This window comes from Scleropages formosus, chromosome 12, assembly GCF_900964775.1.
Source record: "Scleropages formosus chromosome 12, fSclFor1.1, whole genome shotgun sequence".
In the NCBI taxonomy this organism is placed as follows: domain Eukaryota; kingdom Metazoa; phylum Chordata; class Actinopteri; order Osteoglossiformes; family Osteoglossidae; genus Scleropages; species Scleropages formosus.
The window spans coordinates 4,157,370-4,279,265 of record NC_041817.1 but is presented as its reverse complement, the minus strand read 5'-3'; the positions used below and the strand labels follow the sequence as shown (position 1 = coordinate 4,279,265).

Genomic DNA, 121,896 nt, shown 5'->3' with positions numbered 1-121,896 from the left:
CTGTATATGAATATGAAGCTCTTCGCCTCTTGTTGTAAAATGCACTTCTGTCTTCTCTGAGTTGTAAAGTAGTTTTGGAGAAAGCGCTTGCGAAACAAATACTACTATTAATTATAATAATTAGGACTTTCCGTTCGATAAAATACTGCATTAAGATGTATTTTCCTGTTTATACGTTAAGCAGTAACGGAGAATAATCTCGTTATCGAACCGCCGCCAAAAAATACTCAATCTAAATGAAAACGCAAAACCTGCTACTTCCCATTTTGATACTGTAGCCCCTTTAAAAAATATAAAGTTGCTCCTGCAACCAAACTATGATGGAGCGGGGAAAATTCAGGAAGTAGCTCGTCATTGGACGCTACAACAAAGAATTTAGCCAATGGGGGTTAGCTTTGCGTTGTAGTAATAACAAAACTTAATTCAGGCAAGTCGTACCAACACAATCTATCAATTTTCTTTGCATTAATAAATACCTATCAATCATGCATGTATATTTAATGGATGAACACTGAACAGTTAAAAGTTTAATCCCGAATACAAAGGTTGTTTAGATTTACAGTCAGTGCATTGCACATTACTTGTTTCAATGAAATCCCATGTCAAAAGTTCAATCAGTGTAAAACACTAGTTTAGAGAGGAGTATGATAAATGTGAATAAGATTCGTAGTTAGAATTCAGGATTTATTGAGTCGTTAAGATTACTGTTGATAATTATTTTAAAGAGACAATGGGGAGCGATGTCACCGCAGCGATTGGTCCCCAGGTCCGAGTAGCCGCCCACATTACGCACATATTTTAGGGAATTTGTACTGATGTTGCTTTGTCTTAGTGCGCAACAGTTTGAAAGAATTCAATATTATCCCTACAAATAATCTTCTTCTTCGGTCGCTTTTGAGAAAAACTATCATCGAAATAGCGGCAGTTAGAGAGGCAAGGCGTACGGACAAGTGTTTACTACTAGTCTCCTGTGTGTTTAGTAGCTGTAGCAACAGCCCGGGGCTGGAAGGAGTCCGCCGGTGGGCAAAGTCGGCCGCTCGGTCGGTGGGATATTTAGCGGCACAACATGAGACACATTTGAGCAGAGTTACAACATGGTTATAATGAGGGGGAATGACTGAAGTGGACTGTGACGTGGTGGCCTGAGTTCAGCAGGGCAGGTACGTCGCCGGCTCGGTTTGAACACAGACAGCGGACTAAACAAACAGGGCGTCATGCATTGCTCTACATGTTACATGCCTATAAGTCAGTCAGGTAGGAAGGGAACGTTTCCCTCTGTCAAGTTACAGTACTAACTGAATTTCCTTGCTGTGTTCTGGTTTCGACATGAACACCTGAATGAGGTGCTGTGTATAACGTGTGTGAAGCGTCAGGAAATGACCAATGAGATTAGTGGGAATTAATCACGTGCCCGCACACGTTTCAGCGCTCCGTATCGCTCTCTATCACGTGTCAATACTGTACTGTGGTAACAGCTACATATTGTGGTGCGCCGCGCTCTGGGTTGGGATGGAGCGAAGAAGGGCGCAGAGGCAGCGTTTATTGTGAACGTTTTACTAGAACACCGGCATGCAGAGAAATGATGCTCTCAGTACGACGACCCCTTTTCCTTAGCTCAAGGTCCTGGCCTGGGTCTTAACTTAAGCTTAAGTCAGCCTTCCCCACCTGCTTAGCACCCCCGGGTTTGCTCTCCTTGGGAAACAGTGTCACCCCATTATTTTCCCCATAAGACTTCCCCCAGTGGTTGAACATTTACATTTCGCGTTTTACCCAGAATCCAGCTATTTACAATAAATATTTTCTGGCTCACACACACACACAGTAACGTGGGTCATTACAGTACTGTACTGTGTTTTGCCCTCATTTTTTCCAGTTCCACTTTGCAAAGAGCCACTTCAAATGTCCAGACTTATTCTTTCACATGTAACAAGAATATATGTGTTTAGCACTATATAGTGTGTTTTTACCTACTGTACTGTGTTTATGACTTTGCTATGTTTGAATGTTTCCTTTAGCCAACATGTTGATGGTAGTGACACACTCATCCTAGTGTGTAACTTGATGTGTGCCATTATCTATCAATCATTGTTTAGCTGACAGGCAGCTTATGGTTTTGTGCAACAACTTTGCAGTGGTTTACCCATTTCCAAAGCAGGCTATTGTTAATGTATTAACACAGGGTAACTACTGTACAGTACCTGGATTCGTGCTACTGCAGCAGGACAGGGATCTGAAGGGCCTGCTTTCAGAACACATGGCCACTGCTCAGAACAACGCTTTAACCCCCCTCTTATCTTCGTTGTGTTTATTTGTTCTCAGGAAGAAGGAAAGGGCTCTTTTCATCATGGCAAGTGCATTGGCGTCAAGGATGGGTCTCCATTCGCTGAGAAAGAAACAACTGAAGACCTACAATGTGGTAATTGCCACCATGGATGCAGAGCTCAAGTTCAGCTGTGAGGTACAGTACTCTATGCACTCCCTCCCTTACCTTTTTCCATACACTGATGCATATTTAATCTTTTCCTTTGCTTCTCATTCATTTCTTGGCCATTGCAAGCTGCTCATTTTTCCGATGCCGTGCAGCCTTTGTCACCATCTGTTCACTTTTGGCATCTAGCATTTAACCTGTGTAATCACTGCTCTTAATTCCACCTTCATTGTGAAATGAAAGAGTTATGGAATTTCCTGTAAATGTCACCGCTGGGTAGCTGTTTCAATTGACAGCTGCAGGCTTTTTCATTATTTGCTCTGTCATAAAACTAGATTTAATTCAAGCCATTATTTGTGTAGAAATTTCATCATCTGATTTTTGCAGGTGAAAATTAACTGATTATTGTAAAATTATTCATGTACACATATTATTGTAAAATTATTCATGTTCACTTTACTAATTAGTTCACAGTTAAACCAAGAGAAGCTGCACTGTTTTGTAGGAAATGATTCCCTTTGTTTTTTGAGTTGTGAAACGCTTAGCCAAACATTCTGTCTAAGGTTTTCATTAAAAAAATGTTTCTCTCCTTTTCTTTTTATGTTAGTGGGTTTCTTGAGTAAATTTTATATTACATAAATTTTAAAGCATAATTTTTATGGTTGACTCACATGTTTTGAAGTCATTCTGTCTTTAGGGAGTATTTACTTTGTAAGGACCATGGACAAGGACTTGAACTAAATAAAGAATGACAACATTAAACCAATTCACTCGTTTATTAGGACTCATTTTGTATGTCTAGTAGGATGGAATGTGGCTGCTAACTTTATGACACATGAATTTAGAATTTTATTTGTCTGATTGTACATTCTGATTAGTTCTACTGAACTTTGTTGGACTTCAGTCAGTTGGCTCCTTTACCAAATCTAGTAGCAAGATTCTATTAGTGAGAACATTCAGACTGAATCACCATATTCAGGTGTTATAATGGACAACAAATGAGCTCCTTGACAAGCAGAACTTTTTTCATCCAGCAGACTACAGAACAGTTTTCAATGTCAGCGTTTGTGAAATGAACGTGTCGCCTGCTCTTTAATGCAAGTGTTAACTCTAATCTCATGGTGATCGGTACAGGTGGATTTTTGCGTTCTGTTTGTTGAATTAGAGGCTGATTTTATGTCATCAGCAGCTGGGTGCAATCGAGATCAGGGGAAAAGTGAATCCGAAAGAGGTGAGTTTTGAGACCCTCCTTAAATGTAGAGAGCGATTCAGCAGTTCTGAGTGAAAGAGAGAGGTCATTCCACCACATGAGAACCAGAACCGAAAATCTTTGTGCTTTTGATTTTGGACCTCTTGTGCGTGGGGCAGAGGTGGAGGAACGCAGCAGTCTGGTTTGAGTGTAGCGAGTGAACAAGTCTTGTAGATATTGGGGAGCAGATCTGTTGATAGTTTTTTTAGGCCTTAACCAGAGTCTTGAATTTGTTGCGGAGAGACAAGGAGGAGTGAGAAATAGGAACGCTTCGGCAGGTCAAACATGATTCGTGCAGCACGATTCTGTATCAGTTGGAGAGGTTAATGGTAGAGGATTGAAGGCCAGACAGGAGGCAGTAATAATTGAGTTGTTTTCACAGGTCATTTTAGTAATACATTGTATTTTCTATGAGATGTGCGTCAGTTTTTTTTCTGTCTTTTAATCTTGCACTGGAATGAAAATCATCTAGCATTAAGTATGTGTTTGTGACACTACATAGTGCCTCTAACAGCACAATGTCCACATGCTGTAGAGAGTGACAAAGAAAGTGAAACTGGGACTTGGCAACTTATTTTATATGAAAACACATATGAGCCAAATTATGAAAAGGTCTCCATCCAGTATAACTTGTACTGTGTCTAGCACTGTGTTTCTGAGATAAACTCTGGACCATCTTAACTTTGCTCTGGACAAGTGCTCATTGATAAGGAATGAATAAAAATGTAACATTTTATGACAGCAAAAATAATTTTAATATACTATGAATATTGAAGTATCTTTGTTGTAGTCATGCTTAAAATACAGTATTGCTCTTTATTTTGATTTTAAAATTAATTTTAGGTGACTTTTTTTTTTTTGTCCAGGAAACACACACACACACACACACACACACACACACCTTCAGAACCGCTTGTCCCATATGGGGTCGCGGGGAACCGGAGCCTACAGGGCGTAAGGCCAGCGGGGGAGGGGGCGCACCCAGAACGGGACGCCAGTTCGTTGCAAGGCACCCCAAGCGGGACTCGAACCCCAGACCCACCGGAGAGCAGGACTGTGGTCCAACCCACTGTGCCACCGCACCCCCATCCAGGAAACAGTTTTAATTTTTTCTGTCATAACAAAATAATGATAATTTACAATGTGAATTTGCGTAAGAGAGTTATTTCACAGAACAAATTAAGGCCGTTCAACGAGGGATTTATTATAGGGTACATTATGTTGCGCTGTTTTTCACAGCTCATTTTAATAAGTGTAAAATCATTTTGTTTCTGTGTGTAAGAACCGCTACGTATCATCACTTAGACTGTCGTAATAAATGCCTGTAACTTTCGTCTTGCATGTCCTTTCTGTTGGGTTCTAGGAGTCCTTTTTTCAGGTAGCCATAACTGGCACACAGTGTAAATTAAAACCTGTTAGTAATTATTTTTGTTTATTCATAAGAAAAACCCCTAAGAAACTGCTTAGCTATGAAGTGGAAGGAGATGTAGAATGATTCAACATAGCTGCCTCTTACCATTATGACATGATTCCATGCTTTGCTTGTTTTTGGCCTTTTCGATGTATTTGAAAAGGACATAAAATGAAAAACAAACCCCTATATTTAGTCTCCCAGTTAGGGGGAGAAGCAAAAAAACGTCGTCTTTGAACACGAGTTGTGAAAAGGCGTCCGTCCTCTCCTCTCCTCTCAGGAAGAGCAGGAAACGAGCAGCTCATGGCCCAGGAATGTGTTTGAATTAAGAGAAAACAGATGGTGTGAAAAGTGGCGGCGGTGGCTCTCTCTCTGTGAGCAGCCAGCTGAGCTCCCAGTGCTCCCAGTCCTTATTGGCTCCAGCCTTTTCACAGCTAGACAAACTCCTGCCTGCCTGCCTTCCTTCCTTCCTTTCTGCTGCTTTTCTTTTCTTTGCCCTCCCGCTGCCTTTACCCCTGCGACATGGCTCACGGCTGCTTTACTACCAGATGTACCAAATGTAGGGTAGCGCTCATGAGGAACTGAAAACACTGGCTTTCCCACAGTCTATCTGAGTGGGAATGTGTTGAACATACCTGCTTCACTCTCTAGTTTACAGCAGCTCTCACTGGGGGCCCTTTGCCTTACTCTCTTCTAGGTGAACAATCCAGCGCAGGGTAAAGAAAACAATTGTATTCACCTTAAAAAAAAACTATAGAGCTCATCCCTGCATGACTGGTAGGGGTAGGGAGCAGTGTATGCTAGGAAATCTATTTAAATATTTACACAGTGTATTTTTTATTATTTCTTTAATTGGCAAAATGCAAACCAAACTGCTGAAATAATCATCATCTCAAGAGAAAAGTAGTAATGATTCTGGTGCCTTCATACATTTCTGAGATGATATGACATTTTTTTTATGCTATTAAAGTTTTATGCAAATAAATCACCTGAACTATTGAAATAGTGCTTTTTTTCTTTAACAATTTGCATGCTAATTTGTGCGTTTTGTTTTATTTTATTTTTCTTTGTCCTGATCATCCATGTCATAGTCTTACAATTTTTCCACCACTTTTCAGCCACACGATGGCAGCAGGTATTAAGAAATGCGTTTGCTTTTTCCTTTTTTTAATAAATTGAGAAGTCTGTTTGTTGCCTATTTTAGCTGAGACACACTAAATATGTCCCAGGGCTATGGTCTGAAAATGGCACACTTAATTCCGTGTATTTTTGTATTGCCATTGTGCAAGAATTTGAATATGAATATTTGCTGAATTCTTAATGAAAGTCAGTTGCTGTGAAAAAGAATTAAAAGGAATATTTGAATCAGGGACAAGCGGTTCTGAAAATGTGTGTGTGTGTGTGTGTATTTGAATCATTTATTAGGGTTTTATTGATTGCACAGTGGGAACTGCACAAGGTGTTTTATCTCAGCTGGAGTTTAAGGTGATTTCTCTGGGTGGAAGGTGGGTGGGGGTGAGGGGTCTCGGAACCTCCAAGGAGCACAGCGGATGTGTGCAGGCACATGTGCTTTCTGGCTCTCATTTTTAGAGGCAAGCAGTGGCACACTTGGGGGTGCGGTGGTGCAGCAGGCTTGACTGAGTCCCCTATCTGTGCCGGGTCTGGGGTTCGAGGCCTGCTTGGGGTGCCTTGCGATGGACTGGTGTCCCGTCTTGGGTGTGTCCCCTCCCTCCTCAGCCTTGCACCCTGTGTTGCCAGGCTAGGCTCTGGCTCGCTGCAACCCCACTTGAGACAGGTGTTTCAGACTGTGCGTGTGTACTGGGACACTTTGCACAAAATGTCATGGGCTGCTCCAGTGATGGAAGTACTTTGTTTGACACAGTCACATCTTCACAAATGGTAGCCTACCTGAGTAACAATAGTACCAATTATTCAAGAACTTCCTTCTGTAGCACTATGTGAAGGCATACTAATTGAATTAATTTCTGCAAGTCTCTGTGAGATTATACAACTTTTGGAATTGTACTATTACTGTCCATACCTCCTTAACCTAAGCAGGCCACGGTGATCCATAGTCTGTCCTGGCTGGACACTGCACACCTATTGACATACACATTTATAGTCTAAGAGCAATTTAGACTCATCAGTCCACCTGAAATACGTATCTTTGGATTGCGGGAGGAAACCAGAGCAACTGAATGAAACGTGCGAACACGAGAACATTTAGACTGAATGGAGTACAACTTGTGCTTCTATGCCACTGTACTGCCCTATACAGTTTCAGTCATCATTTCCAGTCATGTTTTTTTCTAGATGTAGGACAGCTGGTAGTGTACTAGTTACCCAAAGGTCGTAGGTCTGAATCTCACCTCCAGCTGTATTACCCTTGAGCAAGGTACTTACTCTAAATTGCTCCAGTAAAATTTACCCAGCTGTATGAATGGGTAAATAATTAACATTTTAAGTCACTTTGGAAGAAATTAGCGAAAAGATGAATGTAATGTGTTTTCACACATTCAGAAAGGGTTTCCTATGTAGTCTAAATAACATTCATTAGAGATCAGAATTTAAAGTACAGGTGTGCCCTGGTTAGACAGACTCCTGGTTTACATAGCAATTTGTTCTATAATGCAAAAGCCTACACCGATCAGCCACAACATTAAAACCACTGACAGGTGACTTGAATAACATTGACTTTCTTGTTACAGTGGCACCTGTCAAGGGGTGGGATATATTAGGTAGCAAGTGAACAGTCAGTTCTTGAATTTGATGTGTTGGAAGCAGGAAAAATGGGCAAGCGTAAGGATCTGAGGGATGTTAACAAGGGCCAAATTGTGATAGCTAGATGACTGGGTCAGCGTGTCTCCAAAACGGGTCGTGTGGGGTGTTCCTGGTATACAGTGCTTAGTACCTACCAAAATTCATTCAAGGGAGGACAGCCGGTGAACTTGCAACAGGCGCCCAAGGCTCACTGTGAGTGGGGATCGAAGGCTAGTCCGTCTGGTCCAATCCCACAGAAGAGCTACTGTAGCAGAAATGGCTGAAAATCTTAATACTGGCCATGACAGAAAGGTGTCCGAACACAGTGTATCACAGCTTGCTGCGTATGGGGCTGCATAGCCGCAGACCAGTCAACGTGCCCATGGTGACCTCTGTCCACTGCCGAAAGTGCCTACAATGGGCATGTGAGCATTAGAACTGAACCATGGAGCAATGGAAGAAGGTGGCCTGGTCTGATGAATCACGTTTTCTTTTACATCATGTAGATGGCCGGGTGCATGTGTGTCGTTTACCTGGGGAAGAGATGGCAGCAGGATGTACTGTGGGAAGAAAGTAAACCAGTGGAGGCAATGTGATGCTCTGGCCGAAGTTCTGCTGGGAAACCTTGGGCCCTGGCATTCATGTGGATGGTACTTTGACACGTACCACCTACCTAAAGATTGTTACAGACCATGTACACCCCTTCATAGCAACGGTATTCCCTTGTGACCTCTTTCAGCAGGATAATGCACCCTGCCACACTGCGCACACACACACGCACGCACACACACACACACACACATTTTCAGAGCCGCTTGTCCCATACAGGGTCGCGGGGGAACCGGAGCCTACCCGGCAGCACAGGGCGTAAGGCCGGAGGGGGAGGGGACACACCCAGGACGGGACGCCAGTCCATCGCAAGGCACCCCAAGCGGGACTCGAACCCCAGACCCACTGGAGAGTAGGACCTGGTCCAACCCACTGCGCCACCGCGCCCCCCCACACTGCAAACATTGTTTAGGAATAGTTTGAAGAACATGACAAAGAGTACAAGGTGTTGACTTTGCCTACAAATTCTCCAGATCTCAATCTGATTGACCATCTGTGGGATGTGCTGGAAAAACAAGTCCAATCCATGGAGGCCCCACCTCGCAATTTATAGGAAGGATCCGCTACTAACATCTTAGTGCCAGCTACCACGACACCTTCAGAGGTCTTATGGAATCCATGCCTCGACGGGTCAGAGTTGTTTTGGCGGCACAAGGGGGACGTACACAGTATTAGGCAGGTGGTTTTAATGTTTTTGGCTGATCGGTGTATATTCAGCTTTCATGAAATGTATAATGGTTTATATGTGCAGCGGAATGTGACAAATTGACTCTTCTAGAATCACATGTCTGCATTAAAGTCTCTCATTCTGTTGATGTAATGCACTCTGTATTGTTCTCTGAGATGTACGTGGCTTTGGAAAAGTGTCCAAATGTAAATGTACTGTATGTGTCTTTTGTATCTTTATGTACACTTACTGTAATTTAATAAATAACATTTACCAATTGTCTTTATTTCCTTCTTGATTATTTTCAATATCTTCTTATTCTCATGTTTTGATTCCTATTGCTTGAGACTGTTTTTAAATGTTTGGAGGGTACATCTAGGAAGGGATATTTTATTGTCCCCGTTGAAAATAATAGAAAAGGAGCTGGTGGTTTGCAGACACTTGGTGTACAGAATGTTTTCAGGAACCAGTTAGTTGGGTGTTTTGTCGAGAGACATGGAAAACTTGGCCTGCTTTACCTCTCCAATGGAATTCCACTTGCAATCATGTCCAGTTAACGGGAAGTGAATGTGCAATCTGACCATGCTGCAGTGATGTACTTCTGTATGAGAGTGAATGCCATCCATCCAGCCATCCATCTTCCTCCGCTTATCCGGGACCGGGTCGCGGGGGCAGTAGTCTCAGCAGAGCCCCCCAGACTTCCCTCTCCCCGCACACCTCCACCAGCTCCTCTGGGGGAACCCCAAGGCGTTCCAAGGCCAGCTGGGAGACATAGTCTATCCAACGTGTCCTGGGTCTGCCCCGAGGCCTCCTCCCAGTGGGACATGCCCGGAACACCTCCCCAGGGAGGCGTCCAGGAGGCATCCGGAACAGATGCCCGAGCCACCTCAACTGGCTCCTCTCGATGCGGAGGAGCAGCGGCTCTACTCCGAGCTCCTCCCGGGTGACTGAGCTCCTCACCCTATGAGAGTGAATGTTTAATTTTCATTCTTGTTTCGTTCATAAAATGGCTTTAATGTTGACCTTATCGCATTCAGACAGGCTGGCGTCATCTGTCACTTTGAAATGATGCCTCAATATTATGCTGCAAAGTAAGCCAAACTTTTTGTTGCACATGGGCAGGCTCATGCTTACTATTCTTTGACCATTTTCATGTGATAAGCTTTTTTGCTTTGTAGAAGTTAGAAATGTTTCCTACCTCCTGCCTCAGATTTTCCATACATAAATGCTTCTTCTTTCAGTGATTCCAGAAGTGCTCATTTTGCTGATGTTCCACGTAGAATTAGCTTGTAACTGTTTGCCTTCATTTCAGGTTGTGCTTTTAAATGCATCATGAGGAGTTTGTCACCAAAGCATCTCTAGATCAGTGAGACACACATGCATTGAAGTATTTTACAGTAAGGAGAAGGGGTACAAAAACAATACAAGAATTGATACAGAAATGACAATATGGACAGTTGGTGGCAAAGTGGTTAGAGCTGCCTTTGGAGCCAAAGATTGCAGGTTCAAATCTCCTCTCCTACGTGATGTACCCTTAAGCAAGGTACTTATCCTAAATTGCCCCAGTAACATTCTCAGCTGTGTAAATGGGTGAATAATTGTAACCTTAACATTGTAAGTCGCTTTGGAGAAAAGCATCAGCTAAATAAATAAATGTAAATAATTTGGGGAAAAAAACACCAGCAGAATAAAGCAACAAATGAATGAAAACAGACTATGATACAAGTCACAGTAAATGATGGGAGAGGAAAGAAAGGAAGCTCACAAATGTGTGACTTGAAAGCGATTCAGAAAATGATGATTAATGTGGAGATAAGTTGAAAGTGATGAGCAGATGATGACTGTTGCCAATGTTTATGAGATGAATCAGCAAACAATCAGGACTGAACAGGAGTTTGAATACAACTTCAGTTTTTTTTTTCCCCTATAAAAGTACCTAGAAGTTGTAAAAATAAATTTTAATGATTTATTTTAGCTGTTGTTCAGGTTCTACAACACCAAACCCACAAATGAGGTGAAGGACTTATGTATTATAGCGTGCCCCCACAGAGCTACTAGAAACTGGCTCAGGAGTCAGGGTAAAAGGAATGTGCTCTTTATTTAACGGGTACAGGAGGTCATCGGGATTCCTCTGTCCTGCGTTTTATGCACCTACTCGATCAATGAACATCGATGCATCAAGTGGATAGTAACAAACTAGGTTTACTTAAGAATCACATGCATGCAGCCATGTCTCTTTCTCTTGATATAATGCACAAATTGTATTTTTGATGAGATGTACGTCACTTTGGACAAAAGCATCTGCTAATGTACATGTCTTTTGACAGCAGTCTTAACAAAGACGGTTCAGACAGTACAAGTGGTCCTGAACACCAGAGAATCCCCCTGGGTCACTCCCAGCCCCCCTACCATGCCTCACGGTTAAGAGGCCACCCTCAGAACTCCCCAGAATTCCCCTCATGACCACTGAGCATAAGCAGAACAACACAAACCACTATGTACAGACATGAACACTAATATCAACTATTTACACAGAGCTATTACAACTTCTGTCAGTGCCATTACAGTATTATAAAACATTTGATGATGAATGAGATTTAAGAGTAAATGTGACTTTTCTTTTTTAATTTATTTACTTAGCTGACAGTTTTCCCCCAAAGCAACTTACAATGTTAAGCTGAATTACAATTATTTACCCATTTGTACAGATGGAAAATTTTACTGGCACTATTTAGGGTAAGTACCTTGCTCAAAGGTATTACAGCAGTAGGTGAGATTCGAACTACCAACTTTTGCAGGCAAAGGCAGCAGCGCTAAACATTGCACTACCAGCTGGCCCACTGTGTTAAACAAACAGTCCTCCTGCCTCATGTTCTACGTTCATTAGTTGTAAAGTCAGTGTAATTGTAATTTGCTCTGCATGAAGACATGAGCTGAATTACAAATGAATAATCATAACATTACAATAAAAACGATAACAGACTTGCCTGAGAGTAGGTAAACTGAAAAAGAGTTGGTGGGATTTCAACCTCAAGCTTTCTATTCAACTCAACACTGCTCCATACGGTCATTTTGAGAAACAGTTGCAGGCATCACAGTGATAAAAGAAATTAGATATGCGGACTGGATGTTGCTCTTCAAAACGTGCATCTCTTGTTTTTACACGTGTTACATTGCTCTGTGCCTTGTTGCAGATCAAATGGAAGGGGAAAGACCTCTTTGACCTGGTGTGTCGAACCCTGGGGCTCAGAGAGACGTGGTTCTTTGGGCTTCAGTACGATGTGAAGGACACAGTCGCTTGGATCAAGATGGACAAGAGGGTGAGTCCCTTGGTGAAAGGAACATTATACATAGATAGACAGACACATTAATTTCATAAGAGTACAGCAGCTCATGTCCAGTGGAGTGACACAATGTTTATGTCCGGGGTGCCCAGCTCTTTCTTGCAGTTACAGTTTGACTCCTCGTTAAGAACAGCATATTTAACAGTCCAAGGAGTGAAGTACGTACAGCATTTACACAGATGGCTCAGAAAACACTGAGATGATGCAGTTTTGCTGTCTTGTGTTTTCTCAGTGCCCAAGGGGGGATTATCTTGGCCTTTTTGTGTGGAAATTAAAAGCAGTGATGATATTTAAATGTAACTTGTATGTCTTTATTTGCAATAGAAGATTAGCATGAAGCACTTACATATGTCACACCAGCAGCTCAGTAGATTTTTCTGTGTGAGCTGGTCCTGCCAGCAGGAGAGGTGTCGGTGCTCAGGCATGTACCTGAGGAACAGCACGATGCAGGGGCTAATGGCACCGCAGCCCTTTGCATCGCACCGTGGATATTAGTTTTCCCACAACCTGCCCCACCGTTGCACTTTCTACTGGGCCCAGAGCTGTCTGATGTGGACCCTGAGGGGGGCCGTGGCCATGGAACGGGGGGGGGGCAGGGTGTGTATGAAGTCTGTGCTCAAAGAGCGACTGCTGGCTTTTTTACGGTGCCATTTGCAGGTGCTGGATCACGACATCCCCAAGGAGGAGGTGATTTCCCTGAGCTTCTTGGCCAAGTTCTACCCTGAGAATGTAGAAGAAGAGCTGGTCCAGGACATCACACAGCATCTCTTCTTCCTGCAGGTAAGCATGATGTGATGCAGGAAGAGTACCAGGCCTGAAATATTTCTTTGTAATGCTTTCAGAGATACTTTGCCTGGAATACATTTAATTTTGCTCATACTTCTCAAGCAACTTACAGTAGTCACAATTATTTATCCATTTGTACACTTGTGTGTTTTTTTCTGGAGCAATTCTGGGTAAGTACCCTGCTCAGTGGGATTCGAACCTGGCTCTTTCAAGAATAATGTGGCAGATCTAATGGCTACGCCACCTGCTGCCACAAGACGGTCTATACAGTAATGTATTTTCATAACTTCTTGGTTAGATAGCAGGGTTTTCAAGGCATTTGTGTTTACATGAGCTGTTTTTAGAATGCATTAGCAGAGCCAGTCAGAGGGAGCTTTTGACGTGTTTCTGAACTAGGAGAAAAAAATCATCCTCTCGTACGCTGGTCTCTTTATCTGTGCTCTACTGTGAGTGTGTGTGCCGCTCACCCCGATGCACTCCCAGCTCCAAGCAGAGATGTAGCTTTGAACGCAAGCAAACAGATGAGTGTGTTCCTCCCAGGGCTTTTCAACTAGGAGTCTCAGAGGCTGTTCCTAGGTTGCTGGACCCTGCCTGGATTGTCCCTGCTGGGGACTAGCGGAAACCCAGCAGGCCTTTGACAAGCCAGGGCAAGTTCCTGTTTACTGTCTGGCTCTCTGTAGTCCTTCTTCCTCTAGAACACAGCCCATTCACAAGTGTTTCAAAAACATTCCATTTATGCTGCTTGACAGTAGAAAATTGATTCTTTCTTCTGATATACAGGGGAAGCATGCCTCAATGTTTTTTTTTATATATATATATTTTTTTCTATTTTCAAGTTTAAAAAAATGAAATGCATTTCTAACTTTCTCATTTTTTGGACAAGCACAAATTTGCTTGTTTTGCAAATGACTATCTTAGGAAATTCCTCACTTGAATGTTGGTAGCATGAGGAAACAGTATTGATCTTTTGGTACTGTTCAGTCTTGGACATGTAAGAGTTCAGCTGCAACAAAAATTAACATACAGGTATTGCAGTTCAAAACTTCTGCAGGTATTGTGTTCAAAACTTCTGCAATAAAATTATTTCTAGAAGCAAAATAAGTGATTATTGTCAAGGAACTGTTGGGGGGGGGGGGGGGGTGTGCGCAGAGGGTTTGGCTGGGCCCTGCTCTCTGATGGGTCTGGGGTTCGAGTCCTGCTTAAGATGCCTTGCAACAGACTGATGTCCCATCCTGGGCGTGCCCCCCCCCCAGCCCCGCACCCCACGCCACCAGGCTAGGCTCTAGCCTGCCACATCCACGCTCGGGACAAGCGGCTTCAGACAGTGTGTGTGTGTGTGTGTTTGTGTGTGTGTGTGTGTGTGTGTGTGTGTGTGTGTGTGTGTGTGTCAAGGGCCTGCGCATCTTACCTTTTTATGCTTTAGAGGGGTATTTACATGATGGTGAAATCACATGGCTGGCCTTTAAAGCGAAAGCTTTTCTCTGTCAGGAAAAGCAACATTTCGATTCAGTGTGAAAGCTGCCTACTTTACTGATTACTCTTCAGGAATCTTTGCATCTCTGCGTATCATGGTTTAACTTTTTACAAAACAAAAAAACCTTAATTTTACCTTTCTTTACAGTTCTGAACGTTCTAGAAAACTCTTTGTTGTTATTCTTAGCGTGAATTAAATAATTTATCAAAATTTAATCTAATTTAATATATGAATTCATAGAAAATTATAAAATATGAAAATGTGTATAAAATTTTACAGTGTAATATATACAATATTAGATTGTAAAATGTTTGTATAAATGATCTTTTTTATGCAGTAAATTACTGATAGCTTGTGTTTTGCATTTTTTTTACAAGCTGATTTTGCCAGGGAGAGCTGCTGCTTAATCAGATGTCTTTATGATTATTTAAATAAACAGAAGTATCTTTACATTGCAGTAAATAACTTCATTTCCAGTTTTAACTAAGCAGAGGCAACAGATGCCGTAGTCATTAGAGCTTCCACCTTGTACTCCAAAGCCTCAGGTTCAAACCCAACCTCCCACTTTCATTCCCTTGATCACGGTACTGCATTGCTCCAGTAAAAGTTACCCAGGCAAATAAATGGGTAAATCAGTCTAAGTAGCTTAACACTGAATGCTGATTTTGAGAAAGCATCAGCTAAATAAATATAACTTTCCTCCCAGGGTTTGCAGGATGGTTTACTCTGCAAGGCTGCACCACACACTGTGACTGCATTTGTGTGCTAGTGAGCAGCTCAGTGTTTGGATACCATTGCCACTCGAGAGTTTCAGTACCTTCCTGTTTCCCAGCTGTGATTCTCTCTGACCAGGTCCATGGGTGAGCCCATAGATGCAGCCTTACTGCAGCTCTGATCACCATGGGGCTAGGTGGAAGTGGCTCACTGAAGCCCTGGGAAGCTCCTTGTTCAAACCCAGGACAGAGTGGGATGGGGGGGAGTAGGGGGGCATGGGTCGCTGAAGGCTGCATTTCATGTTTTTGTTTGGCTTATCATGTCTGTTCCATAGGCTAAGCACTACTGAATAGGAAAATGCTTTAACTCTTAATTGAACTAACAAATGAATGAATGCATGAAAGAATGAGAACTTCACACACACTTTCTGAACCGCTTGTCCCAGACGGGCTCGCGGGGAACCGGAGCCTACCCGGTAACACAGGGCATAAGGCCGGAGGGGGAGGGGACACACCCAGGACGGGACGCCAGTCCGCCGCAAGGCACCCCAAGCGAGACTCGAACCCCAGACCCACCGGAGAGCAAGACTGCGGTCCAACCCACTGCACCACCACACCCCCCCATATGAGAACTTCATTTCTAAGGAAATTATACAAAGCTACAACAGTATACATACAAAAACATGATAACAGAAACAAAAGAAGAAAAAGTGACACACACTGAAACTGAAGAGATTGGAATCACACTAGAAATAAGTAAAACCACATTGCAGACAATTATATACAAAAAAATCATGAATGACTACACACACACACACACACACACATTTTCTGAACCGCTTGTCCCACACGGGGTCGCGGGGAACCGGAGCCTACCCTGCAACACAGGGCGTAAGGCTGGAGGGGACACACCCAGGACGGGACGCCAGTCCGCCACAAGGCACCCCAAGCGGGACTCAAACCCCAGACCCACCAGAGAGCAGGACCCGGTCCAACCCACTGCGCCACCGCGCCCCCTGCATGAATGACTAGAATATGGTATTTCTTGGCCAGGTCATGTGTCAATTAAACAATGAATGTATAGTGTAGTTGTATCTTTTATGCATTTGATTTCTGTGATTTCAGCTTTACATGAGTGACCCGAAAAAATTGTGATGAAAAATACATAAAATAAAATATCATATTTTTATATTAAATATAAAATTAAAGGTAATATAAGTATTCATGTTTTATAGAAAATATATTTTATGTGCTGTATATATTGATATAAAATATAATATAAAACCAGGATGTGTGAGTGAATAACATTTATGAATGGACTCTGTAGTTAAGTGAGCTATTGAGTTATTGTAGCTCAGCCTTGTCCAGCACAACTCATGATACCCACAGAATCCCATGGCCTTACCCCAGTGACACAAAGTGGTAAAGTGTATGCAACTTAATCAAGTTATAAGAATTCAAATTCAGGAGGAGGTTCATTTAATACCCATTTGGCTCATGATGCATTTTTTTTGTATTTATGAAGACTGCATGGCAGGGGGAGAAAAAGTTTATGAACCTTTAGAGTTAGCTGCATTTCTGCATGAATGATTCCTAAAATGAGATCTCATTTTATCTAAGTCATGATAACAAACAGACAGTATGAAAAATTTATTGAATAAGTTATTTAATAACAGAGCGCTTTAACACAGGCATACAGCAAGAAAAATTGATACAAACAAAGAAGACGGTCAGCTAATGGCTACCAGAATGAAGAACTTATTATAGAGCTATAAGTATACCTACTGGCCACCGGGGAAAGGAACAAAAACTCCCAACTGAAAGTTGAGGGAGAAAAAAAACCTCTGGGGGTCCACGGGCCAGTGGTTGCCCACCCCTCCTGGGCATTCTAGAAAATAACAATTTGTAAGCCAGTGTTTAACAAGTAATTATAATGTTGGTAGATGGCATCTTGGATCCCTGACTTGGCGTAGAACGTCTCGATCTTCACGGCAGATGGACATCATCCTCTGTCAGCATGGGATTTGTCTGTCACCACTGGCCAGCCTCCTCAGGTCTTATGTAGATGTTGATTCTTAAAAACATCTCTCTTATTCCTTTATTATTTTACTGTCATCATTTCAGTGTCATTTTCAAACCAATTTCTAGGAAGTTACTGTAAGTAGGTAATATCCATGATCAAACTGAAAAGTCATATGACCTGAACTGTTGACGTTCACTTTTGCCATTCATGTTAATTTGTCTGGCCAAAACATTTCAAATTGAATTTGACTAAGGAGCTTATTCAAAAATTAAATTTTCTGTTGCTGCTCTAAAAAAAGTAGCAGTGATCAATTTGTTGAACAAAAACACTTTCACATATCATGGGAATAGTCAACTGTAGTCAGCTGTCTTCCTTGTTTCCCTGCCTGATGTATTTGTTTTTTTGCTCTATACCTGTGTTCAAGTGCTTTGTGTCACTGTGTGAGGAGAGTGTTCTACAAAAATAAATTCAACAGAATTGAACAGACTCTCATTTAATTAATGGCATAAAAAACTGAAAAAATTTTGAAAAGGCTATGTAAGAGCTCAAGGCCCAATTGGTACTCTTCAGTATAGTGCCCAACACTTGAAGGAGTGATTGCCAAAGTACTCTGCAGCATGCAGGCTGAATCTTGGCACTGTAGGTAGTTCTGGTGCCTCATGGTGACTAGGCTGTGTGTTTGAATGTGCCCTAGTCTATGTAACATTTGCGTGTTCTCCCTACCCTTGCGTAGGTTTTATCCGCTTCCGTTGTTTCCCCACAGTTTATAGTCATGCTTTTGGTTGATCGATGACTGTACATTGCCTTTAGTCTATATTTGTGTGTGTTTGAGTGTGTGTGTGAGAGAGAGCGAGAGAGAGAGAGAGAGAGCGCAAGAGATTGTCCTGCAGTTGACTGGCATCTTGTCCAAGGTGTGTCCAGCCTAATACCCTGCGACAGTCTCTGGTCCATCATGAGCCTGCACCAACAGACACTGATAGCGTACGGATGAATTGAGGAGCTTTATTTGTATAGCTAATGGTTAAGGAGTCACCTCAGCGTGTTTTAAGTGTTAATGAGGTATTAGTCTTTCCTCTAAAACATGGAGGACTGTGGCCCTTCAAGAACCTCATAAGGTTTATATTGGAATACCGTGGTATCCAAGCTTTGTTGTATGCTTCCCTAGGCATATGATTATTTTATTCCATTAAAAATGGTGCTTCAAAAATCATCGGAAAAATAATCCGCAGGGATTGTATTAGTATGTTTCCAAACTGAATCAACTGAGTTGGATTTATTTTAATCCCCGTCTCATGGTGATAATCTTCCAGTGAATGTTTTTGTGCAATGGTGTGTAAGGAAGAAAAACAAACTTCTATTTGTGTTCCGTAAAATGGAGAAATAGAGGGGTCTTATTAAAATCTATCTCTTCCTATAGATTTGTCTAGCAAAGGTAATTGCAAGTGCTCACTTTTTTGCATCAAACAAATCCACAGTATAGTGAAATGCTCACTGCAGGGAAGATTCTGCGCGGATTGTAACACAGCTACAGCTGCTCAAGTGATTTTGATCATGTACTAGTCTTTTTTGTCTCTGAAAATTTCAGCCTGGTGGAAGCAAAGTCCTTTACTTCTGAGTTTCGTTTTGAGCCCTCTAGCATAGTCACTGAACATACAATTAAAGCTTCTCAATAGTTCTCATTCCATTTCATTTTCCTGACCGCTTGTCTAGCTAGGGTCGCGGTGGCAATAGGGAGAGCAGAGAAACCCAGACGTTCCTGTCCCTCACAACTTCCACTAGCTCAGCCTGAGGGATCCCCAGCTGCTCCCAGCCCAACTGGGAGATATAATCTCTAGCGGGTACTGGGTCGACCTCGGAGTCTCATCCCAGTTAGCTGTGCCTGGTATACCTCCAAATGGAGGTGCCCAGGTTGCATCCTTACCAGATGCCTGAACCACCTCAACTGGCTCCTTTTCATGCAGAAGAGTAGCAACTCTACTCTGAGTTCCTCCCGGATGGCCGAACTCCTAACTCTAAACGGGGAGTGAGTCCCACCATTCTATGGGAAAACTCATTTCAGCCACTTGTATCTGCAATCTTATTCTTTCGGTCATTACCCAGAGTTCATGACCGTAGGTGAGGGTAGGGACGTAGACTGACTGGTAAATAGAGAGCTTTGCCTTATGGCTCATGTCCCTCTTCACCGTTACAGTCCGGTACAACGACCACATTACTGCTGCCGCTGCTCCCAGTCTGCAGCCGGTCGCACACTCCCTTCTCCCCTCACTTGTTAACAAGACCCCAAGATACTTAAACTCCTCCACCTGGGGCAAATTCTCTCCCCTTATCTGAAGGGGGCATGCCATCCTTTTCCATGAGAGAACCATGGACTCAGACTTGGAGGTGCTAATCCTCATACCAACCGCTTCACACTCGACTGCAAACCGTTCCAGTGCATGCTGGAGGCATCCATGTGAAGGTGCCATAAGGGCAACATCATCTGCAAAAAGCAGATGCATCACTTTCTGGCCCCCACATAGAATGTCCTCCTGTCCTTGGCTGCGCTTTGATATCCTGTCCATGAAAACCACAAACAAGAGTGGAGACAAGGCACCACCTTGGCGGAGTCCAACATCCACATTGAACTAGCTTAAGCTAATGCGGAGTATGCGGACAAAGCTCTCGGTCTGTGTGTACAGAGACTGAATGGCCCGCAGTAGTGGCCTTGGCACCCCATGCTCCCAAAGCACCTCCCACAGAATTTCTTGGGGAAGATGGTCGTAGGCCTTCTCCAAGCCCACAGAACACATGTAGACTGTATTAGCAAACTCCCATGCCCCCCATTTATCTGTGAGAAGGTGAAAAGCTGGTCCACTCCTTCACGGCCAGGACGGAATCCGTATTGTTCCTCTTCAATCCGAGGTTCAACTATGGGCCGGAGCCTCCTGTCCAGTACCCTGGCGTAGACTTTCCCAGGGAGGCTGAGAAGTGTGATACCCCGGTAGTTGGCACACACTCTCCGGTCCCCTTTCTTAAAGATAGGAACCACCACCCTAGTTTGCCAATCCAAAGGCACTGTTCCTGAGGTCCATGCAACATTGCAGAGGCGTGTCATCCATGATAGCCCCACAACATCTAGGCCTTAAGCAGTTCCGGGCGAATCTCATCCACCCCGGTGCTTTGCCACTGTGGAGCTTTCCAGCTACCTCAGTGACTTCTACCAGGGAAATGGACTCTGATACTCCAGAAACCTCTGGCCCTGACTTCTGTAAGAGAGGCATATGTCTCGGGTTTAGGAGTTCCTTAAAGTGCTCCTTCCACCTCCCAACAATGTTCTCATTTGAGGTCAGAGTTTCTCCACCTTTGCTGAGCACAGCTTGAGCGAAGCTCCTCCGAACCCTCCTCAGCCGCAAGATGGTGCTCCAGAAACTCTTTGAGGCCAGCTGAAAGTCATTTTCCATGGCCTCTCCAAACACCTCCCATGCTTCAGATTTTTCCTCTGCGACTGTAGCCGCTGCTGCCTTTTTTGCCTGTCGGTATCTATCTGCTAAGTCAGGAGTCCTCAGAGCCAACTAGGCCCTAAAGGCATCCTTCTTCAGCTTGACAGCTTCGCTCACCACCGGTGTGCATCAGCGGGTTTTTGGGTTGCCGCCGTGACTGGCACCCACAAGCTTTTGGCCACAGCTGCACCTGGCTGCATCCACAGTGGAGGATTTTGAACAGGGTCAGTTCAGACTCCATGTTCCCTACCTCCTCCGTTACCTGAGAGAAGTTCTCATGGAGGTGGGAGTTAAATTTATTCCAGACAGGGTCCTGTGACAGTCGTTCCCGGAACACCCTCATTATACGCTTGGGTCTACTGGGTCTATCCATAAGTTTTCCCTGCCATCTAAGTTCTCATCTCAGATAGTTGTCAGCTCAGTGAAAAATAAAGATGTGAAAAGGTTGTAACAAGGATGCAATACTTGTAGTTTCTCGATCCTTGTAGAGCGTGTTGCAGTATGACAGCGTGTAGCCTTGAACACACCAGAGTGTGCCAGGTTCATGTAGTGAGCAGGCAGGCAGACAGGAAGGGATGAATGGGTGATATGTGGGTTTATGCCAGGTTTTATTTCCTGTTCCCCTAGTTGTTGACTAGTAGTAACTACCATGAAACTGAAATTACTGTTCATTGATAACTTTTACTTGATTCTCAATAGTTTAGGAGCACGGGACATAAACATAGCTTGACTCAGTCCTTTAACATAAAGCTCCCAAATGCTCCCATTCATTTTTGTTAAACACAGTGTTCACAACTTGTACTAACCACTGGTGTTCTCTCCATCCTCACTTCAGAAGACAAGGGAAAAATAACTTGGAAAACAAAAGTGGACTCTAACCTTCAGTCTGTCTTTTAAAGTTTTTGTCATTCACAGTTGTCCAGAATTCAGAGCCCCTCTCAGCTGTGGCTCTTAGTCCTGGCAGTCCAGCACTATATTGATTAATTAAAATAATATACTGTATGTATGGGGGCAAGGTGGCGCAGCAGGTTCATCTGGTGTCCACTGTGTGGCAGGTCTGAGGCATGAGTCCTGCTTGGGGTGCCTTGCGGCGGACTGGCATCCCATCCTGGGTGTGCACTCATTTTGATTCTGGTGTTTATACCTTTTTATATTAGATTTCTGACCGGTTAAGGACAATTTGTATTTTCCTGACTCTTTCTTTTTGACAATATGTGTAGGGCTGACCAGCACTAAGCTCTATACTAGATCTTTGGAGGCACTGTACAGTTATGTATATTTTTAAATTCTCCTCTGAGGACTCCTGAGTAAAAAAGTAAAAAATAAAAAAGAAATAATAAAAAAACAGCAGCATACAGCCTTTTGATAGCAAACCCAATTTTCCCACTTCATTGACAAATTAATGTAAAATTGCTGCTTTATTCAACTATAAATGAGCAGAAGTGGATAGTTTTAAGACTATATGAATGTTCCAGTAACGAAGGCTGGAAGTTTAAGGAGGTCCCCAGGCTGTGGAAATGAGCTGTTGAAAAGCCTAATCAGCAGTGCCCTGCTATTAAATAATTTAAGTATTTTCTAACTATGTATATGTGAAAGCTGCATTTTTTGGAGTACATGAAAAAAGGGTTTGTTGGGTTTAGTTGTTATTCAGTGTCATGGCCTAGCAGAAATGAGGAATAATTCTTCATAATAAAGGAACTTTTGACAGGATGTGGAATTATGGGTTAACATAGGTAGCTCAGTCATGCATATGTTACTGGTTCAAGTCCCAAGAGTGGTCATAAAAAATGCAATGGTTTTGACAACATACTTGAATTACATCAGAAGTGGCTGGCTCTCGGAACTGGGCGGTAGGGCTGGCTAAGCAGCAGGGTAAACAGGGAAGTGTGCGGTGTGCATTTCAGGACTGTCTCTTTGCAGTCTCTAGGTTTCTGGCTTGAATCTGGCTCCTCATCAAGCTGTACTTAGTCTTTATATAATAGGGTCTTGTACAACAAAAAACTGGTAAAACGGCCTATGCAAAAATGTACTCATACAGCAGTTTTATTATTCTGGACATCAGCATTTTTCCCTTCACAGTGTCATTTTACATTACATTTACATTGATTAATTTAGCAGACACTTTTCTCCAAAGCGATGTACATCTCATAGAAAATACAATATGTTCATTACATTAGGAAAAAGAGACGTAGTTGCAGACGTAATTCTTAAGTACAGTTCATTTCTTTCACCATATGCACCAATGTTCATCACGCAAGTAGCTGCATAAAACTTTACCAGAATATTGACTGATTTCTAATGACCTTCCTGGTAGTCTTTTTTTTTTTTTTTGGCTATGCATATAAAGATTTATGTTATATTACGGGAGTGCGGTGGTGCAGTGGATTTGCCCGGGTCCTGCTCTCTGGTGGGTCTGGGGTTCGAGTCCTGCTTGGGGTGCCCTGTGGCGGACTGGCATCCTATCCTGGGTGTCCTCCCTTCCCCTCCAGCCCCGCTCCCTGTGTTGCCAGGTTAGGCTCTGGCTCACTGCAACCCCACTCAGGGCAAGCGGCCTCAGACAACGTGTGTGTGTGTGTGTGTGTGTGTTACATTACAGGAGTGGCTGTGTAAAGGATTGATCCGGGAGTGATCATGAACATTTATACCTTATGGGCATGAACATTTATACCTTACATGAGCTTAAGAGATCATAGGCAAAGTGAGTATGGAAGAAGTGAGTTTTAAGACCCTTTTTAAATGTGGACAGAGATTCAGCAGTTCTGACTGAGAGGAGGAAGTCATTCCACCACAACGGAGCCGGAACCAAGAACCTTCATGCTTTACCTTTTGTGCGCGGGACCACCAAGTGTGCAGAAGTAGATGAGCGAAGGGGTCTGGTTGGGGTGTAGCTGTTGATCAAGTCTTGTATATGGCTGGGAGTAGTGCTACTGATGCATTTGTAGGGCATAACCAGGGTTTAAATTTGATCTGGGCAGCCAGTGCAGAGAAATGAGTAGAGGAGATACATGGGAATCCTTCAGCAAGTCAAACACAACTCGGGCAGCAGCGTTCTATAATATATTATTCTGTAATGCAATATCAGCATTCTGTAATCAGCTGAGATGCTGCTCAGCTATTTTAATTATACAATGGATATTCTCTAAACTAATAAGGATTTTGACCCTCCATGGTGTCCAGTTTGCCTGTTTTCCTTCAGTTTATTACAATTACAATAATTTTTGCAGAACAAAATAAAATGTATGTACGTAATGTTTCCTACTTTTTATTCCACTGAGAGTCTGAACCAATCACAACTGCTGAAAAACATCATGACTGAAATAGCAGATTCTGTGCTACCGTTGTTATTAATTCATTTAGCTGATGGTTTTCTCCAAGGTGACTTTCAATGTTCAGCTACTTCCAAAGAGTGAATAGCAGGGTAAGTTTTACTGGAGAAATTCAGGGTATATACCTTATTCAGGGGTACCATGTCAAGAGCAGAGAATATTTGTTTGTAATGCTACATGGCACCTCAAGCTGCAGAGTGAAAGCCATAGGCAGTGATCTTGACAGCTTTATTTTTTGTATCGTAAACATCCATGACCCTTATCATCTCAATGTTTCTATACAGGGGTACTCTGCCTCATGCCCTGTACTCCCTTGATAGACTTCTTTTGGTGTATAAAACATTGTAAGTCACCCTGGAGTCAGGTTACTGACGCTAAATCACTTATTAATATGTTCTGGCATTAAAATGTTTCCATTGATCTGAAGTAGAGGTCACAGTAAGTTTACATTATTGTTCAGTTGTGGTTGGTACATGGTTGATGGGTCCCTGAGATTCTGGGCCTCTTTACACCTGTCTCACTATAGTCTTGATGGTTGCATTTACATTTATTCATGCACATTTTTTCTCAAATGCGACATACAAATGCAGTGTGTGTGTTACTTCAACAGAGGGAAAGATTTGGATGCAGACACGTGATTGTATAGTACAATCAATTTGTCACATACCACCATATGAACTAGTACACATGACATTAGTAGCTGTATAAAGGTTTATCCATTATTCTACAAATTGTTATTAAAAAAATTATTAAACATAAACATGTTTATCATGCACATATGAGATCGTGATTGTGAAAGACGTGAGTTTTGAGACCCTTCTTAAATTTAGAGCGATATGAAGCAGTTCTGAGTGGGGGGGTGGGTGGTGGTAGGAGGGCAGATTTGGGGTGAGAAGGTGAAGAGGAGTCTGTGTTGATTGTTAATTCCAGACTGTAATTTTTTGTTGAAGAGGGTGGTTTTAGCTGAAGAAAAAGAAGAGTGGAAGATTGCTAGGAGATCCTTCTAAACTTCTAGGTCCATGAGAGTATCCATCATGGTTCTGCAACCTGCAGATTTGTCCTGTTGGCACATAGTATATCACTCATCCATGGGGTAGAACTGTGGCTTGTTGGTCTGGATATTAGAGGACAGAGAGAGTGTAAAGAGATGGATAGTGCAGAGAGGAAGACACTGGTAGCATGGTCTGTGGATATCACAGAGAATTGTGCAGCAGAATGGAGTGAGGATAACACATAGCAGAGAAGAGGGTGAGAGAGATTTTACGTTGTCGTGGAAAATGACATGGAGCAGAAGCACGAGAGGTGTTAGTAGTGGTGATGCAGGCTAGAAATTAGATGAAAAAATGATCTGAGACACGCAGTGGAGTAACAGAGAGAACAGGAAACCCACAGTTTTAAGAGGAGACTTAGTCAAGGTGATTTTGGGCCATGTGAGTAGCAGAGAACTTTGCAATAGAGAGTAGTACAGGAGCAACATGCTTGCATGAATGCTTGCTTGCATGAATGTCCTCAACATGCAGGTTGAAATCCCCCAAAGCAGACCAACAGAGTTATGCTCTCTGGGAGAGAGATCAACAAGATGTCAAGGTCATCCAGGAAGCAGCAAGGAGGGGCAGTGACAGTGAAGGACCACCACGAGTGTGACTGGAGCAGTGATGGAGACAGCATGGAATTGAAAGGAGGACAGGTCAAGCAGGTGGAGAGGGAGAACTGAATATTCCCACTGGGAAGAAATGAGCAGGTGTATGCCTCCACATCTGCTATTAATACGAGGGGGTGTGAGAGGAGGAATCATTGGAGGAGAGGGCTGCAGGTTTGGTTGTATTTTGCAAGGTGCTTCAGGTTTCTCTCAGGGCCAGGAAGTCCAGTGGCAGGTGGGAGGCACAAGCCAGGATGGTGTCAGCCTTCCTCACAGCAGAATAGCAGTTCCAGAGTCCCATGTAGGGCTTGAATCAGGATGGAGGGCTGGATAGATGGAGATGAACCAGGTTGCTCTACTAGCACTGGCAGCTTCTGATGATGATGATAATGATATTCCACAGTTTGGTTGCCACAGATAACTTTCATGTCATCCTTCGCAGAACACGATGTTGATGGCAATACTCACGTAGTAGTGGTGGCCTCCCTTGGTGGACTCCTGCAGGTGGACTCCCTTGTGCTTGAAGCCCCAGTCTTTGCACCACGAGGCTGCAGCTACTGCTGCGATGCGTCACCTGCTGTAATTTGAATCTGGCTAGTTTACATCAGCAGTGAGCCAAAACTGAAAGAACTCTGTGATTCGAAGCAAAACAAAAGGGCGGCACAGTTAATCTGAATGCCTGAGTAACACGTATTCCACAGTCCCAGACACAATCGGATTTTGGAGCATTCTGACAAAACCATAAATAAATAAATATAAGCTCACAGACACACAACAACACATTACTTTGATTTATGTGCAGGGATATGGCAGTAGCAAACAAGTAAATATCAGCCATGGGTATGCTCCCAGTTCTTTTGTCCAGTACCTTTAGTCTTATTTAGCATAATATAATTGTCTTTTTGTTTTTGGGATGGAAAACGAAGCTTCTGCACCATTTATTTCCATTACGAATGAAATAGCAGTCAATGATGAATAGGGTGACTGATCCATGTGGTGCCCGAGGGGGCGAGGGGAGCCTTGTACAACACCAATGTAGGCAGAAGTGTACATTTCCCAGCCACGTTCGCCCGTGCTCTTTGCAGCCCATCCATCACATGCTGCTTTTAAGGGGGCTTTCTAAAATATGTAGCAGCCATTATGTTAAATTCTGCCCCAGCAAATGATTACTGACAGTGCTGGAGCAGCAGGGATCTATGAGCAGTGCAGTTCGATCAGTCAACAGGGGGCTTGTTTGTCTGTCGAAACAGTGAAGAATGTACAGTACAGTATGCAGGAACCTGAATGATAGACCTCGGTTTTACCATACAAATGGTATCCCTCCCAAGTCAGTCTTTAGGTCTTTGCATGTTGCGTTTTGAATTCCTGTCCATTTTTACTCTTTCCATTTGTGTTTCCTGCCAATGCTTCTGCTGGATCAGAATCCTTCTGCCTGCTGAAGTACCTTTGAATAAGGTACTTTTCCTGAATTGGTATAGTAAAAACTGCCCTGCTATATAAATGGCTAAATCAGCTTGACACTTTATTCACTTTGGAGAAAAGTGTTAAATAAAGTAGATGAATGTATGCTCACAGCATTTCAGATTTAAATATAGGTGACATCGATTGGCCTGTATGTGGAAATCAAAATATCCTAATGTCTCCTTTGAGACAGGAATGGCTCCCCAAAAGTCGTCTTGTTCACGTTCTCTCTCCTCATCTACCAGGTGAAGAAAAAGATCCTGGAGGAAGAAATTTACTGTCCCCCAGAAGCATCCGTCTTGCTGGCTTCCTATGCTGTGCAGGCTAAGGTAAAAAAAAAACAAAAAAAAAACCTGATGTTTGAAAGGTGCACACCTCATCACACTCTGCCATGTCAGATGGAGGTCAATCATTGAACTGCTCTTCTGCAATGAATGTGAAGGGCCGTGGTGAACACTTGAGCATTTCACCGCTTGGCTGAGCAGGAACCCTGAAGATGACCCCCCTACCAAACGCTTGTTTTGTTGGTTGCCAATGCTCTGAAAATGGTCAGTTTTATTTCAAAGCTCAGTCAACCACTAACCCAATCCCACCACATGTTGTTTCAGAAGCTCTTGGTTTACCTTTGTACACCACGGATTGCACGACTCTCTTTGTGTCTCTGTAGCGTCCGGACGGGAGTCCGAGACGGACGCGCGTTGCTATTACGTCCAAACACAGACGAGATATATAATGACTTCACGTGCAGTGTGAGGTTAGACGTGTACGGTGAGTATTGTAAGACACTTAGTGGAAGTGAAACAAGGAACACGAGACCAGGAAACACACACGGTGTTGGAACTACAGTGAACAGTGAAACGCTAATCTGTGAGTCTGACCGCAACCCTGAGACGTGACGAAATACCGGACAGGAACGATGGACCAGGACTGAAGAACAAGAGGCAGGAACTGACGGGACGGGCACTCGGGACTGGAACATGCACACCTAGGAAACAGACTGAGGGAACAAGAAACTACCAATCGCCAAAGAAGCACAAGAGAACTGCTGATTAAGAATCCGCGACTAGTTCTGCTCCGCTGGCTCCTTTTATACCTCCATGTCCTACGAGACTGTGAGGTGATAGGTACGCGTTAACTAGCGGCACTGAGTGGCGCCGCCTCTGACCAGGAGGGGCAGTGACCCCGTGGGATGTGACAGTCTCCCTGCATCAGTACACTCAAGGAGATGCTGGAGAAGAGGTGAAAATGGAGGCATTTCTAAAAACAGCCGCTGTTTTTTTTATTTTTTAATCAATTTCCCTATTTTTAAAGATGGCAGACTGTGACACTCAGCCATCCAGTAGTTTCCCTCCTGTGGTGTTCGTGTTTGGTGAAGGACTCTGGAGACCCTCTGTTGTCTGTTTCTCCATTATGGAGGCTTTAGACACTTTGGAGCTGCTGAATCAGTAAGTTGTCATCCAAAGGTAGACATGGGGGGGTGATAATGGAGGGATATGCAGGAGAAGGGGTGACATGGGCAGAGGGAGAGGGAAGGGAGGAGGCATAGAGAGAGGAGAAGGATAGACAGCATGGAGAGTCAGGCTCTTCTCCCCAGGAGGCTGCTGACAGGGATTTTCAGATGATAGCTGCCCTGGAAGTGAGTTACTATGTGCGGCTGGGCTTTGGGCTTGAGCCACATACAGAACAAGCTGTGTAGCCTCAGCTGGGATTTTCAGCACCTCAGGCATGTGGCTAAGCGGCAGAAAGAGTTTTGTCTACGTTTAATATTACATTGAAGTATCCATCCATCCATCCAATGTCAAAAACCACTTGTCCCGATTAGAGGATGCGGTTAGCTGCAGCCTGTTTTGGAAATCACCCTGGGCAGGAACACCCGTCCATCACAGGGTACACACACACACACACACACACACATATATTTTCTGAATCGCTTGTCCCATACAGGGTCGTGGGGAACCGGAGCCTACCCAGCAACACAGGGTGTAAGGCCGGAGGGGGACGGGACGCCAGTCCGTCGCAAGGCACCCCAAGCAGGACTCGAACCCCAGACCCACTGGAAAGCAGGACTTGGTCCAACCCACTGCACCAGCACGCCCCCCTACGGGGTACACATTGGAATATATATTTTTTTTTTACTTTTTGGAAAAGAGCTGCATTTTTCAAACGTTTGCATCACTGTAAACCTGCTTCGTTTTATAAAAAAGAAAGAAAATAAAAATTAAACCTTTTGTTGTTGTTGCATTTATACTTTACATTTACATTCATTCCTTTGGTAGATGCTCTTTTCCAAAACAGTGTATAGTGCAGAGTAAACAATAGTGCATTTCAGAACAGACAAAGAGCTTACAAGCATACAAACATGTTTATTGAAGCACAGCTGGTTTGTTTGACGCAACCTTGCCATAGTGCATATATTCCACTAGTGATCTACAGAGTGACATATGAATAGGAAAATATGTGGATAAGTAGTAACAGGTGGTGAAGGACTATCTGACGAGGGTGTCAGGAACTTGGAAAGGACATGAGTGCGAAAGAGAGTTTTAACATCCTTCTTGAATGCTTAAAAGGATTCAGCAGTTATGAGAGACGGAGGGGCCAAGACTGATATTGATAAGGTCTTGCTGTGTTGTGGGGACAGATCAGGTTCATTTTTCACATGTACACTTTGCTTCATCTTTAAACATATATAATTCGTCTTACATATTTATTTACATATTTATATGAGGCTTTATTACTTTGAATAAAATACACAAAGAAGGTAAAAAATGTGCTCATCTTTATGACTGCATTTCCTAACTTAATATGATGTGTCCTTGAGAATGCATAGTCTCCTATTAACCATGTTCTGCTTTCACTTTATGCAAAAGTTATTCCTTTGGACTTTGCAGTGCTCTCGTAGTCGCTGGGAGTGGGCTGGAAGCAGTTAGCAGGTCCTGGCATTATAAAGGACTGCTCAGATTCCGTTGGACTTGGTGCCTGGATTCTTTGCCACTGGGCAGTTTTTGTACTGTTGCAGTTAATCTGGATGTATACTGTATGCCCAATGGTTGTGGCTGGTATACATGTTAAATACACTAAAAATATAGAACCCAAGCAAGAAGAACCAATGACGTCCAGTGGTCAAAAGTGGTCACACTAACAAAACAAGCATGTTAAGCTTCATTACCCTCCAACTTCTGTTTGCTTTGCAGTACGGTGACTATGACCCCATCGTCCACAAGCGAGGTTTTCTTTCTCAGGAAGAGCTTCTGCCAAAGAGGGTGAGTGACCATATTCATCTGGACATCACACCCCACACTGATTTGCTGCATTCTCCATCCATATAAATTACCCCATAGTATTGGTCCTGATGGTGAAAACACATGCAATGTGAACATAGTGCACTGCACATAACAAAAAAAATACACATGAATATTTTGTTGTGGTTCTTTCTTTGCTTTCTTGGTGTTTTTATCCAGTGGGATGGATGGATGGATGGATGGATGGATGGATGGATGGATGAGAGTTTAGTTAATCATAATGGGGACTGCCTGATGATACAGCAGCATGGATGCAACAACACAGTGACAGAAGAGCAATCGAGTGCCACACATTGAAATCACACTGTACCTAAATAAATAAGCATGTTTTGGCAAGTATATCATATTAGAATAAACAAATAAAGGCATAAAAATTAAATTAAAAAAATGAAAAGACATAAAAAGAAATGTATACAGCCAGAAACTTTTACTACTACAATCTGAGATAATCTGTGCAGAACATAGGGCAGCTTGTTGATGTTTTTCTGGCAACCTGTAGGTTAGATAACCTACTGCTATCTACATGTGTCCATAGGTGATAAACCTGTACCAAATGACTGCAGAGATGTGGGAAGAGAGGATCACTGCTTGCTATGCTGAGCACAGAGGGAGGACCAGGTATGATGAAACCTTCTGGTCAAATTTGATTTTCACTTCCAACAAAGTTTCACACTGCTGACATACCCCTCGCTCCAGGAAAAGGGACTCATGGAAGATTGATTGTCGGTCAGTAATCCTCTTCTATGTTTAATCCTCATTGTTTCATGAGGCTTAGTGGAATTTTCAGAGGAACTCAATTAACACATAGAGAATCGTTGTGTTCACTTGGTGATTAGAAAGCAGAATGAAGGGTTAGGGTTAGAGACTCATATGGACAAACAACACCTGAGCCATTTGCTTGTTGTAAGTGATATAATTCCACCTGCTGCTGCAGTCACTGTTGTTATGATTGGCTTATTCTTTCATCTAAGCTGTAGCAGTTTTCATAAGGTCATATATAGTTATTGCAGGAATAAAGATGAAACGTTCATCTATCCAACTTGGAAGCTAACTCTATAGCCCTCATGTCCAGAGTAAAATGAAGAATCCACATCACATTGGACTTTGAGCAACCCCACAATTCTGTGAGAGCTTCTGTGTAGCTGGCAATGTGTAGCATAAATGTCTGGATGTGCACATTCAATTATTATACTGTCTTTCTGCTGTGATATTGCTATATTTGAAGGACTTGTCATAGTATTGAAATACGTATAGTTCATCCATGCCTGGGCAGACCTCACATGACCAGATATTGCAATGACCAGAGTATCCAGTCCTTCACATTTATTTTGTAATATATTTCCAGGGCAGAATCTGAAAAAGTTGTTGGTTATTAGTGAAAAAGAAACCGAAATTGTTGAAGAAATCTATTTTAATTGTCTTTCAACCACGCAACTCTTAACAGCATTATATTTTGGAAATGCAGAATTGCAAGGGATTGTTGTATTATTTGCATTAACTTCCTCCCCCCCTCATTAACATCATCAGTCATTTTTCTCATTAGTAGTAGAATATGAGGGTAGTAGGCAAAAAAAAATTGTTAAAAATAACTTGAAATACTGAAATACAGTTATTTTCAAACTGTAAATAACACAACACAAAAATATTTTAGGGAAGTAGTAAATTTTTTTTTTCGAAATACAACATTTTTTCGGGGGGCGCGGTGGCGCAGTGGGTTGGACCACAGTCCTGCTCTCCAGTGGGTCTGGGGTTCGAGTCCCGCTTGGGGTGCCTTGCGATGGACTGGCGTCCCGTCCTGGGTGTGTCCCCTCCCCCTCCGGCCTTACGCCCTGTGTTGCCGGATAGACTCCGGTTCCCCGTGACCCCGTATGGGACAAGCGGTTCTGAAATGTGTGTATAACATTTTATTCATGTGTAGCGAAATTACAGTGATTTCAAAATGATTTTAAAGAGTCATGTATAACAGTGGTCCATGGGTCCAGTCATACAAGGATGAACTGAAAATGAAAACTTTGGTTAAATGTTTTGTTAAAATGTGAACTTACTGTATATATTTCCTTGGTGAATGCATCTTTACCCTCATGAACATAATTTGCACTCCTATAATGTACACTTACCGACTACTTTATACTTGCTAGTACCGGGTTGGACCCCTTTTTGCCTTCAGAACTGCCTTAATTCTTTGTGGCATAGATTCAACAAGGTGCTGGAAACATTCCTCAGAGATTTTGGTTCATATTGACATGATAGCATCATGCAGTTGCTGCAGATTTGTCGGCTCCACATCCATGATGCAAATCTCCCATTCCACCACATCCCAAAGGTGCTCTACTGGTTTGAGATCTGGTGATTGTGGAGGCCATTTGAGTACAGTGAACTCATTGTCATGTTCAAGAAACCAGTGTGAGATGATTTGAGCTTTGTGACATGGCGCGTGGTCATAAAGGGATGGACATGGTCAGTAGCAATACTCAGGTAGGCTGTGGCGTTTAAACGATGCTTAGTTGGTACTAAGGGGCCCAAAGTGTGCCAAGAAAATATCCCCCACATCATTACACCACCACCAGCAGCCTGAACCGTTGATACAAGGCAGGATGGATCCATGCTTTCATGTTGTTTACGCTAAATTCTGACCCTACCACCTGAATGTCGCAGCAGAAATCGAGACTCATCAGACCAGGCAACATTTTTCTAATCTTCTATTGTCCAATTTTGGTGAGTCCATGCGAATTGTAGCCTCAGTTTCCTGTTCTTAGATGACAGGAGTGGCACCCGGTGTGGTCTTCTGCTGCTGCAGCCCATCTGCTTCAAGGTTCGATGTGTTGTGCATTCAGAGATGCTCTTCTGCATACCTTGGTTGTAACGAGTGGTTATTTGAGTTACTGTTGCCTTTCTACTAGCTTGAACCAGTCTGGCTATTCTCCTCTGACCTCTGACATCAACAAGGCATTTTCACCCACAGAACTGCTGCTCACTGGATGTTTTCTCTTTTTCTGACCATTCTCTGTAAACCCTAGAGATGGTTGTGCGTGAAAATCCAAGTAGATCAGCAGTTACTGAAATACTCAGACCAGCCCTTCTGGTACCAACAACCATGCCACGTTCAAAGTCACTTAAATCACCTTTCTTCCCCATTCTGATGCTCAGTTTGAACTTCAGCAGATCATCTTGACCATGTCTACATGCCTAAATGCATTGAGATGCTAGCATGTGATTGGCTAATTAGATATTTATGTTAACGAGCAGTTGAACAGGTATACCTAATAAAGTGGCCGGTGAGTGTATATCTTCAAGCTGTGCAATGTGCTTTGGATGAAGTTGTCCCTTGAGATTGGAAATAAATTCAGTGTAGAGAAGCTCAGCTCCATTACAGCCACGGAATCCGTGTAAAATGTAAATCTCCGTCTGTTAAAGAGTGTGTCTTAAATACAAACTGTTACATTCAGAGCAGCACTAAATATAACTGTCCCCTCATTAATCTGATCAGTTTCTTTTTCATCAATACATGCTCAGATTTTGTAGGGAGACAACTTTAGATGGATGCACGGGAAGTATCCTGTCCAGGTGCAACACAATTTTCGTTTACACTTATTCCCCATTGTCTGGTTCTAATTTGTTCCAGAAAATGGACCGAATCTTGAAAACTGCACATTGAAATTAATTAATCCATTATTTCGTATGGGGAAAAAAAAATCAGATTTGTTTCAAGTTCACTGCAAATCACCCTAAATGATGCATGGTATAATAAGGAAACAGTTGAGTAATACATTAAAACAGAATAAATAACAATTAATATTATCCATACATCCATTGTCTACAACCGCTTGTCCCAAGTGGGGTTATGGCGAGCCGGAACCTTACCAGGCAACACAGGACACAAGGCTGAAGGGGGAGGGGACACACCCAGGACAGGATGCCAGTCCGTCTCAACGCACCCCAAGCAGGGCCGTGCCACCATGCCCCCCAATTAATATTATACATAAGAAAAATTATAAAAAATGATTTCATAAACTTTCATAACGCTTAATGAGGGGGCAGTTAATAGTCCAAAGGTTGTAGGGTCTAATCCTGCCTACTGTTGTAGTACCCTTGGTCAAAGAACTTACTCTGAAATTCCTCCAGTAAAACAAAAAAAAAATTACCCAGCTTTACACACACACTGTCTGAAACTTCTTGTCCTGAGCGAGGCTGCGGTGAACCAGAGCCCAATCCGGCAACACAGGGCACAAGGCTGGAGGGGTTGGGGACGCACCCAGGACAGGACGCCGGTCTGCTGCAAGGCACCCTAAGCAGGACTCGAACCCCAGACCCGCCAGAGAGCAGGACCTGGCCAAGCCAGCCGCGCTGCCGTGCCCACTGCCCAGCTTTATGTATAACTAAATAATTGTAGGTAGCTTAACATTTGTAGAGAATGTGAGATAAACGGGTGGCATGGTGGCACAGTGAGTAGTGCTGCTGTCTCACTGTGCCTGGGTGTTGCAAGAGGACATGGGTTTGATCCCTGTTTAGTCTCTGTGGAGTTTACATGTTCTTCCCATTCCTGTGTGGGTTTCCTCCGGGTGCTCTGGTTTCCTCCCACAATTCGAAGACTTACTATTCAAGTTCCCCCATAGTGTGTGAGTGACGGAGAGAGTGTGTTCCACTGATGTATGGATGAGTGACCCATTGTAAGTAGTGTATCTAGCAGTGTAGGTCACCGCGCTGAATAAAGTGTGTGGACTGATAATACTAAATAGAGTTTACTGGACGTTGCTTTGGAGAAAGCATCTGCTAAACGAGTAAATGTGAAATTTTTAACTTGAAGTGTGAACTTCCTATGATAGTGTGTGGATTGGCATGAGGAAGGCAAAGACTAGATGCCACATTTCAATAAAAGAATCGTTAGAACATGAAATAGTGCAAAAGAAACGTGAGTAGGCAAGCGACACCACTGAGTTTGAAAGTGCAGCTGAGACTGGATATGTGGTTCCCACATGTGCATCTCACACTCTTATAGGGCTTCTTTGCACCATTGTCACGTGTGCTCTTGGTCTATTGCAGCAGCCTGAATGTCGCATCCCACGCAGTGTCGCAGAGTGGGGATATGAAAGTGCTAAGAAATACGTACTACCTATATGATATACCTTGGTTCTCTAGAAGGAGTTGACTGCCTTTTTTATTTAGTGTAGCTCTGTAATTAGATAATGTAGCTCTTAATGTATTTATCAACCAGCCTGCGAGAAATGAAAATATTTGCATTTCTCTCAGCGACAACGTCTGGAAGCCTGTGGAGTTCTGCTGGCTAAATGAGTTTCCCATAGTTTCTAGCAGGACGTGGGCAGAGTAAACATGATTGTGTTGTAAAAAAAAAAATGAATGATGGGAATGGGGATGCTGGACGAGGAGTCCCTCACTGCTTCTGCTTTGTTTCCTGCTGAATCAGGGATGAGGCGGAGATGGAATACTTGAAGATAGCTCAGGACCTGGAAATGTATGGCATTAACTACTTCCCTATTAGGGTAAGGAGCGCCGAAGATCACTTAATTGCTGAGTCTCTGGGAAATGTTTCATTGAAACACCCTCACAGAGTGCCTGTGGAGAGTCACAAGTGGATCATGTTTGTGCGGGGGTGTGTCTAAAAGGGTGGCACGGGATTGCCCCCCCCCAACGCCATTGCGCTAGAGTACTGTCAATCTGACAATGCTCAACGCCATTGAAGCGCTGTCAGTCTCTGCCTGATTTGCGATGCAGAATCAGAGTACCACATTTTTCAAACAGGACAAGAGACACAAGTCGACCACAGACCACGTCTCTGTTCATGGTATGAACACATTCAGTTATATATTTGGAAATATGTGGACTGGCATGTTGTCATTCTCTGCCTCCATACATAATATACAGAGGTGACCCCCCCTGACTGTTTTTGCCCCCTCCCCCCACATGCCACCTCATTTAAAAAATCCTGGATTAGTCCCTGTGTTTGTCTCGCCCCAAGTTACCCTCACGTCCTGGCATTATCCTCCTTCCAAACCGGACTTTTTCTTTACTGCAATTTCACTCCTCTATTTACTTTCCACATCTCTATTGGGGCTGCCAGTATTACCAGTATCTTCTCAACTCATGCTGTCAAATAAACCGAGTCAGCCGACATTTTTCCAGTGGCACTCAACAAAATGGCCCATCAGTGTAAAACTATCAGTTGGTACTCTCGTGTTACTGTGCAAATTTCTATTGTGTCAATGTGATGTGACAGATGGCAAATAGCTCTGTTTGCTATAATAACGACAACATTATGGCAAAGTGGCCCTGATAGAGTGCCTTGCCAAACTGTCGATTCCTTTAAAGTTGTGTGTGGAAGCAGAACCAGCTCTCAGGCTTCAGTTGTGCCGCAGAATTTATAGTATTTTAAAATGTTGTGTGCCATGTGTTGCTACCTTGCAGAACAAAAAGGGAACGGACCTGTTGCTGGGGGTGGATGCTCTTGGCCTGCACATCTACAACCCTGACAACAGACTCACGCCCAAGATCTCCTTCCCCTGGAATGAGATCCGCAACATCTCCTACAGCGATAAAGAGGTACGCCTTGGTTCCGCTGCAGTCCGTGTCTCTGGCTGTGTCTTTTTTTTCCCCAAAATGAATGACAGATCCCTTTTTTGGTCTTCCTGTTTCCTCAGTTTGCCATAAAGCCCTTGGACAAAAAGGCAGACGTCTTCAAGTTCAACTCTTCGAAGCTGCGAGTCAACAAGTTGGTGGGTTTTCGTACACCCCTGAATTTGACTGCATTTCTACATGGAGTTCTGCTCATTGGCTGTATTGTAACAGTGAATTAATTTCAGGGGAAATAGCTGATAGGTTGTGGATTTCTTCATTTTCACATAGCACAACAAGATGGTGTTCCTCAAAACTTGCATGCGGACGAAAAACTTGAAAAAGAACAGAGCATTTTCTTAGTTATTTTCTGAGTTATTGAGAAATATACTGTATTTTCTATTTTTATGCAAATGAAAATATATGCATTTACATTTATTTACTTCTGTTCAAAGTGACACACTGATTTACTCATTTATATAGCTGGGTGATTTTTTTTTTTTTTTTTTAACTGTATTCAGGTGAATTACTTGGGGCAGCTGGTAGTATAGTGCTTAGAGTTGTTGTCTGTGGACCCAAAGGTCACAGGTTTGATCCCCACCAACAGCTGTAGTACCCTTGAGCAAGGTACTTACCCTAAATTGCTCCAGTAAAATGACCCAGCTGTATAAAAGGGAAAATAATTGTAGGTAGATTAACATTGTAAATTGCTTTGGAAGAAACCATTACCTAAATGAATTCATTTAAATTTACCTTGTTCAGGGCTTAAACAGCCACAGGTGGCATTCAAACCTGGGGCTGTTAAGCTGAAGGCTGAAGCTCTAACCGCTTTTAGGAGTGAGTAGTGTGAAAAGAGTGTTAACTCCTGCTGGTTACTTTGAAAGTGTGGGATTATGCTGGCATGAGAGGCTCTGGAGTAGAGGCACAGCTCTGCATAATGTTGTTTCTCCCAGGTAACCCACCTACCCCTTGTATCCTAGCAGATCCTCCAGCTGTGCATTGGGAACCACGATCTGTTCATGAGAAGGCGCCGTGTGGACTCTTTGGAGGTGCAACAGATGAAGTCCCAGGCACGCGAGGAGAAAGCCCGCAAACAGGTGAGTAGGAAAAGGGTGGGGACATTGGGAATAGTGGGTGGAGTCTGATAGTGACATCACCTGAAGTTGCATTTATACCTGGGCCATGCAGTATACCACTGTAAGTGATATTCTCATTAATGTTTCCCTGTGATTTTCTCCACACTTATTGCCATTAATGTTTTAACTAAGATAAGGCTCTGTTAATTAAGTTGCAAATGTCAAGTGTAGCTTTAAGTGTAACAGAGTGAGCATTTATTTGTGTCCTCTGCAGGGGTAATGATGTATATCTTGAGACAATAACGAAATCTAAATTGATATGAAGAGGGCGATCGAAAATGTAAATGTGATGACGGGAGTATTTGCTTTGGTGTCTTTCTCTGTCTCCTTCTAACCCTGACCCCACTTGATCAGATGGAGCGGCAACGGCTGGCACGGGAGAAGCACCTCCGCGAAGAGGCTGAGAGGGAGAGGGATGAACTGGAGAGGAGACTGCTGCAGATGCAGAGTGAGGCACAGATGGCCAATGAAGCCCTGGTGAGCCCATCAGACCCTTATCCCAGTGTCACTGAAGCAAACATGAAGCCTCATGGGAGGCAAACACAGCAGTATGCTATAAACCACAGATTCTGTTTTCACACACCTCTGCTGCACTGGAGCAGTAATTCGTTTTTAGATACTTTTATCAATGGAGAATCATGCAGCACACATTTTGACCCATAATCCCTACATGCAGCTGGACAGACCAGTATATATCAGGGGTCTCCGCCGTGTGTCCTGAGGGCAGCATGAAGCCCGCTGTTTTACATAATGCAGCTTGCAAGAACATTTGTAAAATAATTATCTGCCATAAATAACATAAATTCTCATGCAATAATACAGTTACTGTTAGACACACACTGCACCTAAATAAAATACAATAAAATAAATAACAGTTTTTCAGTTGAGACACTTAAAATTTGTTATGTCACTTACCATAATTTTTACACGTTTCACTCTCAAGCCAGTTCACAGTAATGATTGTGGTCCCTGGCCCAAGAAGGATGGGCACTCCTGCTTTAGATGAATTACTTGTCTCAAGGGTGCAAGAGCAGCACCCCTCCTCACACTTAATGCTGCAACAATTTTGGTGATCCTGACGTCATTACATTTATATGTTTAGCTGACTCTTTCCTCCACGCTTATTTATAATGTTAAGCTTCTTACCTGTGGTTTACCACTTTATATAGCTGGGTAATTTTCACTCTCTCAATTCAGGGAAAGTACTTTTCTGAAGGGTACAACAGCCAGGGAGTGGGATTCAAACCTGGGTCCTTTGAATGCAAGGCAGCAGCTGTGACCACTATGCCACCTGAACCCTGTGCAGCACCATTTGTTGTGATGTTTATTCTAAAATTAGTTTTTTTTTTTTTTTTTTTGTTAAAACCAGTTTTTACTAGTGCTGTGGTGCTGGTAATGTGCTTGTCACAAGTAATAATGGAAATACAGTATGTGGGAAATATGTAAGTGAGCCATCCCATAGGCATTCATAGAATACCAAGTGGGCTCTGCAGCGTGTTTCATCAGCCACGACTTCCAGGAGGTGTTGAATTACAGTGCTTTGCGGCACTGCTCACCCCCTGCAGCTGCGGTCTGAGGAGACAGCTGACCTGTTGGCGGAGAAAGCGCAAATTGCAGAGGAGGAGGCCAAGCTGCTGGCTTTGAAAGCTGCTGAGGCAGAGCAGGAGATGCAGCGCATCAAGGTGACAGCAATCCGCAGCGAAGAGGAGAAAAGGCTCATGGAGCAGAAGATGCTGGAGGCTGAGATGCTGGCGCTGAAGATGGCCGAGGAGTCAGACAGGAGGTATAGACATGAATTGTGTTTAGAAGGCAGAGAGGATCCTCACCTCTTGTTTATACAGTTATTTATGGCCATAGAGTCCACAACATGTTTAAATATATTTATTATCTATTTGCTGAACTAAAACTTTTCTTCAAAGCCATTTAAAGTTGAAGGTTTATATACTAAGCTATCGGCTGCAGACTGGGAGCAGCAGCAGCAGTAATGCTGTCGCTGTACCGGAAGGTAGTGTTGAAGGGGGAGCTGATCCATGAGGCAAAGCTCTCTATTTACTGGTCAATCTACATCCCTACCCTCACCTATGGTCGTGCTCAACTGCTCCCCTTCTGTCCTTTGACATTACCACTGCTCATGTTTTCGCCTGAAATTTCTTCTGTTTTACAACTAATGCATGGAAAAATTACGCTGTCTTATTTGAGGTCTTTGCTAATTTTGAACTACATTATGCCGTAATTACAACTAATCATTGAAAATAGAAAACACCTTTCAACAAACTCATATTTTTAACTTATTTATTCCATAAATTTGCAATGTTCCTGATCTTGACTGTGATGAAACACCAGACATGGAAGTGAATTGAACTGCAACACTCCTGCAGTCCTCTTCTGTCTGTGCTTGGACATTAACTGGAGTCTGAGTAACCCTGGTAAGGGTATAGGATGGTTTAGGAACTGAAACTCCCCATGACTCCTGCATACATCACAGTTGATGTGTCCATTGCGTTTCAAGATATGTGTAATAAATGTCTGAGTGCATCTGGCTGCCAACTAATGTAATTTAGTGGGAGCGCAGGTTTAGATGTGAAGTTTTAGAAAATGGACAGGTGAAGAAAATGCAAATAAAAATAAATGAATAACCTGGAAAACATGTTTGTATCTTTCAAAATTCATGACTCATGTCAATTCATGACATGGTTTGTGGAGGTAGGAAAGACTCCTATTTTCAGACCCCTCTACTTTCCACTGAGTAATCAATCAATCAATCAATCAGTCAGTCATTCAAAGGTTTATTTATCATATGCACAATAATGCAGCATACAGCAGTGATTGCTGGCAATGAAATGTATTTTTCCAAAAGCTTGTGGTGGGGGAGTAAAAAAGTAACAACATACATTAAGATTTCAAATATGTTAAAAACATTTACAAAATACAACACAATAGGATTTTGGTAACACTAATATCTATTAAGTAAAACTATTGATGAACAAAAGCCAGATGAGTTATTCAATTGGATGCTGCTTGACTGTTCAAGAGTCTAACAGCCTGGAGATGGACGCTATTCTGCAGATTTTGATTTGATACATTGGTTATGTTTACCGGAAGGCAGGAGAGAAAATAGTGTATGACGAGGATGACTGGGGGCCTTGAGGATAGCCCTGGCCTTCTTAAGGCATCTGGCTACGTAGATGTCCTGGATGTTTGGAAGCTCACAGCCAGTGATGAGCTGTGCCCACTTCACCGCCCTCTGCAGTTCCGAGCAGCTCCCAGTAATCATTGCATTACAATTGCATTACAATTCCAGCATTACAATTTAGTAATCGCTGATGTCCCAGGGTCTTAGCAGTGTTGTTCAGTGATGCATTGTTTCAATGGCCATACCCAACATTACCCATATCCAAAATCAAGCATTTCATGATTGGGCTCTGTGTCTTCAGGGCCAAGGAAGCTGAACAGCTGAAGCAAGACCTGGAGGAGGCAAGGGAGTCCGAACGGAGGGCCAAGAACAAGCTGCTGGAGATCACCAGCAGATCGGTCAAAACGGTACTGTCCTCTGTACGGGTGGACTGTGTAAGAGTGCAACCCGTTACCCTTTGCACTCATGTAACATTCACATTACAGAATTCTAAAAAGGAAGTATAGATGGGCCCTAGTGTAATGCAGAGCTATTTCTTCTCAGGCCAAATAGTAACATGGGAAAGAGTGTGGTGTCAGTGAGATGTACGTACAAATGAAATTAATTGTTGTTCTCCAAAAGGCACAGACATGCTCAGTGGTTCTCAAAACACAGGTGAGTCTGCAGGATGTCTCAGTGGCAGCCTTAAACACTATTTTTGTCTCTTGGCAGCCGACGCAGCTAGCCACTATGCCCCCTGATATCCCTGGCATGAACCTCAGCAGTGAGAACCTCTCATTCGACTTCAAAGACACTGATATGAAGCGGCTCTCTATGGAAATTGAGAAAGAGAAGTAAGTGGGGTTGGGTGTAGGGCATTTGTTAATGGGGTTGCTGGGGGAAGGGGCTAGGAAGGAAACAAAGTCTTTTACTTGGTGAAAAAAGCTGTTGTGTTCTCCAGTTTGTGGGATGCCTAATTTGTAGCTGTGCATTTGTTTAACAGTTAAGGCCAAATTGAGCATTTGTGTCCCAGGAAGGGGCTATCCATCATGCATCTGAGAAAGATCCTTGCCTGCTACTGTGTCAGTAAAATTCTGCAGTATAAATGATAAACTGTAAAACTGGGACCTCCATCAAATGTTGACATATACACTCACTAGCTGCTTTATCAGATATAACTAGCTAGTACTCGGTGGCATTCTGTTTCACCTCCATAACTGCGTGAATTCAGAAACAAGGTGCTGGACTCATTCCACAGTGTTCTTAGTCAGTACCGGGTTTACAGCTTTACTCCGTTTCTGCAGATTGTTTTGGTGGCACATTCATTCTGCAATCATGCTTTTCCTCCTCCTCCTCAGAAAAGATGCTCTATTGGCTTGAGGGGTGGACATTTTGCAGAGCATTTGAGTAAAGCGATGACACTTATGTTTGTGCAACTGTCTTGAGAACATCTGTGCTTTGTGACATAGCACATTATTGTCTTGGAAGTATAATTCTAAGAAAAGTTAAACTGGCTTTGTGGGGAAGACCCTGATAAGCAACAATGTTTCAGTAAGTTGTGGAATTCAAAAATGCTCAGCTAGTGCTAGAAACCTACTGGGTGCCAGGAAAACATTCTCTGCAACATTACACCACCACCACCACTACCAGTCTGTACCACCAGGTGTACCTAATAAAGTGGCCAGTGTGCGGACTGCCTGATAGAGTAGCTTCCTTGCAAATGAAAGTTTCTTCAGTACTGCTTGGATCCTGCCCACTGTAGCTGTTTCTTTTCATTACACATGTGAGCTGTGATGTGGTGTTTTGGTGTCTCTACCAGGGTGGAGTACTTGGAAAAGAGCAAACACCTGCAGGAGCAGCTGAATGAGCTGAAGACAGAGATTGAGTCGTTGAAGTTGAAGGAGCGTGAGACACCCTTGGACATCCTGCACAATGAGAATGCCGAGAGGGGCACCAGCAAGCAAAGCAACTTCAAAAAGGTGTGCAACATCCTGTCAATCTATCTTTGACATTTATTCTTATTTTTGATGTGTTTCTCCAGCACTGCTTACTCTATTAAACTACTTACAGAGATTTACCATATCATATAGCAGGATAATATTTACTGGAGCAATTCAGGGCATGCATGTTGCATTATAGCAGATGGTGGGATTTGAGCCTGGGACTATGGGTAAGTCTTTGACTGAAAGGTGATAGCTGAAACCACTCTCCTACCCACTGCCTTTGTATTTATTGTATTTTAAAAATATTTATTAAGTTTCAGTTACTTGTTTTATTTCTGGTAAATATGTTTGCAATGACAGAAAATATGAGAATGTTATTTACATCCTTACCACCAGGCTTAAGGTCAGTAGACTATGAAATACTGCAGATTCCAGAGCATGTTGAAATGTTTCATAATACTGTAGTACCTTGATCAAGGTATTTAACCCTGAATTACTCCAGCTAAATAAAAGGGTAAATCACTGTAAGCACCTTAATATTGTAATTTATTCACTTACAAGAGGTGTGAGCGGATGTATGTTCGATCCCCACTCAGTCTGTGTGGAGTTTGCATGTTCTCCCCGTGTCTGCATGGGTTTTCTCCGGGTGCTCTGGTTTCCTCCCACGGTCCAAAGACTCGCTGTTCAGGTTTACCCCATAGTGTGTGAATGATAGTGTGTTCCACTGATTTATGGATGAGTGACTAATTGTAAGTAGTGTATCTAGCAGTGTAAGTCATCTTGGTGAATAAGGTATGTGGGCTGATAATACTACATAGAGTTTATGGGACGTTGCTTTGGAGAAAGCGTCTGCTAAATGAGTAAATGTGAAACGTTTAACAAATTGTGAACTTATTTCGATAGTGTGTGGATTGGCATGAGGAAGGCGAAGACTAGACGTCACATTTCAATAAAAGAATCGTTAGAACATGAAATAGTGCAAAAGAAACGTGAGTAGGCAAGCGACACCACCAAGTTTGAAAGTGCAACTGAGACTGGATATGTGCTTCCCACATGTGCATCTCACACTCTTATAGGGCTTCTTGACACCATTGTCAAGCGTGCTCTTGGTCTATTGCAGCAGCCTTGGTGAATAAGGTGTATGGGCTGATAACACTACATAGAGTTCATTGGACGTTGCTTTGGAGAAAACATCAGCTAAATGGAAATAAAACCATAACATTTTACATGTGTCAAAATGAAAAGCCTGAGAGACTTGTTTCTCCCTTGATGTTATTAGGCATTTCTTATGCTTAAAACAGTTGTTGAGGAAATGTATGTTTTGAAAATGCTCATTAATTAATTTTTGAAATAGTTTATTGTATCTCCACTTTTAGTGTGCTCTGACTTAGAGGTGATGACGATGTTGCATTTTTTAAGAGCTTTGTTCATAAAAACGGCAGAAGAATTGTTTTTCTAGCACAGACTGTATAGATATTGATAACCTTTTAGAAGCTACTTTATATAATTACTGATAGCTATAGAAAACAAAACGTGTAATTTTTTTGGAGCCATTTATGATGCATTTCTGGAACCCTGTTATGCATTTCTGACCATAGCCTCTTTGGGACATGAACAGAAGTGCGATCTACATTAACAATCCACAAGTTATTTCCAGTCACATCTTTTGTAGAGATTAGGATGGGTTAAATAGGATGTTGAGATGAAGTGTGCGACATGCTGTGACTCAAAGGGGCTGGTAATTATGCGCTCTGAGCTGTGTGGGGGAGATACAGGAGAAACGCCTGTTCTCTGATCCCTCCTTTTTCGCCCTGTGAAATCTTTCATGATCACATGCTACTTCTGTCTGCTGCTCCACCCGTTTGTTGCCTCGGCCTTTTTAATGGCTCTCGGCAGCTAAGGAGCTTGTTAAACCATAGCTGTGACCGGAGACTTGGGTAGCTGCAGGGTCTCGGTGCTCTGAAAAGTCACAGTGTAGGTTTCCAAAGGCCCTGCATGTGCCTCCCTCCCTGAGGACTGAACACCTTGGGTCTTAGCTTCGAAGACCACAGATGAAGCTGCCAATGCAGCAGCAAATTTTAAGATTAAGTATCAGGGCTCCTTGTGTGCTGCCGTTGTGATGGGTCACAGTCCACTGGTTTGACCTGCCATGGAGTCTGAACCCCAGGCTCACTCTGCTGCAGATGAAGGGTATAAGGAAGTTTTACCAAATGACCTTTCTTAGGGTGTGTACATTGAGATATCACAAAAATGTATATCTAAGGAAGTGTCTCATACAGGCAGTCCCCGAATTACGAACGAGTTCCGTGTCCTCAGTCTGTCTTTAAGTCAGATTTTGACATAAGTCGGAACACTTAGGTTTGGTGGGTATCTTAATGTCAGTTTGTCAGATGTTTGACTTAGTATATCGTATACCTTTCTATGCATAAAAAACATTAAAGAAACACTTTGGATACACTAAAACATTTTTAATATAACAATACAGTAATAATAATACAATGTAATGATAATAAATGTAACTACAGTATTTATAATAGAAAGAAATAATAATAAATTTTACTACTATCATGATGAACAGAGGACACGGAGGTGCACCCAAGTGCAGGATCATGTCAGGGATGGACAAACGGTCGGTCGATCAGTGAACTGGACAGAGGCGAGGATCCAAAATCGTGGTCGAAGGACAAGGCGGGCAGTCGTTATCAAAGAGATGTGGAAAGGGACTGGGGAACGATTAGGGACAGGACTTGGAAGAACAAAATGAGGTAGGTTTGAGAACGCAGAGGGGACGGTTGTCTCGAGTGAGATTCCGCAACTGAGAAGAAGTGTCTTTTGTAGCTGAGTGCTCTTTCAGAGAGACACTTAATGGGAAAAGAAGGAAGTCTCTCCTATCTCAGGCTCACGCGCCCCGCCCACAAGCCAACAAACCGCTGTAGACCGCAATGTTTTGATGCGTTTAACAAAGTAGCGCCCGTTTCTTATTACGAACCATTGTATACAGTAACTTGGATTTTTAATATAATAGGCTTAATTATGAAGTTTTCACCTGATTGTTATTTAAGGGTGACCAAAAAAAAAACCCATCAACTTCCGGTCAGTAAAAGAGGTGGTTCGTAACTATGGGTTGTACGCAAGTCGGACGTTCGTAACTCGGGGACTGCCTGTATCTCAGTGGATTTGTTGTTAAACAGCATACTTTTGTTGAAATTAAACTAAAGGACTCCAGACACAATCAGCTTCAAAAGTATTCAGACCCTGGAGGAGCACTGTTATTTCACTGAATCAAATTCAATATACATAGGATAAGATGTTATATTCCATGTGTTTATATCAAAGATTGTACAAGAGGCCCAGTTCTACCAATCTCATCACCTTGCACATTAAGCCTCAGAGAAAACATCAGGCAATGCTGTCATACATTTCCACCACTCAGGACTAAACAGCTTAATCTCGTCCCCAACCACCACATTGACTCACAGGGTGCCAACATGGGTTGTACTGTCCTCTACACAGCCTTAGTGGTTTGACAGTCAGCTATACTCCCAGCCTTCACACGACTCTGAAGACAAGTGTTTCTTTTGCTCACAAGTTTCATGGTTTTAGGCAAGGGGTGAAACTAAAGACAAAGAAATGAACATACAATATATCAAAAAACCCATATCCAAATAAATATACAAACCATAAAGCATCATAATTGTCCTAATATAGGACGTAAATATGCATTACTTAAAACAATCCTTAAAGAGTCACTCTTGATTTATCAAACAGTATCAGAGAATTTCTATACAATATTTATGCAAGATAACACCATCAATAACAGTTAACATAACTACTCAAATTATAACATTTTATGACAAAATAGAGACTATAACATTAATAAAGTGAAACTGAATTAAAACATAGAGGCGATGCTGTTGCAGGGTTGAGGGTGGAAACGATTCAAAGAGATTTTTTGTTGGATTAGGCCTGCAACACCTCAGTGAAGTCTGGTGTCACAGACCCACCCTTCACCCACACATCACACCCTCCATCCATAACAGATGCACCAGTTGCGCAAACCGTTACCATAACTCAAACCATCCCGATCAACACCAACACCCCACCTCCATACGTACAACCAACAAGCTGCCCCCCCACTGCAAGCCTACCTTACCAAAATATTGCAAACTACCATCCAACTTGCTATCCAAACTAACCTGTTCTCTTCTTATCAATAACCACTGACTAGCCTCCTCAGCAGCCTTACACAGCTTTAATGTCAACCTTAGTGAGTGATCTCGAATACCAAATTCCACCAGGAGCGATGTAGCTGATTTAGCCACAGTCCCCCTAATGCTGTCCTCCACTGGTCACACATGTGCTGATCTCCCATGGTCTCTTGCCTCTGCCCCCAGATCTGCATGCTGTAACATTTTCCATTGAAATGGCACTCCTATGGTGTTGTCAGACGGCACTGTGAACTCAAAGTACACCATCTGTTTGCTCTCAGAGTATTACACCATGCTGTAGTAGAGTAGTAACCACAATAGTGTATGCCACCTGGAGCTGTTTGCCCACATCATCCACAACTTATCCACTCTTGCACTGAGTTACTTCGTCCCTCCCATACAATCATTCTCTATTATTTATACTACCAACAAACAGGCAACTAATTCATTACAACATGTTTGCTCTTAAAGACCCTGATTATGGCACCATGTACAGCACCCCTGGTATGAGAACTGGTCAAGTGTCTGAATATTTTTGCAAGGTACTGCAGAAGATCACTTGATCATTTATGTTTATATTTATAATATGTTATAATACACACACACACACACACACACACACACACACATTTTCAGAACCGCTCGTCCCATACGGGGTCGCGGGGAACCGGAGCCTTTTCTGTGTCTTTGTGACTTTGGGTGACTTTCCAGCAATGTTTAGTATAAACGTGATATTTGACCACACAGCTATTTTCACTCGGTTTATTTTGTCCTTTTCATCATCAGCATCATTGTGCGTGGCGCTAATATCCTGAATCACAAAGGCAAATAATAAACTCTTGACACATGTGCATAAATCATGCTGTGTGTTCTTTCGTATGTGAAACGTGCTTGCTAGAGGTGCGCTAATTGATTTTGCTTGCAGGCCTAGTTATTTGGATTGATTACAGGCAGCTCCGAGCATTCAGAAGTAAAAGTGTTTGGCTAATTGGAGCGGGGGTGGGTAGTGGTTGTCCTGCTTCTTTATAGATGCTGGCTACACGCACACACACACACACGCTTGCCCAACTGGCCCATGGTAGACCTATTTTTCAAGGGCCAGCCCCTGGCCGGATGGGTGTAGTGGGGAGCCCTGAAAGACTGGCAGGGATTTTAAGGCCGGACTTCAGGATGATTAATAGCCTGGGCTGCCTTTCCCCGGTGCTTGAATGTGCTAGGCTTGCCCTAACTGCTGTCATCCCCATGTGGAAAGATAGATGACCTGCCCAGCTCCCACACCCACAAGCACCTAATGGCAGATGGCCTCCCACTCTTTGCACCCAGGTTCGTATATTATGTTGTTTTCTGAACAGGCAGTGCAGGTACACCCTCACAAATTCCTCAGAAAATGAGTTCTGTTGCAGGGATGGCTCTTTTTAATGTAGCTCCTCATTGACAGCGGTTCATAATGACAGATGCTTCGGCACGATCGCTCTAGTTGTTGGATCATAGACACAAACAAACAGTGCAGTAACATAGAGAATCAGCACATCTGATTGTGACATGTTACCTTATGCAATATCTGAACAGTAAGTGAGCAAGCAGAGAAGAATTCTCCTGTCACTTGTCTGTTATCATGCAAGAATCTGTGTTCTGTGGGCATCTGTGCTTATTAGAAAATTACATTTTCACAGCGACCCATGACGGAGAATCAATCGGCCTGGTAAAACCAAAAACTAATGGGTGAGACAAAAGACAAAAACATCTTGTTGCTGAGAGGTCCACACCCTATCAGCTTCCCCCTGATTGAACCCTATTACCTTCCCAGATGTTAGGTACGCCCCCGATTCTGTGGACGCTTGTAAGATGCCAGCTGTGTCTCCTGTGATCATTGTGTGGGACACGCTCTCTCAGCTCCTGACTATGTTTCCCAGATCTAGAAACCTACCGGGCATGAAATTGGAGGAAACTGGTAAACATGACCTGTGCAAATCCTTATCATTGCCTCATATTGTGCATTTTTTAATAGCAACAGATGGCGTGTGCAGATTTCATCACTGATTTAGCTCAAGCCCATATTTTCCTTTTTTCCATTATTTCCTTTATACTGTGACACTTTTTTTCTTCTGTTTATTGGATAGAGGATGAATTTGTGTTCACTGAGGGAGGCATGCCTGACTCCTCTTCCATGACTTTGTCACGTTTCTGTTCAACTTTTCATCAGTGCTCCTTTTGGAGGGGGCAACGATGCCGTTATCTTGACACTCATTCTTGCATGTTCATTGTGTATACATTCACATGGTTCACTCACACAAGTGTATTTTCCCATGGGGGTCATCGGGACAGATCTCTGTAGTAGATCGAGGACTGTATCTATTTACTTATTTTCCCTATTGTTTTTTGTTATGCTTCTTACTTTATTGTGTGTTGTTTGTTGTAAATACCTGTTATATGTAATCTTTTGTCACTTGGTTTATCTGTAACATTGTGAATACACTCTGAGTCTTTCTGCGGAGCAGAACAAGGTAACAATATAATGCATTCTATTGTATTTGTGTCCTTTCCACAGCTCACCCTTCAGAGCACCAAGTCCAGAGTGGCTTTCTTTGAGGAGCTTTAGAGGCAGGAAGGCAGCCCTACAAACGAGTGCCCTGCTCTACATTGAACCCTCTGAAAGGAGAAGAACACTATTCCAAACCTCATCGAGTCAAAAAAGCAGGCACACCAAGCAATTTGTACAGCCCCTTTTGGAAGATGTAACACTAGTCACAGACCTCTGTTTGTTTGGGAAATGTCATATATGCAGCTCAAAGAGAGAAACATGCAGACTGTACAGCTCTATCATTCAAGGTCAAGTACTGTGATTCAACCGAGCCAATCGTAATGCTCTCGATTCAGAACTAACATGAAGGAAATCACCATATATCTGATTCTTTGATTTATATTTTCGGTGAGTAATTAATGCGGTTTCATATAGATTTATATTGCTGGAGACATGACGGTTTACAGGTCTTTGAATTTTTTAAGATGATGTTTGCATTGAGTGACTGACGTGAAGTGGAAATCATTGAGAGGACATACTGGTGATGCATTAAACATGCCGTGTTTTCCATGTCTGCTGCCTGTTATTGTTATGTGAATGAATAAGTGAATGAATGAGAACTTTATTTATCCAAAAGGAAATTACCATAAAGGAAATTTTGTTGTTGGATGTTATTGGAAAGGGACTAGTGGAAAATAGTTTTTCTTTTTTAAAATTCAGATTGCAAGATAAGGTGTAACCTGATCTGTATTAGCTTAGTCCCTCAACTTAATATGTTGAATATTTTATAAGCACCGTATATTGTGTGCATGTTGATGAATGTGGATATGATAGTATATGATTTTCTAATAGTGCAGTTAAAGAGCACTTGGAACTGAGTTTTCACTGCCCTCTGCAATGTCACTGAGATACGTAGATTCCTAGAGGCAAATGGCACCAGGAAGTGCAATGAACTCTCTCTGTATGCGGCAAATGACTAGCCTGCAGCTCTCTTCCACCTCTCTCACCTTCCTCAGCCGACAGTGACTTGCGTTTGTATAAAGTGAATAATCAAAGGGCCATTTCGTGTTCCCTTACAATAACCAGATGAATAGCAGTGATGGAGACTGGCACTTGGTATCCCTTGGTGATGCAGGGTCTTATTGTAGACAACCTCTAGTGGTGCTGGGTTAATGCCATTCCTCCAGGTCTTTTACATGGAAAGAAGGACACAAGCATTTCCTTAGGAGCTGGAAATGAGTTGACTGCAATATCAGGTTTGCTGTGTCAGAAATATCCATCCATTTTCAGTGCAGTGCAAGGCCTGCTGGTTAATGGCTCATCCATAAACAACTCAGTCTCTAACAATGCAGGAGCAGTTTTGTGGAGAAGACAAAGTGAAATGGGATTAGCAACAGCCTATTGGGAACAGAGTTTTACTCAAACAATGGTGGCAGGGGGTAGAACCTGCTTCTGCTCTGCAGGTGAACCTCCCCAAAGGTCCCACTGTGCGAACCAGGAGACCCACCATCTTTCCAGTTATACTTACAGAGCCCACATACATTTCCATTTAGGCTTATCCCTTTAGCAAACACTTTTCTCCATAGTAGCATACACCTCAGCGTACGTAAAGTGCATTGGGCAGCAGATGAAGGGCTACGGATACAGACATGTGACTGTCGAAGTACATTTATTTGTCGAATGTCACTGTTTTTTCCGTCACTCATTAAGTGAGTACAATTGATAGTCAATGAAAATACAAGTGGTCATAATGGTTGATGTGATGTAAGTTTATATTGTTGTTAAGAGACTAAGAGAGAAATGGGCCTGAAAGAGACTTTGGGGTTTTGAGACCCTTCTTAAGTGTTGAAAAGGATGCAGCCGTTCTGAAGGAGAAAGGGGGCTTATTTCATCACACTGCGGTACTGTGAAACACCTCATCACAATAAGAGTGTGTGAAATAAAAGTATGTTGTTTCAGTGCAATGAAATAATAGCAGCACTAGAGAGTATATTTCCAAGGACACTTTTTGGCTAGGCCAAGAATTGCAATCCATTAATAGACCCAGCTAATTCTTTCCATATCAATTTAAGGTACATACCTTGATCAAGAGTATTACATTATGAGATGGGGTTTGAACCTGGGTCCTTTAGCTGTAAGGCAACAGTTATAACCATTGTGCCACTTACTGTTCTTGATGTCACCACCATATCTGTATAGAGATGCTCCTTGACTAACGATGAGGTTACGTTCCAATAAACCCATCGTAAGTGGAAAAAGAATATAGTACTCCACCTACCGAACATCATAGCCTAGCCTACCTTGAACGCGCTCAGAACACTTACCCTAGCCTAGGGCTGGGCAAATTTAAGCAGGAGACATTCCTAATGTTTAGTAGACATGATGGGTTGCGAAAACACAAAGAAAACCCACTCTTTCAACACAGTATGGGACGTTAACACTTGCGGTTGTTTACACTTGTTTGATTGCTACAGGGACTGTGAGTGTGGTTGAGTGGATGCTGCGGCTCGCTGCCATTGCCCAGCATCGGGAGAGAGTATAGTGTAGAAATTCGAAGTATGGATTCTACCGAATGCGTATCGCTATCATACCATCGAAACTTCGAAAAATCGTTAAGTTGAACCATCACAAGTAGAGGAGCATCTGTCGTCCTTAAAAAAAATTACATTCTTTAGGCACCTTGCATCTTTTAGGCTATTTAAAGATGTACATTTTGCTGGAAGAAGACTGCATGAACTAAAACCTTAAAAAAGACCACAACTAATTCCCCTCTGTGTGCTTGAGTTCCCCTGTTGGCATGTTTGTGGTGGTGGTGATATCAGAGCCTCTCTGCAGGACCTCTGGGAGGGGATTAGGACCTATGTGGGGATTTATCCAAAAGCTGGGATGGCCTCCTGTGGCTCTTCCACAGTGCTTACCGCTATCCTCTCTGGGTTGAGTTGACCAAATGTCTGCGCTGGATTACCTATTTTGTTGTGAGGGTGCATGTGGCAGATTAGCAGGTTTCACTCACAGTTCCACGCCGCCTGTGATCTCGGCTCATGGCATGTGACAGAACGAATCCAGGTTACTGCCAATGAGCAACTTAGCCCCCAAGGGAGGTGGCTGCTGCAGAATGCTGATGTCGTAAACACGCGACACATGGAAACATTTCTGAGTTGCAGATGAGCGGCATTAGAAAAGTCACACCAGCTGCATCTGATCACAGGGGATACCTGTCCATTTTGCCATATTTTGAGACCTTCTCCATGTTTAGCACCGTGCATATTCTTCAAGTGACAGAGGAGGCATACACACACAAGCAGACATGTTGGCGCTCTCCCTTCCCATGGCAGCACACGTTCTGTCCCTTCTTCCCCTGGTAGCCCATGCCAGATTTCTCATTGTTTTTCTCTGTATTTCTAAGCATAGTCTCACCTCATTCTGCCATCCAAGAATCAGGTGGTTCTGGCTATTGAGCACACAGACCCAGTGTGGAGCCCCCTAACAATGTAAGAAGGGAGAGGAAGAGCAGCCCATGAATACTAATTGTGCAGGAGAGTCAGTCCTAGCTCTGCTCCTCTGCATCTCTCTCTCTCTGCCTGTAGACCCAGCATCATACAACAGCTGCAAACAGCTGGGCAGAACACATTACATTCCTTTTTCCTCAGCCTTACCTTGAAAGCACGTTCGAACTGGCAAAATTAAATAAAAAAAAAAAAATCTAACTCTGTCTCCCCAAACTCCTCCTACACCCTTATTGGCATATCAGTGTTTACCTGTATAAATATGGACCACGTCACCCAATTAGTAAAAGGCTGCCATGGTTTGATGTAATGAGAATGGGATAATGCATTATTCAATGGGATCCAGCCAATTTGGGTGTGTCACTGTGCTCAAATTACTCCTCATGAAAGTTGTGGCGCTCTCTCAGGTATGCTGTATTAATCTCCTGCTTGCCCTTCATTACACACTTTTTTGCAAATCATTCCCATGCCTGTCCCCTGCATCTTCCCTTCATATGTTTTGTCTTGTTTGTGGAAGGAGATTAGTTTCTCACAGCATTTCTCTCCTGGTAATCTTCCCGGCCTGAGGAGCATGTGATAAATTGGCTTGTCTCAAACTGCATCCGCGGCTATTCTCATGACACCGCAGGTGGGCATCTTAACCTGGGGTTTTAAATTGCAAATTTTCCAAACACTGTTTGGAAATTTATTAGGACATGAAGCAGGCAGTATTCTTTGTTTTTTCCCCACATATGGCCCATTTTATTTTCTTTACATGTATCACAGGAGCATGAGCAGAAAAAAATGTGATTTTGTGTGACACTGAAAATATGACTTTGCACAGGAATAATGGTGCATTCTTTGTCCTCAAAGTGAAAATCATCAAGCTCTCAAGTGACCAAGTGGAACCTGAAGAAAAACATGTGCACAGGGTTTCTCACTTTTGCCTCCAATGTGGCGGCGTGAGTTCCCACCGTCCCTCGGAACTGCTGAATCCCATCCAACATTTAAGAAGGGTCTCAAACCCATCTCTTTTAGAGCCACTTCTCTCCTGATTTCTTAACTGCTCCAGAAACTTGTACCACAGCATCTGATTCACTAGGAAAAGCAGTGATATTGGAGGAACTGAGTGTAAATCATCTGCCTGCACCTCTGATATTTTTATGAAATGCCTTTGTGCTTGCTTTGAGCTGCTTGAGACAGAAGAATTTGCTCAATGAGTAAATGTAAATGTACACAGAAGGGCCAAGATGAATGAAGATATTAAGTAAAGATGCTTGTACACAGCTTTCATCTTATTATTGACATGAGAAGGATGGCACAGTCTGTGATACAACGTAATGCTCGAGACACTACTCCCCCAGTTGGTGACTGTCCCTCTTATTGTTGTCTAACAGCTCATACATGTGCAGTTGTGTCATTACTGGTGGCCTTTCTCCTCTGCTCTTTTTCTGCCAAAATGTGAAATGGCATTCACACCTTCAAATGATTTCATCTACAGTAGGCTTTGTGTGTCAGACTCCTACTATGCACTGGCAGCCTTTGGACCCAAATTCCCCAGTAAAATTACCAAGCTGTATAAATAGGTAAATGATTATAGGGAGTTGTTTTGGAGAAAAGCATCAGCTAAATGAATAAATGTCATGGGGCCCTCTGCCAGTAACAGGGTAAGTGCAGCTGGATCCCAGAGACTGTCAGGACCTGAAAACCAACATGGGGCTTGCTGTATTTTTACACAGGTTCTTTTTGGCATGGTGCCTTTGTACAGGTGCCTGTGCTCCTGGAACATGTTCTGATTTTAATATGCAGACCATGAAATTGCATCTCCCACAGGTGCTGCAGTGCAGCAATTCCCTTTTCTCCAGTCAGTGCATGGTTCTTCAAACATCAGCTTTCCTTTGGCCTAAACTTATCTTCCAACAGTGCAGGATTCTACCTTTTCAGCACATTTTAGACTTTTTCATGAGAGCAGAACTCCCGCAGGTTGGGTATTCCATCATCTTCAGAAACCACCCATCATTGAGTCCATTTCTGAGGTCCAGTGACTCCGCCAGTATAGACTTGTTCTCTGTGGCCTGCTTCTGAGAATGAGACAGGTGCTGGAACACTCTCCAGGCTCTGCTGCTCATTTATTTTGAAAGCTTTACCTGGAGGTGGGAGGAGAAGGATGTGTGGTTCTCCAGCAATTCCATACCTGCAGGTGATCTGCTGCAGGACAACCTTACCCAGTGCTTTCAGAATTAGTTATTTGCTCCTTTTCTTCCAAGTAGCCCTCCACAAGACAGCTCACAAGTGTAGATTTAAATACATAGCACTGCTGATAACACCTGTTATGAATGTGGTATTTGAATGTATAGAATTTGTCACTAACCTGTGGAGGTGTGACTTAGTGATGGACTCATGCACAGGTTATTTACAGTGGTTTAGTGCAATAAGTGATACAAAGGACTTGAGACGGTGATGCCAGGGGATTAACGTAATAAGAAGGTGCTGCAAACTGGACTTGGCCCTGATGAAAACCTGGATCTGGACTAAAAGCAGGACGAGGGCTGTTCTTGGACCGGGAGCAGGATGATGACTTGAATTTAGACTGGGAGTAGGACGAGGGCTTGGACTTGGACAGGGACCAAAATGAAAGCAGGAGCAAGAGACTTTTTGAGCTGTGTCCTTACACCATTACTTTTCCACAATAGTGATGTGGCATAGATGTGTGTACACATGGTCTGTTTCAGGTGGAGATGAAGACCTATTGTGTCCAGCTTACGAATACCATGACATAAGTTACAATGTGCAAACTATAGCCTTTTCCGCTTCTTCATGTTTTAAGCACATTTACAAAACTTTCCTCTTGTTCTGCAATTATTTTTTGGATCAGGGTGTTAATGCTGGGCATTTTAACACATTTTTGACTGACTAAAAATGGAAGTGACCTGTAATTAGCCCTAAAATTGACTTTCAAAATGTAATTATATTTCAAGTAATACTATGATGTCTCCATTTTCCTCTTGTGCCGGAAATGTGAATGTTTGTTTCAGAGAGTAGAAGTGGTATTTGTATAGCAAGGACACGGTACAGCCCTGAAATGAAAGAATTGCACAATGTTCTTTAACAGCGCTTTCCACATAGTTTGGCTTCTTGTCCTTGAACAAGTTTTTCTTTTGCTTGATCACCCATTTATCTCTGCTAATGAAGGAAACTCAAGATGATTGAAGATTTTCGGAGCACTGTTCTTCTTTAATTGTGCAATTGGTGCTCAGCACCCAATGAGACCTTTCCAACACATTGCAGAGCAAATGGTTTGTTCAAAATGTGCATGTAGCACGCTGAGGCTGCCCGGGGAGGGGGCGGAGACGGGATTAAAGCAGCCACAGCTGGGGCTGATTTCATCCCCTATTTCTTCCCCGGTGCCTGGCAGTAGGGAGAAGAGACCAAGGAGGAGAACCAGACTGATCCCTGACACAAAGCCCTTGTCCCGGTCAACCCTACTCTCCCAGCCTGCCTGAGAAACCCTTCCCTACCTGTTCCCTGCTCCCTCTTTTCCATCTCCGTCCTTCTCTGCTGTCTAGCAAATAAAAGCCCACAGCTACGGGTGACTGCATCTCCTGTCTCCTGCCTCGTCTCTTACAGTGCACAAACAAAGTGGAAACGAGGCCAAAATGCTTGCTCTTGGCCACATCCGACTCTGTGACTGAATGTACATTCCCTTCAGCAGTGTGAATCTTTTAAGTGTTTCTCTCCTGTGGAGATGAATGAACCTGAGAAATCAATTATCTCAAATCAATCCCATCAGCTCCAGCTAAGCTGCTGCCGAGCTACCTCCTCCCGATGGTTTGTCATCCCATTTAAAGCACCTAAGCATTGCAAATGTCAGGCTGTGTCCCTAAACCCTATCCATTGGTAGTTTCCAAAATTTAGTTATGAAGAATCAAACTGCAACACCATTAACATTTTGTATGCTTATCTGCCTTACTAAGGTGTACAGCATTAAACTCTTTGGGTCACTACTAGGTGCCCACAGCTTGGATTTCTCTGGCTACCCAGTTAGAACTTGGTGGATTACCTGTATCCCTGGCCCAGTCTCTGCTGTTCCGCAGGTGCGGTATTATTGTGACAAATTGCAGAGTTCAAACCTGGGGTAGTGTAGCACATTAAGATAGATACATAGAGCAACATGAACACAGTTTTTAAGCCTAAATTTTTTCAGAAAAATATATTTATCTGTCTAGATTGGTCATGGTGTCAGTAAAGCCTTGCCTAAGAACAGAATGAAATATGAGCTGTTACCCTATAAAACTGAATGCAATAAAAGCCTGGAACAACATGGAAGAGATAATTCATATTTTAATGTAATAAACCTTTGATTTAAATGGGAATATGGCAAGTACATGTACTGTAACTCACCAAATGTAGTCACTGTTTAAGTGTATTCACAGTTTCACAGCGGTGGCGCAGCGGGCTTGGCTGGGTCTTGCTCTCTGGCAAGTCTGGGGTTCAAGTCCCGCTTAGGGTCCCTTGTGACGTACTGGCGTCCCATCCTGGGTGCGTCCCCTCCCCCGCCAGCCTTGCTCCCTGTATTGCCAGATTAAGCTCCAGCCTGCCATGACCCTGCTTGTGAGAAGCGGCTTTAGCCAACATGTGTGTGAGAGATTCAGTTTAAGCTGAAATGATCTAAAGGGTGGTGTCACCATAGACTGTGAAACCATAAAGATGTTTGTGCTTCTTTCTGTTGATATAGTCCTGACTTCATCAAGTCCATCAGCCAACCCAGAAACAAAATTAAATTGACCAAATTATGAAAAGATTAGAAGGAAAACACATGCTGAAACCAAACAGAGGAAATACTAACCATTAAAGGACTGCACTGAAGTGAATATACCTTACCAATAGCATCATAAATAGATGATTATGCATGTCCTGGTCAAAAAATTAAAATGACTATTGATTTTACTATAAAAGCTGAGAGAAGAGGAAAAAAAAAAAGCTTGGAAATGAAACATTAAAAAAGAGCCTGTCGGCACAGCAGCCACAGTTTTTCTACTCTTATGACTGTATTTTCAAAGAATGAATCAAAATGGCGCTCCCCATAGAACTGCCGCGTAGGGAGGCGGGACTTCCAGTTTTGCGTTCACCTCATTGGGTGATTTGTTCAGTGAATCAACTCAATAAGAAATCAAGAGGGAAAAAAACAATAAATTCCTCTCTATTTATCATGAAGTTATTTCCCTTTTTCTTTTCCATATCTAATTACATAAATCAACTTTTTAATTTATTTTAAATCTGCTACTCATATAATATATTGTGCAATATACAGGGTTACATCCTCCCCCGTTAAAGGTAAGCAAGTCTCTTTGCTTAATCCTGTCACGTCCCACGGGGTCACTGCCCCTCCTGGTCAGAGGCGGTGCCACTCAGTGCCACTAGATAACACTCACGTATCACCTCACAGTCTCATAGGACACGGAGGTATAAAAGGAGCCAGCGGAGCAGAACCACTTGCGGATTTTTAAACAAGGGGTTCTGTTGTGCTCTCTTGGCGAGTCGCAGTTTCTTGTTTCCTAGGTGTTCATGTTCCAGTCCCGAGTGCCCGTCCTGTCAGTTCCTGCCTCTTGTTCTCCAGTCCTGGTCCAGTGTTCCAGTTCGGTATTTCATCACGTCTCGGGGTTGCGGTCATACTCACAGAGTAGCGTTTACCGTAGTTCAAACACATTGTGTGTTTCCTGGTCTCGTGTTTCCGATTTCACTTCCACCGAGTGTCTTACAGTACGCACAGTGCACTTTTAACATCACCCTGCACGTGAGGTCGTTTTACGTTTCGTCCGTGTTCGGACGTAATATATAGCAACGCACGTCCGTGTCGGACTCCCGTCCGGACGCTGCATTAATCCTCTAACCTGAACCTATAGTTTGATTAGAGGGACACTGAAGCAGCTCTACATGTGAGTCTACAAGGGACATTGATTGCATAAACCACTGCATCAATCAAGGCTTGAAACAAGTTCTGAACAACTGAGGTAAGAGGATTACCCAGCTGTGGATAATGAAATTTCTTTGAGGGTCTTGAGGTTCTGACTGATCATTTTAGCATTGGCTCCATGTTAGACTCTACATCAAATTCCACATTTTCATCATTGTTTTTTTTTTTTTTCCCTGTTAGACTGGGTAGGTTTATTTGACTTTGTTGACACTTCAGGACTATCATCAGATGAGGAAGACTCCTGATGATTCCACTGGATCATGGCCTGAATGTGGCAAGTCACTTCTTACATTTGATCTGTCTTTATCACCTGAATTAGCCTTTTTGATGTCATAGGTAATTTGTGTGCCAGTCAGAATTCTACTGTAAAGACAAACTTCATCCTCAGAATCAGACTGGTCCTCAATTGGCAGGTCCTTTTGACTTTGACTGCATGTTCTAGGCTTGCGAACAGTAGGGGTAGGAACAGTTTCTTCCAATGAAGAAAGGAATCCACAAGGCAACAACGAATCTCTGCGCAACACTCGCGGTGGGGCATCTTTATCCTGAGGGCAGACCTTAGACTGGAAGGTCCCCAACTCTTTCCACTACGACATGAATGGTAGGTTCCCATCTGTCTGCAAGGTTGTTTTCCTCAGTGTCAAACATTCTTGACCAGAACTTTTGTCTCTGACTTCGAGTTGATTCTCTCACCCACTTATCAAACCTTTCCTTGTTCCGCCCTGCAGACTTTGAAGCATTTTGGGTTGCAATCCTATAACTTTCCTCAAGTTGAGCTTTTAGATTTTTCACATATTCAGAATGTGATTCATGAGCAGGTTCATTTGCGGACGGTCCGAAGGCTGTCTATTGGCAATCTGGGCTGTCTCCCGAACACAAGCTCATAAGGAGTGAATGGGGTGACTTTATTCTTTGTGCAATTATATGCATGCACTACAGGTTTTACAAAATCGTGACTTGTCCTCATTCTTCAGAGTACCCAACATATTAAGCGGGGTTCTATTGAACTGCTCTACAGGATTACCCCGAGGATGATAAAGGATTGTCCGTACTTTGTGGATTTTGGCTATTTCACAAAGCTCTTTAATGGTTTTTGATTCAAAGTCAGCACCTTGATCACTAAGCAGTCACTCTGGAAAGCCATAATGCACTATGAAACTCTCCCAAAGACACTTGGCACACTTTGTATGTTACTCCAATCTGGTTCAATGGAGAGAGTCTCTATACAGACTCTAGTGTTCTCGTCAAGGTGTAACAACCGCAGACTAAACTCCATTCAAGATAGAGATGAGTCGTTGTTGTATTTTTTGAGACTTTACTGATGATTCCTTCACCAAGACATGGAGTGAAAACTGTGACCAAAATAAAGAACAGTTTTCAAAAATAGTCTGTATCATTATATTACATAACAAAACATTATATACATGTGGCAAACATTAACATAACATACAGCTTACATGTTTGTTTGTAAAAACATTCTTAGAACATAAATTGTTCTATATTTTTATGAAATAATTCTTAATATCCTATCACTTACAACATTGATTTCTCAGTCCTTAGCTGTGGATACGATCAGATCCTTGTGCTGCTGGCCATGTGGCTTCCTTGCCTTTCCTGGTCTGACAAACAGGATGTGATGTGCTTGATTTTTGAATGAACTTTATCGACAAACAAAAACATTACAAAACTCTAAATGAACTAATGTCTTCTAGACATGACACTCCCTGCCTGACCTCAGTGAGGTCACTACTCATATTCATACTACAGGTCAACCTAAACCTCTGCAGGGAGAAGGAAAACAACTTCTATAATTGGTCTGCGAAATGTCTTCACAGTACCCTGCTCAACCGTTTTAACCTCGACTTGTCCAACATGACCATCGGTTCCAGGAAACGTGGCGCTTATTCTTGCCATAGGCTAACAACTGCGTTCGGCCTGCTTGTCTTTGAGCAGGACCACATCTCCAACTTGCAAGTCTTTGCGATGGGTGGTCCATTTTTGTCTGTGCTGTAAATAAGGCAGGTATTCTCTGCGCCATCGCGTCCAGAATTGGTTTGCCAGTGCTTGTACTTGTTTCCATTGTTTAGTGTACATACCCTTCTCCGAGAAGTCACCAAGTGGTGGTGGAGCACCTGACTTTTGGGTGAGAAGCATGGATGGAGAAAGAACCTGAGGGTTGTCCGGGTCTGTAGAAACCGGTACTAGTGGTCGCGCATTCATAATCGCAGCAACTTCCGCCATTAATGTAGAGAGAACTTCGTGGGTGAGGCGGGCATTTATCAACATAGTCCAAGATCCTTCTAGCAACGTCTATCATTCTCTCCCAACTGCCGCCCATATGCAAAGCATGAGGAGGATTAAACTCCCAAACACATCCTTTTTCACTGAAGTATCTTTGTATTTCTGTGTCCCGTTGGCTTTTATCCATTCCAAGCTCTTTGCTTGCGCCGATGAAGTTCATGCCACAGTTGGACCTCAACTGCTTTTCTGGTCCTCTGATGGCGAAAAAGCGCCTAAGTGCATTTATGCAACTTGATGCATCCATAGACTCTATCAGCTCTATGTGTACTGCTCTAGAACTTAAACAGCTGAACATGATTGCCCATCTTTTGCTCTCTGCATGTCCTCCACGGGTCCTCCTAGCAGTAACCATCCACGGACTGAAAACATCTAGTCCAACATAGGTGAACGGAGGGCATATTTGGAGACGCTCTGTAGGTAAGCCTGCAATGTGTTGTTCCTCAACTTTACCTCTAAGCTTCCTGCATGTCACACAGTTATGAATGACCGTGTTGATGAGCCTTTTGCCGCCCAAGATCCAGTACCCTGCTGCTTGTATGTCTCCCTCCGTAAAGTGGCGTCCCTGATGTTTCACTTGCCCATGGTGATGCTGTGTCAACAGTAGGGCTACATGGCTGTTCCTAGGCAAAATCACAGGATATCTTTCATTAGTTTCTAAGTTCGAATGTTGTAGCCGGCCTCCAATGCGAATCAAGCCATCTGTGATGATTGGGCTAAGCTTTTGGAGACAGCTATCCTTTGGAATGGGCTTTTTAGCATGCAGAGCCACAAGTTTCTTTTGGAAGGCAGATCTTTGTGCAGCTTAGAGGACAACATTCATAGCTTGGTCAAGTTCCTTGGGTGAATGTGGTTGCTTACACCAATGCCATCCTTTGCACTCACTAACTTTGCCCGATTGTTTGCAGGATTTGGTTATGTGAGTCAGGCATGCAATAGCTCTAAGGAGCGAATGAAGACTAGAGAAGTGCTGGAAGCGATCTGGATTGAGTATGTTCTCCATCAGGTGTGTACTGTTTTTTATTTCTGGCCTGATTTCAGTGTCCTTTTCTGGTTGTATTAGGTCAAATCTTTCACATGTGTGCTTGCTTTCTCCAGGGGTATTTCATAGGAATAGTGGTCCAAAGAACCAGGTTATTTGCGCTAGACAAGAGGCGGGCAGGAATCTTGAAATGTGATCCGCTGGATTTTCTTTAGAGGGAACATAGCACCATTGTTCTGGTTTGGAAGAGTGGCGTATAAGCTGAATCCTGTTGTGCACATAGACGTAGAACCTTTTAGTGGTATTATGGATGTATCCGAGTACTACCATGCTGTCACTGTAGAAATTACTCTCATCAAACTTTACATCTAGCTCCTCTTGGATGAGATCTGCCAACTCAACAGCTAAAACAGCCACACAGAGTTCTAGACGTGGGATGGTGGGTTCGGATTTGGGTACTAACCGTCCTTTAGCCATGACAAATCCGATCTTGGTGTGACCATCTTTTTGAACTGTCTTGAGATATGCAACGGCTCCAATCGCCTTTGTCGAGGCGTCTGAGAACACACTAAGCTCAATGTGCTCAGTGTTGCAAAGTGACATGTCCGTATAGGTTCGCGGTATGTGCATCTGCTTGAGATGGTGAAGCGATTCGCACCATGAATCCCACTTGTCACGTTTTTCTTCTGGGAGAGGAGTGTCCCAATCGGAGAGGTCAGCAGTAAGCTCTCTAAGAAGGGCCCTCCCACAGACAGTGACAGGGGCCAACAGACCTAGAGGGTCAAAAATGCTGTGTACAGTGGATAACACACCACGACGAGTGAAGGGCTTTGGATCTGTTGATACAGAAAAGATAAAGGTGTCTGTCGATATCTCCCACAGGAGGCCCAAACTGCGCTGGATGGACTGTGTCTCTCCGCTGAGGCCTAAGTCCTTGACAGTTGTTGCACAGTCTTCTGGGGATAAGGCTTTTAAGACATTTTGACTGCTTGAGGTGAACTTGTGAAGGCGCAGGCTTGATTCCGCTAGAGAGGCCTGTATCCTTTTAAGCAGGTCAATTGCTTCGTGATCAGTTGGTACAGATATGAGACCATCATCGACATAGAAATGTCTATCCACAAACTGAACAGTATCATTGCCATAATGTGGTGCACCTTCTCTAATGGCTCTTCTCAGCCCGTAGATGGCGACGGCAGGCGAAGTACTATTGCCGAAAACATGAACTTTCATTCGATAGTCAATGATGTTTTTGTTGATACATTTTCTTCGTACCACAGAAATCTGAGAAAGTTTTGATGGTTCTCGCTTACCTCAAAACAGTAGAACATTTGCTGGATGTCTGCTAACACGGTTACTTTCTCCTTGCCAAAGCGGAGCAGAACACCGATCAACGTGTTTAAATCTAGGCCAGTCAGTAATACATCATTTAGGGAGATTCTTTGGTATTGTGAGCTTTAATCGAACACCACCCTAATCTGGTCGGGCTTCCGAGGATGATATACTCCAAATGTAGGAAGGAACCAGCATTCCTCATTGTCCCTTAGTGGTGGTGCTACTTCAGCATGTCCATTTTGAAAGATTTTGTCCATGAATGCAAAGTACTGTTTCTGCATTATTGGGTTCCATTTGAGCATTTTCTGTAGTGACGTGAATCTCTTAACAGCCTGCTCTTTATTGTTAGGAAGGTGCGGTCGTGGCTCCTTAAATGGAAGTGGTGCTACCCAGGTATTCTTACTATTTCGGTAGACTTCGGTATCCATCTTTTCCATAAACATTGCATCTTCGATTGATGGAGCAGGTCTGTTGTCTTGATCAGTTCTGTTGAATACTGTTTCCTAGTGTTTCCTCTGTTATCTTAGTGGCTTGGTTGAGGTTGGGTAATGACTCCTTTATCTGCATGTAACTTGTGCATGGCCGGAAGATGGAGTGACGGCCACTTTCCAGCACGGTGGTCTTGAAGTTGTTGATGATTGGCTTATGAATATTTCCTAGGCACACTTCTCCTATTACTACCCAGCCAAGGTCCAAACGTTGCGCAAATGGTGCATTGTGTGGCCCGTTTACCTGCTGTCTTACTTTGTGTAATCTTAATATGTCTCTACCCAGAAGAAGTAAGATCCCTGCATTCGGGTCAAGTTCTGGGAGATGTTTAGCAATATGTTGTAGATGGGGCTGATGAATCACGGCATTTGGAAGACTCAATTGGAAGACTACAGCAGATGGTTCGGACTGCTGGAAGAATCATCGGCACATCCCCCCCCAGCTCTCCAAGAACTGCACTCATCCAGAGTCAGTAAAAGGGCTAGCAAAATCATTCTCTAGACCCCTCACATCCAGGCCACTTCCTCTTCGAACCCTTGCCATCTGGCCGGTGCTACAGCGCACTGAGCACCAGGACAGCCAGGCACAAGAAAAGTTTCTTTCCTCAGGCCATCTACCTCATGAACACCTAAATCTCTCCCCTAGAGAGTAAACCAGTGCAATACATAATGCTATTTATATTTATAACTTTTTATCATATCTCTTCTCACATTCCCTTGCATTTGTAACTAGTGACTATTTTTGTATATAATATTGGGTACTGTATATTTTTATATATTTTTCATCCCTTATTCACATACTATCTTCTCCTCTATCTTGCCACTGTCATTCTGTCTGTGCTGTGGAAGTTCCTGTCACCAAGACAAATTCCTTGTATGTGTGAACATACTTGGCAATAAAGCTCGTTCTGATTCTTAAGCATTGGAATGTATTTGGAGCATTGGTAATTCCCTGTGGCATCTTATTGAACTCCCAGAAACCTAAGGGACAAGAGAAAGCAGTCTTATGTTTATCTGACTCTTCCACCTCAATCTGGTAATAACCTGACTTCAAGTCCAGAACTGAGAACCAACAAGAACCAGTTAAAGCAGAAAAAGATTCTTCTAGGTTAGGCAAAGCGTAAGAATCTTTTACAGTCTGCTGGTTAAGTTTTCTGTAGTCTATACATAACCTTACATCACCATTCTTCTTCCGCACAACAACAATTGGAGATGCAAAGGAAGACTCAGATTACTCCAGACTCCTTTAACTCTCACAATGCTGTCGAACAGCAGCTATGTCTTGGAGACAGATAGGACGTGCTTTCTGCTTAAATGGGGTTTCATCAGAGAGCTTGATGCGGTGTTTGACTTCTGACGTCCGCCCAAAATCGCGATCATATTGTGCAAACACGTCAGGCATATCATTCAGTTTCTTGGTGATTCTGTATTTCCATTCTTGTGACAATGGTGAATCAACAAAGTCAAAACTAATAGCAGACTTGAAGCCAGTCTGACTAGAAGTTATAGATTTCATATCACAATCTTGAGGAATGATACTTTCAAAAGCATGTAATTCAGCAATGATAGAACGGGGCTGAAGTATTAAATCATGATTTGAGTCATTCCGTCGCTGAACTGACCAACGTTGCGGTAGTGTGGATGGAACATGGACCACACACCTAAGCAAAAGGATACCTCCAGGAAGGGAAGGGTTAGATGGAGCTCCAAAAGAACACTCTTGTCTGTATGAAGGTGACTTATGTTAGCTGTTCCACAGAGAATGACTGTCTGACAAGCTGGAATTACTGTAGGGTCTTGGCCTTGCAGCCTCACTGACCCAAGAGAACTGCCTGTGCTCTGTCTGTGGCATAATTTAAGAGTTTTCAGCCCAGCATTGTACCCATAATGTGAGGAACTGTGTTCAAGTGTATTTGAATCAGAAAACTGAGCGTAAAGAGAATCAAGTGTATTCATCCCAATCAAGACTTGAGACTACCTGTCAGGTTTGAAATCAGGAACAACTAGAGCTAGAGTGAAGATTTCAACTTCAGACCCTACTAGGTCCTCTGGAAAAGTGATGGGAACTTCAATGTACCCTTCATAAGGTTGGCTATTTGCACCACTGACCTCTAGCAGATGATTCACAGGCTTAATTAGCTGATCAGAAAGACAAGTTTGATAGAAAGACCAAGGAATGGTAGTCACTTGTGATCCTGTATCCAATAGACAATTGCAGTTAACACCAGAGATTTTGACTTGTGCAGTACATTTTGATCCGACTAACGTATGTTTGTTCTGGAGTGAGAAAGGGTTTTGCTGTGGACTGTTACACATCTCTTGATGGGACGATTTCTTTTCTCATTAGCCCCAGTTTGTCCCGCAACTGGAACTGTTATGCATTTAAAGAAGGTGAATCGGTGGTATTGTTTTCTTTTTCCCACTCTCACTGTCTACTATGCAAAGCTTCTTTTTCTCAACCAGTGCAGAGTTTGGTGGATTTTCACACACATTTGCAATATGTCCATCTTCACCACACCTAAAGCAGTAACCAGGACGTGGCTTTGTTTTCTTTGCATGATCAGAATGGTTATCTGGTTGGGATTTGGCAACAACCTCTGAGGTTGAGTGAACAGATGGTTGCCTTGACTTGGTCTTAGGAGCTGTCTTTCGCTTTAGGGACTTTAAGAAAGACAGTTGCTCTCTAAGCTCAGCTATCTGTTTCCTTAATTCAGCAGTTTCAGATAGTAGCCTTGACTCATTTGAAGGTGGGTCCACGACAGCAGCATCATGACCGTAAGAACAGGCAGACTGCATTGGTGGCTGGGCCTTCTGTTTTGAAGCACCAATGTGTTTTTTCATGTGTGACACTTTCAGTGCACTCTTATCTTCTCTGGTTCGAAGAGAACACAGTAAGCCTTGAAAATCAGGGCTCAGGGGGGTCATCCTTCATTGTTTCAAGGCAAAGTTTGGAGATTAAGGCATCATCCCAGCAGCCTCTGCAAAACTGCCGTAAAAGATGATGCTTTGCTTTAGACGCCATAATTCCACCTCTACTGACTGCTTTATTTAGTGCTATCTGCAGCCTTTGAAGGTAAGTTGATGCCTTCTCACCATCATTTTGGAAAGTGTTCATGAATGTTGAGAACTCATCACCGTCTTCAACCATACAGAAGCTGAATCAAGCATGTCAAGGTAGGTTCGGGAAGAAGCACGAAACCCTAAAGGTTTGATGACATGCAGAGCAGGAGGTAACAAACTGTCAGGCCTTCCACCCCGGCAACGAGGAACACCTGCGGCTGATCAGGGTCGCATAAAAGGACAGCCTGGAGCTTAGAACGCTGTGGAACCACATTCAGCCTTACTGCTCACCAGCGCTTCTTGCATCAGCCTCTTTACCTTTCCTGACCTCCCTGTCCTAGCTCCTGTTCCTCGACCCTCTAACTCCTCACTCTCCGTCTTCCTCGTTTCCTTCGACCCGTTGCCTGATCTTTGATTCACGGTTTTCGGATTCTCCTCGTAACGATGTCTGTTCCTCATTGACCCTCGCTTGTTTCCTGACTACGACCTGCGGATCCTCCCACCACCTTGTGTGCCTCTGCGCTGCACTTGGGTCTGATGAACTACTTTCCAGATGGTAACATGACACAAACTCTCCATGATCCTCCTGACTCTGTGGGGGTCCTCAAACAGTAATTCAACACTGCACCACCAGGTGCCATAATCTGCCTTGTTCATGGGCTGTGGAGTTCTTCCAGGAAAGGTTGTAAGCTTGACAGATGAAAGTGAAATGTTTGTGGCTGGTTCATTCTTAACAATATGCTCTACTATAACTCTGTACTTCTGCTGGATTTACAATGACAGAGCTGGATGCATTAGGTAGACCAGTGTTGGGCTTTCCTAAATTTTTCTTTTCCCTCATGTCTGTGTTAGGCTTTGGACTGTAAGTATTTGGATGCTTGTCTGCACTGAGTTCTTCAGGTTCAGTTTCACTGTCCACCTCCTCTTCAGCAGGGCTTAAGGAGCTTGAAATCTGAGAGAGTTCTTCACGCAAAACAGCATTGAAAGATTTCCCACTCAACTTACCAATGCTTCTCAGACTGCTCAAGTAAGAACATGTGGCACCAGCACTTTCTTCAGAAGAATAGACACTGCTAAAAGCTGTTACCTCATGATCTGCCTGGATTCTCCTTGTCTACATAGCTAAGGGGTAGCAGAGGACCTATTGACTCAGTGGCTGACTCAAAGAAGTACTCCACAATTGTGTGTGTATGATACTTCGAATCAGCATTATCAATGGGAATGACTTGCAATAGAGCTATGGTGTTTCAAGAGACTGAAAAATTCTACATCTTCAGAAGTGCTAATAGGCCCACTAACTAAAAGAGCATTCAGAATTTTAACATCTTCTTTCAGTATTATTTTCATATTTCTAAAGTTACAGATGTCCACTGCAATAAAAAACTGTTGCCCTTCTTATATGGTTGTCCTTTCAATTTATAGCTCCTGGCAGGCTTGCCACTTTTGCGTAACACGTAGTGTAATGTGTTCTCATTAGGCCAGAATAGGTTTGTCTGCAGAGGTATGAATAACAAAGGACCACTCACTTTGGGCAATTGAAAACTATTAAACCTTACCAAAATAAACTCTGTTTCCCTTTTGGTTCTTCATATATATTAATTTCAGTAAACCATTACCTTCATTGAAAACATGAAACTGAACTCTTTGGTAACTTAAAGCAACAAAGGAAAATAATGATTTGGTTATACAATACAAAATGTAGCAACTAAGGGTGCACCCAAGGCATATCCAAGCTAATACACTTCAACAATGTTTAAACAGCAGTTATTAGTAGACAATCAATCAGTATCAACAGTTCAATATCAACATTGCAGTTCAAGTGTTAATTTCTCTTGTTGGTTCCAGTTTCAACAGTTCAATCACCCTGGCAGTTCAAAGTTCCAACAGTTCTCAACTTAGCTGAGGGATGTGTCCAAGATGAGGGAACAAGTAGTGTTCGTTACAATGCAAAGTTATGACAAACTCCTCACTCGAAGGTCGGAAATTATCCGTCCAAGTTAGTCAAGAACTTGGATGGGAATTGAATCCTGTCCACAGCGGCGAATATGCAGTTCAGAGCTATCCTACCACACTTTGGATGGGTCTCAGTCTCCCAAGGCTCGATTCTTCAGGTGGCTCACCATCTACGTCTTCGTGTAAAAGTTTGTTGTTGCTCCAGGTAAAAATAAAACTGACCGAATCCGTATGCAACAGAAACAACAGTTGAACAATGTTTTCAAATCCTTGAATTTTATTCCACTCGGTCAAAAGTACTCACGACGTTATCAGTTTTCGAAGAATGACTCAAAATGGCGCTCCCTGTAGTGGGAGGTTCTTTCATATTACCTCGTTCTGGTATAATAATAAAAAAAAACAAACATGGCAGTGCCCGCTTAATAAAGCAGTATTAAAGAAATGTCTGTGTCAGAGCTTAAATATGAAGCGTCTTGAAACCCCAAGAACACTACATGGTGGCAATGGTGATAGAAAGAACCACCGAACATAGAGTCCCAGCAGACGTACCAGCTGTAGGCTGTGAGTACGACATTTTTTCCCGTATTGAAATTCACCATGTGGCGGCAAGGTCGCCGCTGTAGGCGCATTCAAGCCGAAATCACTTCATAATCATTGCCGCTCAGCAATAATCACCCGTGCAAATGACGTTGAGATATCCAGTTAGGCAGTGGGATGCTGCTGATCTCGCAGAAGCGTTTAAGTTATTCAGGCAGAAAATGCTACTGGTGTGCGAGGATAATGGCGTCGCGAACGGTCCCGATGTAGCGAGGAAGATTAAAATAGGGGTCGGTGATGAAGGGCTACGGAAACTGAATGCGTCTGACTTGACGATGACGAGCAGAAATGTCCCGAAAAATTATGGGAGTTATTTGAAAAGCAATTAAAGGTTGCTGTGAACTTCAGGATTCACAGATTAATCTTAATGCAGTATCGACAGCGGAAAGGTGAAACCCTTGATGAGTTTGTCACTAGAGCCCGAGCACAAGCACAGCTGTGTGAATTCTCCGAGGAAATGCAGGAGAGAATTGTGGAGCTTGTCATAATGAGCACATCCATGAATAACTTCCGCAGAAAGCTGTTGGAAAAAGAAAAAGGCTTAACACTTCAGGACATGCTCATGGAAGGCAGTTCATCATCATTGCGGATTATTACTCAAAGTATCCATTTGTAAAGGAACTACAAAGTCCAGTGACATCCAAGTCTGTCACAAATGTTTTCAAAGAGTTACATGGCATGCTCGGAAGGCCTCACCAAATAAGATCTGACAACGGCCCACAATACTCAGCAGCAGAATTCACTAACTTCTGCAAAGAATGGGGTATAACACACAACATCGTCGCCCCACTATCCCCAATCCAATGGTTTTATCGAGTGCCAGCTCCGAACCTTGAAATCATGCATTAAAAAAGTGCATAAAAGCCCGAGAAAGCATATCACAGGCTCTTCTCAACATTCGCGCCACTCCAATTGACAATAAACTCCAGTCCCCTGCAGAAATGCTGTTTGGCAGAACTGTTGCGGCCCTTCTGCCATCACGAAAAGGAGACACGGATGACAATGTCAAACACAGACTCATACAAAGAAATGAGATGATGAAGCACTAGTATGATGCCCATGCCAGGAAAGATCCACTTCCACCACTGTACCAAGGCCAAGAAGTGAGGGTCCTGTACAATTCTACAAAAACCTGGACTCCTGGAGAAGTCATAACTCAATGCTCAGAACCAAGGTCATATGCTGTTGAGACTTCCAGCGGCGCTTCCATAAGGAGAAACAAGAGACACTTGAGAGAAACGCATCCATCACCAAGTTCAACCACATCGCAAAGTGACACACCCTAGATCACTGATGATACCATGCAAGAGTGCCCGGTTACCGAAACCGAGGTGGGAAATCACCCTGATGTTATGCGTACACAATCTGGCTGTACCGTTAAGAAACCAGCAAGATATCAATAAAGAAAAAGAACACATCTCAACACAAGTAAGGCAGTCTGCCCCCAGGTAACTGCACTGACAATTTCTTAGAATACTTCTTTTCAAATGTGAAGACATAAAAAGGCACAAAGTCTTGCTGTCTTATGTATATTAGTTTATTTTCACACTTTTCATTTAGCAGTGTAACTTGGGGGGAGAGTAAGCTTGTACATACTTTTTGTGAAAGCATCGTTATGTTGAGGGATATTATTGATGGACCTTGCAGTTGTATATTCCAATTGAAAGAAAGTTTGTAAGTAACCTTGTTTAATGTGATATTTATTTTTGTTGTATAATGAGGGGGAGGTTCTTCTTTCATATTGCCTCATTCTGGTATAATAAAAAAACTAACAAGGCGGCGCCCGCATAATAAAGCGGTATTAAAGAAATGTCTGTGTCAGAGCTTAAATATGAAGCGTCTTGAAACTCCAAGAACACTACACTCCTAATAGAACTGCTATCTGGGGAGGTGGAACTTCCAGTTTTGCACTCACCTCATTGGGTGATTTGTTCAGTCAATCAACTCAATAAGAAATTAAGAGGAAAAAATAAATTCCTGTCTATTTATCATGAAGTTATTTCCCTTTTTCTTTTCCATATCTTATTAAATAAATCAACTTTTTAATTTATTTTAAATCTACTAATCATGTACTATATTGTGCAATATATTTACAGGGTTACAAGTACAGCAGTAAAATTGATGGATGTCACACCAGGAAGTTTAATAGTTAGACCTGCTCCCTCACACTTAAAGGAATGGGGTTTGAATCCCACCATCTGCTGTTGTACCTTTGATCACGTATTTGCCCTGAACCGATACTGTAAAAATGACCTACCCACATAAGACAGTAGATTATTCCGAGTGGTTTAACATAGTAAACAGAGGCTTTTGAAAAACGTGTATGACAAACACATAAATGTAAATGACAAGAATGAAAAATAAGTGGAAAGTTAATGTCACTAACAGGTATATGAGAATAAGACTATACTTGACAGAAAAAATGGGAAAGAGCTGCCCAAGACAGATAACTGCAGTATTGTTGTAATCTGTCATCTTGGAGTCTTGTTTTCTTCCTAAGGTGCAGTTTCTTTTCCAAGGATGGAGAAAAGCTGTCTACATTCAGACAAAACATTAACTTGAGTGCTCAAACAAACAATAGCATGTGATGCAAAGACTGTCTTAACTTGTAATCCAGTTCTTTTAGGCTAATGGTATACACAGATTTTTCAAATATCTACTTCTCTTTTCTAATTTCATTATGCAGTCAAACACAAGCGGCTGTACAGCCTTCCAGGCTTCTTTCTGACAATGTGCTAAGTGGGAGATTACTCACCGATTGTGATCTTTCAAACCAACAACAGACTGTTGAAGCTCGTCAGAAAATTGCTGCCTATTGCATCATTTCAGTTTATTTGCTCTGAATTTTTTTTTTTTATTCAATTTTTCTTTAACTGCCTTCAAGGAATGTTGGAAAATGGATTTAGGGAATCATTGAGGAGGTTCATCCCCAGTTAGCTCTGCATTTATTATTTATTTTTAAATAACTATTTGCTGATGAGGGGGGTGCAGTGGGTTTGGCCGGGGCCTGCTCTCTGGTGGGTCTGGGGTTCGAGTCCCGCTTGGGGTGTCTTGTGACGGACTGGTGTCCCGTCCTGGATGTGTCCCCTCCCCCTCCAGCCTTGTGCCCTGTGTTGTTGGGTTAGGCTCCAGCTTGCTTCGACCCCACTTGGGACAAGCGGCTTCAGCCAATGTGTGTGTATTTGCTGGTGATGTGCAGCTTATTTAGGGAGAGAAGACATAGTTTACTCTATCCCCTGAACAGCAGTCTTTGAAAACCAATGAGAACTATGAAAAGCACAGGGAGAACATGCTAAATAAGTTGGAGCTCAGAGGAGAATCTCAATGTACAAAGCCTCGTTGTTCCCATTCATGTTTTTCTTTTTAAATATTTTTTCAACAGGAGAGTATATTTTGCACTGGTTAAGGACATGGGTTTGTTCCTACAGTAGTGTAAGTTCCAGGAGGTATTCTGGGTGTAGATGTAAATGCTTATGATGAAATTATAAGCCACTATCAACCAAATTTATGACAAAGTAACCATCCATCCATCCATCCATCCATCCATCCATCCATCCATCCATCCCCATCCATCCATAACTATCTGTTATTGCTCAGGAGGGATGGGCAGCCTCAGGCACCTGGAAGTCCAATGGTTTATTTCTCTCCCATTTTTTCTATTTAGGATTTTTGTTTTTCTCTCCTAGCTGTCAGTTGGCTTTCTTAGTTACTGTTTGTAAACCCTTTTCTTTGCTTCTTGATTTTCTTTTATCACTGTTGTGCCTCTTGTGTTTTTCTGAGCAGCGCTTTTTGTCACTGTTGAGAAGAGGGCTTTATAAAATAATTGTTGTTTTGGAAACAGAGGGTGCAAGGCAGGATATAGAATTTTTATTCTGTATTTTATTGTACATGCCATATGTATAAATTGTTATGGGTTGCTGGTTCAGTTTCCTCTTGCTGTAGTACCCTTGAGCAAGGTACTTACCCTAAATTGCTCCAATAGAGTTACTCAGCTGTGTAAATGGGTAAATAATTGTAAGTACTGCAACATCATAAGGCCATTTGGAGAAACGTGTCAGCTAAACGAATAAATGTATCGTTTATAGTGACAAAGTTACTTGGAAGACATGCACGCAATTAAAATTTGATTCTGTTTGCTGTTAATTATATTTTTTCCTTATGCAGAGCAGCATGTATTAACAATAAAAGACTAACAACCCACTGTTCTTTTTGACAGCAAGCAATATAATGACCTGCTTTACTGGGGAGTGTCATGTTTGGTCGGGAAAATGGCTTTGTTGTATCAGAATCAGAATCAGAACGAGCTTTATTGCCAAGTATGTTCGCACATACAAGGAATTTGTCTTGGTGACAGGAACTACCACAGCACAGACAGAATGACAGTGACAAGACAGGTGAAAAGACAGAGTATGTGAGCAAGGGATAAAAAATATTTAAAAATATAAAGTACCGAATATACAAAAAATAGTCACTAGATACAAATGCAAGGGAGTGTGAGTAAGAGAAATGTGATAAATAGTTATAAATATAAATATAAATAGCATTATGTATTGCACGGTTTACTCTCTAGGGGAGAGATTTAGGTGTTCATGAGGTAGATGGCCTGAGGAAAGAAACTTTTCTTATGCCTGGCTGTCCTGGTGCACAGTGCTCTGTAGCGCCGGCCAGATGGCAAGGGTTCGAAGAGGAAGTGGCCTGGATGTGAGGGGTCTAGAATGATTTTGCTCGCCCTTTTACTGACTCTGGACGAGTGCAGTTCTTGGAGAGCTGGGGGGGATGTGCCGATGATTCTTCCAGCAGTCCGAACTATCCGCTGCAGTCTTCTGATGTCTGACTTCGTAGCTGAGCCGAACCAGACAGTTATAGAGGTGCAGAGGACGGACTCAATGACTGCAGAGTAGAATTGCAGCAGTAGCTCCTGTGGCAGGTTGAACTTCCTCAGCTGACGAAGGAAGTACAACCTCTGCTGGGCCTTCTTCACAATGGAGTCTATGTGGGGCTCCCACTTCAGGACCTGTGAGATGGTGGTGCCCAGGAACCTGAATGACTCCACTGTTGCCACAGTGCTGTTCATGATGGTGAGTGGGGATAATGCTGAGGTGTTTCTCCTGAAGTCTACGATCATCTCCACTGTTTTGAGCGTGTTCAGCTCCAGGTTGTTATGACTGCACCAGACAGCCAGCTCTTGGACCTCCTGTCTGTAAGCAGACTCGTTGCCATCCCGGATGAGGCCGATGAGTGTGGTGTCGTCTGCAAACTTCAGGAGTTTGACAGAGGGGTCTTTTGCGGTGCAGTCGTTGGTGTACAGGGAGAAGAGCAGTGGGGAGAGCACACATCCCTGGGGGGCGCCAGTACTGGTTGTGCGAGTATTGGATGAGAATCTTCCCAGCCTCACTATCTGCTGCCTGTCTGTCAGAAAGTTGGTGATCCACTGACAGATGGAGGTGGGCACAGAGAGTTGGGTTAATTTGGACAGGAGGAGGTGTGGGATGATGGTGTTGAAGGCTGAGCTGAAGTCCACGAACAGGATTCTCGCATAAGTCCCTGGTTTGTCCAGATGTTGTAGAATATAGTGCAGTCCCATGTTGACTGCATCATCCGCAGACCTGTTTGCTCGGTAAGCAAACTGCAGGGGGTCCAGCAAGGGTCCAGTGATGTCTTTCAGGTAGTCCAACACGAGTTTTTCAAGTGACTTCATGACCACAGACGTTAGGGCGACAGGTCTGTAGTCATTAAGTCCTGTGATTTTGGGTTTCTTTGGGATGGGGATGATGGTGGAGCGTTTGAAGCAGGAAGGAACTTCGCACATCTCCAGTGATCTGTTGAAGATCTTTGTGAAGATAGGGGTCAGTTGGTCAGCACAGGTTTTTAGGCAGGCTGGTGAGACACCGTCTGGGCCTGGTGCTTTCCTTGTCTTCTGTTTGACAAAGACCCGATGCACCTCCTCTTCACAGATCAAAGGTGCAGGAGGGGGGAAGGTGGGGGTTACTGGAGGTGTTAATTGATTCGTGGAGAGAAGGTTTGAATGGGTGTAGGGTGTGAGACAGGGTTTATCAAACCTGCAATAAAACTCATTCAAATCGTCGGCTAGTTGTTGAGTTGACACGGTGCCGGGGGGTGGTGTCTTGTAATTTGTGATGTCTTTCATGCCTTTCCACACCGACGCAGGATCATTGGCTGAAAACTGTTTCTTCAGCTTTTCAGAGTAGTTTCTCTTAGCCACTCTGATCTCTTTTGCCAGTGTATTTTTGGCCTGTTTATACAAGACTCTGTCCCCGTTCTTGTAGACGTCTTCTTTGGCCTGACGAAGCTGTCTGAGTTTTGCAGTGAACCACGGTTTGTCATTGTTGTATGTTAAACGAGTCCTGGTAGGGATGCACATATCCTCACAGAAACTGACATATGATGTTACAGAGTCTGTGAGCTCATCTAGATCGCTAGCAGCAGCCTCAAAAACACTCCAATCGGTGCACTCGAAGCAGGCTTGTAAGTCCTGCTCTGCTTCCTCAGTCCATCTTTTAACAGTCCTTATTACAGGTTTAGCTGATTTCAGTTTCTGCCTGTAGGTCGGTATAAGATGAACCAGACAGTGATCAGAGAGCCCCAAAGCTGCCCATGGGACAGAGTGATATGCATCCTTTATTGTGGTGTAACAGTGGTCCAGTGTATTACCGTCTCTGGTGGGACATGTAACGTGTTGTCTATATTTTGGCAGCTCACGGGAGAGATTTGCTTTATTAAAGTCCCCGAGAATGATTATAACAGAGTCCGGGTGTTGTTGCTCTGTGTCTGTGATCTGATTGGCCAGCTGTTGCAGCGCTGCGTTCACACACGCTTGCGGTGGAATGTAAACACTTACGAGGATGAACGAGGAAAACTCCCGTGGCGAGTAGAAAGGCTTACAGTTGATGAAGAGCGCTTCTAGGTCGGGACAGCACATCTTCTTCAACGCTGTTACATCTGTACACCACCTTTCGTTGATGTAGAAGCATGTCCCACCGCCACGTGATTTCCCCGCTGATTCCGCGTCGCGATCCGCTCTGAACAGCTGGAAGCCCGGCAGATGTAGCGCGCTGTCCGGGATGGCTTCATTCAGCCAGGTTTCCGTGAAGCACAGAGCAGCAGAGTTTAAAAAGTCCTTGTTTTTTGGGACAGGAGGAAAAGTTCGTCCATTTTGTTGGGTAAGGAGCAGAGGTTCGCCAGATGGATACTAGGCAGCGCTGTTCTAAAGCCGCGCTTTCGGAGCTTGACAAGCGCGCCGGCTCGCTTTCCGCGCTTGCGCGTCTTGGAGCGCTTGAGTAGCGCCGCTGCACCTCCGACTACAATGTCCAGCAAAACGTCAGAATAGTCGAAAACCGGTAAAATGTCGGGTGGTGTGTACTGCCGAATGTTCAGCAGTTCTTCCCTGGTAAAACTGATTGTCGGAGTATAACTAAAGACAGGGCAAACTAACAAAAACAGTAAAACAACTGTGGAGCTCCACACCGAGGCGGCCATCCGCGGCGCCATCATGTAAATAGTTGAATTGCGGGTAAAATGTGAAACGATTGTTCAACAGTTGTGGGGACTCACAGGGAATATAAGGGGGTGAGTGTCTGTTAGGGAGTGTGAGAGAAGAAGGAAAGCCTGAGCAGTGCTAAGCAGGCTAAGAAGAGTGACTTTCAGTGCAGGTCTTTGAGAAAAAGGGGTCCTCAAACTGAGAGCATTATTTCCTTGTGTTCACATCTATATCTTTTTGCTGTGTGCCAATGTTCCAATAAATGTTCATAATGAATGGCATCAGTGCATTCTTCTTTGCCCCATCCAAACCCAGAGTGCAGTGTGCTACAAGACAACCTTTTCCTGAGGAGTTAACATTTCTTTATATTCATTTACTTTGTACTACACTCAACAGATTATCCTGAGCTGGAGGCCAATTACAGACTTATTTATTAAATACAATTAATTCCAACAGTCACTGGCAATTAACACAGAATAAGTGCATTAAAAGGGAATGAGATTGCATAACCAGTCTCAGATTAATTACAGCCCTTCCCAAATAAGTTATTTTTTATTCTGTATGAGGTGCATGCTGAATGTGGTGTTACAGCTAACAGGGTGAACGTCAGAGTTTTTAGATGCTAGCCTGATTCTGTCTCAGTGAATACCACCACTTCTGCCCTCTTAAATGCCTGTGCCGGCTTCTTGTAGAAACCCTCCTTTTACCAGTAAAAAAAAAATAAAAAAATTCCAATGGTCATTCAGAAGCTCATTGAAGGTTGAGTTAAAGGATTTCATCACATTTCTGTAATCAATTGCAATTAACTCTTCACTGGTTGTTGGGTCCAGAGATTCAGCGATCACATCCCAGAAGATAATCTGCAAGAGAATTTTTAGCCTGGAGGTAAATAAATGCACCAGTATGATATTTGCATGTGAGCCTTTGATATGGAGAATTTGGGAGCCTTTGAACAGGTCTTTGATCAATCTATTTCATTGCATTTTATTAGCCAAAGTGCAAATGAACTTTTCTCCATAAAGGTGGCAGAATCCTCATCACTAAATCTCAGTGGAATTTGGACGAGGGGTTCTATCATCAGGTATGTATCAGAAGAGGTGCAGACTACGCTGACCCAGTCCTGTAAAAGAGGCAGTATTTCATCTTTCTGCCACCTCTCCTATTTAGTACCTTAATATGTTTATACTGAGTATGTGTTTCTTGTACATTCAAGTCTATAGGTCTCCATGAGATTTGACTATCCTGTCTTGGAACTACGAGCCACACTAGGCTTATACCACATTAGCCTGAGGCACATTTACTGTCTTGATTCATTATCATTATAGAATCATGAAGATATCTCGGCAATACTTTGTTTGCATTGATTATGTTGCATACTCTTCAGAACAGCAGATGGAATTGCATTGCAAAGCCGTCTCATCTAACATCTAACAAGTTGGGGATATCCCTGATACCCACACCACCTTGAGCATGTCTGATAGATCTCAGAGTTTAAGCAGCGTCAAGCTTTGTTAGAACCTGCAAGGGACTCCACCTGTGTGGTTAAGCTCTTGCCTTCTTCCTGTCTGCAAATATTTTTTTTATTTTTTGGCAATATTGTAAGGGGGTATGGTGGGGCAGCAGGTTCAGCCAGTGCCCGCTGTGTGGTTGGTCTGGGGCTCGAGCCCTGCTTGGGGTGCCCTGCAACGGACTGGCGTCCCATGCTGGGTGTGTCCCCTTTGGCCTTGCGCCCTGTGTTGCCGGGTAAAGCTCCAGCTAGCTGCAACCCTGCTCTGGACAGGAGGTTCTTGGCAATGCCAATAGTGTTGTTACCAAGGCTAGGTGGTGCATATTTCCAGACCCCATCTTATGTTAAATACTCTGTGGAAAGCTTCTGAGAAAGGAAAAATAAACTGAATTCAACCCTGCCCTGTCTTCATTCAAGTATCATACTGTAGCTGCCACCCATCTTACATTATTACCCAGACCTTTGTTTACATTTATTCATTTAGCTGCCACTTTTCTCCAAAGCAACTTATAGTGTTGTTATATCTACAATTATTTACCCATTCATATTGGTGTGCAATTTGCTGGAGGAATTTTAGGTACTTTAAGTGCCTTGCTCAAGGCCACTACAGCTAAAGGTGGGATTCAAACTTGAGACCTTGGGGTTCAAAAACAGCAGCTATAACCACACTAGCAGTTGTCTTGTTGTTTTGTGTCCCTCAACACATCTATTTGGAAGCTGCAGTTTTGACTCATACATTCTGCTGTGCTTCCTAGCAAAAGATGGTACTCTGTTGAACTAGTCATATTCAGAGAATGTTTAATTCATTTTGCCACAATGCTAAAATTTAATGCTTTCCACTCTTTCCTTGGTTCTTTAGTAGTGTCTGGAACTTTTGGCATTTTATGACACTTAGCACTTGCTTGTCTTTGTATTTTGTATTTGCTGAAAGCTTATTCATCTATTAACTGCTCATGTTGTCACCAGTCTATTTTACGAACACTCTAAGTCAATTCCTTCCTACCCTCTTTTCCATAAATTGTCCCCTTTGAGGGTGGCACGGTGGTACAGTGGGTTGGACCAGGTCCTGCTCTCTGGTGGGTCTGGGGTTCAAGTCCCACTTGGGGTGCCTTGTGACAGACTGGTGTCCTGTCCTGGGTGTGTCCCTTCCTCCTCTGGCCTTATGCCCTGTGTTGCTGGGTAGGCTCTGTGACCCTGTATGGGACAAGTGGTTCAGAAAGTGTGTGTGTGTTCCCTTTCTCTTTCACCTGTTGACTCAACCTTCCTATTTCAAAGCCAACTCTTTGGCATCTTTTCCCAGCAATCCATTGCTAGAAAAAACATTCCTTCAACACAGTTGTGGTGATGTGAAGCCAGTGCCAGGAAAAGTTCCTCAGAATACAAAATTCCTTCCAGCATTCAACAAGGGTCTCAAAATTCATCTCTTTTAGACCATATTTCCTCCTGGGTTACAGAAACCATTGTAAGTTTGTCCCTCACCACTCGTTACTTTTTACCTCCCTACAGTATGTATTTTCCTATCAGTATGTCACTTTAATAGGTCTGCTATGAAAAGGGGAGTATTGAGCAAACTGTTTCTGTAATGGTGTGTTTGTATCGAAACCCTCCATCTCTTGCGGGATGCACTTTTGTTTACTCTCAGCTGTACGTTGCTTTGGAGACAATGTTTAATTTAAATGTAAATAGATAAGTTACACCCTAGATGGAACACTAGTCGAACACTAACACATTCACTGTCACAAGTGAAACTTAATAGTAGATTTCCCACGTTTCTCTCTTCCAGCTAGAGCCAGTCCACTGACATTCCACTCAAAAGAAAGGGGAAGATGTACGCTGTATCCACCTCTCTAAACTGAAGGAATCTGGATGAAGTGCAAAGCTCAAGGTTACAACTATAGGACTTTCACCTGTGCTTGCATGGAGGAGACATGTATAAGCCTCAGACATTTTTCATGATGTCAGGCTGAATCATTATATTTTAAATCAGCCGCAGAAAGTTTTATGGAAAATTAAATACTGTATCTTCTACTGTCCTAAAATGACAACTGATAAGGATCAGATGAAATACATTTATTAAAAAATATGCTAAGCAGAAAAGAAGAATCCACCTTTGCCTTTGTCATTTCACTGTAAATAAGATGCATGTACAGAGAGAAACTGAATTTCTGTACACATTTCCTTGAATGTAACAGACACAGCATTTTATGGCCAATATATTGTAATGACCCCGCGTTACTGTTTTAGGAGGGAGTGTGTGCTTAATGTAAATAGTTGCATTATGGGAAATGTGTAAATAATGTCTGTAACCACTGGGGGCACTTCGGGGGGAAATGGTGGGTTGACTGTGTGTCCCCCCCCCCCCAGTATGTTGGGGGGAGAGCCTGGGGAGGCTGGTTGTAAGCGCAGGTCATGGAGGAAACGGGATCCTCGGACCGAGAGTATCATTTCCTTGTGCTGGTTTTTGAATAAATCGTTTGTAATTAACGCTGCCTTCGTGTCTTTCTTTGCCCCATCCAAACCCACAGTGCTGCACCCCATAATATATTCTGCCTCTGCAGATCTGAGTTGCATTTTCTGTATCTGGATTTTAGTGATTATGGCTTGAACTGCAGAGTGTCTAAAGCCATTCTCAAAAGTGAGGCAGAAATGAAGCGAGGAGTGAGCTGTATACAAAAGTAAAGCCTTTATGTTTTCATCACAGGCCCACATAATCTCCCATGAAAGTGTGTGAACAACAATAAGCATTCAATACATCGAGTATGCACTCAGAATATGTGCTGTGTGATTGACACCGCAAGCTCATGAACATGTTTTACAAGCACACCAGGGGCTTAGCTGCGTGTTCGATGTGTCTTTCATGCTGCAATAGAGACAGAACAACAATGCAGACTAGTATTCACTTCTCAACAAGATTTTGTCAAGTGGAGACAATGCAGTCATTTCCTAAACAACCTCTGGGTGAACATTGCATTTTGAGAATATGAACCTTTGAAGAATGAATTCATATGGCTTTGAAAATGCAGTGGAAATACAGTACTGCTTCATAAAATGATATTTTACACTTATTGTACATGCAGCCTTAAATGTGGCAGGAAAGTCAATGACTCATGAGCTGGGTAAAGCTTTGCTTGGATTGTTGGAATGATATCAAGATCATTTATAGTGGCAATGGTGCTGAATACATAAATGGAATCTATTAGATATACATTTCTTATCACCTATCAGTTTTGGACCTTGTGAGCTGCTGCCATGTGCTGTGGAGTAACAAACTGGCCTCCTTTCTCCGCTATACCGCTGTATCCATTAACCTTCCATTACATCTACTTTCCACGAAAAGTAATCGCTTCTCAATCTGTTTAACATTGCCTTCTATAGTAACAAATCATTAGCATGTTTTTCATGATAAGAAGCACACACACGCACACACTTTCTGAACTGCTTGTCCCAGACAGGGTCACAGGGAACCAGAGCCTAACCCAGCAACACAGGGCGTAAGGCTGGAGGGGGAGGGGGCACACCCAGGATGGGATACCAGTCCATCGCAAGGCACCCCAAGCAGGACTCGAACCCCTAACCCACTGGAGGGCAGGACCTGGTCCAACCCACTGCGCCACCACGCCACCGCGCCATCCCCCCTGATAAAAAACAATTTGCCCTAAGTACCTTCAAAGTTGCTGGTTCCTGGGCAAAGGAACTGATTGTATGATGATAGAAACTGGATGAAAAGATGCAGGTAAGATTTAACCTGCTGAGTTCTAGAAGAATATGTAACTCAAAATACCCCTGAACTCAATGGTTTCAAAAACACAGCTGCCAAACTGCATCTTCATCACATTCACAGAATCTGATCAAGGGCTGAAAGCACTCACAAATGTGGTGGACTGCTTTCCAAAAAGAAAACAGGAAATAACAGGAGCTGTGTGCCAAAAAGCATCTCAGAAGAAACAAACATTTATTTAGCAGACACTTTTCTCCTAACCAACTTCCAATGAGCTCTATATAGTGTTATCAGCCTACACACCTTAATCACCAAGGTGACTTACACTGCTAGATACACTACTTACAATGGGTCATTCATCCATACATCAGTGAAACACACTCCCTCTGTCACACTGTGGGTGAACCCATATGTCACAGCATGTCTTTGTACTGTGGGAGGAAACCTCCGCAGGCACAGGGAGAACACACAAACTCCACACAGACTGAGCAGGGATTGAAACCACATCCTTTTGTGCCACCCAGGTGCCATGAGACAGCAGCAGTACTTGCTGTGCCACTGTAGGATCCATGCTTACTTCTTTCCTAAAATTGTTCACTCTGAAAAAGGACATGCAGTGCTGTCATTTCCTACTTGATTTTGACCAACTGGGTCACAATCTGACTAGAGAGCCAATGGCACCAGGAACACACACACACACACACATTTTCAGAGCCGCCTGTCCCATACGGGGTCACGGGGAACCGGAGCCTACCCGGTAACACAGGGCGTAAGGCCAGAGGGGGAGGGGACACACCCAGGACGGGACGCCAGTCCGTCGCAAGGCACCCCAAGCGGGACTTGAACCCCAGACCCACGGGAGAGCAGGACTGCGGTCCAACCCACTGCACCACCGCACCCCTTCATTCGCACCAGGAACATTGTTCCATAATTATACTATTTTAGTTATCAGCAGAGAATTTTTCTGAATCACAACTTCACATTAAGAGCAAAGTGCTGCTGTCCCTCCTCAAGTGCCATAGCACACTTTCTTAACTGGTTAACTGTGAGAGTGAACCTAACCATGTTTTGGTCAATGCCCAGGTGCCACAGGCTACAGGGAGCTTAGGGACATGGACACAACTGGCATTTATTGGTGCTGAAGTACCTTGCTCTGGGGAAGAACTTCAATGATCCAGTGTTGCATCAAGGCCAAATGGACATTTTCGCCAAAGTGGCCTGTATCCAATGGTAACAGCCAGTTTGCACTGATTGAAAGGCCCTACTGTGACATTGTCCAAGTCCAAGCTGTATCAGAGCACTGCTCCCCCGTCTACCAAGTACTCTGGAGCTATGTTTGTGTGCTCCCGTTGAGACCGGGCTTTACTGATTTCGACAGCCCAGGTGCCGTGTCCTCGGCTCACAAAGCAGAGGCACTTGTTTCCACTCTGCTTGGAAAAAGAATGAGAAACTGATGTCCTTCCAGCAACTTGATATTCTTTTTGCTTTCATTTACATTTATCCATTTAACAGACGCTTTTGTTCAAAGTGACGTGCATCTCAGCAAAAGTACAATTTATGCATTACATTAAGAGAAAGAGACATAGCTGCAGAAATGTGACTCAGGTAAACCTAATTTGTGACCTACCACTTGCTGCACCGAGGTTCAATGTTCAACACTCAAGTTTCACAAAAACTTGCTGAATGTCTGGACATGGGAGTGAAGGAGGCTCCTAAATACATTGCATTAAGCACAGCCATTAATGAGTCAACTGTGCAAAACTACTCCCAGTGTTTGAACCTGTAACATTTAGTTTGCAGTTTCATCTTCCTAATATCCATAATAGCATTTGCCTGTGTCACTTATTTTTCACAATGAGATCACATGGAAGGTTAAAGTAGTGCTGGTAAGTTCCTTCTCAATCCCTGCCCCCGTGAAATGCACAGTAAATCTCGGTACTGTAGGGGTGAATGAAAAAAGTGAGTTCAGTTCCACGCAAAAGAACATTGTATTAGTGAATAAGTGGCCCCTTTATGAACAGCTTTCAGCTCAGACAGACACAGTGAATTTGTTGCCCCCCAGCCAGCTGACTGTTGGCAAGACCTTTTCACAACAGCTCCATTATAAGGGAGGCACTCTACTCACAGACTGTGAAATGGAGCTTTGCATTGCTATTGATCAGGAGCACAAAGAGTACTGCTGTGTCAAGATTCATTGCTCCAGCCGCAATCCCATTCTCGTTCTCCTTCTGTATTGCAGACTTCAATGGCCCTCATATCCTTATAGAGACTGTATGCTGGCTCTCCTGCTAACCTACAGACAGTCCTCTTGGCAGAACCTCATTTTAACTGTTTCTATTGAAGCATAAGGTCTCAGGTATTTCTGATATTATAAAATACGTATATCATTACCTTTACAAATACTTCATTTGGCAAGCATTTTTCTCCAAAGTGATATTCAACTCACAGTACATAAAAGTGCGTTCAACAACAGCTTTAGATACAGAAACCCAGTTATTAGAGCACGTCTTGTTTGTCTGATAGGATTTTCCTGGTACACATCACTTTATTACCTGCTTATAAAAGTTAGATTCACATAGAATACATATATATAACACATATAGATTATAACTATACATATACATATAACAGACTGCGATAGAAATATGTGAAAGAAGTGGGTTTTGAGACTCTTCTTGGACACTAGATGGGACTCAGCAGTTATGAGGGAGAGTGAGTTGGTGCCACTGCATCGGCACACATACCGATAAACAACAGGGTTTACATTTTGGGCCCTTCTCATGCAGTGATACAGACTACTGAACAAAGGGTCAGGAGCATAATATAAATAAAAGTTTGGCTATACATTAAATTACTTCAATACAACCAACAAACCAATTTCAATAACCGCTTGTCCTGAGTGAGGTCGTGGTAAGCTGGAGCCTATCCCAGAGACATCAGGTGCAAGGCTGAATGGGGACCGCTTTGGGCAGGTTGTTAGTCCATCGCAGGGCCAATACTAGGTACTCAGGCACACAACTGGTGGGAAGGTAATGGAGCAATTGCAGAACCAGCACCTTGCTCAAGGGCACTACAGCCGGAGGCAGGGATCAAAGCAGCAACCTCTGGAGCCAAAGGCAGCCACTCCAACCAGAACACCATCAGCTACCCCTTACTACAATACAGTGACTATGTCATTGTTAAAGCTGTAAATAAGCCAACTGCTGTTAATAAGCCACACCTTTTGATATTAGACAAGGAGTCCTGTTTGGCACTCCCAGTTACCTCACATCTGTTGTACTACACTTCCAGCACATCTGATTTAACAAATCTGCCACAATCCCAGGGGTGAAAGTTACCTGGTCCTAGGTGATCTAATGACATCCAGACCTATAAAAGGGCTGAGGTCATGTACGTGGGTCGCAGATTCTTAATCAGCACTTCACTACTCGCTTACGATTTCTCTAGCAATGCATATTCACTGACCTTTTTCTCCAAGTTCCCTTCTAGTGTATTCCTGTTCATGTTCCATGGTCCTGTCCTTTGTGGTTCTGTCCAGATCTCGTAGTCCACCTCAGTCCACGTCTTGTCTTGGTGTATTAGTCTCATGTATGTAATCTTATTTAATTTGCTCTCAGAACACTCTGTGTGTCTTGTTTTTCTGTGTTTACGTGTCTCCTGTGCACTTCATTTAATTTGCACTGTGCACTTGTATGTACACACTGCCATTGAGATCACTGTACTTTATGTTCTTGTCCAAACGTTACAGTAAAATATATCTGTGTCCATTTCACGTCTGGACATTACAAAATCAGTGGCTCAACAAAATCTTGAGTCCAGATCCTGTGTGAGAGTTTTGCAGGCTGCTGTAGAGATAGTGCCTTGAACATGTTCTATTGCCCCTGAAATACTATAGAAGTGTGGGGGGTCAAGCAATAAAACCTTTGAGACAGTATATAAAAATGATTACTATATGTATGGACAAATCTCATACCCCCCAAAAATGAAACATTCAGAATTCACACTTTCCATTCAGCAGTGACCTCAGAACGCATTTTTTTTTGTGTGCTGGTATTTCAGAATAATGATTGTAAAATGCAACTTTTCAGATAAGGTGCTCAGTTTCTTATGCCTATTAAATAATATGTTTTGATAATGCAATATGAGTAAATGATTTACGTTAAGATATAGGACAGTGTTATAGATGAGGTGCAAAGAAAACACAGCTTTCTTTGATTTGTCTTCCAGTGTGCTAATACTTTCAGCCAGCTTCTGTGCTTTCTTGAACTTCACCATCTGGACCACTTATATAATCAGCTCTTGGCAAATATCGCCCTAACAATACATGTGTCTGAGGATCTCAGGCTCAAAGCCTTTTCTGTGGTCTGCATGATGGAAGTGTCCCACCAGTGAACATTTTCTGGTGGGCTATGCAAAAAACAAAATGAGAGGAAGCCAGCACATTCTGAATCAGTATTTTCCAAAAAAGTATAAGGATTTATATTAATTGTACACCAGTACAAAATTTAAAAATTAATGTAGATAATTGCAAACAACAGACAGAGAGATTATTGGCTCACCAGACAATGATCTCTGCATTTTCTGTGTTTTACCATGTATTTCTGAATATTTGTAAATAATAACACAAGGGACAGAGAGGATTTCTTTTTTCCATGTGAATGTGGTAGTCTGTTAATTTTTTCACATCAGTTTGTTCAGATAAGAAACACACCTGGACCACTTGCATTATTTTAATGACTGGCCACCTTTAGCTGCTTTTCTACAGCTTGGTTGCTTTACCGACTTTGTAAACTAGCTGAAGATGTTACATAATTTCTGTACCTCTGTTTGTTTATTCAGCTGTAACTCCACGTTACTGTCTTTGGGAAACGCGTGTGTGAGTTCGCGCTGTGTCATTCTAAGTTAACTGTGCTATCAGTGAATGAGTTAACTGGTTATTATAGCGATTTGTTGTAATTAGACTAAGTTTCTTTTACTGTTTCTGTTTATTGTAGTTTCACTCACATTTTCACCTGTCATTTGGAGACAATAAAGGAGCAAGACGCTCATATCCTGGCTCGTGAGAATCGAGTTTGGCTTGCTGTTAAACTGCGTTAATGTACTGGATGTGCATAACACGCAGGGAGAACAGTACAGTGAAAAGTTATACCAGCGGTGGGTGCAAGGAAAAAATACAAGAATGCAAGCATGCAGCGTCCATCTTCCCCCAACTCTTCAGTCCATGCAGCATCAAGAGCGAGATCTAAGTGCTCATCTTCTTCTAAGTCATCTGTCATGGAGGCTGCTACCAAGGCTAGATCCTCAGCTGAAACAGCACTTACCAAGATGGTTTATGCTAAAAGACAGCTAGTAATAAAAAGCAGAGAGCTAGGATAGATCTAGAATTGGAAGCACTGGAGATTGGAAAGGAAGCAGAAGCTGCGTGAGTAAACGCTGAAATCTTAGAAGCAGCTGTAGCTATGGAAAATGGTGACATGCAAAGTGTGAGAAGCGCTGTCCCGCCACAAGTGATTCAGCAGCGCACAGAAGAATATGTGCGGTGCCGGTCACAGGTCAGTACTCAGACTCCTGCTTTATCACATCATGATGAAATCTGACACGATGCAAACAATGATACTCAGCAAACAACACCTGTAGCTGCAGAGGAGAAGCCTCCGCTCAATCTCTTCAGACCCTCAGCAGATCAGCACGCATGTGCAACTGAACGCATACTTACTTCACGACCATTGGATTACCCACACAGAGAATATGATCAGCATCCTCCTTCTCATGCTAACACTCCAACCATGTTAGACTTTGCCAAGTTCCTAGCACGCAGAGAATTAGTGACCACTGGTCTCTCCAAATTCGATGACATGCCAGAGACCTTCAGAGCATGGCAGTCCTCATTCCTCAACGCATCACAGGGCTTGGGGCTCACATATAGCGAAGCGTTGGACCTCCTTGTGAAATGGCTGGGTAAAGAGTCATCTGAGCATATGAAAAGGATCCGCACTGTTTATGTTACTGACCTCAGAGCTGCCCCCCATCTGTCCCGGGGAAAGACTTCAGAAATGCTATGCCACACCAGAAATAGTGGAAAATGCCCTATTTAAAAGATTGGATAGCTTCCCCCGTCTGTCTGTTAAGGACAACACAAAACTGAGAGAACTCAGCGATCTTCTCATGGAGCTGCTCGCAGCTAAAAATGATGGCTATCTTCCTGGCCTGGCCTACCTCGATACCCCTCGTGGGATAAAGCCCATAGTGGAGAGGTTGCCTCCAGCCCTGCAGGACAAATGGCTCCTCACCGGCTCACTATACAAAGGAACAGCACAGAATAACTTTTCCTCCTTTTTCATTTTTTGTTGACTTTGTCTATGACCAGGCTAAGGCCAGAAATGACCTGAGTTTCATCTTGTCAAGCAGCGGTCAGTCTTAGAACAAAGATGAGAGAACTCAATCAAAGCACAGTGGATTCAAGACTGCTGTATCTGTGCAGAGGGGGCGTGGTGGTGCAGTGGGTTGGACCGGGTCCTGCTCTTCGGTGGGTCTGCGGTTCGAGTCCCGCTTGGAGTGCCTTGCGACGGACTGGCGTCCCGTCCTGGGTGTGTCCCCTCTCCCTCCGGCCTTATGCCCTGTGTTACCGGGTAGGCTCCGCTTCCCCGTGACCCCGTATGGGACAAGCGGTTCTGAAAATGTGTGTGTATGTGTATGTTTATCTGTGCAAAAGACAGACATGTGTCCTACAGTTGATGCAGACTCCACAAGTGCTACAGAGACTGAGAGAAGAGAAAATGATCTAGCTGGATTCTGCCTTGTGCACAAGAAAACTCATCCTTTGGAAAAATGTAGGTTATTCAGAATGAAAACATTGCAGGAATGAAAAAGCATCCTAAAGGAACACAAATGCTGTTTTAAATGCTGCTCTCTAAACCACCAGGCCAGGGATTGTCAAGCGACGTTGAAATGCGGTAAGTGTGAGAGCGAAAGACACTGCTCTGCAATGCACCCTCTCACCTCCCAACCTCCTGCTTCACTGACCACTCTAGAACCAGACGCAGAAGCACGAGGCAGTCCTCCACTTGAGGTGACATCACGATGCACCAAGTTCTGTGGAAAGGGCAGCCTCACGCGGTCCTGCTCAAAGGTGTGCCTGGTGTGTGTCTTCCCCCGGGGTCAACCGGAGCACTCCATCAAAATGTATGTCATCATTGACGATCAGAGTAACCGCTCACTGGCCCGCTCTGAATTTTTCCACCTGTTCCGGGTTGAGAGCAACCTGTCACCATACCTGATGAAGACATGCGCAGGCACCACAGAGATGACTGGAAGAAAGGCGGTAGGCTTTCACATTGAAGCAGTGAATGGAGGTGTGTGCATGGATCTTCCACCACTCATTGAGTGCAATGAGATAATGACCAATAGATCTGAAATTCCAACTCCAGAGGTCGCTCTCGCGCATGCTCACCTAAGGCACATTGCTCCCCACATTCCCAAGCTAGATTGTGGCGCAGATGATGATCCTGCTACGGAGAGACGATACGTGTGCACAAGGTGCGAGAGCAAGTCAATAGACCTCATAATGCACCCTTTGCTCAGCGTCTAGACTTAGGCTGGGTAATTGTAGGTGAAGTGTGTATTAACAATGCTCATAAACCAACTCTGAGTGCCTTCAGAACCCACATCCTACAGAATGGACGCCCGTCTCTCCTCACTCCTTGCCATAACAGCATCAGGGTAAAGGAAAAACTGAGCTACGGCAGTCAAAACTTATGCAACCTGAAGACAAGCTCGGGCTTATGGTCTTTCAGCATACAGACAATGACAACAAGAGTGCCATGTCCTTCGAGGATGAGATCTTTCTAAAGATTATGGAGAAAGAAGTCCATCAGGATGAAAAGAACAATTGGGTAGTTCCCCTACCATTCAAGTCACCTCGTCCCCCACTCCCGAACAACAGAGAGCAAGCACTGTCCTGCCTCAGATATCTTTAAGATGGACTCTGAGCAAAAACGTGGAGATGAAGCAGCAGTTTTCCTCCTTCATGGAAAAGCTCTTTGAGAACAAACATGCAGAGAAGGCACCGCCCATCCATGAGAAACAAGAATGCTGGTACCTGCCCATTTTCGGGGTGTACCATCCCCAGAAACCAGGGCAAATACAAGTCGTGTTTGACTTAAGCGCCCAACAGCACGGTGTCTCCCTCAACTCAGTGCTGCTCACAGGCCCCGATCTGAACAATACTCTCCTGAGTGTGCTGTTACGGTTTAGGAAGGATCTCATCGCAGTCACTGCTGATATCCAACAGATGTTTTATGGATTCCTTGTGAAGCACGACCACAGAGACTACCTGAGATTCCTGTGGCATAAAGACAATGACCTATCCAAAGAGATAGAAGAATATTGCATGCGAGTGCATGTCTTTGGCAATAGTCCGTCCCCGGCAGTTGCCATCTATGGTCTGCGGCGAGCTGCTCGGAAAAGAGAACCAAAGTATGGAGCTGACACAAGGCACTTTGTTGAAAGACACTTCTACGTGGACGATGGGCTCATATCCCTTCCTATGGAGTCTGCAGCTATAGACCTACTGAAGTGTACTTGTGCATCACTTGCAGAGTCTAACCTGAAGCCGCACAAAATCGCATCAAACAGTATCACTGTGACGAAAGCCTTCAAACCAGAAGAACTGGCCTCAGGCATCCAAGACCTGGGTCTAGATGATGAGACTCTGCCTGCCCAAAGGAGCCTAGGCTTATGCTGGGACATCGGCACAGATATGTTCACCTTAAAAGTAGCTGTCACTGACAAGCCTTACACCCATCGTGGGGTGCTATCAGTTGTCAACAGCATCTTTGCCCCCTTGGGTCTGGCAGCACCAGTGATGATCAGAGGCAGATTGTTGTTGCGAGAGCTGTCCAGTGGAGTTCAGGATTGGGATGCTCCTCTGCCGGATGAAAAGATGAGCAAATGGGAAGTGTGGAAAGCGTCACTCGAGGAGCTAAGCAGCCTCCACATGCCTCGCTGCTATATATCCAAGTCACTCTCAAAACCTGTGTACACAGAACTGTGTCTTTTTTCTGATGCCTCAAACTGGGCCATAGGGGCAGTAGCTTTTCTAAGAGCTGTCACTGAAGATGGCTGTTGTGAAGTTGGATTTGTTCTGGGAAAGGCAAAACTATCACCGCAGCCGGAGTCCACAATCCCACGCCTTGAGCTTTGTGGAGCCGTCCTGGCGGTTGAGATAGCTGAGCTGATCTTATTCAAACTGGATCACAAGCCGGACGCTGTAAAATTCTACTGTCACAGCAGGGTGGTCCTCGGATACATCTGTAATGACTCAAAGCGCTTCTTTGTCTACATATTTAGCCCACCCACTCAATTCTGATGTTTTTTTTTTAATATTACTAGCATGGGAGGTGAATCGGTGGTGTCTACAACACAACTTTGGGATGCGTGTACTGTTGCTTCCCTGATTGCGGGGTATGACTCTCGCTAGGGTGAGGAGAGGCCCAGTTAGCGTCGTTCAGCTATACTGTTATACTGTGTGAGTACAAACCTCCCATGTATCACACTTAGCAATCTCAGCCCCTTTTACCTTTCCCCAAAAAAAAACATTCACACCCACACAGGGACTGTCACAACATTCAGGTGAAATAAACCCAATGAACATTTAACATAAAACTACTAGTCCACACAAATAAACATTACAGTATTCACACCAACAAAGAAACCAAACACTTTTTTTGTGCCTGGGTTTTTTCTTTTGTTTATATGACTCAGTCTCTGGTACCGTTGTCTTGTTGGCGCGCTTAGTTTGAAGCTCCTTGTCCACCACCGAGGGAAATTTCCCGCCGTTACTCACGGTTTTCGTGCGGTGCAGGAAACCGACAGCGACCTGTCCTCACATCCACCCTCTCTCCAGCGAGGGTGGAGCGATGATGGCGAGTCCTGGCGACACTCTCTCCGGGTCCAGTCGCGCTGGCAAAACCCTAACACTTCCACTGCCCCACAACTCCAGAAAAAAAAACTAGGTGCAACGCGATGTCTCCCACACACGTGCTCCGTTCCCCCTTTCCCTTAAACTACTCAAAACTAACTGACTGCATGCCGGCTGGTTGTGTTGCTCGCGCCGTTTTTTCCAAACACCCGAGCGAGAACGAATCCAAACCGGCTCGTTCTCCTTTCCCGGTCTCAAAAAAATCTCCTCTTTCTTTCCACGCGGTGTTCCAACTCTACTTCCTACTCCATCTTCTTCCCCTTCTCTCCCGGAACATCCCACCCCACAAGGTCGCGAGCACTTTCCCCATAAGCACTGATTGGGCAGTCCCTAAATGACATTTCTCCCACCAATAAACACCAAAAAAACGTACAATATAGGAATAACAAAAACGTCACGTTACAAAACCATAGCCCTCTGCATATTTATATAACTATTTTCCACCCCAAATATCCAACTACACATGGGAACAAATTGCGTGGGGGCTACACGTACACAGTCGTGTGCATCGTATACGCCAGACAATGAGCAGTGGCATTACGTCCCTTCGGAACAGAACCCAGCCGATTTAGCCATCAGATCTGTGGCTGCATCACAGCTCACGAACACAATTTGGTTCAAGGGACCTGACTTCCTGTATAAGCCTCCAAAGCCAGAAAAGCATGAGCACTTTGAACTGATAGACCCTGAAATGGACGTGGAAGTCAGACCGCAAGTAACTGCTCTCGCTACCCACATTGAAGCTAAGCGACTTAGCTCTGAAACATTCCAGCGTTTTTCCACATGGAACTCATTGTTGAGAGCTATTTCCCTCTTGATACATCAGGCACGTTCCCACAAGTCAGGCTCCACCGACACATCGCAGCACATGTGTAAAGGATAGCATCAATGCAGCAGGCCTCGCACTCCTCAAGAACTCGAAGCAGCCAGGAAGCTCATACTAGAGTCTGTTCAAAGAGATACATATCCAAACGAATATGCTGCTCTTCAAGCAAACACAGAAGTCCCTAATTCAAGTCCAATCCTGACCCTTGACCCTTACATTAGTGACAGCCTCCTGAGGGTTGGAGGGCGTCTCAGACATGCTTCCCTTGAATCAGAGGTAAAAAACCCAATCATCCTCTCAAAGAATAGCCATGTTACCAAGCTGCTTGTGAAACACCATCACATGGAAATAAAACACGAGGGGTGTCAGTTCACAGAAGGGGACATCAGAGCGGCTGGACTGTGGATTGTTGTTGGCAAGAGGCTGGTGAGTTCTATCCTGCATCATTGTGTAATATGCCGTAGGCTCAGAGGGAAACTAGAAGTGCAAAAGATGGCTGACCTCCCTCCAGAGCGGCTCAACACATCTCCACCCTTCACGTACCTGGGGCTGGACAAATTTGGACCATGGAAAGTGGTCACTCAACGCACTCGTGGAGGTGCAGCGCAAAGCAAAAGGTGGGCCATTCTGTTCACATGTATGAGTACCAGGGAAGTACACATTGAACTTACAGAGTCTATAAATGCCACCAGCTGTACAAATGCATTGCAGAGATTCTTTGCAGTTAGAGGCCCAGCAAAGCAGCTTAGGTCAGACAGAGGGACCAACTTCATTGCTGCCAGTGCAGAACTGGGCATGGGGTGTCTTGATGAAAGGCAGACCAGCATCCTGAAGTATCTCCACAGCAACGGCTGCACATGGAAATTTAATCCCCCACACGCCTCCCACATGGGAGGAGGGTGGGAGCGTATGACTGGGGTGACATGCAGAATATTAGACTCCATGCTTTTACAAAAAAAACACACTTATTTGACACATGAGGTTCTGTGTACTCTGATGGCAGAGACCTCAGCAATAATCAACACAAGGCTGCTCGTCCCCATCTCATCAGATCCCTCCTCACCAATTCTGCTATCCCCTGCCATGCTCCTGACTCAAAAGCCAGGCCTACATGCTCCACCACGAAACTTCACTGGAAAAGATCTCCTGAAAGGGCAGTGGAGACAAGTACAAGCGCTTGCGAATGAATTCTGGGGCCATTGGAGAAACGAATACCTAAGCACTCTCCATTCAAGACGCAAGTGGCACAGAACGCATCGCAACCTGCAGTCTGGGGACATTGTGCTGTTAAACCAAAGTCAAGCGCCTAGGAATGAGTGGCCAATGGCTCTGGTCATGTCAACCTCTCCAAGCAGCAATGGAAAAGTCCTCAAGGCTGAAGTGTGGACATCACCTCAGGGAGTCAAAGACTTACCTGTAGCCCATCTCCGATGTTGTCCTTCTGCTAGAAAATGACTGAAAAGAAAGGGATTGAAAGGAACAAAAAGAAAACTATTTAAATTTTGTGACATTACTCATGCCAGATGGGAAGTGTTCTGCCCGCAGATTTGTTTAGTTCAATTTAGAAAGAAGAAAAGAAATGTTCAATGTGATTAATTGCTTTGTTGAGCGGAAACTTTATTTCCACACGTTGATATGCAATTTGTTCATGTGTGGCATTTCCATGATGCACTACTGTCTGGATGGGCGTAGTGGAAGCGTCTGAGTTCTGTGTGTTTTTCCTACACCCGTGGAAGCAATAACTGTAAGTTGTGAAGTTCTTGCAGACATTGGTTAAGATGTTTACTTGCTTTTAAGTTTAATCTCTGTAAACTCTGTTTGTTTATTCAGCCGTAACTCCATGTTACTGTCCTTGTGAAACGCAATGAATAAGTAGTTTGCGCTGTGTGCTAAGTTAACTGTGCTATCGGTGAATCATGAATGAGTTAACTGGTTATTATAGCGATTTGTTGTAATTAGATTGTTTCTTTTACTGTTTCTGTTTATTATAGTTTCACTCGCATTTTCACCTGTCATTTGCGAGACAATAAAGGAGCAAGACCCTCATACCCTGGCTCGTGAGAATCAAGTTTGGCTTGCTGTTAAACTCACTGCGTTAACGGCTGTGCCATAACACTCAGGGAGAACGGTACAGTCATGATCATGATGATGTTGCTGGATTCTCTTTGTAGTTTATTTATTTGGAAAAGGTTCTATAAATTAGTCTGTAAAGCTATAAAAAAATGAAAAAGAAAACTGTAGATGTAGTGATAAGTAGAAGCTATTCCTGAATGCAGACAGCCTGACACTGGCAAGTCAAATGTACTCAGAGATGTGTATAAGTATTCTACCTGAATAGAATGTTTAATTTAGCTGGCTCTGGGATTTTTGAGAGGCTAATTAAAGTAATCAAAGAAATAAACCTGTTTGGAGTCTGACAAAATCAACCAAATAAAAAAACTTGAGATAAGCAGCACCTGAGGGCCTTTCACCCTTTAATTAAAAAGGCAAAGCGATAAGTAGCATCCTTTTCCAACGCTGAATAATTTCAGCGACGCAAATTACTTCAGGTTTGTGGCTTCAGCTACTTGCTGTGTGCTTTGTTCATAAACATTATTATCATTATTATTATTATTATTATTATTATTATTATTATTATAGTTCTTTGGATTTCACAGCTTTTCAGCTTGTATCTAAACGGTACCTACTCAGGAGTCCAGTTGAAAAAAACACACAGATGAAGGTGTTGGGTAGGGGGTAAATTTGAGGATTTAGGTCAAATTGAGGTTAGAATCAGCTGGCATAAGCCAGACCAAAGGAAAATATCTGTTATCAATCACTACTAATGGTGCCGAAGACTCTACTGAGGATGGATATTGTGCATGTTGTTTTTGTACAAGAGAACCTTAATTTTAATGAAAAAAAAAACTAATAGCTTTCTTAGTAAATCGCTGTATGGCTAGGGCTGACTCTTTTCCAGAGACTTTTAATCTATTTCTGAAACTGATGGTAGTTCTCTAATTTATGCTGTTCTCTTGGACTGTTGTTATAGTTTGATGGCACCAAGTTATCTATTTCACAAATTTTATTGGTGGAAAGGTTAGTATAAATGATCTCTACTTGGTTTGCAATTAATTGTGACATCAGTTTGTACTGGAAGCTCCCAGACAATCTTAGATGTGTTATTCTCCAGGATTTTATGCTTCTCAAAACTCTCTTATTATTATTATTATCATTATTATTATTATTATTACTATTATTATTATTGCTGTAGGGGGCGCGGTGGTGCAGTGGGTTGTTCCAGGTCCTGCTCTCCAGTGGGTCTGGGGTTCGAGTCCCGCTTGGGGTGCCTTGCGACGGACTGGCGTCCCGTCCTGGGTGTGTCCCCTCCCCCTCCAGCGTTGCTGACCTCAGCTGAGGATGTCCTCAGGCGGTGGAAGGAGTACTTTGAGGATCTCCTCAATCCCTCCGACATGCCTTCCGTAGAGGAAGCTGAGGCTGGGGACTTGGAGGGGGACTCGTCCATTATCCTGGCTGAAGTTGCTGAGGTAGTCAAAAAACTCCTCGGTGGCAAGGCTCCGGGGGTGGATGAGATCTGCCCCGAGTTTCTCAAGTCTCTGGATGTTGTGGGACTGTTTTGGCTGACACGCCTCTGCAGCATCGCGTGGAGCTCGGGAACGGTGCCTCTGGACTGGCAGACCGGGGTGGTGGTCCCTCTTTTTAAGAAGGGGGACCGGAGATTGTGTTCCAACTATAGGGGGATCACACTCCTTAGCCTCCCTGAGAAAGTCTATGCCAGGGTACTGGAAAGGAGAATCCGACCGATAGGCGAACCTCGGATTCAGGAGGAGCAATGCGGTTTTCGCCCCGGCCATGGAACACTGGACCAGCTCTATACCCTCACTAGGGTGTTGGAGGTTTCATGGGAATTTGCCCAACCAGTCCATATGTGTTTTGTGGACCTGGAGAAGGCATTCGACCATGTCCCTCGTGCCATCCTGTGGGGGGTACTTCGGGATTATGGGGTTCGGGGCTCGCTGCTACGGGCTGTTCATTCCCTGTATGACCGGAGCAGGAGCTTGGTTCGCATTGCCGGCAGTAAGTCAGACCTGTTCCCGGTGCATGTTGGACTCCGCCAGGGCTGCCCTTTGTCACCGATTCTGTTCATTATCTTCATGGACAGAATTTCTAGGTGCAGCCAGGGAACGGAGAGTGTCTGTTTTGGTGGCCGCAGGATCTCGTCTCTGCTTTTTACGGACGATGTGGTCCTGTTGGCTTCATCAAATCAAGACTTACAAGGTGCACTGGGGAGGTTTGCAGCCGAGTGCGAAGCGGCGAGGATGAGAATCAGCACCTCCAAATCCGAGACCCTGGTTCTCAGTCGGAAAAAGGTGGATTGCCCCCTCCGGGTTAGGGGGGAGCCGCTCCCTCAAGTGGAGGAGTTTAAGTATCTCGGGGTCTTGTTCACGAGTGAGGGAAAAATGGAGCGGCAGGTTGACGGACGGATCGGTGCGGCTTCTGCAGTAATGCGGTCATTGTACCAGTCTGTTGTGTTGAAGAGAGAGCTGAGCCTCACCTATGGTCATGAACTCTGGATCATGACCGAAAGAATGAGATCGCGGATACAAGTGGCAGAAATGAGTTTCCTCCGCAGAGTGGCTGGGTGCACCCTTAGGGATAGGGTGAGGAGATCAGTCACCCGGGAGGAGCTCGGAGTAGAGCTGCTGCTCCTCCGCATCGAGAGGAGCCAGTTGAGGTGGCTCGGGCATCTGTTCCGGATGCCTCCTGGACATCTCCCTGGTGAGGTGTTCCGGGCATGTCCCACTGGGAGGAGGCCTTGGGGCAGATCCAGGACACGTTGGAGAGACTATGTCTTCTGGCTGGCCTGGGAACGCCTTGGGGTTCCCCCAGGGGAACTGGAGGAGGTGTGCGGGGAGAGGGAAGTCTGGAGGACTCTGCTCGGACTGCTGCCCCCGCGACCCGGCCCCGGATAGCGGAGGAAGATGGATGGATGGATGGATGGATGAATGTTTTGCAGTGAAAAATAATGTATGGCATGCTGGACAAAAAACCAAAAAAAATCATTTACAATATTTCGCATAAGTGCTGTCAAGTCAAATTTGACTGTTGGAGATCACTGGCAGGGTTTTCATGGTAAGGGAGGGCAAGAAAGGTAGCGTGGTGGCAGAGCTGGTGGTGTGGCTGCATCACCACACCTGGATGGTGTGAGAGAATGTGGGTCTGATACCCACACATCGTGTGTAGAGTTTAAATATGTTCTCCCTGTGTCTCTGCACATTTCCTCTGGGTCTTCTGGTTTCTTGCAACAGTCTAAAGACATTCAGTTCAGGTCAACTAGTGACTCTAAACTCCCTTTAGTGTGTGAATAGGTGAGCGACTGAGTTTATGTGTGGCTATCCTGTGACTGCCTAATGTTGCGTATATAGTGTACTCCTAGCCTTGGGCCCAGTGCTTCTAGGATAGGCTCTGGATCACCATGACCCTCATCAGGAGGGGTGATTGTTGGAGATGGATACATGTAAAGATAAGGAAATAATTTATCATTGCCTTCTTCCATGTGTGTCCTGCAGGTAATGGAAAAGGAAGGTACTAGGGGTAAGGGGAGACATATAATTAGGATATAATGGAGTAACAATATAAAATATAAATGGGTACCATATAGTGAACGACATAATAAAAAGTAATTAAATGCAAATCATAATAAAGAGTGAATAGTAATGAAACTAGGGGGGCGCGGTGGCGCAGTGGGTTGGACCAGGGTCCTGCTCTCCAGTGGGTGTGGGGGTCGAGTCTCACTTGGGGTACCTTGCGACAGACTGGCGTCCCGTCCTGGGTGTGTCCCCTCCCCCTCTGGCCTTACACCCTGTGTTGCCGGGTAGGCTCCGGTTCCCTGCGACCCCATATGGGACAAGCGGTTCTGAAAATGTGTGTGTGCGTGTGTGTGTGTGTGTGGTAATGAAACTGTGGGAGAAGTTAATGCCACTCCAACACACGCTGCAGTAATCTATGTATTACTTGACTGGAGTGGCCACATTTTTTCAGATGTGATACAGCAGACCTCACCAATACAGGCAGTAATTTTGTTGTATGTAGCATGTGTGTGTGTGTATGTAATCGTGACTGTTAGTGACCAGTTGCATGAATTACTTGGCAAGGGAAGAACAAAAGTAGTTTGCCATTGCCTTCCTCCATGCACATCTTGGTGCCCAAACACAGGAAGAGAAATAGAAACTCGGCACATCCTGAGGGGCCTCAAACTCCACATCCACCAGTAGTGAGGTCTGGTTTTTCAATTATGGAGGACACCTTATGACACCTTCTCACCATATGGTTCTCTTTGCTTCCATTATCTAAGTGACCTCTCACAACTTATCTTGGGCAATAAGGTTGTGAAAGGTCACTTGGTGGCAGATGGGTAGAGCTGGAGTCTCACACCACCTAGGCTATATATTTGAGCATGGGTTCAAACTTGATTCAGAGGCTGCATATTAATGTGGGTTTCCTCTCACAGTTCCAAGACATGTTTCTAAATGACTCTTGTATGTGAATAAATGAGCATCTGACACTGTCTAGGACAGGCTCTAGATCAAAGTGATCTTACACTAGGACAAGTAGTTAATTATGATGAATGAATATATTACTTAACATAATATAAGAAAATTGCGTGTTACATTTACTTCAGTCTTTGTTAGTCTCAGAGGAAAAAAGACTTATTATTATAACACTAAACTATTGCAACTATGGATTGCAACATACGGACTACTGCAATGGTTTGTTTTATTATATTTACAGTAATTATATGTACCATGTTTATTAAATTTACTCAGTTCAAATCTACATGTATTGGACAGAAAGTAATCCATAGCTGGGCTAACTCTGCAGAGTTCCACACATGTCCTGGTCATGAGTTATCTCCATCTGAATGTTTATCTCAGTCTAATAGGTTGTTGGCAACAACCATCTCCACAATAGCAGCTTACTGCTTTGTTTTTCCACTGCCACAAGATTATATTCCTGTGTACTTTACTCTGGACCAGTCAGAATCAGGATCAGCTTTATTGGCCAAGTATACCTGAGCATACAAGGAATTTGTTTCCTGTTTAGAGCAAACATACAGTGCACATTCACACACACAGGCTACATAAGCACATACTGAATTAGACAGACTAATACAAACATGATTACTGAAATACAGCAGACAAGAACATAGTATAATGCAGACAGAACATAAAACCATGCAAACAGAATACAACTAAATGACCAAGCATAGAAAAAAAGGACGTGTTGACCTGTATCATAAAGTGATATTATAGTACAGTGATTGTCAGTTATTTATCTCTTCAGGGATGTATGATCACCACCTCAAACTCAACCTCTCCAAAACAGAGATTCTTTACCTCCCAGCTGGCCTGTCCTCCTGTCACGACCTCTCGATCAAACTGGACAACTCACTCATTTCGCCTAGCTCCTTTGCTAAGAGTCTGGGAGTTACGACTGATGTGAGTCTGTCATTCTCTCAACATATTGAAGCCACAACCTGGTCCTGCAGATACATTGTAATGATGACGTATCATGGTGGAGATTAAGGGGTTGCTCCTCCCCCTCGGTCCTCGCTCCCGCGCGCGCAGGCTGATATACTTGGCCGTGTACACATTTTGTGCCTCGCACGCTTTGGAGATTACTTTAATGTTGTTTATTTTATTGTAAGGACAGCTGTGTGAAATATGTCATCCATAGTTGCCTACAAGATATTAAAAAGAAGAGCTTCCTTTTGTCCGTGTCCGTCTGGATTTATATAATTATACGCCTTTCTGGAATCCACGTGAGGATCTGGGCTAACTCATTAGCCGGATCGTTACAAATGGCGCCCGAACTGTGAATGAACACCCTTAGAAGGAAAGGTTTGGACACTGGACAGTGAGTATATTTGGAGTATCTCTTTGGTGGATGACGAAGGAAGCAGGCGAACTATTTTTGGAATTCGACTTTTTATTTCCTTGCCTCGCGCACTTTGGCTAGCGGATTTACGATATTTCATTCACTCGTGCACGGTGTGGCAACCTAAAACTCCAGTTGGGCAGACCGTGGGACATTTTTCCTCGTCTTTTTCCCATTTCCTGCGGAGTTCTACGTGCCGTGAAAGAGAGGAGAGGGAAATTTTAAGAAAAAAAAAAAAAAAAGGGGTTAAAGGTTGTTAATTGTATGTGAGTGTGTAATATATGTTAATAGTAAAATAATGAAAACTGACTAGTACTGAGTTTAAGGGTAATACATGTAAGGATATTTGATGATATTATTTTCTTATGTATTGTAATACACTGAGTGTCTTCCTATTGCAAATGTGCTGTTTTAACCTGCTTTAGGATAATTTTCTTTCCAGTTATTCATGGTCACGTTTCTGTTTTGATTCTCTCAGTACATTTACAATGGCTTGACGTATTGTTGCATTTGTGGATGACGATGGTGAAGGTGATGGTGTTCCACTTGGGCTGTTGGGTGATGATTCGGTCACAATTCAGCATCTTGCTGCTCAGGTAAAAAAGTTACAGCAACAAGTAGATATGCTGACATCTGCATTTAATATGTCTATTGACTTACAACACAGCTTGCTACAGCAGTTGGAGATCCAGACCTCTTCACACTCACAGAGACCAGACACACATGCCCATCCTATGTTTACCTCCACCCCTGCTACACGCACACTCACAAAGCGCAATAGTCAAGATGCCGAGGCTTCTCAACATTCGCATGGACAGAATGCTGGTGCCCATCCTGGGCACACTACTCTCACTGCGGCACGCACGCTCTCCGAATGCACAGCCCAGTCATGTCCACACCCCCTGCTGATTAGTTCTGCTCACCTTTCTGGCCTTGTGCCACCCAAGTTTGATGGGGGTGATTCTATTGACCCAGAGGATTGGCTTCAGTCTGTTTCGTTGTACAAAACAGCGGTTGGCTTATCTGATACTCGGTTTTCTCTAGAGTTGACGAGGCTGTTTGAGAGGGAGCCTCGGAAGTGGTACTCTGCCATGCAGCCCCACCTACTGTCGTGGGAACATTTCTCAGATCTCTTTCGTCAAGCATTCTTACCAACAGACAATGAAGAGAAGATCTGGAGAGGGATTTTAGACAGTGTTCAGGCTTCTGATGAATCACTTCCCACCTTTGTCGCTCACCTGGTGACTGAGTTCAAACGACTGAGGCAACCACCATCTGAGCAAGAACAGATTGAGGTGATTTGCCGGCATGTCTCAAACCAGTATAGACTGGCCCTCCATGCGGCCGCACCCACAACTTTAACTGAGCTGCTCCTGACTGCCCATGAGCTACACGCTGCCTTGGGGCCTATCTCCCCTAACAGGACTGCCACTTCTGCTCAGCTGACCCGGTGACCAAACTTGCACTGCTACAAATGTTTTACCCCCGGGGTCACCACGCGTAACTGTGGGACCTGTAGGAAAACTAGGCAGAGTGGAAACACAGAACCTGGTGGGGGGGCAGCTGCGAGTCCTCAGGCAGATCAAGAGAACCCAAACGCTCCACAAGACACTAGGGGTGACCCAGGTGCTCGACCACGTAGGTTTCAGAGGCCCCGGGGTGGAAACCAGAACCCGGAACCGGGGCCCAGCGTACAGAGCACAGGGGGTTCTCACTCCGTTAATTTGGTGCAGGACAGCCCACGGAAGTCTAAGAACTCCCCTTTGTCGTCAATGGTAATGGTTAACCAAGTTTTTCTGAAGGCGACATTGGATACGGGCGCGTCCATTTCAGCAGTCCATCCATCCACTCTCCTTAAATGTGGAATAAATGAGGATATTGTTCTCCCTTGGACTTTCTCCCCACTTGAGTTGGCTGACTCAAAACAGTGCACTCCTTCGGGTGTTGTGTGGCTGCCCGTGAGCTTGTTGGGTCACTTGTTCACACATCGCTTTGCTGTGATTCCAGACCTGTCTTGCCCCATTCTTTTGGGTACTGATTTCATGATCCAGGCAGATGTTCATATTCATCCGGCCACAGGTAACGTTAGATTGGGAGACAATGCAAACTACGCACCAGACCTAGGCCTGTTGGAGGGGGAGTTTGGGGACTTGGAAGGTCATGTAGCTTGCCTGACATTTAAGGATACCAAAGTTGATTTTATCCCAGTGTTGGATCAGGCAGCTTTACTTCCGGCAGACAAGGAAAGGCTGGCAAGCCTGTTGCGAGACTTTGAATATCTTTTCAGTGGAAAGCTGGGGAAGACCTCATTAGTTGCACATACAATCGACACAGGAACTGCGTAACCGGTGTGCCTTCCTCCCTATCGTGCCTCACCCGCTAAAAGAAAGATTATCGAAGAGCAGATTTCTAAAATGTTGGAGGATGATATTATTGAGCCGGCTTCAGGGCCCTGGGCGTCCCCAATCGTGATAGTGGAAAAGCCTGGCACAGAGCCGAGATTTTGTGTGGATTTTAGGAAAGTGAACAAATGTACAGTGAGGGACTCCTATCCGTTGCCGAGAGTAGATGACTCTTTGGATTTTTTGGCACGCGGTAAATTCATTTCAACTCTAGACCTTGCACGAGGTTATTGGCAGGTCTCGTTGGCTGCATATTCGAGACCAAAGTCAGCTTTTATCTCTCACAAAGGGCTCTATCAATTTAAAGTAATGCCTTTTGGATTGTCAAATGCGCCTGCGACATTTCAAAGGCTAATGAACACTGTCTTGGCAGGGCTCACACACACCTGTTGTATGATGTACCTAGATGATATAGTTGTTGCTTCACCAACCTTTGACCAACACCTGACAGACCTTGCTAGTGTATTGGGGAGTTTGGCGGAGGCTGGCCTTTCGTTGAAGCTGGCTAAATGTCATTTTTGTACGCCAAACCTTCGTTACTTGGGTTACCTGGTAACCCCAGGAGGCATTGGTCCTGATGAGAGTAAGGTTGCTGCAATCAAGCAGTTTCCCACGCCGAGGACGGTTAAAAACATGCGACAGTTTCTTGGTATGACAAGTTACTATCGTAGGTTCATTTCAGGGTATGCTCGTATCGCTGAGCCCGTGTTCGCTCTTTTGCGGGAGGATGCCCATTTCACGTGGTCTCCTGAGTGCCAGCAGTCTTTTGATCACCTGAAGCAGCAGCTGACTAGGGCACCAGTACTTGTTTTACCTAATTTTGGGAAGCCTTTTACAGTTCATACGGATGCTTGCGATGTTGGCCTCGGGGCCGCGTTGACCCAGACTGGGGAAGATGGCTTGGAAAGGGCTGTCGCATTTGCAAGCCGCACACTTCACAAGTCAGAGTGCCTATATTCCACTTCTGAGAAAGAGTGCCTTGGGGTGATTTGGGCTCTCGAACACTTTCGTCCATATGTTGAGGGCTCCTATGTAACAGTTGTTACGGATCACAACAGCTTGAGGTGACTGATGTCAAGGCCCTCCCCCTCAGAGCGATTAGCTAGATGGTGCCTACGACTACAAGACTTTGACTTTGAAGTGGTCCACAGACCAGGCTCTGCAAATTTGGTTCCAGATGCCCTTTCGCGGAACCCTGCCAGTGATCCTACCGAGCCCGTGGACCTGTTGCCATCATACGCCACTATTGGCTCTTTGAACCTCAGACGTCAGCCACTGTTAATATTGGAGGACAAGCAACAGCTTAAGTCGCTCCAGCAGGGCGACCAGGTAATCGCATCGCTGTTCACGGAACTGGAGAGCGGATCCTGTGTGGACTCAACAGATTTCTGCATTCAGGACGGTTTGGTTTACTTCATGGACAAGAGGGCTTCCTGCCGGCTTCATCCTCTTAAGGCCCTGCGTTTCTATGTGCCGGGACTCCTCCGTGGTACTTTACTGGGATATTTTCATGACCACCCGATGGGGGGCCACCTAGGCATTACCAAAACCCTTGGGCGCTTACAGAGACGAGTTTATTGGCCAGGTATGAGGGGTGATGTCAAGAGGTATGTCCAGTCCTGCGTGACCTGCCAGTTGTCCAAGCCAGCCAATCAGAAGCCTGGAGGCTATCTGAAACCAGTAGTCGCTGCATATCCATGGGAGTTTGCTGGTGTTGATTTCATGGGTCCCCTCCCTAGATCCGGTCGTGGGAATGAATACATTTTAGTTTTCATTGACTATTTCACGAAGTGGGTGGAAATCTGTCCAGTTCGAGAGGCTACAGCGGCGACTGTGGCCCGCAAGTTTGTCTCTGAGGTGTTTGCGAGACATGGCGCTCCTGCGCACCTGGTCTCTGACAGAGGTGTTCAGTTTCTGAGTGACTTCTTTGAGGAGGTTGTTGCTGCCATGGGCTCAGACCACAGGCTGACTACAGCCTACCACCCCCAGTCTAACCAGACGGAACGAGTGAACCGTACTATTAAGACTGCAATCCGTGCTTATGTGGGGCGAAAACACAGAGACTGGGACCTCCACTTGCCGCTGATATCCTTTGCGTTGAGAACAGCTCCACACCAGAGTACGGGAGATACCCCAGCTTTTCTTTTGTATGGCAGAGACCTCAATACACCCCTTGATTTGTGGTTGTCACCAAGCCCTCAATACATGGCTGATTCTGTAGCGGACTACAAGGTGGAGCTCACTTCCGCCCTGAGAGAGGCGTATGATCATGTGAGGGAGTCCCTAGTGGAGAGCCAGTCCACACAGAAAAAACATTATGATAAGAATCGGCGTGCCATCTCGTTCCAGGTCGGTGACTTGGTTAAACTGAAAGCCCACCCTCGGTCGGATGCCTCGGCGGGTTTCTCGGCCAAGCTTGCCCCAGTCTATAAAGGCCCATACAGGATTACCAAAGTTTTGTCTGAGCTGAATTACAAGTTGTCCAGGGTGGCGGATGCAGCTGATGGTGGTGTTCACCATGTTTCTAATTTACTTCCATTTTTTACTTGGGATGACAAGGAGGACCTGGAGTGTTTGCCCCAGCAGTTGGCTGAGACCAATTTGCAGGAGCAAGAGGTCTGTGTCCCTGATGAGCAGGACGTATTTGGCTTTGATACCCTGTTTACGGAGCCGGACGTCCATGACCAGTTGATGGCTGCTCCGACTATGGGGACACAGCCTCCCTCAGTTAATAGTCCTGTGGTCGCGCCCCCTGTAAACTTTTCCTCACCCCGCGCTGACGCTCACCTCCAGCACCCACAACTTGTGCACATGCACACACATCCGTATTCTCTTCGCAGTGGATGTGCTGGTGATTCCTGCCTCACATACACACAGCCCTTTCATGCGGAAACACGCTCATTCTCGCAACACCCTACTCATCCCACACAACCTGCCCACACGGCACACCCATACTTCCTCCGTCCTAGGCGCACACCAAGGGTTACCAGTGGATGGGATGTTAACAGATGGACAAACCCTTATTTTGCTTTAGAATTTGGGTATTGACATGTTTTATGATGTTCTGTATGTCATTTTGGGGTCTTATTGTATTTTGTGTGCGAAAGAAAATGTTTTTCTTTGGCTGGTCTGGAGACTAGTGGGTATTGAAATGTTTGAAGGGGTTATGGCTGCAATATGCACCACTTGTTCTTGAGATACTGTTCAGACCTGTGTGTTTTAAGTTTTTATTGTAATATCTTCTGTTTCAGTTTCTGCTTTAACAGTGTGAAGTTTGTGGATAGAAGAGAAAAAAAAAAACGAAAAGGATGCTGTTCTGGCTGTGTAATGTTGGGCTATGGTATTATGCTGGGCAACTGTCTTTACTTTCTTTTATGTGCCACTGTTTGTCTCTGTTATGCAGTGATGTGCTACAGTGAAGGGGTAAATGTTTTATTTCCATTGTGGTCTGAGGACAGCCCTTGTTCTAAGTGGGGGGGATATGTAACGATGACGTATCATGGTGGAGATTAAGGGGTTGCTCCTCCCCCTCGGTCCTCGCTCCCGCGCGCGCAGGCTGATATACTTGGCCGTGTACACATTTTGTGCCTCGCACGTTTTGGAGATTACTTTAATGTTGTTTATTTTATTGTAAGGACAGCTGTGTGAAATATGTCATCCATAGTTGCCTACAAGATATTAAAAAGAAGAGCTTCCTTTTGTCCGTGTCCGTCTGGATTTATATAATTATACGCCTTTCTGGAATCCACGTGAGGATCTGGACTAACTCATTAGCCGGATCGTTACAACATCCTGCATAATATTCGTAGGATCCGTCCCTACCTCACTACTGACTCCACCCAACTACTTGTCCAGGCCATGGTGACTTCCCGTCTGGACTACTGCAACTCTCTTCTGTGTGGCCTTCCTGCTAATGCCATCAAACCTCTGCAGCTTCTACAGAATGCTGCTGCATGAGTTGTGTTTGATTTGCCAAAGCGCTCCCATGTATCTCCTCTACTCATCTCTTTGCACTGGCTTCCTATAGCTGCCCGTATCAAATTCAAGACCCTGGTTACTGTGTACAAATGCATCAATAGAACTGCCCCCGGTTATTTACAGGACTTGATCAACCGGTACACCCCAGCCAGGCCCCTCCGCTCATCTACTTCTGCTCGCTTGGTGGTCCCGCGCACGAAGGGCAAAGCTCTGAGGTTCTCGGTTCTGTGTCCGTTGTGGTGGAATGACCTTCCCCTGACACTCAGAACTGCGGAAACTCTATTTGTTTTCAAGAAGGGTCTGAAAACCCACCTGTTTCGTAACTCCAGAAGCATCCCCAGATACAACCTTCATTCAGCCATTACTCTGGTATTGTTCTGCTCATTTGTGTATCTTATATTTAATAAAAAAAAAAAAAAAAAATTGATGTGGGTATTGGGATTTGTCTGTGTCTTATGCACCTACTTGAACGATGAACCTCGGTGTAGCAAGTGGTAGGGAACAAACTAGGTTTGCCTGAGACTTTCATGTCTGCAGCTATGTCTCCTTCTCTCAATGTAATGCATAAATTGTACTTTTTCTGAGATGTACGTCACTTTGGACAAAAGCGTCTGCTAAATGAATAAATGTAAATGTAAATTTAGCACTCTACCAAAGTCGCCATGCTCAGCGCCATCTTCCAGCAAGCCAACACAGTCCCCTCCCCTTTTCCCCTTTTCCCTGGCCAGTGTAACACAACATCCAGTGATAATTTAGATCCTATAAGTGCTTTATTAACAACTAGAATAGCCAGTTTTGAAAAAGAACACCAAAAACAGAAAACTGATTCAAACACAGCTGAAGAGTTTATTTGCTTAGGCACTTGTTTCAATATACTGCTACAGTGTGTCTCCAGCTATAGACATTGCATGCTGTTTCCAGGTGTAAGGCTCAATTATTTTTCATTGCAGCTGGCGTAAAAAGGCATAAAAACCATTCTGCAGAATAGTAGAAAATACCTTAGCATTGTCCTGCTTTATCTTAATAAAGCAGGACAATGCAAGATGCTATAAGATAGAAAGCAAAAGTTCCAAATCTTTACAAAGGTTGTACCGTGTCGATATCTTTCAAGCTCTGGCCATTTTTACACATGTCGATAGAACTTTTGATTTGAAAGAACAATTTTGAAACTTAAAAGTTATTGAAATGAAGATGTATTCACACCTGTCATGTCGAGTGTAGGAGACCAGGAGAGCAGACTCAAATGCTGATGCTTAAGTCGCTTTATTTGTATCACACAAGGATTGCACCGACATAACAGAGTAGAGCATAGCAGGAAACCTTGGAAAATAGGTAAGAAGAACATCTTTCAGTTTGAGGTTCCTTGGCCAGATGCATCGGAGCGGTTGCCTTTATATTGCTTTTCTGGGGTTGTCACCGGGGAGGTCGTGGTGGTCGTCAAGCACGCGGCTGCTAGGTGCACAGTCATCTTGCGCGCCAGGGGTGCCAGTGACAACACTCATCAAGACAATAGTTATAAGCCCCTTCTGTTCCTTTAAGAGCCAGATGGGATAAATGTGCACCTGATGTGCATAAAGGGGGGGGGTGCTGTTTTGCGATGGATGTAGCAACTTTTCAGTTATTGGGGGCACTAAAAATATTAACAATAGTACTCAAAGGATCCACTAAAGCAGCTCAAGCCCTTTTGGGTGGGTTGGGGATTTTTGGCAGACTGCAGTCCTCAGTGTAACAGATTTTCTTTTGGATTCTTATCAGGGATTTGATAGAACCAGAGAAGGACTGACACTTTCCTGTTGCTGAGCCACTCTATTGTTACTTTTTCTTTGATCATTGTCCTGCTGAAAGGTGAATTCCCCCCTCTTCTGAAGTCTTTGGTGGATTGGAACCACTTTTCCTGCCTGTACTTTACATCGGCTTTTCGCACTGTCCAGTTTGGACCTTGTTAAAGAATGCAAAATGACTGTGCCACCATTTAAAAAGCTGAACTTGGAGGTTTACAGTAAATCAATTACATCCAAAAACTGTTCATCAAAGATCTTGTCTAACCTGCACAATTTTTGTTTTTCTGTACTATTTTATTGCCGTACTCCTCTCCCGTTAGTTTGAAAGGGATCTATCTATCTATCTATCTATCTATCTATCTATCTATCTATCTATTAGCAACAGGATAGATCTAAATCACAACTTTATAGAAGGGTCCTCGACTTGAACTGAACTTAATTATTACCGGTTCATTTCTTGAAAAGTTCCTTGAATGCAATGCATGAAAGGCCAGGGGTTTGCCATCGCTTCTATCTGTCGATATTTCTTTTGCTCTTTTTCTGTCTGTGGAAATTTTTGTAATGTATAGAGACAAAAAGGGTGTTTTCGGACTAAGTAGCTGTACTTTTGAGAATCTGAGTCTCTTTCTCTCTATCTTTATATACATACGCAGGTGTATTATCTTCCCACATGCCACAGTAAGGTAATTTTAATATATTAAATTCACTTTCTAACATTTATTACTGCATAGCTAACTTATTATTCACTAAATAATCATATTGTCCTATCACGACAACAAATTGTATACCTTAGTGTGCCACGTCCGTACTGCTGGAGAGGAGGAGGAGAGAGGGATGGACTCGTCACACCTGTGCCTAATCACCTCTGTTTTAACCCCTGTGCCCCACAGTGAAGCACAGAGACGGAGCTGGAGAGTGACCCAGAGACAGCTGCACGATGCGCAGGCTGCAAATAAGGAGCCCATATGACCCCACACAGACCCACATGCCCAAGGAGACCCCTCCTCTATGTACCCATTCCCAGTCCCCCCCCTTCCTTCACTCCCTCCCCCGGGACCCGTTCCATTGTCTGGGACATGATTAAAGAAAAGGAGCGCAAACACATAGCGGCTGTCTCCCGCGTTGTGTGTCATACTTACATTTTTTTCCCTTTACAAACTGATTTAGACGACATGTTTATATGACGCTTAGGTACTTGGTAATACACTTTTTAAAATGTTCACTTCTTTTTGCATCACCATTTTATTTCTCAAAAAAAGTGAGTCTTGAGTCAACCACATACAGTACTTATTAGAGAGCTAGTGCAACCTGGGCTGAGGTGGTGCAGCAGGCTTGGCTGGGTCCTAGCCCCTGGTGGATCTGGGGTTTGAGTCCTGCTTGGGGTGCCCTGTGTTGGATGGGTGGACTGATGTCCCGACTTGGGTGTCCCCTGCTAACCTTGCACCCTGTGCCACCGGGCTAGGCTCTTGTTCACTGTGACCCCACTTGGGACAAGCAACTTCAGACAGCATGTGTAGTATAACCTGTAAAATTGTTGCCATTTTCTACCTTGTTTTGCTGCTCTCCTGTTATAATGAGCAACAGACATCAGAACTCTCAAGATTTTTATTTCACTTCTTGTTATTTCACTTGACAATGAATAGTTGTTTATAAAGTGCAGTATTTGATTTTGTACTGCACTAAAGGTGAAAACTGCCATAAAGGCAATGTCATTATAACAGACAGCTTTATAAGTAGCAGAGAAATCTACTGCTCTGCTTCAGGGTGAATCAGGAAAGTGGAAACCAAAAAACAGTTCAGTAACTGTAACATCTGGACATGAAATGAACATGGACGTATTGTCCTGTAACCTCCAGACGTGGACAAAAGTGATGATTCAAACGCAGAGTGTAAATAAAAGTGCGCAGTACTGTGTAATAGGTGAAGTACACAAGTCATATGATAAATACGACACACAGAGATGCACCCAGTGTTCTTACGAGGACAATAAGTGGAACAGACGTACGAGACTGGAGTGGTTACCTGTCCACAGAACACATGACAGAGATTGAACTTAAACACGGGACCTGGACAGGGGTATGAAGGACTGGTGCAGACAGGACAGGAATAGAAATGCATGGAGAACGAGACTTTGAGAAAATAGGGACAGACACAAGGATCATTTACTGCATGTAGGCAAGACAGTAAAAAGCTGATTAATAATGCATTACCTGATGGTACCCCTACACCCCTTTTATAGGACTGGTTATTCATTTGCAATAAGGTGCGCTCATGGGACTGAGTGGACCTAGAGTGGCGTCCCTTGTGATCATTTGAATAATTTTTCTGGGTCGTGACAGTGAGAGTATATTTCAAAGACAAAGCAGGTTGTGCGACCACTGGGTATGTGCACATTTACTGTATGTCCGTGATCGTGGAATGACATGTTCATGGAACCATGGGCAGCAAGTACAATAGATACAGTTGCTGCCTCTTGCTGAAAGAGCTCAAGTCTCAGTTCCACCTTGTACAGGTATTATTATGAATTCATACAGCAATAGTTTCTCAGTGGTAAAACCATAGATAAATCACTGCAAGTAGCTTAACACTGTAAACTGCTTTGGCGCAAAGTATCAGCTAAATAGATAAATGTAAAGAACTTGTGCTGACTACTGTGTTCCTCTATAAGGTCAAGCAGGTAAAGCTTAGACACAGAAGTGATATACAGTAAATTACCAGCTGCAGCCTATCACCAGCTTGTAAATGTTACCAATTTACTGCCAGGTACCATTCCTTTACTACAAATAAGTGTCCATATCCTTTGCTTCCTGCTTTTTTATTTGTGGAAAATGCATTCTAATGTGCCTTTTGGTTCAATAAATGAATGAATTGTGCTGGAGTGTCAAACTAAGTGTGTGTAGCGTCCGGACGGGAGTCCGACACGGACGCGCGTTGCTATTACGTCCAAACACAGACGAAATATATAATGACTTCACGTGCAGTGTGAGGTTAGACGTGTACGGTGAGTATTGTAAGACACTCGGTGGAAGTGAAACAAGAAACACGAGACCAGGAAACACACACGGTGTTGGAACTACGGTGAACAGTGAAACGCTAATCTGTGAGTCTGACCGCAACCCTGAGACGTGACGAAATACCGGACAGGAACGATGGACCAGGACTGAAGAACAAGAGGCAGGAACTGACGGGACGGGCACTCGGGACTGGAACATGCACACCTAGAAAACAAACTGAGGGAACAAGAGACTACCAATCGCCAACGAAGCACAAGAGAACTGCTGATTAAGAATCCGCGACTAGTTCTGCTCCGCTGGCTCCTTTTATACCTCCATGTCCTACGAGACTGTGAGGTGATAGGTGAGCGTTAGCTAGCGGCACTGAGTGGCGCCGCCTCTGACCAGGAGGGGCAGTGACCCCGTGGGATGTGACAGTACCCCCCCCTCCAGGGGCGGCTCCAGCCGCAGAACGCCGGCGGGTAGGCGGTCGCCCCCGCCGTCGCGGAGCAGGCCGATCTGGATGACACTCATGGAAGTCCTCAATAAGAGCTGGGTCCAAGATGTCCCGTGCTGGTACCCAAGACTGCTCCTCCGGCCCATAGCCCTCCCAGTCGACCAGATAGTACAGCGTACCCCGTCTCCGTTTGGAGTCCAAGAGGGCCCTGACGGAGTAGGCAGGAGAACCATCCACATCCAACGGTGGAGGTGGAGCAACTGCTGGGCTCTGCAGGGCGGAAACACAATGGGGCTTGAGGCGCGAAACATGAAACGTGGGACAGATACGATAATGCGAGGGCAACTGAAGACGGTAAGAAACCGGGTTGATCCTCTTCAGGATCTTGAAGGGGCCGATGAAACGGGGGGCAAGCTTCCTCGAGGGCAAATGCAGTTTGAGATCCTGGGTGGACAACCATACTCTCTGCCCTGGCTGGTACAATACAGTCCTACGCCTTTTGTCGGCCTTCTCCTTTTGGTGGGATACCACCTCCTGGAGACGGACATGTGCGGATTCCCACACCGACTCACTCCTCTTGTACCAGTCGTCCACAGCTGGCAACCCACTGGTCTCCATCGTCCACGGGAACAGCGGAGGCTGGTAACCGAGCACACACTGGAAAGGAGTTAAGTTTGTGGACGAATGGACCAGGGAGTTCTGGGCGTACTCTGCCCAGGGGAGGTATCTGCTCCAATCCGCTTGATTCTGAGCACAGTAACTCCGCAGGTAACGTCCAACCTCCTGGTTGAGGCGTTCCACTTGCCCATTAGACTGTGGATGATAACCAGAGGAGAGGCTGACTGAGACTCCTAAGCGGGCAAAGAAGGCCGTCCAGACTCTTGAGGTGAACTGGGGTCCCCTGTCCGAGACGACATCCTCTGGCAGGCCATACAGCCGGAAGACATGTTGGAACAGCAGTTCCGCGGTCTCCAGGGCTGTAGGTAGACCTTTCAGAGGAATCAGTCGACAGGCCTTGGAAAAGCGATCTATGACGACCAATATGGTGGTGTTTCCATCAGAACACGGAAGATCAGTAAGGAAGTCCACCGCTATATGGGACCATGGACGGTTGGGAATCGGGAGTGGCTCTAAAAGCCCTGCTGGCAGCTGCCGTGGGACCTTGGCCTGGGCACATGTGGTGCAGGCAAGGACGAAGTCTCGTACGTCCTGTTTCATGGATGGCCACCAGAAGCGTTCAGCGAGAAGCTTCAAGGTTCGGTTGACCCCTGGGTGTCCTGTACTTGGACCATCATGGGCCCAGTGTAGGAGCTCGGACCGAACAGTGGACGGGACGTATTCTTTGTCTTGGGGCTGCTCGTTGGGACCGGGTTCTTGACGTTGGGCTGCTTGGATATCGTCCAATAAAGCCCAACGGATAGGAGCCACAAACTGCGTCGGGGACAAGATGGTGTCTGGTGGGGAGAGCTGAGGCGATACCTCGAACAAACGGGACAGGGCATCGGCCTTGCCGTTCTTGGAGCCAGGACGATAGGTCACCGTGAAACGGAACCTGGTGAAGAACATGGCCCACCGCGCCTGTCTGGAATTGAGCCTCTTTGCCTTCTGCAGATACTCCAGGTTCCGGTGATCAGTTAACACTAAGAATGGGTGCGTAGCCCCCTCTAACCAATGTCTCCACTCTTCTAAGGCCATCTTTATGGCTAAGAGCTCCCTGTTTCCTACATCATAATTCTGTTCAGTAGGCGACATCTTGTGTGAGAAATACGCACATGGATAGAGCTTCAGGGGACTTCCCTGGCGCTGTGAGAGCACTGCCCCTACCCCGGCCTCAGATGCATCAACCTCCACAATAAAGGGCAGTTTGGGATCAGGGTGCTTCAGGATTGGGGCAGAAGTAAAACGCTTCTTTAGGTCTTCAAAGGCCTGACTCGCCTCAGGAGTCCAGGTCAGGCGCCTAGGGGCTCCTTTTAACAGAGCAGTCAACGGGGCTGCAACGGAACTGAAGTTCCTTATGAAGCGCCTATAGAAATTCGCAAAACCTAGGAACCGTTGCAGGTCCTTTACTGTCTTTGGCTGGGGCCATGACAGAACTGCCGAGACCTTCTGTGGATCCATCGTGACCCCGTTGGGTGTTAGGATGTACCCCAGGAAATCCACAGAGTGCACATGGAACTGGCACTTCTCCCCTTTCACGTACAGCTTATGTGCTGCCAGCTTTTGCAACACCTCCCTGACATGTCCAATATGCTCCTCACGGGACCGAGAAAAGATCAGGATATCATCCAGATACACTAATACTGAGCGATTAATTAGTTCTCTGAGTACTTCATTAACAAAAGCCTGGAATACGGAAGGTGCATTCGCCAGGCCAAAAGGCATGACCAGGTACTCATAATGGCCGAGGGCGGTGCTAAAGGCGGTCTTCCACTCATCCCCTTCCCTAACGCGAATCAGGTTATATGCGCTCCTAAGGTCCAGTTTAGTAAAGATGGTAGCACCGGAAACCTGTTCGAGGGCCGACGTGATAAGAGGCAAGGGGTGCGGGTACTTCACAGTAATGGCATTTAGCCCCCGATAATCAATACAGGGGCGCAAACCCCCGTCCTTTTTCTCAACAAAGAAAAAGCCAGCGGAAGCTGGAGAGGTAGACGGCCGGATGAATCCGGCTTCTAGTGCCTCCGTTATATAAGCCTCCATTGCCTGATGTTCAGGTTGAGAAAGAGGGTATACCCGCCCCCTAGGGGGTGTAGTGCCCGAAAAAAGATCTATAGCACAATCCCAAGGTCTATGAGGAGGCAGTTCTGCAGCCTTGTGTTTGCTAAACACCGCCACTAGATCTGCATACTCCCTTGGAAGCTGCAGGGGCAGATCTGCATTAGGGCTCTCTATGGATGTGGAGTTACAAGATGTCTCCAGGTGTTCGGGACACTGCTGTCCCCAAGACAGCAGTTTCCCCTCCCTCCAAGAGATAATAGGGTCATGGGTGCATAACCATGGATATCCCAAAATAATGGGGTTATCAGGGGACTTAATCAGATAGAACCATATCTGTTCCTTATGGAGTGGCCCTACCTGCATAGTAACGGGCTCTGTGCGCTGCTCTACACGCCCCGACCCGATTGGAGCGCCATCAATAGCTTTAACAGCCAGGGGTTTGGGGCATCGGGCACAGGGCAAGCCCCAGGACGCGGCCATATCATGATCCATGAAATTCCCTGCAGCGCCACTGTCTACCATAGCTTCCGTCTGCTGCTGCTGGAAACCCCAGGATACTGTAACTGGTAATGTCAACAGGGAGGTATGGAGAGATACATCACTCACCAGTAAGTCGGTCCGTTGGGATCCACGGGGTGGCCGCACTGGACAGGAAACCTGCACGTGATCCGCAGCTCCACAGTAAAAGCACAAGCGTTGCAGAAAACGGCGCCTCCTTTCCTCCTCTGTCAAACGCCCGTTACTGAGTCGTATTATTCCCTGTCTGACGCACTGTTCTTCGAGCCCTGCACAGCTGACCAGGTTGCGTGCTTGAGCCGGCTCACTGTCCACAGGGCTGTAGGGCACCTGCTGCCCTGGCGGCGTCGGGGTCCGGCTGGACCCGGAGTTGCTCCGGTAATCCGGCGAGAACTCCTGAGAGAGTGGTCTTGACAATCGGGGGCTGGATGTCTTCTCCACTGGAGACCTGGAACGCACCTGAAAACTCTTGGTGCTGGGGAAGAACTGTCTCTCTGTCTTTCTGTCTGGGCTAGGGGGTGACTCTGGAGAGTAGGGCCCTGGGAACAGAGAGGCTGGACTGGAGATTGAGTATTCTGTGTAATTCTGGTTCTCACCTCTACTACCTTGCAAAGCCTCCGGGAAGGGAACGGACAGCTGCTCAGTAGCGCTGATCCCATTGGTCTGCACAGGGCTCGTGGGCTCTGCGCGAGGACCCGAGGAAGCATAAAGACGATCAAAAAGACATGTCCGCCAATCATCATGCGTTTGCGAACTGGTCGGATCGGCGCCCCGCCCACCGTGACTGAGGAGTCGTGTCAACTGCTCCAACTGATCTGTGAGGCGGCTAGCGGCGTTTGCGCAAACCAGGAGCCGTTCTTGGTTCGCCTCTGTCAGATCCGCCAGCTCACGCCATTCCGCTGAAGTCATATTAGCAGGCGGATTCTTCTGTAGCGTCCGGACGGGAGTCCGACACGGACGCGCGTTGCTATTACGTCCAAACACAGACGAAATATATAATGACTTCACGTGCAGTGTGAGGTTAGACGTGTACGGTGAGTATTGTAAGACACTCGGTGGAAGTGAAACAAGAAACACGAGACCAGGAAACACACACGGTGTTGGAACTACGGTGAACAGTGAAACGCTAATCTGTGAGTCTGACCGCAACCCTGAGACGTGACGAAATACCGGACAGGAACGATGGACCAGGACTGAAGAACAAGAGGCAGGAACTGACGGGACGGGCACTCGGGACTGGAACATGCACACCTAGAAAACAAACTGAGGGAACAAGAGACTACCAATCGCCAACGAAGCACAAGAGAACTGCTGATTAAGAATCCGCGACTAGTTCTGCTCCGCTGGCTCCTTTTATACCTCCATGTCCTACGAGACTGTGAGGTGATAGGTGAGCGTTAGCTAGCGGCACTGAGTGGCGCCGCCTCTGACCAGGAGGGGCAGTGACCCCGTGGGATGTGACAGTGTGAATGCATCAAAATGAGTGTCTTTGGGGAATCAGCTGCAAGAAACCCATTGCTGACCACAGATCAGAATCATAATAATAACAATAATTTTTTTTTGCAGGTCTTACAACCGCTTGTCCTGAGCAGGGTCTCAGCAAACTGGAGCCTCACCCGGCAACACAAGGCACAGGGGAAGGGGGGACACACCCTGGACAGGACACCGGTCCACCGCAAGGCACCCTAAGCGGGGCTTGACCCCAGACCCACCCCACAGCGGGCACCAGCCAAACCCTCTGCACCATCATTTCCCCCAGTATAACAGTATTATTATTATTATAAAATTAAACATACTGTATCTCAGGTGACAATCATGTTCTGATTTCATTACTGAAAAGCTTTACAAAAGCAATGAAACTAAAACACCTTGCACAACAATGGAAAAGAGTCCCAGCTTGAAGCCTGAGCCTGAAACCTACTAAACCCACTGTCTGCAAATGACTTTAATTTTGAGAGACTCTACTGTATTTCTCAGGCAATGGTGTAACTATACCTGTATATATCTCTGACTCTTAGAAAAGTGGATACAGATACTGTATGTAGCGGTGTATTACTTCCTTATCTATGTGTGCATAGTTACTGGAATGAATTTAAATAGACTCCTTACACACTTCCCTTCAGCATGCTGTGATGTCAGAGTTGAAAAGAAATAGAAATATTCCCCCATAGAGACGTGCAGAGCACAGCAAACAGCCCCGCAGGCTTCAGGAACAGTCCTCGGAGCTTCAGGACCAGCATGTTAATGGAATTTTATTGCATGCAGAAAGGCACATGTGACAAAAGGTACATGAAATTAATACAAGAAAAGATCAACAGAAATACACACATGGTAGAAGAACCAGAAACACATCGATATCAACTGACTTGAGATGGACAGAGAGAGCAGTGCAGTCACTAAAATAACAAAGAGGAAAAGTGTCTGGTTCATCCACGTTCTTCTTTTAGGACTGCAGATTCATGGCTGGAAACACTTCTTACATTCTGGCAAAAGCTCTTTTTTCATTCAAGAATTACTGCCACTTTACCCTGGAAAATGTATCATTCCACCTTTATCGAAAATTTTATAAGTGATTTCTACTTTGCAAGCAACAGAAGAAATGTTGACTAAAAGATATCTGCTCCACTAATATTCTACTTGATAAGATCTACTTGACTGTTGTGGCATTTTATGGAACTCCATAAGAATTTTAATAGAGTGCATGTTTAAGAACTCGTAGTGGTGCTGAGTCTTTCCATGCAGTGCTCCGTCATGCTGAAATTCTAATACCTTCAGAGTGGAATGTCACTAATATGCATAACCTGTTCAGTGACCCACATCAGGCACATTATTATCAGCTGACTGCTTGATGAAAAACAAAATCTTTTAAAACAAAGTGATACATTGAATATTACATATTCACATGTTATTCTGACAGTGAATGAGTCTTATTATTACATTAGGCTGATGCTTTTCTGCAAAGTAACTTACAATGTTAACCTACTTATACATACACATTTTCAGAGCTGCTAGTCCCAGACGGGGTCGCAGGGAACCGGAGCCGAACCCGGCAACGCAAGGCGTAAGGCCGGAGGGGGAGGGGACACACCCAGGACGGGATGCCAGTCCGTCACAAGGCACCCCAAGCGGGACGCGAACTCCAGACCCACTGGAGAGCAGGACCCAGTCCAACCCACTGCACCACTGCGCCACCGCACCCCTTGCTAAGCTACTTATAGTTATTTACATAATCATACAACAAAGGTATTTCACTGGAGTATTTCAGAGTAAGTACCATGATGAAGAGTTCAACAGCTGGAGGTGGGATCCAAACCTGCTGCTTTTGGGTTCAAAAGCAGCTGCTCTACCCACTACACTTCCACCTGCCCAAGGGTAATTATTATTAACTAGTATTTCACTGACACTTTTCCTCAAGTAATGATAGGAACAGCCTGTATCGTAGTGGTTACAACTGCTGCCTTTGAGGTTGCTGGTTTGATTCCCACCTCTGCCTGGAGTAAGGTATTTAGCCTAAGTTGCTCTAGTAAAAATTACCCAGCTGTATAAATAGGTAAATAATTGCAAGTACTTTAACATTGTATGTTGTTTTAGAGAAAATCATCAGCTAAATGAATAAATGTAGATGAAGCTACTCAGAAGTACCTACCTATACACAACCCACAGACAGTTTTTTGATATGAATGTAGGAGCAAACCAGAGCATTCTGAGGAAACCCCCACAAGCATGAAAACTCCACACAGACTATGTGCCGAACCCTACATGGAATCGCACAGGCCAGGTTTTATGAGGCACCAGTGCTACGTGTCATCTTCAAGTAATTACTGGATGTCTTACAAAGGCTCTGGATGCCTTTTCAAAAGCTATTTAGTGACATGCAAAGGCAGAAGATGGGCAGATGTCAGAGGAGAGGCACTAGAAAATAACTCATTCAAGGCCATCTCACAGCACCCTCCTGAAAATCAGCTGTCATTTCAAGCTTTGTTTCTGAGCATGACAAGTACCTTCAGCAGCATTCTCCTCCTGTCAATGTGTGTTGTGCTCTGGGGTCTGCAAAACTTCTGCCTCTTCTCCCCACCGCAGTAATTGCAGGATTCTGGGTATGAAAACTGCTCGACTGCTGTCTCATCTTGGACCTGCTCACATTTCAGCAGAGAGGCCAACTCTGATAATTACCCACTACACTAAGTGGCGATGATGATGGCATGATGTTGAGAAAGCTCAGTCCTCGAACAGAGGTGTCTGAAATTACCATGTCTGGTGTGTTTATGCTCCTAAAGAAAAACTTAATGAGATTTAAAGTGTTAACATTTATGCTGTACATCCAAGAAGAATCCGGGCCATTTAAAATGTCAAATGTAAGCACATTTCTGCATGATTCTTCTTATGCAGGTAAGGCTGATTAGGGACAGCTGGTAGTGTAGTGGCTAATGCCTTTACACCCAAAGGTCGCTGGTTCAATCCCCATCTCTGGCTGTAGTATGCTTGAGCAAGGTACTTACCCTAAATTGATTCAGTAAAATTACCCAGCTGTAGAAATGGGAAATGATTTTAAGCATGTAATAATTGTGACCTTAACATTGTAAGTTGCTGTTTGAGAGAAGTGTCAGCTAAATGATTGTACATTTTCATGGCATTTGTACTTAAGTTTACAAGTTACAGAAGTTTGTGGGCATTTTCAGAGTAAGATTGAGGGTCATGGTGGGACCTGGAATGCGAAGGCTTGCCGCATTCAGAGGTCCACACGAATGCAGATGGATGTAATGAAGAACCTGCAGTTTTGTTCTGCACACGCTCCCTTTGTGAGTCATTGTGTTGATACATGCTCTGAAAACGACAGCCCATCTCATGAATCACACTCCTTGGATCGCTCTCCTGTTTGGACATGCTTATGCCCCTACGCTTTGTGTTACCCACATCACCGCAGGTGTCTTATTGCATTGCATATTGTTGGAAATTATAAGAGGTGTATGTATGTATGTGTATGTATGTGTTTGGAGAAGGTGGGTTGGGGAAACACAAGCACAAGTGTCTTAGAAGCTGCTGGTGGGAAGTGGAAGGAGGTTGGACATATACAGAAAGGGCCAGAGCTTCACCGTTTTACCCATCCACACCAACCAGGAGCCAGAGATGAACCATTAATGTCAGTTGTTTAAACAGAGATGTTTTAATGAGCTTTGGATGAATGAGGAGACAGCAGAAGGATGCAACACACACACAGCGAGGCTATCACACACACCCAGTGAGGCTATCACACAGGTGGC

General features: G+C 44.2%; 1 protein-coding gene and 1 long non-coding RNA gene across 4 annotated transcripts; both read left to right on the top strand.

The window, feature by feature from the left end:
- Positions 1-577: 577 nt before the first annotated feature.
- nf2a (NF2, moesin-ezrin-radixin like (MERLIN) tumor suppressor a) lies at positions 578-50,710 on the top strand. Of its 3 annotated transcripts, none has more exons than XM_029256981.1 (17): positions 578-1,156; positions 2,317-2,458; positions 12,319-12,444; positions 13,126-13,248; positions 27,615-27,698; positions 30,561-30,629; positions 31,204-31,286; positions 36,091-36,166; positions 37,089-37,223; positions 37,322-37,396; positions 38,216-38,332; positions 38,726-38,848; positions 39,937-40,154; positions 41,806-41,911; positions 42,216-42,337; positions 43,303-43,462; positions 50,183-50,710. In XM_029256981.1, the coding sequence occupies exons 2-17, from the start codon at positions 2,345-2,347 to the stop codon at positions 50,231-50,233; spliced, it is 1,782 nt and encodes a 593-aa protein (XP_029112814.1). In that variant the 5' UTR covers positions 578-1,156; positions 2,317-2,344; the 3' UTR covers positions 50,234-50,710. The 3 variants fall into 3 exon arrangements, with proteins under 3 accessions (XP_029112814.1, XP_018596059.1, XP_018596058.1); XM_018740543.2 differs by having other exon boundaries at positions 578-1,160; positions 2,320-2,458; positions 38,219-38,332; XM_018740542.2 differs by having other exon boundaries at positions 578-1,160; positions 2,320-2,458.
- Positions 50,711-59,251: 8,541 nt separating this feature from the next.
- Positions 59,252-59,883, top strand: LOC108927293 (uncharacterized). Its single transcript, XR_001965576.1, has 3 exons — positions 59,252-59,275; positions 59,544-59,651; positions 59,795-59,883. It is a non-coding gene; the product is annotated as an uncharacterized LOC108927293 (long non-coding RNA).
- The last annotated feature ends 62,013 nt before the right edge of the window (positions 59,884-121,896 follow it).

Excerpts from the sequence above, each read along its gene's own strand:
- nf2a (XM_029256981.1), top strand. The coding sequence starts at position 2,345 with ATGGCAAGTGCATTGGCGTCAAGGATGGGTCTCCATTCGCTGAGAAAG. Across the intron at positions 40,155-41,805 it reads GCCGAGGAGTCAGACAGGAG|GGCCAAGGAAGCTGAACAGC; the intron begins GTATAGACATGA and ends CTGTGTCTTCAG. Across the intron at positions 42,338-43,302 it reads ATGGAAATTGAGAAAGAGAA|GGTGGAGTACTTGGAAAAGA; the intron begins GTAAGTGGGGTT and ends TGTCTCTACCAG.